Here is a 144,179-nt window from a genome sequence, read left to right as displayed (position 1 = left end):
CCCTAACCTTTAAACGGCCTCGCCCCATCTATCTCTCCTGCGACGCTCGCTCGCTCATCAAAAAAAAAAAAAAAAGGCCATTTCGTCTGCGCTGCCGTTTCCCTTTTTAAGAGCTCATTTGAAGCTGCGTGCTGGCAGAAACAAAAGTATGCCTGTATGCTTTTATGCAGTCATCACAGTCAGCCAAGCCCGTAATCCTCAGAGGTCCGATAATGACATAGCCCCCTGCATTTATTACATGGAGGAGAGGAGAGAGAGAGGGGGGAAAAACGCTGACTTTGAACAAATGAACACTCTGACCTTTATGCAATAAATATGACATGGGCCGCATAAAAAGACAAGATATCTTCCTCCTGAATGGAAGTCAACACGGATTCTGCTCCCTTGCCTCTTGCTCTCTCTCTCTCTCTCTCTCTCTCCATCCTCTCTCTCTCTCCAGCTCCATCCAGCTAACAATTAAACAAATGCTAATATCGTAATATTGTAGAATATCGCGGTACGATCATCCGGCGCTCTGATCGGATGCTGGGATTTAATCATTAGTGTGTTCTCAGCAACGGCGGTAGCGATGGAGACAAAAAGCCAGCGGAAGGACAGTTTTTAAAAGAGAGAGAGAGAGCATCAACCTTTTAACTGTGTCTTTTGTCGTCTCGCTTGTGATCCCAATTGAGCATCGCGACTGTCTTCTTTTGTCACCCCCGGAAGCCGCCTCTCCCGACAGTAAAGGATTTATGGTTATTTCCTCCCGCGCAGCCTGTCCATCTGTGGCTCTATCTTCACGTGGCCTTGAGAATACGATTCAATTTATTAAGGCAAAGCAATGGACTCATTACTTTAAAAAGGTGGCGAGAGAGAGAGAGCGGGAGCGGCGGCGAGAGAGAGAAGTGACACACCGAATTGGTTATTAATGGAAAAGGCACAGCCACGGGGCAGTTGAGATTTAATGATATCCTACGAGGAAATATGAGGGTGTCACTCTCCAAAAAGTCATGCTAAATGTCAACATTTTAAGGTCCCCGGTGCTAATTTTATGCCTGTGCACAGTAATGTTTTGGAGAGCATTTAGGAAACACGGCCCAGTGGCCAGCCTGATTATCCCGCTCACCTTCTCTCCTCTCCCCAAATGGGTTTGTGCAGCAAGCGATTTCATCTCTAAGTGAAGTGAACATTAAGGGAGGGGAGAAGGAGAGAGCGATAGAGGGGGAGAGGGAAGAAGAGGAAGAAAAAAAGACCACGCAGTTTGATTTGCACGCTGTGATAAGAGAGTGGGAGCCAAATGTTACCTGTTAATCTAGCCCGAACCGACCGGGGCTCTTGACTTTGTCCCCCAGCAGGGATGGGGCAAACACTCATTTTCCTCTCTCCGTGATGAAAAGGAAATTAGCTTAAATCTGATGAGGGCACATTACTGTGTGTGCTGTGCATGTGTGTGTAATGAGAGAGAGAGAGTGTGTGTGCATACATCTTTCTTTTTCTTTATTGTGTACACACACACACACATGCACAGCATATGCAAGTGATGGTCATGCTAAAGGAATTTGTCTTGTATGGATTCATCACACAGGTTATTTAAAGGGACAGTACACCTCAAGATCATATATTTACTCTCACGTAGCCGTGCTATTTATCAATCTGGATTATTTTGGTGTGAGTTGCCCGGTGTTGGGGGGCGGCCACCATCTCTCCATGGTGATTGGACGTCCATACTCCGCCACCGAGCTAGCCGAGGGGGCGCCGTTGATGCGCACACCTCCCGCTGTTGTGTTTGCGAGAGTCTCGCCCCTTCAGCCCGGTGATACGGTTGAGGGACGGTGTAAGAAAGTAGTCCCTCCATGAAATTAACTCACTACGATTCCCGTAGATTGTCTTGTGGACTTTGAGTAAGCGGCTCATTGGGAGCGTTGCTGCTGAGCGCCACACAGACCCATTATATCAGAGATCAGTCTTATCTACGACATCTCCAGCGACTCGCACCAAAACTATCTAGATTGATGAATAGCGCTACAGGTGAGGAGAACAAAACTTATTCTTGATTTTTTTACTGTCCCTTTAAGAAATGTGTCCCTGCAAGGCAATCTAGCCTTACAGTAGATTTATTATAAACTGTCCAGTACAAATTCAATTTGATTTCAACTAGAGTCATGAAACAAGAACTACATTTATTAAGATGAGCTGATGACACAGGATGAGAGCTCCGCCTCCTGACCGCCACGCAGCTGAAGCTGAGTGTATTCTGGCAGAAAGACCTCTCAGAGTGCAGACATCACTCGCAAGATAAGCTGGGCTCATGTTTTTTTAAAGTGCTCAAATTGCATGCAACTCCTTTTTCTTTTTTCTTCTTCTTTTTTTTCTCCCATCGCTGCATGTGTTCCAGAAGACCAGATATTTCCCTTGACAAGATGCTTTTTTCCAAATCCAGCGCGTTAAGTGCAGGCGCAGTAATGCTGCGCTAGCCGGGCTAATGGCCGTCCGAGAGGTCATAACTACTCCATTTGAAGGAGGCCGGGCCGTCGGCAGCCCGTGGCAGGTCGAATCAAATGTAATTGTGCAGTGAGAAGCGGCGCCGTGCTTTGTGTTGGGCCGCGCTGACAACCGGCAGGTTTAGCATTCAGTTCCTCCTGCTGGGAGGAACACCGGCTTGCAAGGACAAAGGCTTCACCTGTCAATATATCACACTGACTGGCCGGCCAAGTGTACCTCTGCTCTCCCTCTCTCTCTCGCTCTCTCGCCTATCTCTCTTCCTCTCTGTCAGTCTTTCATTCTCTGCACACCCATTCTATTCCAGCCTGCTCTTCCTCAGCCTCACCTATCCATCCGTCCGTCCGTCTTCCGTCTCCGACCATCTATCTCCTCCTTTTTCCCGGCGTCCCCTCTCTCTTCCCCTCTCTCTCTCTTTGTGTGTCTCTCCGTACCTTCCTCTTCCTCCCGCTGCCTTCCGTGCGAGAACTCAGCTGAATTGTCCTGAGGGACCCAGTTTCAAACACAGGAACCAGAAACATATGGCACATTTTCAACTCCCAAGGTCAATTACAGCTATTTATCCAGAGATTGCAGCTAAATTTCCCAAGGTTTCTTCTAGATTTACCACAGATTGCCGTGTGTGTGTCTGTCACATTTTAAATCAGGCCAGCTTCCCTCTGCTTCTCTCTCTCTTTCCCTCTCTTTCTCTCTCTCTCTCTCTCTCTCTCTCTGCTCCCCGCGACTCTCCCATCAAACATTTCAAAGGCTTTCAAGTGGGTTTTAGACATGTTTTATCTCCGGTTATCATGTGCCACATCTTTTCCTCTTTTCTCTTTTTTTCGCCCCAGCTTTACTAGGTCCAAGTGCCTTGCTTGCAACACAAATCTAATAACATGTAAATTGGAGATAAGCCCAGATCCCTCCAAGTGATATTTTTTACATTCATAGTTTGTCAAGTCAATTCCTGGGCCCCTGTTTTAGCAGCACAACACACGAGGAGTGAGAAAATTAACTGGATAGGTGATTCATCATTGCTAGCACACTGTCAAGGACTCCCTCTGCAGCTATTGAGAGCAGGGTGGAGGAGGACGGAGGGGGAGGGAGGGAGGGCGGGCCGCTGTTTTAAATTATGGCATTTCATTCAGAATGCATTGTATTTACAGCGTCCCATTTTTATTTGTGGCTCCTATTATCCGCCGAAACAGTTGTGCATGAAATGTTATTTGTGACAGGGGTGACCTGCGAGTGTTTTTCCACGCAGTATTTCATAGCGGCTGGGGGTGGGGGTAGCGGTGGTGGTGGTGGGAGGATGGGGGGGGGCCCTTAACTGTACCTTTACCGTGCGGGTGAGCACAAGAGGCTGTCACAGCTGCTGCTGGCAGCCCCGCTAGTGGAGAAATATCACCTGGAAACAGAGCACTCCATTCCGCCCGGCCCCCATCACTCCAGCGCCTGTCGCTGTAATTAAGTTGAAGTCAATGATTCCGGAGCAATGGTGAGAAATAAACATGCAAACACATGCCAGCATTTGCAGCCAAGCACAGAGAAGAAGAAGAAGAAGAAGAAGAAGAAGAAGAAGAAGAAGAAGAAGACGAAGACGAAGAAGAAGAAAAGAAGGAGGGGTGGGGAAGGGGGGGCTCCAGAAACCACAGATCTAGATCGTGTTCCGCTGGAATTTACATCTGAGTTTCATTAAGCCCGTTTTGATTATATTGATTAAATTAGTCACTTATTAGCTTCCCATTCCCTTTTTTCTCTTTTTCTTTTTTCTAAACGCCTGTGTTTATGCATCGCTCCTGGTGGAAATGTTATCTGACAAGGGGGTGCTGTACTGTAGTCGGAGTCTGTCGAACAAAACACGCTGTTTGCTCTTTTTTTTCAGAGCATGACAGGTTGTTTCCCCCGCAACAAAGCCATCAAATATTCCGTGTGATCCGACATTGTGTTGGAGGGGAGGCCTGCTGAGTGGGAAGCCCGAGTTTGTTAAAGCAATGATTTATGATTAATGCCAACACTAAATAAGGGACAAAGTGCCTACAGTACAAATCAATTACAAAGCTACAACAGCAGACCTTTCCCCGAGGTCTACTAACGTCTCTAGTTGTTATGGTGATTTTATTGGAGGTGGGTGATGCATGCATATAATGCGCGCAATACATCTATATCAACCTGAGCCGGAGCCAACTGTAATGCTTTTGATCTTTGATTAGCGGTTTTATTGAGATAAAATGGGACTTTCATGTCGTGCCACGGCGTAAAGGAGAGCGCGCTGCGTTCCCACCCCGGGACGCCCACCTCAAAGCGGAGGCCGGGCGGCGCCGAACAAAAACAAATTAGCACGGGAGTGGCTTCTTAAAAGTGGGCAATTCATTATTTTCATGAAGTCAAATTATAAACAAATTCTAATCCATTAGGCAACCATCCATTCTAATTAATCAACAGGAGTGAACTCCATCTGAAAAAAGAAAAGGAGAAAAGGTTGTTTGCTCTCTCCACGGACCAGCGGTGCATATTCCACCGTCTTCGTTCTTCAAATTACAAACCTAAACTGTGAATCCTAACACTCGACTTTTTGGCGCGGAGATGTTTCCAGGGCATTTGCAGATGCTCGAAATAATCTCCAATGTTTTTGCTCAATCTGCTCTGAGGATGGGTGAAATAAATACTTTAAACTAATTAATGTAAGACCAGCTGTTCCCGGCACTTGGCGAGCGCCGGTGAATATTGATGGGAGGGAGAGGCATGGGGGCTGCTGCGGCTCCACTCCGCTGTTTGTACAAGCCTCCGCCTGCCACACAAACAGATATGAATACTGGATGAGAGCAGAGAGGTTCCACATTACAAATAAAGCTTTTTTATGGAATTAACAATTAAACAGCTGATGGCGCAGACTTCCCGCGGAGACCTTTATTATTTTTGCGACTGGATGTGTTTAATAAACAGCTCTGTGCAAGATGGTAGCACTTGCAAAACTGTTGGCTTGATAAAAGCTCACTGGACAAAAAAACATGTGTCAGACATACTGTTTTAGTTCGACCAGGCTGTATCTGCCGGTCCAACTCCCCGCTCCTCCTCCGCCGAGGCCTGGTGGAGAGAGGCTGGGCGGCAGATGGCAGGGCCCTACCCCTCTCCGCCGGTGATGAATGGAGGATGATGTCATCTTAGGTTTGACAGGCACCCGTGCGTGCGTACACAAAAGGAAGCCCGGAGCCCTGCGGGGTTTGGAAGCGCGGGTCTGCTTCTGATCTCGGAGTCCGCATGACATCTCTTAAATGAGGGGGAGGGCTGGATTTATGTCCCGGTAGATATTGTTTAACCCCACACTTGAGAAGAAGCAATACAAAGGGGTCTCTGAGGGGGCCAGTCAGTCTGGGAGGAAAGGGGGAGATCAATAATCTAGCCAGGCGCCCCCTACTGGTTGGCATCGCTAAAAACGACTCGCATGTTCTCCCGCTAAGTCCGTTTTCAGGTTTCACAAAACGGTACGCTATGAATGATTAATCAAGTTCCAATGTTGTTGTGTTTCTCCGCAGAGGACAACTCGATGTGCACCCCGACAGCGAGAGACAGCTACGAGAGGTTGTCATTGGCCGGCCAGGCCCTGCCCCCTGGCTTCCCCTCACCATTCCTCTTCCCGGACGGCTTGTCGTCAATAGAGACTCTCCTCACCAACATACAGGTACAGTGGAGAGGACAGTGAACACTTTCGGAAAGATCCATCTCATTTGGCGCCTTTTCCCGAAAACCCAGAGTAGCCGGGCCCACGTGCTGTCGGGCTCAAAGGGAGCCTGGAAAACAAGCTGCTGTGTGTATATGTGTGTTTTGGGCATATTTGCTATAGAACAAGCCCACGATGTGTCTGCCTCAGTGTCTTTGTTTCAACTACCACCTGAGGGCGCCAAAAAGTGGAAATATGTTGCCAATTTTGACTTGAGCTCAAAGACCGTCTTTACCGCTTTGGAGTTTTGTTTAAACAGCTTCAGACACGCTTACAGGCGGCAGGAAGCAGCGTGACTTTGTTAACACGCCGTGTGAGCGCGCTGAGGTCGGGATGCTCAGTGCATACAGAGTCTTTGACGCCTCCCGTCTCCTTCAAACAGAGAACATCGCTTTTCTTTAACCGTAATGGCACTTTTACCATTAAACTGTTCCCCACAATCGTTTCCAGACACTACGCATTCATCGCCTTGGATATCTTAACCCAAGGTCTACTAACAAGCTTTTTTTGTTCAACAGCTGTTGTCCTTGATAATTTAGCAAACTCCATCCACTAAAAAATAGAGATTTGTTTCAAAGCTGAGCAAAACAAAGCTGCGAGGCAATCTTGATTGAAGATTTCTTTTCTGTTTTTGTCAAACTTTGGAGTTGCTGCGAGGAACTTGAAACTCGTTATGAAACAGTATCAATCCATTTAAAACGCCTGTGTGACCCACATCAGTAAACCAGACCAGCCAGTAGTTATTCAGACTGGCTCACCAGACACTACTCCGGCTTAGACTCTAGCGGGTCCTCCGGCACCACGGACCGACCCAGATCCGGCGTTGCCCTCCGACCAGGAGCTCCGCCTCTGCCCACCACAGACCCCCGGCTGCTGGAGGCCCAAGAAACCAGAGCCAGGACCGAGCTTAGCGGACTGTCAGACCCCTCGCTGCAGTAAAATGAGAGGCTTTCTAAAACTCGGGCGCTCGGGAACACTACCGCTCTCGTCCACAGGGGCCGCCAAAATCCACACAGAATGAAAGTTCCTCGCAGTAACTTCCACCAAGAAGCAACTTACTCCACCATCACCAGGTGTGTCATTTAGATGTCCACTCACAAACAATCTGTTTTGTCGTCAAGGCTTGAGGACCGAATTGGTAAAAAAAAAAAAATACTCACATTTGTGCCGGAAGCAAAAACCAAGCAGGTGTTTTTAAACATGCCGGTCTAAAAGTCATTGTCGACAGAGACCTTCTATAGGAGCTCGTCTTTGGTCCAAAAGCTGGCCGGCAGTATACTTAACACTCAACTGTATATCTGCATACCTTCACAACACCTGTCTACTCACAGCCAGTCAGAAAGATGAATGCATTTGCCTTCTGTCTGAGTGTAATGATGTGTGCACACCGCTGCCCTTCTCATTGCACTTGCACCGCCGGCATCCTGAGTCCTGCCTCTCCTCTCGTGGCGCCGCGTGGTAATTAGAGCGCCCGGAGAAAAGCCGTCGCCAGCTCCCAACACTCCACCGAGTCATCTTTGATAATGATCCGCGCGCTGAATATTTATGTACAAATCAACAAAATGAAGCCGAGCGGAAAATTAGGATAAAGCAACTTAGAATTAAATTGGGGTCAAAAAGAAATTGACAATTAGTAAGATATAGCCCAGTGCATTTTATATAATTGCGCGTGGATGGGGAGTAATTGTGACGAAGAAATGGCGGCGGCGGCGGCGGCGCACTGTACTGGCTTCCCCTCCCGGACTGTCATGAGTATTATGAACGGCGGTAATGTCGCTGATACATGATGGGATACTTGTCATTCCTGTTATCGCACTGCTGCGTCTGCTACGGAGTCTTCATCCTCCATATCGCTTACAATCCAGCAAGGACTGTGTGAGAGGCACAGAGGAAACACAGAGAGTCTGTGTGCCGAGTAAAGACGCTGACCTCTCGCCTGTAAAGCTCTTACCCTCTACTTAGCGGGCCGGAGCTTCGACCAGGAGGTGAGCTCCATCTCGACCTTCAGTGTGGCGGCGTTTCCCTCTTCCTCCTCCTCCTCCTCCTCTCGAAACCTTCAAAGCTGTGTTCATACCTGCGCTTTGGCGCCGCGATTACGTCATTTCTTGTCTCTCCCGGCGCTCTCGCGTCACACATCGCTCTTTCAGATACGGAGGGTGATTACACGAACTCTGGCACTGGATCCTGTGAGATTTTCAACGGATTAAAAAGGAGCGGCAAAGGTGGCGCCGCTCCTGAAATAGGGAAACCATGCAGCAGCGGCGGCGGCGGCGGGCCGCTTTGGGCCCTTGTGTCCCGCTTCGCCGCCGTTGGCAACTCAAAGAACTGCTGTGACACACTTTCAGTGTGGTTTGCTGTCTCTTCATCCTCTTAAATAGCCTCTTAAATCTCTGTGTGTTCATATATACATGTGTGTGTGTGTGTGTGTGTGTGTGTGTGTGCAGGGCCTGCTCAAAGTGGCTATTGACAACGCGCGCGCTCAGGAGAAGCAGGTGCAGCTGGAGAAGACGGAGCTGAAGATGGAGCTGTTCAGAGAGCGGGAGCTCAGGGAGACCATGGAGAAGCAGCTCGTCATGGAGCAGAAGAACAGAGGTACCGGTGCTGGATCCTCTGTGTGTGTGTGTGTGTGTGTGTGTGGTCGTGTGTGTTATCCTCTCGCAGCGGCCCGGACTGCGCTCGTGTAGACGCGCTAGCTCCTGAATGTACAAACACTAGCGCCGCATGTATGTTTAATGTCTCCTTAACTGCGACGCCGACAGAGGCGGCTGCGTTTCACTGTTTACACACGCACACACACACACACACACACACACACACAGCGATCTGCTTAGCGCCCTCAGTCGGTTGACATAATTGGTAATACACATTAAGTTAGAGAAACTCACTCTCGGTCTCATGTTAAATGCATCGGCCTCGTATGCTAACCGCGTCGTTTATGTTTAATGAGAGAAACTCGTGAAAAATATCCCAATAAATGTTTCAATTTGCTTGAATTCCCTCCAGCGGTTTGTGAAGGCGCAGCCAGTATTGTCTTTCATGAAGGAGGATCTTTATATGTTATGAAATATTTAGCTTTAATTGATTTTATACCAAATTAGCGAATCTTTTCTGGCTCAATAACCCGCTTCTCCCTCCTCTCCGCTCCATCGCAGCGATCGTTCAGAAGCGCCTGAAGAAGGAGAAGAAGGCCAAGAGGAAACTGCAGGAGGCCCTGGAGTACGAGTCCAAGAGGAGGGAGCAGGTGGAGCAGACTCTGAAGCAGCCGTCGCCCTCCGACAGCATGCGGTCTCTCAACGGTCAGACGCTCCACCGTGAGGCACTCCTACTGTACACTTCACTCATCCAGGCATCTGGCGGGGTCACTGCTGGGACGGGGGGGCGGGGGGGCAAATGTGTCCGTTCCAAATGTGCATTTTATTTTTACAGCAATGCTAACAAGATAAGCGCCGCTATCTTATCATTCATGAAAGCGGTCGCTGACGTTTTTGTTCACGTGGATGTAATTTACTGTCTGCTTTCCATCCCCATCCACCCCCCCCCCCCCCCCCCCCCCCCCCCCGTGCACCAGGGCTGCAGCTGTTGGTTATTGCCACCGGATATTCCTCCGTGGATCGGTTTCATTTGTAAAATGTCTAATAGATTATAATAGCGAAGAAAAACAGAAAAAGCTCATTACAGCGCTTCAAAGCCAAGGTCTCCTTTTGTCCAAAACATGGAGACTTTCAGTTTATTTGTTTTGAAAAAGGCTGAAGTCATGGTTGATTATTAAAATAAGGTCCTGGTGAATCATGTCGAGTTAACTAACGCAGCGCTTCAATCGTGTGTAAAGTAGCCGACCACACACACAGTTAAGCCCTTCAGAGGCGAGGAGCTGCATGCAAAGTGAAATGTGATTTACTGTCAGTGTGTCCCAACTTTGACACCTGGAGTCGGCCCACCGCCGGCCGGCAGGACACACAGGACGGGGTTACGAGACCCGCTACCAAACCCAAAATAGGACAATGAATAATTTAATACGGGGACAATTTCACCTTTTGACACTTTTTGGTGTCGATTTTACCACCAACTCTCCCGCTCCAGCAAACGGTTGAACGGCGGGTTGTCCACCTTTAATGGATGCGTAATCCAGCGCGTGAAGCAAGTCGTGATGCTGAGCTCAAACCCGTCCAATAATTACGCAGACGCAGCTCGAGAAAGGAGGGAAAAAAGGGGCCGCCGCTTTTTGAATGAGCGATGCTGTGAAGGTGTGTGTCGGCAGGATGTTTAACGGCGGTGATCCCTCTCTTCTCGCAGACTCTCTGACCCCTGAGATGGAGAGTGACCGCAGCAGTGGAAGAACAGATGCTGAAAGGACAATACAAGGTACAGGGCTCAGATGAGACAATAAATCTCTCTCTCTTTCTCTGGCGCTCGCTCTGACTCTCCTTCTCTCTGCCCCTCTCTCTCTCTCTCACACACACACACACACACGGCTTCGGTTTATGAACATTAGTGTTACTGTGCCTGCTGTTCAGGCATACAGCTCACCATCTGGGCCGCAGCACTAGGTCAAGATCATTGGTCTTTCTGGAGGAATAATATTGCTCTTTTTGCTCGACTTTTAGCGGCCGCGAAAACAGATTCTTCTTCTTCTCTTTTTTCCTTCGTCGGAGCGCGGGGCGGAAGACGAGATCGGGAGAAACCGCTCAGCCCGAAACGTCGCGGAGAACGATGCGAGAGAAGTGTTTTGTTTACAGCTCAGGAAGCATTAATGAGTCATAAAAACGCAGAAAAAAAGAAAAAGAAAGAGAAGAAATCTGCGAAATCCCCCCTTTGATAGCAATAAACGGGGCAAATCAATCCGTTTTATGAATAAGCCTTGTACATTTTTAATGGTTTGTTTGTTTGTTAGCCTTGGGGGTGCAGTATGTGTTTGGGGAAGGGCGCTGCGGCGATAACCTTCCGGAGGCCGCCCGCTATCTGTGTTTACCCAGATACAAGACACCTTGCCGAGGTTGAATGTCCTCATTATCACTCCGACGTCTCCCTTTTTTAAATACGCCTTCGCCAGCGTCCGCTCAGAGCCGCCCTTATCTTACCGCACACCCAATTTATCCGTGTAATTCGCTGTGAAAAGTGGGAAATATTCCTCTCCGCGCTCCAACAAGTTGCGCTCCTTTAACTCTTTAATGTCTGATTAGTCCACTTGAACGGATATTTTGTGAAAGGGCAAAAAGAAAGGCAGTGTGCTAAGTGAAATGGTGACTCCTCCCTAATTAAATGTCATTCAGTCACTGCGGGGATCTGAGGCGGTTTGATGTCCAAAAAAAGGAAATCCATATGTCACCATTTCAATACAAAGATAACGTTAATTTTAGCCCCCTTATTTCATACCAAATTTGTGTGATTTAACTACTGTAATTCCTTTACCCTCATATAAAGAGCCGGCCCTCTTTGTAGTGTAATTGTGTCGAATGAAATGTGTTAAAGCTTCACACTCACTCAGCAGCCATTGTGCTGCCTAAATGCATTAAGACTGCTTTGAAATGAAACACATTCTTTGGGCTCGACTCCCCGTTAGGAGCGCTACGATGCGGCCACGTCCATTTATTATTATTAGTTTTATTTATTTTTTCCCTACCGATCCTCGCCTTGCAGAGTGGGATGAAGAGGGAACCCGGAGAACGGGCCCCGCATTCCCTGTTTTGTTTTTTTGTTCAATTAGAGAAGCACTTGTCTGCCACCCATTTCTCCTCCGCTCCACTCCGCGAGCCTCGCTGTATAATTAACCTCGAATGGCAACACAAAAAATGATGTTGATAAATTACACAAGCAAAGAGGGGGAGAAGGAAGGAAAACACGAGCCTATCACTCGCGTGGAAGCCGAGAGGAACGTGTGTATGTTCTCGACTCCGAACCCGAATGGAGGGAGAATGAACGAGAGAGAGAGAGATGGAGAGCGGCGGAGGGAGGGAGGGGAGAAAAATAATGAGGGCATAATTTTAGAGAACTAATTATTTCTATTTGTCTTTTGTCACACTTCTCTAATTCTGCGATATTAACACAGTCTGTGTTTATTAATTGCTTTTGCAGTGTTTTGAATCGGGTCCAAGAGGGAAACGCGGCTCTTTTCACAGGCAGGCGAGCTACTGGGACCTCGTACCTCGCCAGTACTGCCTGGCAACGCTGCACACTAACCCCCCGCCCCTCCCCCCACCGGTATCTTCTCCGGTTCCCCGCCGCTCCCCACTCGACGTGTTCGGCAAGTTTACACGACCCCTGCGCGCCCAGATAAAGTTCTTTGTTGCAAGATTAAACATCAAAACAGTTAAAGTGAAATTAAAATTAAATGAATGAATGTCACTGAAGCAAAAAAGGCTGTAATTAATGGATCCCTTAATTGTCTTCATAAAATATTTGCATGGGCATAATTTGCATAATTTACATGTATTAATTAATCTTTCAAAGGAATTTTGTGCTGAGAGAAGGCAAAAAAAATCCCTTTGTTTTATTTAGCATCTAATGAAATATTTATTCTCTTTAATGAACTTTTCATCTTGATTTGAATATAGAAATGCTAAAGTTTGAACATATTTTTAGCGAGACGGGCCTTTCGTAAAACACGAGACGTCGAGACGTCGCTGATGAGAGCGGATGCTTCAACGTTTGTCTTGCTTTGAAAAAAATGACTAGATATGAATCAGTGAGATGAGCCTCCTCACTCCACCCACCGTCTCTCGTGACGATGTCCTCCGTAGGAAGAAAGAAACGCCCCCCTCTCCGACGGCGCGGTAAAATGACGTCACGCGTCAGGTGATCGAACCGCCGTCCGTTCCCACCGACGCCCCGACGGAGAGAGCAGGCGGCGCGTGATGCGTCGTCTGCTCTTGTTGAGAGAGGTGTTGCGTGTGTGTGTGTGTGTGTGTGTGTGTGTGTGTGTGTGTGGGCCCACACTCGTAGCGCTGCATTCGTGCTGTAATGGCTTTTACACGGGACTCGCTGGTTGCTGCTTGAATAGAGGCAGCCATAGTGCAATGCCTCCGAGACCCACGGCAGTGCTGGGTAATTAGCCTGTGTGTTTGTGCATCCCCCTCCTCCTCCTCATCCTCTCCAACACACATACTGTACACACACACACACACACACACAACAAGCCTTTGTTGTCTCCTCTCCATGCACGACAACACATAAAACATAAAACACTAACAAGAGCCGGACTAATTGATATGAAATGTATAGATTGTAAATGAAGTGGGGAAATAGGTGGAAGAAAAAGGAATATCTTAAATAATAGAAGATAGCCTTATTAAGCTTTGAGTGATAGCAGAAGTAAACCAGGTGTGTTCTCCGTAGAGTCGTGAGTCGTCTCCGATGTCCAACAACCGCCGCCCCCCGCCGCGTTTCTCTTTTTCTTTTTAGCGTTGAATTATTTAGGCGCGCCGCCACAGAGAGGTGTGCTCCACAAAGGCATTGCCGCCACACACACACACACACACACACACACACGCGCCAGAGAGCAAAATGTGCAGGTAATAAACGTCAGAACGTGCTCCAGAGCTGCGCCTAACAGATGCTTTTATTTTCCCGCCAGCTCGGCGTCGTACAGAGCGGCTCTGCTCGCTCAGGCGGACGCCCGAGACGAGAGACGTTTCTCTGGGAAATGGACAAAGCTCGTTAGGTTGGAGGTGTCTGGAGATAACGCAGCGGCGGGGATGTCTGCCGTCTCCAATAAACACTTATTTCCACACCGGGAAGTGTCACTTAAGAGGGAGCTTTACATCACGAGTGCGGCGCTGTGTTCAAACGAGCGCATCAGTGGAGATGTCTCAAACACGCGCGGCGTACAGTCGGCGACGCCCAGAGAGCGGTGATCATAGCCGGTGAAATATGCATGCAACAGTGCGACTGCGTTCGTACGTCCCGACTGATGCACTTAAGTTACAGAGGCTCTTTTTGGCTGCGTTCCACCCAGGCCCGGCGCTATGGGACTCGGCTGGGCCCGCCCTGGACGGGCTAGTCTGTCAGTCACTGACCACACGTAGTGCTGTGCGGTATAGCGGCTTCAAACTGCCAGGCGGTTTGAATATTTCACATACCGTCATACAGGTGGCGTATTGCCCGACTCACTCTTTGGCAGGCAGTAACATTTAATTTTCACAGCTCCAACTCCAGGCGAAGCGGGCGGAGCTACTTATGTGTCAGGGGTAAGAACTTCAGTCAGGGTTTCACATTTGTAAAATTACACCACCAAACTGCATGCTGGGTCGTCCTGTCGAACTCCGTCGCACAGGAGACTTCATGATTAGTGGGTGAGCTTTACCCAGCATGCAATTCGGCGGTGTAATTTCATAAATATGCAACTGTGGCTGAAGTTCCTACCCTGTCACGTAAGTAGCGCCCGCTGCGCCCTCAGCTGTATTCTGTGAAAATGAAATGTTGCTTTCTCCCGAAAGCGCTTGTTATTACCGCTATGCAGCACGTGTATGACGTGGCTGAAAAAAAGAAACGTGCCCCCCCCCAAAGCAATGTATGGCCCCCTGCAAATCAGTGCCTGGCGCTGGGCCTGGATCCACCAGACACCCGTTATACTTTCACCCGTTTTAAACGCACTTAATCGGGTTGATCTCGCGCCGATCGCGCGGCCGATCGCGCGGTCCACCCCGAGCGCTGCGTTCTGCGTCAGCAGGATGTGTTCTCTGTCGGCTAATCCGTTGCTCCTGTGTGTTCTCTGTTGCAGATGGAAGACTGTTCCTGAAAACCACCGTGATGTACTGATAAGGGCCGCGAGGAGCTGGAGGAAATGGAACATTCGGGAAAACACAAACAAAACACAAAAAAAGAAAAGAAAACCCATGAAGAGAGAGAGCCTTGTTCAGGCTGATTTAGTGGAGGAGAAGTGGAGTTCATTGGAACGCTGCGAGCGGCAGAGCGCTGGCGTCTGAATGTAGAGTAACGGGTCCTTTCCTCTCAGAGTTGGGTAGACGTCGCAGGTTGGCCAACGCCAAGGACGAAACACATTGAGCACAGTAAAAAAAAAAGAAAAAAATGTACCCGTGGTACACTGTCGGTAATAACCCCGTTAATTCACAGCACTGAAGATTTTTATACTGTATCTCAGCCAGCGAGAAAGCTTCGAGAAAGAAATTTGACTGAAGTGTTTTTTTTTTTGTATTTTCAAATTGAATTTTAAGAAGCGGCGCGTGGAGATGAACCTCGAAAAGAGAGAGAGAGAGATAGAGAGAGGAAAAAAAATGTGAATCTATCCACGCGTTCGTCAGAAAGAGAAGACTGAAGTTTGATTTTCATGTTTTCTAAACTAGATGACAATACAATCAAGTTTCCTTTTTACCATCGTTGTACATAAAGATCTGATGATAATGAGAGGAAAACTCCCTCTGTCGAACCCGAGCGGCCCGGCAAGGTGTGTGTATATAACGTTAAGAGGTATTGTGTATGCAGTAGAGCTATTAGGCAAAACAATACCAACATTTATATCTACCGACCGTTTTGTTTCTCTTCTATTTCTGAGCCATCATTCTTTCCTATAGCTGCCATTTTGGTGAGAAAGCATGCAGGCATGTCAATGTTTGTCCTGGAATTATGATATTTAATAAATCCTATATTGTGCTGAGCGAACACTGGGGTCGACTCACTCGAGACCCGGACCGATTTTGAAAACATAATTATCAAACATTTCACTTTCAAAAAGGAAGACTTTTGCTGTGGATAGTACTGTAATCTTTGTAACAGAGGTGATATTTCTTGGAATTTACTGTACTTTTTTTTATTTTTCTTCTACTCCTTTTTTTGTTTTTGTTTGTTTGTCATGAGACACTCGAAATCAGCACCTCTCAAAGCTTTTTAAAACAAAAAAAAGACAAATCAGTCGTGACGCAACTTTTGGAGACGGAATGCCGTTTGATGACATCGTCGAATCGATCGTACCGCAAAGACGCTTTTCCTTCTGTCGTGTTCCGTGACGTCCCGGAGAGAGGGAGCGGGGAAAAAAAGAACATGCTAAGTTATGATATCCCCGTTACTTTCCCCAAAAGACTTTTGGATCCCCGGTGCTGAACCCAGCTGTGTATATTCCCCGAGGCGTCAGCTGATGCCGGCCCTTTAACCGCAGAACAGTTCCACTATGTGTTACAATCAGGAGAGGAGGCGTGTCCATGCTCACTATGTGTTTGTTCCTCTTTCTGTTCTCAATGGAGTGTCTATAGGTCTGTTGTCACTGATAACTTATATATAGCTTCTCGAATCATCTCTTCATTGTACTTCAAATTCAAATAAAGTTAACATGTTGATGATAAACCACGTGAGTTAACCTGTGTGTTGCCCCCGGACCGACGGATTTGAACATTTCCAGATTCAGCTCGATGCTCGAAGACGTGTTGGGGGGGCTCATAAGTCTAATAACTCGTTTCTATGGATTATGTACGGCCTATAAATAAAAAAAACAAAAACACTGCAGGCGTGCTGTAGAAAAATAAATGAGCGTATTGTTATTTGCTTCAAGAAATGTGATGTATTTCCTTCTCACTGAGCGGATGCAAGAGAGTGTGTGTTTGGTACTCGTGTGTGTGTGTGTGTGTGTGTTGGTTCTTTACACGTGCAGGCTATGTAAACTATGCAAATGAGGGTGTGACCACGCTCACTGTAAATTCCATGTGTGCTTTGAAGTGTGTGACACTAATTCACGATACATCAGCACGGCCCTCTCAGCAGGGTCAAGGGTCACGGGAGAAATGATGGAGCTGTCTTCTTCATATATATGTCAAATAACTCTGTTTGTAAATGTGACTTAAAAAAAAGAAGTATAATTGTAATACGAGTCGACCGCTCCTCGAGCGACATCATCTGTTTATTCTTCCTCTCATCTGGAGACCCGGTCGTCCTCCACAGGGTCCCGTCTCAGAAGGAGCGCTAACAGGTGCGGCTCTAAAAAACACACACACATCGGAGAGTACGGAATCGACATTGAGGGACAAATTTCTCCAGTAAGCAATTCTGAGTGAAATGCGTTGACACAGCACGCTGGGCCCACTCCCCATTCTGCATGCTTTTATTTTTTTAAAGCACGGCCGTGCCACGGAGATGAATAATGGACTGATTGCTGCATAATTCAATGCCGCATTGTGGAAATTCAAGGCCTGAAATATTTCAAGCTTTTCTTCTTTCTTGTTGTTGTGTTATTTAAAAAATGAGGTTAAATTTTGTCTCAACCTTGAAAGAACAATATGACACCCAGTGGGCGATCAATCGTGAGGCCGCGCTTCCGGTTGAGTTCAGACTCAACCTGCCGGCTCCTTTAGCCCTGAGCTCGCTCCGGAGAGAGAGGAACTCTTGACATGACGTCCACTTTATCCATTTAATGACTCAATCCTCCGTGAGACGCGGGGCGCTTCAGCTATTACTCAGATATTCTGTTTGTTTCTCCATCTGATGCACTTTTTTTTTCTTCTTCTGAGAGAAGGAGGCCCCGCAGCCACATGTTTCATATCACTGCACATTTTTGTAATAAATTCAATTTGGTACAAAGTATGACCATGAGGCACGGGAGACTTTAAATACCAAATGTGCATTATAGCCGTGTTGTTGCGTTGGAGCGCGGCGCCGAGTGCACATTGTGACTCGGCCTGACGCGCGCTCGCGAAGACATCGCCCAGACGGGATTATTCCGCCACATCCCACGCCGCCGTGTCACATCACAATGGCCGGAAAAACTAAGAAATAAAAAAACATGCGTCCATCTTGACACGTTTTCGACTTGAAAGTTACACGAGAAGAACAAATAAAGTTGTATTTATACTTTTCCGGGGTGTGGACTGGATGTTAACCTCGGGCGAGCTAATCCCTCTGCTCATCATGGCGACCGGGAGATGGCCATTTAGTGAGAGCAGTAATACGGCATGTCTCTTGATAACTGAGTGCTGCCTTGAGTCTGCGGAGAGACATTAGGAAGGTGCAGCCCGATCGTCTGAAAGACAGGACTAATGTCACCTAATCAGATAGACCATTATGTATTAGCGAAACTACAAAACAGTTTTATCTGACAAGGGCCAGGCCACATTACCTAAATTAACATTTTGCAAGCGTGAACATGGAAGACCGCGGAGGCGCAGGGAGGGGGCCGGGACGGCCTTGCGCTTAGACATTCGGCAGTAATTATTAATTTATGATTGTCTCTGGTCTTAATGAAAATGAAAGCCAGGAAAGAGAACAGGGAGGGATAATGTGGCGTGAAATTGAGTTTCATTTGTACAGGGTCCACCTTTTAACTCTGCGCTTCTTAGGCGGAAATGGAGCCGACCCCCCCCCCCCCTTTCCTCTCTCCCTCTGGAGAATGTATTCTTATCATGCTTTCTCTCTCTTTTCACTCAAAGCGTGTTCACATCCTCTCGTCCTTTTGTGATGCGTGGGGGCCAACATTACTCATAAGGCCTGCCGGAGTGACGCCAGGCTCTGTGATGTCTGTGATAACCGTGTCAACAAGTTTCCTTGAATGGAAATGTCTCGGCGCCGCGCTTCTTTAATGTCACAACGAGGCAGCAAGGAAAGGTCGCGGAAGTGCGATCGCACGGAGTACGGTGGCCCGTTGATGTGATGCAGCGCGCCGGCTTGTGACGGGGCAGTTTTAGGCTCCCACTCGGGATACACTGAGGGGTGGTGGTGATACACTGAGGGGTGGTGGTGATCCACTGAGGGGAGGTGGTGATACACTGAGGGGTGGTGGTGATCCACTGAGGGGTGGTGGTGATCCACTGAGGGGAGGTGGTGATCCACTGAGGGGAGGTGGTAATACACTGAGGGGAGGTGGTGATCCACTGATGGGAGGTGGTGATACACTGAGGGGAGGTGGTGATACACTGAGGGGTGGTGGTGGTGGTGGTGATACACTGAGGGGAGGTGGTGATACACTGAGGGGTGGTGGTGATCCACTGAGGGGAGGTGGTGATCCACTGAGGGGAGGTGGTGATACACTGAGGGGTGGTGGTGGTGGTGGTGATACACTGAGGGGTGGTGGTGATACACTGAGGGGAGGTGGTGATACACTGAGGGGTGGTGGTGATACACTGAGGGGAGGTGGTGATACACTGAGGGGTGGTGGTGGTGGTGATACACTGAGGGGTGGTGGTGGTGGTGATACACTGAGGGGAGGTGGTGATACACTGAGGGGTGGTGGTGGTGGTGATACACTGAGGGGTGGTGGTGATACACTTAGGGGAGGTGGTGGTGGTGATACACTGAGGGGAGGTGGTGGTGGTGATACACTGAGGGGTGGTGGTGGTGATACACTGAGGGGTGGTGGTGGTACACTGAGGGGTGGTGGTGGTGGTGGTGGTGGTACACTGAGGGGTGGTGGTGGTGATACACTGAGGGGTGGTGGTGGTGGTGGTGGTGGTACACTGAGGGGTGGTGGTGGTGGTGATACACTGAGGGGAGGTGGTGGTGGTGATACACTGAGGGGTGGTGGTGGTGATACACTGAGGGGTGGTGGTGGTACACTGAGGGGTGGTGGTGGTGATACACTGAGGGGTGGTGGTGGTGATACACTGAGGGGTGGTGGTGGTGGTGGTACACTGAGGGGTGGTGGTGATACACTAAGGGATGGTGGTGATACACTGAGGGGTGGTGGTGGTACACTGAGGGGTGGTGGTGGTGATACACTGAGGGGTGGTGGTGGTGGTGCACTGAGGGGTGGTGGTGGTACACTGAGGGGTGGTGGTGATACACTAAGGGATGGTGGTGATACACTGAGGGGAGGTGGTGGTGGTGATACACTGAGGGGTGGTGGTGGTACACTGAGGGGTGGTGGTGGTACACTGAGGGGTGGTGGTGATACACTGAGGGGTGGTGGTGGTGGTACACTGAGGGGTGGTGGTGGTGGTGATACACTGAGGGGTGGTGGTGGTGGTGGTACACTGAGGGGTGGTGGTGGTACACTGAGGGGTGGTGGTGATACACTAAGGGATGGTGGTGATACACTGAGGGGTGGTGGTGGTACACTGAGGGGTGGTGGTGGTGGTGATACACTGAGGGGTGGTGGTGATACACTGAGGGATGGTGGTGGTACACTGAGGGGTGGTGGTGATACACTGAGGGGTGTTGGTGGTGGTGATACACTGAGGGGTGGTGGTGATACACTAATGGGTGGTGGTGGTGGTGGTACACTGAGGGGTGGTGGTGTATCAGCAGCGATGACGGAGGGGAAGATGGAGAACGCCTGCAGAGATGGTGGGGTGAATGTTTTATTCTGTCACAATGATCCCAGCCTTTGGCTTAACAGGTAGCGACTGTGGCTTGTTTCAGTTTGCGGTTAAATCAATCATTTCAATGACTGCCAGAAACTTTAATTCTCGATATAATAATGATTATGATTATTTTTTTTTTGTTTAGGATGTATTGCTCTGCCATGCTAGATCATTACTACATTACTACAGCTAGCTTTGTGCGTGGATAAATAACTTTTCTGGCCACTTGGGGGCAGTATTTTCTCACTTTTTATATTGATATTGCGAATTTTGTTGAGGGCAGTTGAACACGTCCAACAGACACTGAGAGACATTAACAATCATCTAATGTTTCTGGCCACCCAATGAGCTTCTCTTCCAGCTCCATGGTTGGTCCTCACCACCTCCTGAAGGAGAGAGCTGTCACTCAACGCTGTGTTTAGCAGCTATCTTGCCTTGTCTGTTGGTCGGTGCTTGGTTACGTAGTACAGTGGGTTTTTCTAGCTTCTTGGCTGCCAAAAGTTAGAATTGCCCTGTGGACAATGAAACTCTGAACTTATATTACTAACACCTGTTTCTGCTGTTTCTGTAACGTGTGAATTGTCTTCATCTCCGGACATGAAAGAACAATGAAAACTTGCCCAATAGACACAAATTTCCTGAAGACCTTTCTCCATTTTCCTCTTGTCGAGGTTCTACTTCTTCTTCTTCCAGTTCACTGGTGGACTGCAGACATGCGTAGGCTAGAGCGCCAACGTCCGACCCAACGACACGCTAATTCTCATTTCTTTTTTCACGTTTGCTCAAAACTGGTTTGAGAATTGAACGGAAACACAGTTGCTAATAAGAGTGGCTGGGGAAAGATGCTCCGAATCTCAGGACAACTGGGGAACTGCCCAGTCGGGTGATGGATATCAGATCCATGTTTAACGTAAAAACATTGTTTATTGCCACTTTAAGCACTTCCTACCCTCCACATGGCTCATAATAAGGAGATTTTAAACCATTCAATGTATCAAATTACCATTTGAATGATGTCTTCACAGTAACTATCAATAAAGGGAGTCGATCCACAAAAAGAACACAAAGGGTTCGTACGATATCAATAACGTACACTGATCTCACAATAGTCATTTTTTAAATGAGCTCCAACCACAGAGCCGCTTCATGTCACGATGCATCAATACAACACGAGACTTTGAAGACGCTTCAGATCTGAAGTGGCGTCTGCGAGCTTTCCACAAAATGACTCGCTGCGCAGGAGGATCCAAATCACCAGGGTTGGTTGTATTAACTCAATTACATTTTTACAATTGTGAGCGAGGGATGCTTAATTTAGTTTGACCCGAGTGCCCCCCCCCCTCCGACACTCCCCCAGACGGCAGATGGATGAGACGAGTGACCACAGGCGTGAGGGAGTGTGCGCCTGAGTGTGTGTGAGCCCTCTGGATTAGTCTTCATTTGGTGCCTCTGTCATGAGGGAGGGGAAGACCGAAGACTGTGTGGCAGAGCAAAGAAAACACACCGGGTCAGCCCAACGCACGCCAACCACAAACACGAGCGTGCGCTATTAACCTCCCTCCTCCACCCCCAGCTCATCAACTTTATTTTCGCAATCTTCCCTCAGAACCATTAGAATACCCTGAAGAAATGACTTTCCAATTAAAGGGGATCTAGAAGGAGAGGGAGGGGGTGGAGGTCGGTTTTCTTCTTCTTCTTTTTTCTTTTTTTTGATCTCCGGCTCCTGGAGTTCTTTATTCCAATAATTTAAATTGGAATTGATTTTTCAATTTACCCGCTGACTGCTACGGACACAGAGCGCGGGGGCCGAGCAGAGCTACGCTCACAGAATGTTTGTCGTGACAGAGCTACATGTACATTACATGTCCTCCTGTGAGGACAGTCAGGCCGGACAGCCACTGTAGGCCTCGGGTGATCAGCTTCAGCTGTATTTAACCCTCACTTTGTGTGGAGATTTGTGCAAAAGGTCGCTCTGATTTCCCTCTAACGGGGAACTATTTCATTAACATTGGAGAAAAAAAGAACAGAAACATCACATGGAGAAAGTGTAATCTTCGCAGTTTATAGATTTTGTGTTTATGGGATTTTCCATTGCCGCAGCATTCCCCGCGTACGCGCTCGGGGCCGGAGACGGCGGTCCGTCCCGGGCATCGGGCCTCAGGTCTTTAAGTTTGACAAACTGTGCCTGTGAACCCGGCGAACAACAGCCGCTCCAGCTGCGTTCAAATGAGCATTTATTGTGCCTCCCGCTGCACGGCGAGCGCTTTGCGGAGCCGGCTTTTCAAAGCCGACCAGATTCTGCCCGAGCTGTTTTACAGATGCGCCCAGGAATCCGAGGCCGTTCTTCTGTGGACGAATGGTTCTGTCTTTTGCTCCTGACAGCTGTGCGGGCTTGTTGTTCGCTCTCTCCTGAGTTGTTTTAATAAAGTTGTGCTGCAGGAGTAGTGAGGGAAGATTAATGGACGCGCAGGAAGTGTGGCAGTTGTGAGAGGATGCAGGACAGAGCGGGCCAGCAGCCATCTGTTCCTTCTCCTTTACAGCTCTCTTAATGGAGAAACAAACCAAACAACATGGATCTGAGCCCTGCAGACAGACGCGCACGCACGTGCACACACACACGCACGCACGCCTCAGTCGCACACAGCTAAACACAAAACATCACTTTATGTGACAGAGATGAGAGCCGGGCTTTTGTCATTGTATCCCCCTCCCCTTGTTGGATGTGTGTGCGTCTTTTTTTCCCCCACTACCTTTCAGTGAAATAAAGTTGGGCGTGAGCCACGGCTGTGAGATTCAGATGAAAGACGCAGCCTGGATGGAACGTGATTAAGAGATATGTTCTCCAGGCAAAACAGGACTTGGCATTCGCTGAGACGAAAACCTAATCAAATTAAAGCAAAACAGGGCCATTGTTTGTGGAGTGCGTTTCCTGCGCTTGTGTCACGTTTGAAATGAAACACTGTAAAATAGATACGGGGCTCGTGTCTGCGCCGCTTCGCCGCCGCCGTGGTTTTTTTACTCTGATTTTACACACAGGCACTGACTAATGACGGTTGTGCCCAATGATGCCTAAAGCACTTTATGGAGCTGTCTGGGTTGTAAAGAACGTTTACTATGATGGAGCATGAATGGCTCGCTGAAAGAGTATTATTGTTTACAAGTTATTGTTTTAGATTAATTCACTCAGCAGAATTGTTAAATTCTCCATCCAACAGGCCTGGCTCCTTTACTCCATCAGTGAGCATTGCAGCCCCAACCTTCCTGTGAGTTCCCGCTCTTTACTGGCACTCCGTATTTATTATTGGCCTGTAATGAAATCTATAGTCCGACTGTTGTTTTCCTGTTCTGTTTGTTTGGAACGAGCGCAGGAACATGTCACGTTAAATGGCAACATGCGTCGTCTCCCGGTGAAGACATCTGTATGACATGATGAAGTTTCCTCTCTGAGTATCAATCCTGTAATTGAGCTCAGGGAGAGGAGAACGTGACGTGCACACAGAGGAAGGGAAAGGCCTCTCTCTCTCTCTCTCTCTCTCTCTCTCTCTCTCTCTCTCTTTCCGTCACAAACACACGTGTCCTCCTCCTTTCCCTTTCAGCCCTCTTTAGATGCACACCGGTCGAATGCAGTCCATTAGCATGAGCCGCCGCCGCGGTATCACTCGCAGCGCCACGAAGGCCCCAGGCCTCGGCAGGAGGCGAGTGGAGTCGGTTGGAGTAGCGGCGGCGTCCCGGCTACCTCCAGCGCCTTCGCTCGGGTCTCCGTGTCTGCCTTGTGATGTCGCCTTCTCGCTCCGCTCCTACGATTCGGCGGATCATGCGGGAAACCGAAGTGAGACCGGATTAAATATTAAACACAACCTGACGCGGCCCCCCACCGGAGCTCCCATTCCACTTCACATGGTACAATTAAAAACGTTCCCACATGCATTGAGCGGAGCACTCGTCAGGAACACGCTGCTTTACAGACTTAAAATAAATCTTATACTAATCTATGGAGAACCTGACAAGGAGGAGGCCAAGGTTTTCCGTGCAGGCACTTAGCTGAGTAGAGAGTTGGAAAAAAAAATTAAAAAAACAGAGAGACGAGGGCCTTACATTATTTATACGTGCTAATGGTGGCTGTCTGTGTGTGTGTGTGTGTGTGTGTGTGTGTGTGTGTGTGTGTGTGTGTGTGTGTGTGTGTGTGTGTGTGTGTGTGTGTGTGTGTGTGTGTGTGTGTGTGTGAGAATCAGCAACAGAACAATCTACTAAAATAGACTCACAGCTGTAATCAAGGCCATACATTTCCTCTTCTTCTCCGGTTCTCCGCTGACTGCAGGGTCAATTGGAGTCGGTTTAGTAGCATTTGAAACTCTTGCAGTAGATTATCTCCTTTTAATGGAGACTAAAGACAATGCAAGAGTAGGCTCCCGCTGCCAAAAGGAAAAGATAACCGCGAAGCAAAGCCACCCCGTGTGCAAAAAGGAATACCTCACACGGTTCCTACTGTGCACGTAAGATATCATTTTACAGCGATAAGAACAATAGCTCATGTGCCTAGTTTGGTCCGCGAAAGGAATCCATTAGTCTTATTGTGCAGCCCTTAAGCTCAGCATCACAGGGGGGTGTGTGTTGCAGCGCTACATCCACGCACATGTGCCTCTCATTTCCTATGGAGGTCCAGAAGTATCCTTCAACATCCTATTGTAAAGTTTACCAGGGGAGAGGTTCAGTGTATTAAAGTGCCCTGAGAGAAACGCTAAACGATGTAAATGCAGGCAGCTGCCGGCTGCTAATGCCGTACAGTAGACGGGGAGGCCGAGGCCGGGCTGGATGCGTACAGTATATCTATACAACATTTTGGGCTCTCTTTCATGTCCTCGCGCTCTCTAATGGGAACAATATGAAGGCTAATGGTATAGTAAAAGTGGACGGGACCGCGCTTCAAAGCCAAGCTGCGACATGTTTCTGTTGTTGTTTCAAACGCAACAACACATTTGGGTGGCCCAAAAAACTAAAACTGCTTCGGTTGTGTGTTTTAGCGGTTATAGTATTCACTTATGAGCTAAATTACATCAAAAGATTACGATAGTTTGAGCCACTGTGATATTTAATAGGCGTCCCAAAAATTTTGCCTGAGGTTTGAGGCCACAAGTAAGCATTCATAATTTTGGATGCTTACGTTGTCCACGTAATCTTGAACGAGGAAGTATAAAGTTCGCAAAAGCCCACACGGGGCGTGGTGGATGGATCCATGGGACCCCCATACATGGGTGAAATGAGAAGTCAACGTTAGATTTATTTGTCATGTAACTTTCAAACGTGCATTCTCTCTACTGACCAGCAGGGTGCGACTCCTCCGGTTGCAAAAATAAATCAGATTGTATAGAAGTCTATGAGAAAATGACTCTACTTCTCACTTGATTTATTACCTCAATAAACATTGTAAACATGAGTTTATGGACTCAATCTCTAGTTTCAAGGCTTCTTTAATAAAAGTAATAAATTCCATTTACATTACATCTAAAAGTCCCATTTAGAGTAACATAGATCATAAAGCGGAGTATGCTTTAGGGCGGCTTACTGCCGCTACCACAGCCGTTTTTGGCTTCTCTACGTCACTCCTCCACACTTAATTATGTTAACTACAGTTCAATTGCAAAAAATAACAACATGGCAGTTCACAAACAACAATGACTTCGTTTCACTTCTTATCTAGAGTCTATGACATTTCACGATCTTTTCCTCAACCTAATCGAGTAGTTTTGTTGCATAAACCTTACTGTTGATTCCTGTTAAGACGGAAGTTTATTTAGCAAGCCTGTATGCATGAAACGAGAATATATTGACACTGTCTTTTGCAGGAAAATGCATAATTGTAGATGTTCCAGATATATTATTTCGTTGGTTTTAAACTCAATGGTTATAAAAGGAGCTGCATTTTCACATAGTGATCAGTACTGTAGCAGCAAACAACCGTTAGCTATGTAAAGATCGAGTGGAGTGATGTCTACCTGAGAGTGAAGTCACACTTCCTCTGGCTGTGTTGTCTTCCGCGCTTCAACCTCGCATTGGTGACACAACCGACACCAACGGTTGGGAGGGCGTCGTCGTGGAAGCCCTCAGGTAAACACAGCGCTTCCCCCTCAGGTAAACACAGCTAGCTTGCACTGTTAGCGCCGTTAGCGCCGCGATAGCTGCTGTCTCGCCGGCGCCATGTTGAGAGACCAAATGTTCCCAATCTTGTATCTTGCGCCTAAACCCTATTAATTTATATAAAAGGATTTGGTAACAATAATTTTACTGTCTTTTTATTCAATTTACCTGTAAATGTATCTGGTTTGGTCAAGTTTGCATTTCTAGGATGACAACTTGGAGCGCCAGGAGCTAGGACTTTGGATAATTTATCCACTACTTTTATCCAATTATTTAAAGGATTTATTAATTACTTTTAGCTGTCCGTTTCAGCCACCAAAACCACAGTTTTGACTTTGTCAAAGCTGACTGTGTGTGGATATATATTTGAACTGTAATTAATATTTTGCTCACATAGTGGAGCTACTCCACTATCTTTACACATAGCTCCTGGCACCTGCACAAGCACCCTGGTGCAGGCTGTTCACTGTCCCATATTTCTATTTTTCACATTCAGACGGGTCGTTTGTCCGATATCGGCTTCAACATTGCAAATAGCTTGGAACATAGATGGACATGAAAGACAGAAACTCTCGAGAAACGTTTTTAATCACGATAAAGATGAGTAGTCCAACAAAGCCCTCCAGTATTCAGAAAAACAAATACAGCAGCACTGTCTCTGATCATCATTTGATAGTGTGCTGACACGCAAACTCTATTAAGCTGTCTTCAAATATGCAAAAATTATATGATTTTACAATGATTACATATTCACTTCCCCAGCTGGCTGGCTCCAAGCGTCTCCATTTGTCATCGACTATTGTGTCCAATTATATGATTAGCTTTGAACACTCCAGCACTTCGAGAGCTCTCGTGTGTTCTGCCGCGCCGAGTGATTCACAAACAAAGTCATTACAACATGTATTCACACATATCAAATAACAAAACAGATGGCCACTGCGCTCGCCGCCTGATTTGTTTTCCACACGAGTGGTGAAAAAAAAAAGAAAAGAAGTATTTTGTGCGAGCTGTGTTTAATGCTGACTGTTTTTATTCCCAAAGAAGAGCAGCTGGCTGTCGCGCTGTTAGATCAGCTTCTATGAAAGACAATCTTGTTTTCATTAATTTCTCTACAACAAAGGCACTTGTTGGGAAGATTTAGAATTACAGCGGGTAAAGCTTCCGGATAATTCATCACAGGGACTTGACAGGAAACTTAATTGTTTTAAATGCCAGTTGCTGTGAGCAGCATGTCTGTTTTTTCTTTGATGTCTAACAGGTGGGACAGATAGACGACCCTCTGATGTTTCATTTGACCTTTGACCTCTTGGTAATAAATCCACTTGTAGTCCAACCGGCCGATAAACCTATCATCGTGTGATGAACTGCAGTTCCCAGAATTCCATGTGAGATGAACATCTTGTAGCGTGCCTCCTCTTATTAAACACAGTGTAAATCTAGCCCGGCTGAAGAGAGGCGAAGTCCCGCCCCTTTCCGGTGTCCCCCATAGGACCCTTTATCAGACTGCCACACATATTTTGGAAAGTAATTGCGAGAGACAAATATTTGTGCCGGCGTATAATGTTTGTCGATTTGAATTTAATTTTGCAAGTCAAGAACGTGTCAGTTTGTCGTAGTATTATTTAGTTTGGTGTTAAAGTGTTCAGTGAACTACATCACAATGCACGTTATCAACACGCCGTCAGCTTGGCTTGCTAGCCAGCCAGGTAACTTAGCTAAAGGTCCACGCACAACCGTAACATTATCTTACCTGATGTGTTTTATCCAGCGACCTCTTTTTACCTGCCGGCAAGCCAAAGAAGCAGGTGAGTCCATCCTGGTACGAACATACATGCATCGTAGTTTCACTTACGCGACTTTTAGGTGTCTAGTCTTTCTAATTAATTATTTTTAAAAAAAGTAAAATGATCTTGTACATCATATGTGTAATTTGTGGCGTAATTCAAATGGGATCATTCTGTTATTTGTCATTTGCCCGTTAGCTACTGTACATGCTCTTTTTCTCAGAAATAAGGTCTCTGGACTTCGCCTCGTTAAATCCCAGTCTAACCACTGTACAAACCAACCAAGAACCACATGAACTCCCAGTGCTGTGTATGCTTTTCCCACTATCACACAAACTTATCTCTGTGGGAACTCAACTGTGTTTTCCTCTATAAGATTTTGAGGAAACATGATTACAACCGGAATCTGAAATGCACAATATAACACAATGTATGTACTTCTGTTTGCAGTCGATCGGCCATGAATAACCATTCAGAGAAATGCTAAGGGGCAATGTGGTCGCACCACAGGGCGCCTCGACTGTCTAATTGGGTGAGACACTACATAGTTACTCAGCTACACTGAGTCACTGTCTAATCCAGTCAAGACTGTGTACGTGTGACGGACACGCTAACACGATTATTTTAACAATTGCCAACACCAAATCAAATTCATAGCCCGGGTGACGTTTGTGCTATCAAAACCGTCAGTTTCTGCTCCTTCATTTCAAATGAGTGTCTTCATTGATAGATATAAGCCTGTCACACATTCAGTACCCTTCTATCTCGTCACTCGTCTGCCATTTGGGGAATAACTTGGGGACAAATTGCAGGATGTTACACTCAGCAGCAGAGACGTGACATAAAAAGTCCCTGTGCAGAAGAAAGGTTGTCTCTTTTCAGGTTACGGTTGCTTTAAATCTAGTAAATAGCCTCGCTGACATCTCTTGAGGATGTTACTGTAAATGCACTTCAAGTGGCTGAATCATTTAACGTCTAATCAATATAATTCGCATTGCACCATCAACACACTTTAGTCTGACTCCCGGTTGAGGAAGCCGGTACGACTGTCTTTAACAACTTCTCTGTGTTGAGGTGGGACCAGAATTTCACAGAATCAAGACTGAAATCTTTGCTTTTCATGAAGCCAGTTGCAAACTTAAAAAGAGGCAGAAACAAATACAAAATATATCTATAAAGATCCCAAAATCAGAGAATCGTAAATACTGCAGCATCCACTTTCGAAAAGTAAAGAAAAGACAGTTTTGCTGTCCTCTGGCAGGTAGATAAGGTCTAGCTGTGCCATGCTGCCATCACCTGGCGGATGAGCTAACAGCAACTTCCGGGTCGACTGTGTTGGTGTTTAGGAAGATTGTGACTTCACAAATACGGCGAGGTCACAGCAAGTCAAGCATGCGCGTCACATCAGGCAGCGCTGATGTTTATATTTGAGCCACGGTGCAGCTCTGAGCAGATGTGGTGCAGCGACCAAAATTAGAGCAGCAACCTTCTTCACAAACCCACTTTTGTTTCCTGTTTCCACCATTACCCCCTCCCCCCCCCCCACACCAAAAGGCCCCTTTTCACACCCGTTGACGTGGCTGAGAAGAGTTTTGATCTTTATTTTTTTCGCCTGCATGTGTTACACCTGAGACACTCACGAAGATGCACCAGAAAACACAAGTCTCATGGGTGAGTCAATCAGCTCCGAAACACAGATGTTTTTTCCTTTTTTTTTGCCACAACAGCAGCACTCCCATACTGTGAGTGTGAATCACGCCTCGGAAATTCATTGCGAGTGTTTGATCCCTCTCCGTAAACGAAGCGCGCGCACAGCGAAGCATTCGGCATCGTGCCAAAAACGTGCGCGGTGCACAGCGGGGAGCCCGGCGGCCGCCTCAGATCATCACGCCGGTCAGGTTGCTCATTGACCGGACGCTGCCCGTGTGCGTGTGCCTGCTCTTCCGCCTCACGCTCCTCAGGTAGTTCCTGTACAGGATCACGCTGATCACCCTGTCCTGGAACTGCTTGGAGACGATGTAGAACAGGATGATGTCCAGCACCGTGCTCAGGTTCATCAGGAACGTGGTGAAGACCGCCCACGTGCTGAACCCTCCGTCCGTGCCCGTCCCCACCAGGCGGAGCACCAGGCACACGTGGAAGGGCACGAAGCACACCAGCACCTGGACGATCAGCGTGATGATGATTCGGATGGACTTCTGCTTCACTTTGGGCTTGAGCTTGGAGGTGCGCCCGTGGACCAGGTTGTCCACGATGACGACGTAGCAGCCGATCATGATGCAGATGGGCAACGGGAAGAAGAAGACGAGTCGCACGAAGTTGACGGAGTTGTCGCGGCGCATGTGGATGATGTCCTGCGTCTTGACGCAGGTGGTGAAGTTGGAGGCGCGGTCGGGGTCGTCCTCGGAGAAGAGCAGGGGCACGGTGCTGCCCAGGGTCATGAGCCACACGCCGAGGCTCGCCACCACGGCCTTCGGGACGTTCCTCAGCTCTTTGCCGTGCTTCGGCTGGACGATGGCCATGTAGCGGTCGGCGCTGATCAGAGCAAACAGCCACAGGGCCATGCAGGGGTAGAAGATGGTGAGGGCGGCGCTGATCCGGCAGAACAGGTCCCCAAAGGGCCAGTAATCCTGGTGGTGGTAGACCATTCGGAAGGGCAGCAGCAGGATGAAGGTCAGGTCCACCAGCGCCACGTTGATCATGTAGACGGTGACCGAGTTCTTCTTCTTGGTGGTGAGAGAAAACACCCACAGAGCGGTGATGTTGACCACGACCCCGATGGCGAAGACGAAGGAGTAGAAGACCAGCCCCGCGATGCGGTACTCCACCGACCCCTGCTCCGGTCGCTCAGCGTCGGACATTTCGGAGAACTTTAGATCCAACGTCATTCTGAAACTTACAGAGTACAGCAACATCTTGGTGTTTATTTCACTTGAGCAGTTCCTCTATCATCATTTTTTTGCTCTTTATAGCCAATTTGTTTTCAAGATTGGAGCCAAAGTCCTGTTAATTCACTTATGTTGAAAGGTCATGCGCTACTAGCAAGGTCCTAATGAGGAAAAAGTGGTATTTTGGCTGAATATGTGGTTTCTCTACATCTACAACAAGTATGGAATTGATTAAATATAAGATAGATAGGTCTGTAATTCACTGTAAGCTCCAAAAATACATGATCGGCGACGGCAAGTTTGAGAAATAATCTGTTAGATTTTAAGTTTCAAATGATCGGAGGAGCAAGACAAAGTAAAGCAACTTACTTTTGAGCATTATGTAGAAGTTACTCCTCACGAGTCCACACAGTTTGAAGTCTTTGAAGAAAAAGAACAACCATTAGAAAACATGAGAAAAGTGTGACTTTTTCCGCAAAATATCTGCGTTTGAGAGAAAAAAAAGAAGTGAAACCAGGAGGTGAAAAAGCCAGAGGCCACATAAATATTAGTACGTACATGTCAGTTCTTTTTTTACAGTTTGCGCAACCTGCTGCTTGTTAATTTGAATACCTATTTTTAAATGGCGTGCAGCTGCACTGCGAGAGACAGAGGAAGAGAAACAGACCATGGCTGTCTCGATGTGTCATTAATTAAAAAATCACATAAACAAGCAAGCAAATGGCAAACAATGAAACATTTACGCGTCACGCGGTACAGAATGGAATAATCTGAGAGGTTGAGGGGAACAATGTGGAAGTGAAATTTCTCTCGAAGCCGATGCTGTCTTGATAATAAATCACGTGACTTCTTGTGTCTGACATTTCAGCGTGTTTGCCACAGTGTGGGTTATCATTAAAATATCAGAGAGAAAACTACTCATGTAAAGCTGCAGGATGAAACAATGAAGTTCAGAGACAAACACACACAAACGGACACATGAAGTGACCATAAAACAAGTCTGCTGAAATGCGCCTGTCCGTCTGAAAGGTCGAACAGATCAGGTAGCCTTGCCTGAACAATAAAAGACTGCACTCACCACAGAAATCACACAAACATCTCGACAAGCTCCCGCCAACAGGTTTATGAAGCGGCGCGAGGAGATTTATCGGAGCGCTCAGCCCAAAAAAAACAGGGAAGTTGAATGCTTTTTTTTCTTCTTTTTCTCAAAGGGTAATGTGATGGAAGGCGGTTGAGGCTGAAACAATCGGCGTAAAGCCCCCAGTCACTTCCTGTGCAGTGTAGTTTCTGTACTTGAGATTCCTTTACAGTAGCCACGTAGTCGGAACACAAAGGGCTACAGCTTTTCCACAGTCTGCAATTACAACCCCCTTAAAGAAAATGATGTGCCATTAGAAGTGGGAGTGTGTTTGGCAGCCAGAGAGATGGCAGATTTAGGGCGAGTTATTGATTGGAAAAGTGGGGTCTGTCACAGCACATTAGTTCTCAGGGGAGTAATCCACAGCAGGTTGCTGTGAGAAGCATCTGCTGCTGGAGAGAAGTAATTAAAAACAGGATGTTGAGGCAGTTGCCATATAAACAGGAAATAAGACGGCGGTAATAGACACTTCACGCTGATGCTGTGAGATGGTTTTACACCACGACGACTTCATGGATGCAAAGCGCGTAGCTCAGGTGAAAAAGCTCAAGGTCAGGCCGGACCTGGATTGAATACAGATTAATGTGTGTGTGCGTGTATGTGTGTGTGAGTGTGTGTGTGTGTGTGTGTATGTGTGTTAACTGGTGGCAACTGTGAATCAGGACGTTTGGCTCGCAGAGCATTGCACAATCCAAACTTCTCCTCACTGGTACTTTCCACTCCCATTATAGAGAGTGCGTCCCTGCTTTCCCACGCCGCGTCTGGTTGGCCCCTCCACCAAAAGGTCACCCGTCTGTCACTTTTCTTTTTTGATGATGATGCGTGTTTGGTGCTGAACTTCCTTCCAAGCTTACTACATTATTTATGTTTCTTATTACAGGAAGCTGCTCATTCAGTCTAATTCTTATTCCCAGGAAATAACTCTCTTTCTGCTTGTCCTCTCGATGTGTCTTCAGAAATCTCATGCCAGATGGCGCTTTGTGTTCATTGCAATATGTTGTTATGACAACAGTCTGTGCGATGTTTTCCTCTCTTTGATACTTGTCATGCGGCTGCCTCAGTCCTCCGCTCCATAATAAATCATTGGTCTTTATTATCCGCCTGTATATATATATAAATATATATGTAAATAAATATGTATAAATGTATTTCTTCTGACAGGTATCTATCTTCTGTCTGTTTGCACTTCCCTTAAGTCCTCTCGTGTTACACTCTGCCATTCCCGTTTAGTATCAAGCAAACCAAGATGAATTGGTTCTGGCGTTACACTTGTCAATATTTAGATCCGGTAGAAGCGGCCTGTGGAGAGTCCATTTAACTTCCTGTTCCCGTCACCGCTTTACCCTGTTTCACACTGCCCTCTAGAGGCCGAGGGCAGTCACTGCAGTGGTTACGCACAAGTATTATAGATATTTAATAATAGTGGCAATTATTCAGGAAGTGACATAGCAGACCTTGAAGCTAAAGAACAACATTTTAAGTTATTTCCAAACTGTTATACTTTGACTTTTGTAGTGCAAAATTGCATAACATTGTATCTTATTCATCACGTTCTGTATTGTTCTCTTGGCATGTCTCCTTTTCACCACCTGTCCCCATTTTTTATGTCGTCTGTCTTTTTTTTCTCTCTCTCCCCATCACTGGCTGCTTTATTTTTAAAAGTTAAAGACCCCCTCCAGACATTCTTTGAAAGATTAAAAAAGAAATACTCGTCTTTGATTAATAATGTGTGTGTGTGTGTGTGTGTGTGTGTGTGTGTGTGTGTGTGTGTGTGTGTGTGTGTGTGTGTGTGTGCACGTCTTAAAGGGACAGTGTGTGGCATTCAGGCAGAAATGGAGTAACATATTAAGTATAAAATCACCTGAAAATAAGAAATGTGTGTTGGTTACCATAGCTGTTCATAACTTCATAAGCAACACAGTCTCATGGCCGTTTGAGGAAACAACCAAATTGAATTGATTTGTGTAAGATACTTCTTTCTCCTCCCTTCAGCAGAGGAAAGTGAAAACATTGTTTCAAACTTTGCACAATAACACACCTTTCTGCACAATGAAGGTCAGAGTGAAGTCAAAATATGAGGATTCAAAGTCAAAAGAAATTTGCAGAAAGATTTATTCAAATCCAAACTGCAGCGTTCATCATTTTCACTCATTTCCATGTCTAGATACATTGTGACACTAGATTCTCCGACGCTTCCAGCCCATCCCTTTAAAACTAGCGCTTTCCTTTAATCCCCAAAAGAAATCAGGCGGCAGAAGAAAAGGGGAGAGATGAAGCAGATGGCAATTATGTGTGTGAAATACAGTGTTCATTGCAATGTCAGTGGCCAGGCTATCAGCAAGGGACACCGTTCAGTAAAATGGAATTAACAAATGTATAAAGTAAAGCATATGAAGAGGTCTATTAGCAAATAAACATATGACACTACCCTGCAGAAAATAGTGAAAATTCATCACAAATTCTTCATACGAAGGGGAAATTTAGTTTTGGTCCAAACCACAGTAAAAACCCAAAGATGTTTAATTTATTATCCATTAAGAAAATGAAAATCAGCAGATGCTCAATATTGGAATGTTGCCTATTCTTTTTCAGACGTTATCTATTTATCTCTTGATTTAGCCATCAAGTTACTTACTTTATTTAGAATTTGCTGTATATGTTTACAACACAGTTCCTGTCACATTTCAGCTCCAGTTCCCTATACTGGTATTATGGTGTTTCCACAACAAACTGTACTGTACTCAGCGTAAACACCCGTGTTGCTCTGTGGTTTCGGTGGAGGCTTTGCTGGTCTTTGAGCTTCACCACCAGCGTGAAGGAATGACCTCTGCTGAACTCTGGCTTGGCCTGGGCCTTGTTTCCGTTGATGTACGAGCGTGATCGCACACGGAGAACGGCGGAGGTAAATATCTCGTCTGTTTTCCCTGCCGTTCTTTCCCTGATGCTTCATAAAGTATTCGTAGCGTAGACGTCACAATGTGATCTTTTCTGAAAGGGGATTTGTAATTAAAAAAGTAAATAAATGACGGTCAAGTGTCAATTCCTGTCTCAGACCAACCAGCCTCATCATAACATTGTACTGAGCACCTGCAACGAAACCAAGAGCAAAATGAGTGGGATGTGTTGTGTCTACAAATGACTTCCTCAAAACCCAGAACCTGTTCCAAAGTACAAATTACACATCAAAAAGAACACTGACAAGTGATGATATGGATCAGCAACATCATGTAAAACTACGTCATCTGTTTAAGGAAGAATCACCAGGGAATCAGCATATGCACCACCCACATGTGATGCACCGCATAGATATACAGTGTGTGTGTGTGTGTGTGTTAACTGATTTGACTGTACATCACACTTATTGAGCTTCCTTTTTTTAACTGCGGAGGCCTGCTTATGGTGGGGTGTTAAACCAGCCGAGATGTTCCCTGTGAGTTATCGTCACATTCACGGTTCTGCAGCGCATCGTTCGCATCTGCTGTCAACGTGCGGAGCAGGAAGCGGCGTGGCCTTTCAGAACCGAAGTGTAAAAGTAATGTGAAGGTGTTGAGAAGACGTTTCACACGTCAGGCCTCTCGTGCTGGAGGTCGTTTAGCATTCTGCTGCAGACCAACAAGTTGTCTTCTTCAGACCGTCGCCACGTGTTGCCGCTTTCCCCCAAACCAGCTGCTGTTAGTTGCCTAACCTTAGGTGTGATCCATACCCTGAAACTGAAGCACACCGTAACCATACTGGAGTCACACGTTGTATTGTAGAGAGAAATAAGCAGTTCATTTTAGAAAATGTTGGCAGAAACATCCATTATCAAGGTGTTGTCTCTTCTGCACCAAAATAGCTTTTTTGTATATTATTTATTACATTAGGACCAACAGTGTGTACTCATTATTTTAAATGTAAGTTATACCATACTACATTATTTTTTATGAGAGCACCTCGGACAGTTCGATCACTATTTGTGAACATGAGCTGCTCTTTGTCAGCGCCAGGAACCAGAGAGGAAGTCTCAAAACGTGTGATGTCATCAGGTATAACGTGTGGAGCTCCATAGACAATGAATGGGAGACTCATTTTGTGTTGTTTGCTTTTTTTCTGTTGCAGTTGTGAAAGAGAAAATGCACCAAATGCTCAGGACATTTTCTGTGTCATCTTACACAAGTCTTTGTCTCTGGAGCAGCTCGACACTTTGTACTCAATTACTTCCTGCAGTCGAGTTTTAACCCTTTAGTTTCGGGATTTGGTAGGGAAACTGTTCATATTTACTAATATTTTTGCACTGGGATTTTGAAAATGTAACTACACCTGCCATGTTTTAAAAATGTAATTGTGGCGTCAGTAGAATTTAAATGAAAATGAGCACAGGCCCCAAAATGGATCCTTGAGGAACTCCCTCGGTCGATCACCTCTCAGCCAACTATGGGAGTTGTAGAGATGGTTGAGACAGCACCTGGTTCACTGCTATCAGGTTCATTTGGTTTTCTTGAGCACAACTGGTGCACACACAGTACTACTGATGGTGTCACATTATTCCACTGGTCCACAGGTAGCGGTAACGTACCAGGACATGCAGCGATGCACCTGCAAAAAAAAGACTGCAAGCTCTGGTAAACATGGATGTAAAGCAGCAAATGTTTAATGAGGAATGAAATGCACCCTAAATGAATACACAAATTGCATAATGGTGAACAGCACTGCATGTAAACTTCTGCATGTTGACAAGAAAAATCCGCCGGGCCCCTTTAAATTAAATGACATCATAGACCGCACCCACTTTTAACAACGAGGAAATTAATCCTAAAACAGACAATAATGTGGCGCCACTCTAACCACCAATTAAGGTTAATTCAGTCTGCAGGCGGTTGAAATAAGGAGTGTACACTTTCCTGAGGTGTGACAAAGTACTGAACTGAAACGTGAAATCTGATTCTGTTCATGTTTGCTTCTACCTTAACACCTCGGCCCATAAAAGTAACGCCGCGAGGATGGAGATCAGATGCAAAGTCATTGTCCGGTTGTGAATATTACACTGTTGCCTTCTTTATTCAAGGACACTGCTTCACTCTTCACATACTGTACATGAGCTAAGCTTTCACTACTTTCCCAGTCCACAGGAATTTGAATGTACGACTTGATGCCGACTGGACTGTCGTCCTCCGACTCGCTCTTACTCGCTAGCGCTCAAGTCTTTTCGGGCAGGAGGCTTTCCTGCTTTCTTTCCAACCGCTGCAGTAATCTCTGCTCTCCTGAGAAATTCACCTATGCTAATAAAAAAAATATGGGCTGGATTTCCATTCTGTCGTCTCTGTCGATGTGATCCTTTGGATCCAGATGCTTGGAGTCCCTGATGGCATAACGAGTCCACTTCCATTTGTTCGAGACACTGTTTGACTGGTCTTGATTAAAGTAGGCCTCCAGCGAAAAAGGCCCTCTCCCTTCTCGTGTCTCTCATTTCTTTCGTTCACTGCTGAAACCTGCCGTCTGTGAGTCTCTCTGTGACCGAGCCGGCGGTACAGCTGTTGAGTTGGATCTTGTTGCCGTCTATGACATCCCTGGAGGAGCCTTCGGGTGACGTCCTCACGGCACTGGAGAAGGACATGCTGACCTGCCGCTTCAGCAGCTTCAGGAGTTTCCTCTTGTAGCCCTTGCAGGCGAAGAAGTAGATGAAGGGATCCAGACTGGAGTTGAGGTTCATCAGGGACACGGTGATGTGCAGCGACACCTGGAAGGCCGTGAGATCGGCGCAGTCGGGGCTCGACACCAGCTTGCGGATCATGTACTGCAGGAGGTTGATGTGATAGGGGCTGAAGCAGACGATGAACACCAGGGACACGCAGCAGATCACGCCGATGGCCTTGCGGCTCCGGCCGGACTTCTCCGTCAGGTGGTTGCTCTTGGCCGAGGAGTGGAGTTTGAAACACAGGACGGAGTAGCACACGAGGATGGTCAACACGGGCACGATGTAACCCAGGAAGACGGCGCCGATCAGTATGGTGGCGACGTTGTCGACCTTCTCAAAGTTGGGGTACTCCATGCAGGTGACGAAGCCGTCGCGTTCCTTGTTGGTCATCGGCATGCCCACGAGGGGGAGGGTCTGCGCCAGCACCAGCAGCCACACGCCGACGCAGATGTAGCGCACGTTGCTGACTTTCCTCAGTCGCGAGAACCTCAAAGGCAGGACCACGGCGATGAAGCGGTCCACGCTGAGGCAGGTCATGAAGTTGACCCCGGCGTAGGTGTTGATGTAGAAGATGAGTCCCGAGATCTTGCACACCGCCTCGCCCAGAGGCCAGTGGAAGCCCAGGGCGTAGTAGAGGATCCTCACGGGCAGCGACAGGGTGAAGAGGATGTCGGAGACGACCAGGTTGAGGGAGTACAAGGTGGTGGAGTTCATCTTCTTCACATTGGGACGGATGACGTGGAGGGCGAGGCTGTTCCCGAGCAGCCCCACCAGGAACACCACGCAGTAGAAAAGAGGCATGAGCACCCTGGCGTAGTCCCGGTGGGCGTACAGGGTGTCGCAGGTGGGCTCGTTCGAGTCGTTGTTGCGGGATAGGACGGCGACGGTCACAGGCGCGGCAGTGGAACCCATCTTGATATGTTCAGAACCAGTTACTGCAAATAAAAGGAGAATAACACGTGAGAATTTCATTTCATTGTGCCTTTTTTCTTTCTCTTACGCCAAAATATGTGTATTAGAAGGAAACAAAAACTGACGTGTCCATTTTCAGAAAGGAAAGCAATGAAACACTGAGTCTGTGCCGATGTTGGAATGAAACGCTTTCGAGATCTTGCTTTCAAAAAGGAAGTCAGAGAAGTTATATTATTTGTTTCAGTAAAGAATATAACCTGAAAATAGTAATAGAAGTGGAATGAATTGTAAAATGAAAAACCTTCTTTTGATGATTTTACTCCACCGAAGGGTCTCATGAAGAATTAATCAATGCACAAAGGTGATGTGACTATAATTTAGGTTCTTTCCTTAAATGTTTTGGGGGGTTTTAAGCAGTTTCGGTGAACTCTGAGCTGATTTATTGGCAAAAACTCCTACTTCCCCCTTCATTTTTGTCCCCAGAGGACAGCTGGGTATAAGACACAAAACAAAACATGAGAGAACGTAGAATAAAGGGAAGGAGAAGTGGGCTACAAGTCCAATCATAGAAGTCCCCCGACTCACATGTCCACAGTGAGCATCACAAAGTGTCCTGTGAAATAGAAATGTTCGTTTTTTCTGTGGTGTGTGGCGCCACCTTGTGGTTTTTTTTTTAACAAAGCCCAAAGCAGACACCAAACTTCTCTATTTCCCCAGTCACTGTCGCTCACCAAGACTTTGCACGATCAAGTCACATTTCTTAAAACAAAAGGTGAAAGTTCAAATTCAGCAAAACAACAACAAAAACAGGGTAGGAGTCAGATGATTCTCTCTGGTGTCTGAATGAAGATGTGTGAAGATGCCACTTATCATTTGAAGGTCAAAAGCATAATTGAGATCCTTGTAAGAACATGCGTGACCTTTTTATGAGAATAAATAATGGATTTATTTGTACAGTAACCGTTGTCTGACTCACAGGACATAACTGTTGTTTTCATGCCGTCTGCGGCTAAAAGTGACATGAAGGAAGTCTGTGAACAATAAAACAACATAACTGGGATTCTGACTGCAGCTGCAGCGCTCTCACACTTACTCTGCATTTAAAAAAAATACATATATATATGTGTGTGTTGAGAGACGACCTTGTCTATGAGGAAGTCAGCTTCCCCAGGGCGCTCTGCTTTAGAATGGCAGGCCGTTGGAAAGTCACATTGCTGGAGCCAAAATTACACCCCGCTCTGCTGGAGCACATGATGCAGCGCAGAGGCCCGCTTCCTGGCTCGCTGGCATGGGTGTGGACAAAAAGTTCACTATTTCTAAAAAAGACAATTTTTTTTTGCAAAATGAAGTTACACACATACATTTAGCAAGAATATATTTACGTCAAGAATATGATCTGTGCATTTCCAATAACACTGGGGCTGTTGTGAAAGCGGTTCGCCTCTTAACCGTGGGTGTTGTAACCGACTGATTGCTTTCGCTGGTGTAAATGCGTATTTTCAGCACTAAATTGATCTCAGAGAAGAGCACGCTTTTCTTTTTTTTGTCACAAGACAAGGATATTGTTTGTAAAGGTGTGATGATTTTCCCATTAGGTTTCATGTATCTGACACTGGAATGCAATACAACATCTCTCACTACAAACTCACACAGCTTTGTGTATTGCACCTTTACTTCACACGCGGTGAACGACCGCACAAAAACACACACAACAGAGTTTGTGAAAGTGAGCCTACCTTCACAGATGGAGTATCTCTTCCCTTCGCTTTAAATCACATGGATCCAGAAGACGTGACACGTGCAGAGCTGATCTCAACGATGAGGGCTGTCCTGACAACACGACACCCGCTTTGTCCTGAATGAGAGCGGCATGACAGACAGAAATCAAGATCTGCTGCCAGTAACCATAGTGACAAAATATCCTGTTGTAGCTCTCTCGCTCTTCTCTCTCTCTCTCTCTCTCTCTCTCTCTCTCTCTCTCTCTGCCAACGTGTGTGCGTAACTTTCTCACTTTTTAACTCCCATTGCAACTAAAACATCATCATGCAACACGACACTGACGTGTGTAATATGTCATTTGGGCTTTTTGTTGATCGATAAAGCTGATGGGGTGGAAGGAAAATATAGGTTTCATACAGCGTGCCATGTGTGTGTGTGTGTGTGTGTGTGCGTGTGTGTGCTCTTTGGAGGATGTGGCTTCAGCTGCACAGATGAGATCGTCCAGAGTTTCTGTTATTGGACACCCAACTCGTCGTTATCTTATGAAGATATTCGTCGTGACACACAAACACGTCACGATTCAGGGTCAGAGATAATTTCTCATTTTGTTCCAGTTTCTGATCAATTTGCATTTTGGTTCTAAACAAATGAGGAACTTCCCCTTTTCCCCAGAAGCACCTTGATTCTGATGTTTTTGTTTTAGAAAAGAAGATCGACTCCTCGTGACTCATTTCGCTCCAGACCACGATTTCTTTTGAAAGATCTTGAAATGATTTGCTTTCAGGTGTGGGCAGTACTGATTGCAGGCAGGTGCGATGAGATTGTTCTGCCCCCAAAATCACCGGTGACTTCCTGTGGTTAAAGCTGAAAGGCGATGGATCAAGATGTCGGTGCTCAGCAGCATGCTGTCGCTTTGGAGTGTGAGATCAGAGCCCATTTTACATGCAAGATGTGGTCGGGCCTCCAGATATTGCACGGAAGAAAATGAGCAGAGAAAAATGTGTTATTAGATGAAAATCTTGCTCTCAATATCTGGCTCACAGGTTGTTGATCATATACTTCAGCTGTGTGTACCAACTGGTGTCCTGTGGTTTTCACACCTTTGAATCTCTCACGGCCTAATGAGTAAGTGGACCGCTAGGTAGACGGGTTTCTTTACACCTGCAACCAAGAGGAATACAAAATAAGTTATGAATTAAGTTATTAAGAATATAAAAAATTGTGCCAATATTAAAATGCTGTTTTTGTGTGTGTGTGTGTGTGTGAATTGAACCGCAACCTTCCTTTGTTCAAAACAAGTCCGGCGGCGAGGCAGAGGAAGCAGCCCGACTTCCTCATGGCCTCGCCTTGTGGGTCTGACTCACTGGGCATCAGATGCAGACGGGGTGCTCTGCCACGGCTATTCATAGAAGACAATGGGGCTGAACAGCCAAGGAAAGGCACTTACGCCGTCTTTACACTCTCTCCCTGTTGAAACAATGATGGTGATGATGATGATACAAAAGCAACACACACAAAAAATATTAAAATGTGCAGACTTGTCAGAGCATCTGATAGGAATTGGTTGTCTGCACATCCTGTGCATAATAAAGGAAGTTATGAGACAAAAAAATCTGCAAAGGAAATCCTCTTGAGCCGTATCTGTTGAAATATACAGTTATCTGCATTATGCTGTAATGTATGTTTCTTTGAGGATGATGAACCTAACAATGACCAAGGGCTGAAATATAGTGCTTTAATAAACCATATCGTACGCTACTTAACTCAGTAAGAGGACAATATGCAGCTTTTGATGTTCAGCTAATCATTTCAATTGCTCACTCCTCTCCCAAAAATATAACCAAATTATGATTATACACGGTGCCCTTTTAAAGTATGAAAGCAGCACTAGCTTGTACATGTTTACCATATTTCATGAATGCAGTTCATGCGCTCACAGACACGGTACAAAGTTGCACTCTCTATGCGGTGATGAGTAAAGTGTCTGCGCTGTGATAGCGGGCCTCTCTCCTGTTGTTAGACACGTGGTCATGATAAGATTGCAACAGTTTCCAGGAAACTTCTGTGGTTGTTCAGAAAGAAAAAAAAACATTGGTTGGGCAACAAGATTTATCAAAAGGCCAACTGTTGAAATACAGCACTCGGTTTTATTTGACATTTGATGATTGCAAAGGTACAATGGTCCATTATCTATTGAAACAAGACGCCTACATGTTACGACTTAATGGTAAACACGTCAACACATCTTTAAGACGTTTAAAGAAGTGCTCCTGCAGTTTTATAACCAATCAAATTAGAGAAAATTACTTTTTCGAAATAATACTTTTTTTTCATTTTCACGTTCAGTCTGGTCGGCAGCAGAATTTAGATGGGGACCAAAATTCTGACCAAATGATGCATAATTTGTGTTGCAAGGTCAGAACGTGACATTTGTTTTGTGTTATAGAATATTCATGGTTGACTCAATGACAGACATTGGTGGTCTTGATTGATGAGGGAGTTCCCCCAAAACAGATGTTCGAAAAATAGTCAACATGTTAACCTTACAGTTTCACTTAACATCCAATGTGTTGGAGGACAGACCCAAAGCAAATAGAAAACCCGGCTTGTCCTAAAACCCGCCAACTGCATTGAAGACATCATGTGACCGCCGTGATGTTTTTAGGATCAGTTGGAACTAGCTCCGGTTACAGCAGAGGGCGTGTTGTAATGATTACGTGTTGTAATGATAACGTGTTGTAATGACTATTGATTCTTGTTGTTCTGAGTTTGTACTCATGGTGGAATTGCACTTATTGTAAGTCACTTTGGATAAAAGCGCCAGCTAAATGAAATGTAATGTAATTACGTTGTCGGCTCATATAAGACCCGCTCTAAAGGCCACCACTGCTGCTCCAACCACCTGTCGTCTGTGTCATCTCATGTCACTTTGTTATAATGAGCCCGACAAGACATTTGGATGGTAGAAAGTGGAGTACATCTAAAGTGCCACATGATCCGTAAATGTCCTGTTCTCCTCTTTGCACAATACATATCATAACACCAGGCAGCTCTTCTCAGATGGACAGCGCTCTCTTCTGGCGTGAAACGAGTACTACAGCTGTGGAGGTTCAGCTCATTTACAGTTCAACAGGAACAGAACAGGTCAAAGATGTGCACACCAAGACTTGTGCTGCACCTTCGTCACCGGATGGCAGCAATGTGTTTATTCTGGCAGATTCCCCTTCAAATAAATTAAACAGTTAACTACATGGAATTTAAGCAGATCGCCCATGGTTGTCGTCTGAAAGGTAATACATATTGATTGGAAACCATGCTGAATATGCACAAGGCTCTATCAAAGAAATAATCCACTCCTTGTATGAAATTAAAATGATAGAAACAAAAGAACAGATCATTGCATTGTCTGTCTATGTAAGGTTATGGCACTGTGGTGATCTGAGAACACGGGCCCTATTGGTTAGCTTGGCTCAGCAAAAGTAACAGCCCCAAACCCCCAAAAAACACACACACCAAAATAATCACTCTTCATGTCCTTTTCAAATATATACAAATTAATTATTTTCTTCATTTTATTGGGATATAAATGTCAATATCTCTTTTTTCATGAACTTGTCTAAAATCCAATTTGCGTAGCGATTTACTCGCACACATATGAACCTGGACCTCCTCTTAGGTTTCTTCTTTGAACCATTGGGTCTGCCACATTGTATTAAAGTAGTACATTATTTGCAGTAAATGTGCTGATACATATTAAACATCATATGGTCCTTTTTTGGGACAACTGTCATTTAAAAATGTAACCTTAAAAATACCATAATCAACTCCCACACACCACTTGAAACAAACATGCTGTCCTTAAAATGACATGCTTCTTACAAATACAGGATGTCTCTGTCAAAACCTCTCAAATGGAAATGAGGGGCAGACAACATTAAAGGCTGGTCTTCAGGTTACCCCATAAGTTTTGCTTCGCTCTTGAAAGTTCCTCACTTATTTCTCTTTAATCTTCATATGAAAGACTGTTAATGCCTTAATGAAAACCAACCAAACACAGAACTAAAACCAGAATGCATATTGCTCCATGGCAGCCATGACGGACGGTCTTTCACGTCAAAACAGTTTGGCTGGATCGACACTATTTACTGCACATTTAGTTCCATTTGTGACATTCTGCATCTATAAGGACAGCAATGGACCGCTGTAGGCTGTAAAAACTGAATGCTTTGGATGGATCTTCCCGGATCTGAATTCTCGGTAAGTGTAGACAGCTAATTGGTTTCAGCCAGCTTGCGTTAGCTTGAAGTAAATAGCTAGCTGGGTTCATGGAGAAATGCCTTCAGGGTGAATGAGAGACTACAGGATGTATACATGCCGTTACCACGGATGAAAACAATCATTCTAGAAGGCTAATTTCTTAGCCTTTCTTATTTAATTAAATAATTTTTGGGAACAAAAGTTATTCCAGTTATACCAGAGCCGTACATACGGCGTCTCTCTGCTGTCCAAATATGGTCACTTTCAATCACTGGTTGTGGGGGGAAAAAGATCCAAGATGGCAGCTTTTGTAGCTTGTGATGAAGTACAAGAAGTGACGCCGTCTCCTTTGTCTGTGCAGTAAATGTTTGAGAAGTGTCAGAGGCAGACTTATGACACAGTGCAGAAAGGTTCAGAGGCTAATGCACGATTATAGGTTCTAATTTAAAAACAAACGGACCGAAATACCTTCTGTGTGTTTTCTCTTCGTTGTGTGATGGAACGATGTGGACGGCCTCTGATCAAGCTAACGCCCAGTATTTCTGTCCAATTAATGTTGTTTTTTACCTTTTACTTACTTTCGTACTAATCAGCAGGAGACAGCGGATTTAGCTAACGTTAGTTAGCTGAAACGAGGTTTGAGAGACAGTGGAGCAACAGACCGTTTCATTGCTCGAAAGAACTAAAAACTAAAAACGAGCCGTGGTAAGGGGCGAGAAGAAAGTCAGATCGTGCGCTCAAATTCAGCCAGCACAAACCCCAGCACCAGGGTGTCACTGGTGCGCTGGGTCTTACCTGTGCAACCGCAGCAACAGAAAATCGGTGGACCGGCGGAGAGTCTGGGTTGTCACCCGGGATCAGACCCCTGATGCCGGGGTTTGCACTGGCACCACAACTGACTTTATTATCTAAAGAATAATGTATATCATTTGTCATGATACTAGTTTGTATGCTGACCAATAGATCTTGTACAATAACATTGAAACACATCAGTAATCCAATACAACCTCTTCACGACACAATGTGTGCACATTACTGTCTATGCAAAATCACTGGGCACCATTTCCAAAAACGCAGGAAATGTGAAAGGTTAAATTTAAATATGGCACTCCACCATAAAAACAGAGAACGTGCACCTGCTTAAAATGTGTAAGAGACACACACACACCACAAGCTGCGGAACCCTGCTGGAATGAGGCCCATGAGGGGAGCAGGAAAGGTGGGTGAGGAAGCGGTGACAGTCCTTGTGTACGCACTCCCACTCAGAACTCAGATGTGAGCATGAAAGAGAGATGTGACATTTCTCATTTTGGCGAACCCAAATTTCGTGCACAATATGTAACTATGGGGTCCATATGAAGCAGCTTCAGTGTCTAATAAAATACTAATTACCCGCTTACACACTTTAGTAGTATTTATTTTTGTCCGCATGTGTTTCTCTCCAAAAAGGAAGTGAAAGTTGCCATGGTACTGCATTAATAACTACAACGTTTTTTTACAGAATGAAAAGCTTATTTAGGTCAGGACATTTCCTCCCCCTTACACTGATTCAAGCCAAATACATTTGTACATTACGGATGCAGGTCATCTCTTGTTAAAATGTGTGTGTCACACATCTTAACAAGAAAAGCAATAAAATATCGTGTAAAAAGGGAAATATTATAGATATGGGAGAATACATTGTACAGTGTTCTCAAACAAACATTGTGATTAACACTTTAAAGTAACACGGTTTTCTTTTTTTTTGTGCAAAATTGATGTCGCATTTTAATGCATATCCGCTGCATATGAGCATCCCACAATATACTGCTTGTCATTTGCACAGAAAGGGACTAAAATAGACCTTAAACTAGGTCTCCTCTGTGGCACGGGTCGTGTGCCTCCTGTAAAGCTGAGCTGTGGTTTCTCTCAGGTGTTGCTGCTGCTGTTCTCAGCTGTCATTTTGGAGGAGGCAGCGGAAGTATACAGATAGTCCTTGAACAGGCTCAGCACCCGCTTCTTGTAGGTCTTAATGGCAAAGAAGTAGATGACTGGGTCCAAGCAGCAGTTGAAGTTCATGAGCGAAACTGTGATCTGCGGGGAGAAGGACGGGTTATGAGGCGGGAAATTGGCGGGGGATCGCAATCAAACCAACGAGCACAGGTCCTACCTGCAGAGACACCTTGAAGGCCTTCAGTTCCTCGCAAGTTGCCTGGTGGTGGATCTTTCTGGACATGAACTGCATTACGTTGACGTGGTATGGGCTGAAGCACGCGATAAAAGTGAGGAGGATGAGGAGGATGATGGTGTTGACCCTGTGGTTCCTCCTTGATCGACCGGTCACGGAGTTCTGCCCCGCTGCGGCCCGTAGCTTCCGGTTGATCTCGGCGTAGCAGCCGGCGATGACGGCGAGCGGACAGCAGAAGGAGACGGCGCAGGCCAGGAGCAGGACATAAGGCGTGAAGCGGGAGCCTTCGAAGCTGAAGTACTCCATGCAGGTCCGCCTCCCCTGGTGCTCGCGCAGCATGCTGCGGAACAGCAAGGGGGCCACCTGCAGGGAGACCAGGGCCCAGACCACGCCGGAGACCCTGCGAACCACCTTCACGGTCCGAAAGCACTGCATCCGGTGTGGATGCACCATGGCCAGGTAGCGGTCCAGACTGATGCAGGTCATGAAGCCAATACCTGGTGGAAGAACGACGGATACTGATGAGAGATACTAACGAGAGAAGTTGTCGAACTGAATTCTTCCAGAGGCTGTACCAGGCATCCAATTACATTACATTGCTAACAATACGCAATGCAGTTCCTGCTCAACGCATGCAAAACAAATACATAACTCCACAGATAATAACCAAAGGGATAGATCATGAGTGTTGACCAAATGGGCAGCGCTTCCTTGACTTTGTAGAAGATGTTCTGGTCCTGTTCTAACAATTGAAATAGCCAACACACCTTTTACACTTCATATACTTGGGAGTGTATGAAGGTTGGAGGCAAATTCTGAATGAACTCTTATAAGTGCATTCTGGGTTTTTTCTCTCCCACATAAAGTTCAGCGAGAAACAAATAAAGAGATTGCGTGTAAAAACACACTCAAAGGTGCCATACTGGCAAACAGAAGCAACCAATTACCTGCATATGTATTTGCAAAGAAGAGGAGCGTTGTCAGCCTGCAGAGAAGGTCACCAAAGGGCCAGTCAAAGTGGCGGACGTAGTAGATAATTCGTCCGGGCAGCGCCAGTGTGAACAGGGCGTCGGACAGCGCGAGGTTGACCAGGTAGACGGAGGTGGAGTTGAACTTCTGCTTCCTCTGGCAGATCACGTAGAGGACCAAGCTGTTGCCGCAGGCGCTGATAATGAAAACCACAGAGTAGAAAATTGGGAAGAGCACCGCGGCAGACCTCTGGTAGACAAACACGTCGCAGCTGCTCTGGTTCGGAGGGTTTTCGGCGGAGTTCGGGGTGATGTTTTCAAACGCCATCGCACCTGTCATTTGAAGAAAAGTGTGAAACATCATAAATCCAAAGGCAGAAAACTAGAGTGCAAAGGAGCAAGAACACAAAGGGAAACTGAGCTCCACAGTAGACAGAGATAATATATGTGCGGAACTTACAACAAGAGACACGGCTCCCCAGCTGATTGACTGTTTACACTCCTGAGTCTGGTGGTTGTGGTGGTAAATTGAGCTGTGTTGACTTGAAAAGCCTCTGAAAAGGATGGATGCAGGGTTCAAATCCCACCTCTCCTTTTTGACACCATGTGTCTGTCAAACTCGGTGATGCTCAAACCCCGGTAGTTTGTAGAGTTCTAAGCACTGTGCATAGCAAACCGTTTTATAGACTTTCATTGACAACTTTGAAACAAATGTGATACGTAGTTCCCTCAATTTCAATAGCATGATCACTAAGGAAGATAGAAAGTGTTATGAACCAGTAGCATGTATTGTTGTCATGTCTTTGTGCTATTTCATTGTTGTTATTATTTCACTTTCATAATTATAATTGAAATGTAAATTTGAGCCCTCTCTCTCTCTCTCTCTCTCTCTCTCTCTCTCTCTCTCTCTCTCTCTCTGTATCAATTCAATGTGTCTTTATTGACATGAAAGTTTCATAAATGTTGCCAAAGCTTCAATATTCAAAAGCACACAATAATATGAAAAGGAAAGAAATCCACAAGATGGAAAGAATGACCTTCCTTCTGAGACTGAGAAGGGACATATACATGGCCAGATGGACAAAATGGACCAAATATATGTCAAAAGAAGGAAATGGGCAGATTACTCGCCCTCCCTAACCTCACGGGTTTCTGGATTTTGTTGGCTCGAGAAGCTCAGTATCTTAAAAAGACAAGAACTATGTTTCATCAAGATGCAACCCATATATATAAGTTTAAAACTAAGTTAATGAAACCCTGTGAATATAACTCTTTGAATATAAATTTGTGTAATATATCTGTATGTTGGATTGAATTTATGGTTGACACGATTAACTGACGATGCTTTTGAAGTGTTGCATGGCTGTTTGATTGCTTTGTTTTTTATTTTTACTTATTTACCTGATTACATTTTTTAAATTGTTTTCTTCCTTATGGCCCACTTGGCCAGATGCATGGTTAATTCCTTATATTCCTTCTTACTTTTGAAGGTTGTTTGTTTGTTAAAGTGTAAAAATGCCTAAATAAAATATCAAGTATAAAAAAATATATATATAAATAGGAATATTATAAATATAATTTGGAGAGCTTTATAGATTTTACAGTGAAAACTCGCAACAGTAAGAGATCGTTAATTCAAAATAGGTTATATTCCGTTTCTATTACAGCGAAACACCATAAATATATATATCAGCACAAATCGTAATTTATGCATGTATTTCTTGTACGAAATAATAATTTGGTCACTGGCTCGCTCACGGCCGCCGCTCTGCACTGCGCTCATACGGCGGTTCGACAGGGTCGAGTCAAACGCGTAGCGCCCCCTTCAGGTACACACCGTTAGCTCGGTCTGCTGTGGGTTGTGCTGTTGGCGCTGTTATGCTGCGTTCACACCAAATGCGACACAATTTTTCTCCGTAAAACGGAGACCGCCTCCACCATCCACCATGGAAATAACCACTAGTTCTGCTTTATACTTGTTGTGTAAATTCCACATACGTCGGAACATCAAACTCCATCGTCTGGGTTCATAATATTATCGAAATATGAGCGAATTCGTGCCGCGTCCTTCACTCTGTTCGCGCCGCCTCAAACGCGTCAGTCGCGCCCGCCGGAAAAAACTCGCCGTCCGCCGGAAATTTCGCGCCTTCGCAACCTGCCATGTATGCATTGACTGGTCGCGCGAATAATTCGTGTCGCGTTTGGTGTAAACACAGCATTAGCACCGTTGGCTAAGTTGAGAGCCATTGAGAAGCTTTTGAAACGCTCCCAATCTTGCACCACTAGGTAGGCCTGTGTATGCTGCGTTTCTGTGACTAAGATGTAGACTACCATTCAAAAGTTTGGGGTCACCCAGACACATTTTCAGTTTCTTCGCAATTTCTCGCATGGAATTCATTTCTAAGAACAAGAATAGACTGGCGAGTTTCACAGTAACGTTCTCTTTTTCTGGCCATTTTGAGAGTATAATCGAACTCACAAATGTGATGCTCCAGATACTCAACTAACTCAAAGGAAGGCCAGTTTTATAGCTCCTCTCACCAGCATAACTGTTTTCAGCAGTGCTAACATAATTGCACAAGGGTTTTCTAATCATCCATTAGTCTTCTATGCGATGAGCAAACACAATGTACCATTAGAACACTGAGTGATAGTTGCTATGAAATGGGCCTCTATACACCTATGTAGATATTCCATTGAAAACCAGACATTTCCACCTAGAATAGTCATTTACCACATTAACAATGTATAGTGTATTTCTGATTAATTTAATGTTATCTTCATTGAAAAAAACAGTGCTTTTTTTTTGAAAAATAAGGACATTTCTAAGTGATCCCGAACTTTTGAACGGTAGTGTACAACATTAACCATAAGTCTAAAGGAAACCGAGTATCGCCCATAAATATTGATGGTTAACCTTTGGGAACCCACTTTTTGTCCTGAATAGAAGGTGAGTCCCCACTATGGGACTTAGAGCACAGACCTCACAGACCCACAATGTGGTTAGTACTAGAGTGCTACAGAGTGCGTTAGAGAGACAGATAAGCTAAGCAAGTAGTGGTTGCGTTAATGTCGCTTCTCTGCATGCATGAAGCATCCATTTCAGTTTGGTGGCTTCGCGCTCGCCGGAGTTCGATGAAAGAGTGTTTGCAGTTGCTGTAGCGTGCGTTTGAGAAAAGGTTAGATGAAATGATTAAGTGTGAAGTTTTATAATACCTTCCTGCCTCTGAGGCTTCTCAAGTTTAAACTTTACGTAGGTGAGGCATGCAGGCCTGAGGTGGAGCTGATGAGGTGGGAGATGGGGAAGGAAGCGGAAGTGTTGCTGGTGCTTGTGAGAGAAACACATCGTCTGAAAAAGATTGTCTGATCTGTGAATAAATCACCGACAGTTTGAAGAATTTCACTTCCACACACTGTACCTCTCAACCACCAACCCGCCCTTTTTTTATTTTATTTTTAAACGTGAACAATCCCAACTGAAAAAATTAATTCTGAGAATAGTTATGGTGGTTATACAAAGAAAGCTGCAGCAGCAGCAAACACAACTCAGTCTCAGTTTGCACATTCTCCTTTCTCATCTCAGTGATAGCCAATAACGGACACAGAAAGCTGGCATTTCATAAAAAGATCCTTTGTGGAGCACCTTGGTTATAGGTTAGGTTACAGTGCATGCCGTATTAACGCAGCGTCCGGGGGTTTCGATTCTGCCCTCCGGACGTCTGCTGCATGTCATACCTCTATGCCGTTATCTGTCTAATGAAGGTGAACAAAGCAAAATGATAATGTTCTTGAAAGAGTTCACATTGCTACGACCTTTCAAAGAACATAAGAGCCAAAAATAATAATCATTACTATCACTTAAAGCTTCAATCAAAACACAAATGTGATACAACACGCGCTCTAACGGCGTGCCAAATGGCATTAGAGCATTGTAAGACTAATGGAGCAGAACGGTGGCCGAGCTAACAATAGCAGGACAGTAGTAGTAGTAGTAGTACACCAACTACAGTATCTCATGTCGCTCGCCCACCAGAGCTCTCCAGGTTGGTGTAATTGAAATGGATGGCTGCTGGAAAGCCAAAAGGTCACTAATTGTCACCAGTCAAATGCGGTTATAATACTTAGCTCACTGAGGTCACAATAAGAGCTTCGTGTCACCTGCAGGTTAGGAGCCTGCTGCACTTCAGGCCTGCATTTCACGCTCCATTAATTCTGTGCGCAGAGTTAAACATCTCGGGCGCTGGAGAAAAAAGAGATGTGAAAAGACACGTCGTTTGTAGAGAGCTCGCTAGGTGTCCTGGTGGGGGTGGGGGTCTCAGTGTTAAATACAGCGGGGGGCGGGACATGGAAAGAAGGAGATGATCACGTCTGCTCATGCATGCCCTTTGAGTTTTCACTACCCAAAATAAGCAACGCAAACCCATCCAGAGATTTTATGTTGGGAGCCGCATCGATGACTTTTACCCCCAATGTCATCTCAAACTGAATCCTGTGCAAACCCCTGCTCCTGTTCAATTTAATTTATTTTGTATAGCTCAAAATCATGTGCCTCAGAGGGCTTTACAATCTGTACACATACGACATCCTCTGTCCCGCGACCTCACATCGATTCAGGAAAAACCAAAGAAGAAACCTTCGGGAGAGCAACAGAGGAGGATCCTCTATCAGGATGGACAGAAGCAATAGATGTCATGTGTACAGAATGAACAACGTAACAGCGTAACAACACATTCAATGCATATAATATTAATGATTCATATAATGAGAGTAGGAGGCATTACTGTTAATGGTTTTAAAGTGAACCTGAAAGCATGACATCGTAATAAAGCCTCTCTTTTTGAGAGCAGCTCTATACTCTAAATACCTCAACATAATCTACTCCAAAGGACCGCTTATAATACGTGGCATATTCTATTTCATACATCACACCGGCTCTGGGCGCACGCGGTGTGCTGCAGTTCTCCTGGTTGATGGGTGTGTGACGTGAAAGGTCTTAGGAAATTGAAAGTGACGACCCAGCATGGAACATGCATGGAAGTCACTTCTCAGAAATGTGACCTTTTTCTGGTTGTTAAGTCAGGGGTGGGCAAAAAAAAAGAAGGGGGCCGGGGGGGCGGACAAACTGATTTGAAGAGAATGATACAATAGTCAATGGTTGAAACTGCAGCCCCATAAAAGAACACCCCAGAAGGCATATCGTTTTAAAGGCGCCCCTCGTGGTGGTGGGTGGGGGGGAGACCAGCGGTGGGTTGGTGAGGCAAACTGGGAATGACTTCTGGTGTCCTCCACGCGTGCGGAACAGCCAGCGTGGTTCCACAAACGATGCCTAACCAAATTTGGGGATGTGTTTTTTCGCTGCCAAAATGAATCGTGTGTGAAAACTTTCAACCCCCGCACGGTCGGAGTTGAAGTCGGCTTTACCGCCCCAACTCCACCGGGCGGCAGTCGAGCAAACGCGACGTAGTGGTGGGGACAACCATTGATTTATTTATAATATTTATAATATAATATTCATTTTACACACAGACATGCAGTATATTTGTGTGTTCAGTTGCAATGCAGGCTGCAAAAAAAAAGAAAAGTGAACTGCTGTTAACACATGAAGCCACTAGAGGGGGTGCCATCACTACGAATGAGAAACATCAAACCATCCAGCGGCGTTCTTCATCTAAGAACAGAATTCATTCCAGCAAAAAATGTTTCAGCTTCTCAACATTTATTTAGTTTCACTATTTCATATTTCCATCTTACAAAGTCAGGATCGTGGTGTTAGAGTTGCGTGCTTGTGTGCGTTTATGCGTCTGTGTGTGTGTGTGTGTGTGTGTGTGTGTGCATAAGTAGTCTGCTGGACATACCGCAGGGGGACTCCTGCGCTGTCAGTGGGCCTCATGTGGCTCGTGTCTGTTCTCATCATCACCACCACCCCCTCCCCTCTGCACCAGCCGCCGCCTGCCCGGCTCGGGCCCTTGTCCCTCTGCTCCACAACGCCTCGCGTGAAGACTCTCGCCGTTCACACTTTGCTTCACGCTTGTCACCTTTCGCCACTGATGAGCTCTTGTGTGGTTTTCGCCTTCCCTTCACAGAGACATATATATATATATATATATATATATATATATATATATATATATACGACGCTTCGCTCGGCATGCCTTGCCTTAAAAACAAACAAAAAACCTGTACGGCGAAGCGAAGATACAAGCGCTTTCGTGCCGACCGGGGATGTGTGCGTGTGGAGGACCGGTCGTTTCATGCTGTCGCAGGTGTGCACGGACAGCGTTTATAAAAAAGCCACAGTCCCTTTCATTCATGGCGAGCCTCTCTTAATCTGACGTGTCACGGTGTTGACACCAGTGTGGCTGGTTGCGCTAAAAACACACGCCGGCTCACCGGGCCTGGTGTCCGTTTGAACCGCCCGTGACTTCACACTCGCAAACAGGCCGCCATCTCCACCGTCCTCCCGCGTTTAGGGAGAAGCCTCACGCTACGTAAACCCGCCGCACCGACACACTCGAGTCACGGGAGCAACCCGCAGACGGCGAGCTCTGATTGGCCGCCACATGGCGAGGGGTTCTTGATTGTTATGACCCGAAAAGGGATCAACTTCAAACTTTTAGCGGTCCGATCGTCGGTGCCAGAGACATTGTTTTTTACTAGCTGAGAAGTTGCTCCCGGGTTTTAGACTTATAATAAAAAAGATGTAAGCGCTCGACAGAAAAAAGCTTTTCAGACAAAAAAAAACAGACGTGGCACGGCGAAACACACATCGAGATTTTAAGGCCCAAACCAAAACATGGTATTGTAATTTTGTTATATTCTACAGCAGAAGCTTTAAAGTGCATAAAAAGCATAAAGAGTACACAAAAAACTCAAAACCTTATCCCTTAAAGCCCTAAATGTTATTTTCACTTATCACGTCCCTTAATGTGTGAGTGCAGTGGCCATACAAATCCCTTTGCTCTGGCTTCCAAAGGAATTACCAGTAATTTACTCGTAATTCCCTTTTGATTACCTTATTAACTTCTGGAGAGCTGCAGTGGCTGGGAATATCGAGTGTGAAACATAAATGTGGGTATTGCGAAACAAAATAATTAGAATCCCACACGCACAGCTGATTTACAAGACTAACACATGCAAATGCGACGATGTATTTTGAGCTGATGAACACTGAATACTGAACACAAACCAGTCCCTGCGGTTGTAATTATACTGGCAACAACAACACATATAGCCGACACAGTCACATGACTTTTTGTAGTTTGATTGACTTCTTCTTGAACGGGTTGAGTCAATCAAGCAAATAAAAAGTGATACGTCAATGATCATCAGGACAATTAGCCCACTCCCCTGCAGAGGTGAATCCCAGGTCAGAGGTCAGCTACAGTGCAGCATCCCTGGGGCTGCTAGGGATTTAGTGGCTTGGTCAGCAGCACGGATACTCTTGCCGATACAGGATCTGAAACCAGCCGAGAGGAAGTCTCACATAACTGTCTTTCGATGCAATGTGGTTTTATACTTCTGCTAAAATGATTTGAGAAATGCAGCTGAGCAGCACCATCTTCAGGTTCTGCAGCAAAACGGTCCGTCCTGCTCTGAGCTCTGACCTTTGCCCTCTGATATTCCCTTCTCTGCTGGTGTTTTTTTATCTTCTTATTTTTTTCTATTCTCCTAAATTTCTCTTTTGTTGTTGTTTAATATGACCTGGGGGTTTTCAGTTGTGCTTTTCGGCGGCCTCTGATATTATTTGGTGTTCAAAAAAAAAAATGTGAATCTCTCAAAAATGACACGATTTTCAAATGGAATGAAGCCTGAAATACACTAAATGTGTGCGCGCATCAAAAGCTTGTGTGTGTGAGGTCGAACCAACGCCATCCCAGCGACTTCTGCGTCTCCCCGTCGCTGTTCCTCCTCACTGACGTCGCCCCGACATGGACATTAAAACAAAGCCCCCGTTCGTCTGCGGCCACCGGCCCCAAGACGAAGGCCTTGTTCGGCGGCCCGTGCCGCGGCAGGTTTTTCAGGTCATCCGAGGCGGTGTGCATATTTTGAATGTCATCTCGGCCGTTGTATTATGGTTTTATTCACAGGGCATGGACTAATTATTTCAACAGCTCTCCTCATTCGGGTGCAGACTGACAGTTGCCGTCATTGGAGTGATCAGTCCGCCCCTCGGACTCGGGCCGAGGCTATTTGATGTATATTAACAATAATTGGTGCCACCGCCACAATGATGTTTGGTAAACCTTTGTGCTATTTTCCAGGAGGATGCCCATGAGGAATTTCTGAGTGGCTGCTCCGTCTACGCAGACGCCTCCCGAGTCAGGACAGATGGGGAGGACTGCTGTCCTCGGCAGATCAGAGACACCACGACCTAATCATCGTCACATGCGGGACATACGCTCGTCCTCGTTGTCTTGTTGTCTCTTCCGATCAACAGTATCCCCCGCGTGCGCTCCACTTCCATTACTGTAACAGCTTCATCTGCTGGATCATATTGAGCGAGTCGAAGACAATGGGGCGTTTGTTATCATAAACAACTGCATGGAGATACCTATGGGGTGTCGTTTGAGACATAATCTACCCGTCATGGGAGAAAGTCATACTCATTAACACATTAGGTTTACGTGGGTCATAAAGAAGATAATACATTCGGGGGGAAAAAGTTTTTCCCACAATAAATAGCATGATTTGTGAGCACTTCTTGAATACATTAGTGACAGCAGAGAAGGAGTTGTTATTTGTTGCAATTTTATATCTCCATAAAAATCGCCGTTCTTTCGTCAATCAACGTTTTTTTTTTTTTTACTGCTCGTCAACTCAATAATTCTTGTCATGCCGTGTCATCTTTTAGTGGACGGACTCAAACTGTGCGCGCTTGTTTTTACGTTTGATTCCGTGGTACAAGTACAACGTATTCACGCTCTCCTTGTAAATCCTGGCAGCCGGGGCCGATTGCAGTGAGGCGGCGGAGTCTCCGGTTCCTGCATCTAGCGGTAACTCCAGCAGGTCTTGAGTGTGCCAGATCCTACAAGTGAATGAGAGGCAGATGTGTGGTGACAGCGCTACGCTCATTAGGCCGAATCAGTGTCACACTGTGACAACTGGCCAACTTGAGGCTTCTCTCGTCACTCAGGGCCTCAACCACGTTCAGCCGAGACCGGCTCGGACTCTCCCAAGACCTCATTTGGAAACCATCAACCGCTCTGGCTTCTCTTTTTTTTTTTTTACCCGAAAACAGCAGCTTTTAGGGCGCATCACTTTCTGAAATCCTTTGAATACACCATCGCCAACCAGCCACACTGTTCCTCTCCACCTCGGACCGACTTCCTCTCCCGACCCCATCTGTGGTCCCGGTGGTGTCCCCCTGCCTCTGACCACCGGTCTACCCCTGCTCCACTGGTCTACCCCTGCTCCGCTACCCCAGCTGCGTGGTCAGCTCCGGGCCCCTCAGGGGCCTCCTCCGTCCCTGGGCCGAAGTTGTGATATCTATTTCAGTCCGCTAGAGACCGAGACGGCCGCCGCCGTGGCTCCAGAGAATTCCCCGTCCGGCGATTACTGATGGTTTGCGCTCCGCTCATATGCTTCAGCATCTCCTGTGTCCAAACTGCTCAGCATCTGACGGGTCGCTCTGAGCCATTAAGGCCAGTTCGCAATTATAGATGTGTGGCTGCTGGACACAGAAACAGATGTGCTTTGATCTATTTACGGTAGGGTGGATTCAGGGGGGCGTGTGGTGTGGGGGGGTTCATCACAGCTTACTAGCATGCGTGGGTCAGCTCACCCACCTCTGACATCCCTTGTCTTTCAGTTCACTTGACATGCACTTGTTTTTTTCAATCAGCAAAAAGTTAAGTGATGAATGGGCATTGAGAGAGAACGGCGAGAGCAGCTGCTGTGTGTGTGTGTGTGTGTGTGTGTGTGTGTGTGTGTGTGTGTGTCAGAACACATAATCAAGCACGTGTGAATGTACTGCGTGCGCGTTTATGCCTTCAATCTGCATGTGCCAACCGCAACCGAGCATGTGTGGAGGTGAGAGCTTACTGAATGGAAATTTCGGACGACCCTGTTGCACTGAATAAAAAAGCGAACCAATTGGAGCCCCATCTGTTCGAGCGCCCACATCCACCAAGGGGCAAAATAGTTAGTGTTGCGGTACATTTTTAACACCTTGTCTCCTTCCCTCCCCCCTTTTCTTCTTTTCCTCCCCCCTCAGCTTGAAGTGCTTTAGGTGGTGAAAAATGGAAAACAAATGTTCTGTTGACAGCTTTCTTATGCCCTGGGTGTGTGCGTATTTATATCATAAAGGTGCCAACACACCCTGCTTTTACAGGCTGACCATCGCTTCGGGGAGAAGGGAGGGTGGACGGAGGGGGGTTATCCTGTAGCTCATTCTGGTAATTACTAGATCAGCGATGAATAGGCCTCGATAAGCCTGTGACAAATTAGCTTACAACTAAGTCTGCTGCGGTGTGAAATTTGTATTCATGTTAAAAAGAATGAGTGGGACGTCTACAAGTGGAACCTGCTGATGTGCATGTCGGGCCCTGGTGTAAATACAGTACACTCCTGGACCTGGACTGCGTTACGACCGGGGCTGGAGGGTCTCCCGTGCCGCCCGGGGCGCGGTAATAACTCGGCCTCGGTGATATTCAGTCACTCTTCCTCCTCGTCACTTGTCTTATTGTCGCCACTTTGCCTGTATTAAAAATTCACGGGTCACTTGTATGGCATTTAGTGCTTGTCTCCAGCGCCTGTGCTAACTAGTCAATTGTGACCACTTTTCACAGCGGCGGGCAAACGCCTTGGGCGAACTGTGATTTCATAAATGTTTATGGTGTCACTGATGGGCGGGAAATGGTAATAACTCCACTCTCCCAAATATGAATAATGAATGAATTCATATCATTTCATAAATCCGATGGGATGTGCAACATATGGAAATAAGCAGGCACCTCCTTGCCACTGGGTTCCTGCTGTCACATGGAGAGCGCGGAGATTGATGCGCCGCTTTCCCCGCCACGACGCCGCGTCCTGTATGTTGCAACACCGCCCCGCTGTAGCATCACAGAGGTGTAGCGTTCAGCGGAGAGCACAGGGGGAGTCCGGCGTTGACACTGTGCTGTGAGCGGGCCCTGTCCTGAGGTGAACCGTGTGCACACAGCTTTAGGTCCTCTCTGATGTAGGTGTTTCTCAGTCCGCCGGTGTCGTGTTGCGAGGCCACCGGCCCACGTGTGCCTGTTTGCTTGGAGAAGCAACCGGCCATTCATAAAGCTCGCATCCGGCGAGCCGCTGCCCACGCTACGAGGCACGGCTCTTGAGAGCAGTGGCGTTGTTGCACCCCAGGCTTTCTCACAGCTCATATTTTAGCCCTTGAAGTCTTTTGAGACTTTGAGTAAACATGCTTATCGATTGCGGAATCATCCCCGGAACCGCTGAAGTGTGAAAAAGCTCATTCCCTCAACAAAATGACGGGCGCCCCAAGAAGTTAATATTCCGAGCTCCGGCTGGACCTGCTCATTAATTCAGTTAAATGAAGTGAGAGAGGGGGGAATCAGGGTGAACCGAACGGGAAAAGAAAGCCCTTAAAACCATTTCCTGCCGTTTGGGTCACGTGCAGAGAAGTTAAGAGTCTCTTGTGTTTGCCTTTTTTTTTATCTCAACGTGGATGTGCATTGGTCTTATTTTCCTCACTTTGGTCTAATATCTTTTCCTGCCTTTTGCAACATTGCTCTCCTTCCCTCTCCCTCTGTCTCTGTTTTTCTCATAATTGCTGGGTCAGTAACTTGGCGATGGATTGGGTCAGGGGGCGCAGTCTGGTTTTGTCCACCAGTTTTGGGTTGTGAAGGCTAATGCCTCCTGACACTCTCAGCTCCATCAGTCCTGGGCCGCATCATTCCAGTAATGCAGAAGTCATCGGGGCCTGGGATTGCGTGAGGGCTCTCATCTGGAAACCCAAACAACCTTAACCTCATTGAATTCCTGTTGAAGAATGCAAAAATTAATGAATGGATTAAGTTGCTGCTTTGTCTCTTTGGATTACGAGATATTGTTTGGGATTGATGCGCTTTTGGAGAAACATCTCCATCCGAGTGTTCCCATGTGGCGCTGGCGGAGGAACAGTACAACAGATTTGCTCACGTTAAAAATCCATAAACATACACTATTGAGTGCGCGCAGGCCGTGTTGTAATGTATGTTCAAAGGCCAAAGTTTAATCTGGATAGTGTGGCCTCTTTAGCTGGTGCGCCGGCCTTTTCCAACCCAAACTCCACTTCCTTTACAGGCACTCAACTGAATTGTTGCTTAACCTGCGCAGTGACCCTGCCACTTGCTATCTGCGTCCCTCCATCCCAGATCCACCGCTACACTATTCCCCTTGCGGGCAAGCTTTTCTTATATGCGGCAACCGGAGCTGCAGACTCGTGGAGGGAAATCCATAAACCGTATGTGTGTAGGGCAGAGAGAGAGAGAGGAGAAAAAAATCTGCACCAGTGCCTACTCATCTGTTAAAAACGGAGTGATCTGCAAAGTTTGTATGAGAGGGTTTTTGACGGTGCCCTGCTGCTTTGTCAGTGCAGCACATGCTGCAGGCACTGGCATCCCCTATTGCCTTCCAGGTCATTGGCCAGGCTCAGCGGGAGGCGGGCTTCTAGCCCCATGACACGTCCCTGATTCACAGCTGGATCCGTAACAAGGTATCATAGCAAATGAGTCGGTAAAACATCACTGGTTTGAAGAGCGTGAAAAATTGTCATGATATCATTTGTAATTCCCAATCTGGACTGCCGTTGGTAAGGAGATGGAGAGCGATGGAGAGATGTGGTAATGAAGAGGTTTTATTCCTCTACGCCATCTCCACCAGTCTCGCCCCCCCCATTAGGCCGTCATCCCCGCCACCCCACAGCCTGACCCCCAAAACCGATGCCTGAGGGGGCGTGGGGGATCCAAGCTAATGTAAGGAGGCAATAATTAAACATCTCGTGATTCTCAGCCAAGTGGGTTATAAGTGTTGGACTCGTAACATGAGAGCTTCGTGACACACTGTCCACTTCTTGAATGTGGACTTTGCTCCTCATTGCACATGACGTGGCGGGCGGCGCGGTGTGTCCGGTTGGTTCCTTTCCCCCCGGTGTGTGGCGCCCATGGTGGCGATGTTTGGGGAGATTGGACAGGAGGAGTCGGGGAAATGGTTTGAGAAACATTACAGCTGCTGAGCCGGATGCAGAAAGGAGTGCTAAAATATAAACATACAGTAGTGCTAATGTCATTTTTTTTAAATGTTAAAATGGAAGAAAAAAAATTGGACGGAAAATATGTTCTGTATAAAAATTGGTGACAGTTTTTTTTTTTTTTTTAATAAAATACTTCTTTTAATCTTTTATAACATATCATGTAACTGTCAGTCAATAAAAACATTTCAGGATCTCAATTGTTTTTCTTAAATTATAAAATATTGTCATTAACCAAAACCATTGTTTGTGTTATTGGTCATACTTGAAAATCTCGCATTTTGTTTAATAATATTCACGAAGGAAAACTATCATTAATAAAAAAACTACATAAACCACATTCTGTGTTATGCAATAAAATTTGACCCATAAACCCTTGTGATCTCTAACCTTTCTGTGTTGAGGGTACAGTTGGCTGTGAGGCTGTGTACAGGTTTGATGGATGCAAAGAATGGACAAACATCAGCTCCCTCTAAAACCACAATGGAGACCTTGGATCTAAATGTCATGGTTTCATAACGGATACACTGACATTTGTGTGATGGGATTTAGCCATGGGTTAATGTAGCTATTGCTGGCACACCGCATTGATGTCCATCTCACTCGGGCTGTGAAGTCTATCTTACCATTTTTTTTGGTGCCCTCACAGAAGTTTCATTCAAAGGGAATTGGATTGGATTCTATGCTGGTTAAAGCCAATTATTTTATCAGAAAACTAACCTTTTTGATATGTAGGTTTGTTTTATATGACGATAATGTGCCTCAGGAGCAGTTCAGATCATTCTTTTTTTGTTGAGTGTTGGTGCCGGGGAGTGGGGGGCTTTGGTTGGGGGGGCTGTCGGGCGATCAGCATTAAAATCAGAACCATGTAAATCTAATCAATTATACAGTTTTTCAGATAAAATGTTGGTAAATCAAAACACATTTTCCAAAAGTCACAGTATAATGAGAAATTTAAATTGGAAACAGAAACCATTTGTTTATTATAAATGCCAGGGTGAGGTGGTGACTTGCCATCCATAAATTTCGTTATCCTTTCATATTCCTTTTATCTATGACTACAGCTTTGGCACTCATTCAAGATTTTAATGAACCCGGACTTCTGAGGCATCAAGGCCTAGTGATGCATTGTCCATTTGGATCAGGGCGTACAGAGGGGGGACAACGACGAGAGGCTTTTGCCTTTGACATAATATTTTATATTCTATTGCCTTACAGGGGGGTCATTAGGTGATTGCAACATTTAACAACATAACAGATTGACAAGAATAAACACATATTCGGCATATATCTGGAATTAACAACCAGACTAGTGATGATCTGGTGTGTGTGTGTGTGTGGCATAGGGGTGACATGAATCAAAAAAACAATTTTCTGTGCTTTACAGGGATACAGAGAACCCCCCTGCTCTGGCGCGACCTGGTGTCGGCTGCTTTCTTGGGCTCAGAGGTTCCTAGGGGAGACCAGAATGGAAGTTGAGCATCTCGCTGTGATCCAAAGAAAGTGTGCCAAATGCTATCAAAACTGGATTAGCAGACAACAATTGTGTTCGATGCACGGAAGGGGGGAGGGAAAGCCGTAGTTTCCAAGTAACCCGCGGATGGAATTTTCCAACTCCGTCGCTGGAAAGGTTGCACACACAAGCCATCTTGGCTGAGGGATACAATCTGTGTGAAACAAGCCACGTTTCATACCTGATCGTGGATGTATACGGAGATATATTCCTGATTGACTGTGTAAAAAACAACAGGCTATTTAAGTAATGTCATGTTCTTTTAGGATCACTCGTCATTCTGCCATTTGTGTTGAAAAATGATTTCCACATGTTGGAAGAGAGGATCATCTATTAAGAACAGGCCTATCCGTCATTTGTATTAGAGAGTAACTAATGGCAAATAGTCACATCATAAGCAGTGTCTACATGCAACCCCTTGTTACAGGTATGCCTATGAGTTTAACCACAGACCAATGTTTACCTCTCAAATCGCTTAATTTAAATAATTTATTGAGGCCACTTAACTAGTAATAATAATAAAGAAAGATACATGTCCAAAATAAGATATCAATGACACCCCATTTTGTTGAAAATTAGACTCATTGAATGAACCATTGAACCAACCTGACCCCCAGGCTGGGATCCAACGCTTTGCATAAATTGAGCCACCGGTCAGAACACTACAGTTGCATTTAATTACAAAAAGAACAATCTTTTGCGATGTCAAGGCAGTATACCTCCAACTGAAGCACGACCAAGAGGCGGTCACCCTGACTGAGGGTCTACCGCCGAACCCCCTCGGCTCTCCACCCACGACGAGGTAAAGTAAGTTCAGAGGCCCGCTCGCATCATTCGAACGCACCCACGGCACAATGGCTGACATTTGGAGCAAATCCCCTGCTGACTTAATCATGGCGAATATTGCGTGTCATTTGTGCGGCACACTTGGACCTGGCTGATGTTATTGCTGGTAATTCACCACTGCTGCGAAAGAGAACTCCCGGAGTGGCGCTACGTCTTCTCTCTTCCCCTTTATCCCCCTCTTTTCTCTCCATTGCAGCCTGTCCCCCCAGAGCATGAGGACTGTTTACCCATTGGCACTTTACATTTAAAAGTATATTACTTATATTGAATTATCTTGTGGAATAAATTACATTTCATCATAACTCACATTTTGGCTAATTCCTCTCCTCTCAAAGGCACCACCCAAACTACTACTACTACTACTACTACTACTACTACTACTACTCCTACTACGACGCTGTTTACCGTCCCATGTGCTCGGAGTCCTCCACGCCCCGCCCCCTCTCCGCGCTCTCGGCCAATCACATAGCTCGGGCAGCGCGAAGGGAACTCGTTCTGCAGCCAATCGCTTGCCTCCTCTGTCACCGCGTCATCGAAGGAAAAACATGGCGGCGCACATCACCAGAGCCGTGAGGCGACTTGTCCCTCAGTAAGTCACTTCGTGTTTTCTTTTCCTATCTCCCTTCCTCCCGAATGTCTCGTAGAGAAACACACCCGGCGAGATGTAACGGTGCTCGGTTTCCCGCCATGTCACGCGCTCCAGCTGTTGGTCCAACGTCACTTGTTTGTTATGGCTGGAGGGAGAAGCAGGCTAACTTATACTTAGCTGCTCGGTGACAGTGTTTGCTAACGGTATGTGCTCGTTTGTACTCGCCGTTATGGTGGCTTCAAGGACTTAGAATAAAGTGGGTGACACGGCACCTGTCTCGCTGACCTCTGCAGGTTGGGAGACACACTGCCTGTCCTCTGCGAAGGTGACATCAGAACCCCCCCTGGTTCATTGGGAGGAATGTCACCTCAGTACACATTATAGACAGACACAAAAGTGATATCATAAGCATAACAAAAAAAGGAAGATGAAGATGCATACTCTAAAAGCAAAGATAAAGTAAGCATCTTAAATCAAGCAGAACACTTGTGGTCAGTCCTTACGAAATGGAAGTGCCAAATGTGTTAGTTAATTAAATAACATTATTATATTCTATTGTTTTAATATATTGTGCATTTTTATATTTAATATTGCTTTAATTGTATGCATGCTGCTGTAACGAAACACTTTCCCCTTGCGGGATTAATAAAGTATCTATCTACCCATCTATCTATCTACATTTAAAAAACATTCTTACATGAGGTAGGTTTAAATATATAACTGGTCAATAACTAAGTCTCTATGTCAAATGGGAGAATGGAAGCCCAGTACGAAACCTTGGGAGGTGTAATTTGGCATTTCTCCTTTTTATAGTTTTGGATCTCACTGACGAGACACAGGAGTCAGAGCAATTCTGCAAAACCTTTTTAGTAGAATATAAAGCTTGCAAAAATGGGTTAAGAAGTTTCCTAAATGATATTGCATTATAGGAGGTAAGGATACATGAAGCTATAATAAAGAGTGCTAAACTCTCCCGATGAGCCAAACTATGCATTTTGCCAACAATAGCTTAAGATATTTTATTGCAAATAAACCGAATATGAGTCTTCCAGCTTAGAGATTCATCATTTTGGACTCCAATGGAAGTGTTCCAGGTGCCGTTGAGCTGTGTTTCTTTACTGTAAGCCGGGTTTCTGATTTACACTCGCTGAAAAGTTCCTGTTCTGAAGAATTGTCCTTCTTTTGGTACATAACAAAAACTTTATCGGCAGGATCCTCAGACTTAATGTAATTATGGTAAAGAAAGTTATTGGTATCACTTACATGTGAGACTATGCCGAAAAGCCCAGATTAAACCATTTTGACAATTGAGCCAAACATAGGCCAGTAACACGGGTTGAATCCATAACCTGCAGCAAAGGTCAGACCATGTGGCTCCACATTATGAATGATACAATCTGCATGGTTTATTTTTTTTCGTAATCGAGTAATTGTTTCAGTAATCTTTGTCTTTCAATCTCAGTCATCTCCAAGTATTTCATCACATTGATGCAAAAAAGTCTAAAGCCACGCTAAGCACGGCGAGGATGTACGGAGGCACAGCAGCGTCCAAAGCCAACTTTATCCTTCTGATTTGCTCACAATGACAACGCTATCTGTGTAACAGGGTTCTTCACCCTCTTTGTTTAGTATGTTAGCATGCAAACGTAGCACTAAACACAAAGTACAGCTTGGCCTTATGGAAATGTCATTTATTCTTGTAAAGGATGTTTATTCTTAAAAGCACAGAGAACACATTCATACAATGTACGTTTCCATTTTCTCCTGCTCCATCTTTGTCCACTCAAGATCCTACCCCCAAATTCCCCCAACACAGAACAAATCACACTGCCTCAATTGTCAAAAAAGCACGTTACAAGAATAATAACTCAAGTATACATGCAATATATAAATAGTATGAATAAATAGTAATATGTTTTAGATATTTCGAAATTATTGCTATTATTTATTCCCTTTCTCTCCGAAATTTAAGGAAGAGAGAAAAAACAACGCCAAAATAAATAAATAAAACCGTCCAAGATTACAAAAGAGTTATGAATCTAATGAGGCTTCAATTTATCTAAGTATTGTATGATCGAACCCCAGGTAGTTTGGAAGCTCTCATGATATCTCTGCAGCGAGAACTTGATTTTCTCCACTTTTACAAAGAACACCAGGTCCCTCAACCACATAGAAGAATTAGGAGGATGATGTGACTTCCAATCCATTAGTTCGCCAAGAGGGTTGAGAAAGCAATTATGTTTTGGGGTTTATTCATTAAAGTCTGATCTTCGTTCCTTGAATACAAAGATGCACATCGATTCCAGTTTGTTGCTCCTAGTGGCTGGAACTAGTTGTTAAAACACAACACCTTCATTCCTGCACCCTAATGTAATAATACATTTCTGATCACTGATCATATGCTTTTGAATCTGCTTGCTCTCTGGAACAGGTCACATACATCCTTACTGTAAATCCTGTAATGTTTTAATTTCCCTCTCAAGTTGTGTTATTGCACTAGTTGTATCTATGTAAAGTCTTGTATGGACTTGCCTCCTGTCGCTGCCTCTTGGCTCAATGGAGAATTAGTTATCAATTGAGCTGTAGGGTCAAATAATGGTAAAATAAAAATGGATCGGAAGGGATCACCGTGGTTGTCTCAGTTCGTCCATGCAGACTGTGGTTATATTGCCAATATTGCTGTAAAACATGGCACACGGAGGTCTTATGCACGTCTGAGATGTTAAGGGATAGTTGCTATAAGTTACGGGATTGCCCACCCCCATAGGGAACTGAATTACAGTGATGATTTACATGGATTACATAATATCCCCAAATGTAAGATCCAGTGTTTTTGGAAACTTGACTCATAATTCAAGGTGAAAGTCAGCCTCCGTTGCTTTGATTTTTACCACTCTTTTTAAAATATCTTAAAAGTCCCCCAACCTTATGGAAATGCAAAACCAAATCGCTGGAGTACTTCTTTTAAAAACTCAAGCAAACGTTGGTTTTGTTTGACATGAGACTTGGTGACAGATGGTCGGCAGTCAAAGTGGCCTCCAGTGCTCGTCCACCTTTTTTTGGTAAATTGTCACACAGGCATCATAACTGGCACGATGAGAAACTTCCGACAGCTTGAGTGTTACAAAGAACGTAAGTGAGTTTAATATTCCAGTGACGTGTCCGTACTGGTCAACTGCATCGTGACATGTGGCTCTAATTCAAGGCGCATGAATTTCCAGAGGCACAAAGCTGATGATCCTGCCAAATTAGAGTGTGAAGTGATTGTCACGCCAGTCTGGTGTGTGTGTGTGTCTCTCTGTGTGTGTGTGTGTGTGTGTGTGTGTGTGTGTGTGTGTGATAGTCTTTGTCTGTTTGTGCTTGTGGTGATAGCCAGAACAGATAAGAAACAAAATATGTTCTCATTTTAGTAATCCATCTTTTAACTTAGCATCTCACATTTTTTCTTGTAGCATTTTAATATTTACTAATTAACTTGTAGTAAATATGAAATATCTTTACGGGTATTTTGGAAAGAATCTTTTTAATTATTAAAAAAAAATAAAATAATGTTTTGTCTCGCCTACAGCACATGCATATTAATTCCCCCCCTCCCTCACGGGACTCTCCTTGAGTTTCTGGCCTACATGGTTAAATGCGGCTCTCTCAGAGGGCTGGGACTAGGAGAGGAATGTGTGTGCTTGTTTTATGGACAGCCTAGAGCCCTCGCCCTGGCATTGGCGGCAGACTGCTCTTTGTCACAAACACCCCCGTGTCAAAGATGCAACAGCATCCTGGAGGAAGCATTGACTGCCGCTATGAAGTCGACAAGTGATGAAAGTAGCCTAGAGGTTGTCAATTAAGCGAGCCAAGGCCTGGACCTTATAAGTTAATGGGCAGTTTCCCCTCTCCGGGCCTGCTAGGGCTTTATAGCACAGCTTATAAAAAAAAAAAAAAAAAGTAAACCCAAGTGTAATGCACCCCTATAACGTTTTCAATTAAGAGAAAGGGCATAAAGCAGTGCAGGCACTTGGCAGTCATGCTAGAATGTTTATAAAGTGGCATTTGGCATAAATTGGGAGGAGAATTTTTCAATTGCCCCAGTTGTTTTAAAGCAGCAGCTACTGTGCAGAATTTTATTTTGATGGCGCTTCATGCTGACTGGAAGCATTACAGACTTCCTGGTGTCTTCCCATTACCGGCTCGTTCAGCTCGGTCATATGGACGCGCAGCCTGGAGTTCAAAAAGCTCCGTCTTCCCAGTTGTAAAAGAGATTAGGAACGAGACAGAAATTTGAATTATATACTATAATGTTACACACTTTTTTTCATTTTTTATTTTTAGTACAACGTGTCGTTATAAATGCCAATGTAATTTCACAGCACATTTGGAAATTACCATATAAACTGTCCTTCATGAAGAGGAATTTACATGTAATGCAATTAGAGACAATTAGATAAAACGGAGCAGATTATTGTTTGTTAACATAATTGCCACTTGGACACCACAAAGCCCTTTTGTTTGTAATGCAAATAGAAATAGGCAATGATTTAAAATGCTTACAGAACACCCCCCCTCTTCCCCCCCTTCCCCACCCTCCCTCCGATCATCTGGTGTCCTCTGTGGCGGAGCTTGCTTGGGCAGCTTCCGGTAGATAAATAAATGAGTGTTGAATAAACACCCGCGTGTTGACACCTCATTTCCTCATTGATTGGTGGTGGAAGCCAAGCTTGAGGTGTGTGGCCATAATCCAATCAAGCAGGAAAACAACCACGGGGACTGTGTAACCAAATTCTTCAGCAAAGGGAGGGTCGAGAACGTCGGCCAAGAAACCTCAAACCTCACCCTCTATTCCTTTTCTTTAACTTTGTCTTTCTTTGTGGGGGATCTCATCCGTTAACTGGACACATTCTTGGCCATTGCCTCACGGTAGCGAAGAACATCTTTTAAAAGCCCATCTTCCTATTTCCCCCTTTTATATATTATGTAGCATGTTTGTTTTGTCAAGCTGAATTAAACAGCACTAGCCAGACCCACGACATCGCCGCCCGTGGATGTATTCACCAGTGTCTACAGTGGCTTTTTTTAGTTTTAGATTCTTTTGTTTTTTTTTACACTTTGCCTCTTTTAAGCCAATGAATCAGTAAATCTCCCTATTACCAGTTGTTGACCCGGCTGCCGTCCTGCCTTTGAAATTTGTTACAGAGCATTAAGCTAACACATGTTGCTGTGTGTAAACAAAGCTGGCGTGGCAAAGCCAGCTGAGTAAACGCGCTTGTGGGATGGCAGCGCAGAGAGAGGCCCGCACTTGTCCTCAGCCCCGGCCGAGGCTGGGTCCATGCGGCCAACAGATGGAGAGGTTACCCCGCATCCCCAAACCAAAACAAGTGTCTCTGCTCCGGCACCGAGAGCCTTTGATCCGCAGCACATCTCTCCAGCTTCAGAGCAGGGCTCCTTTCGGGACCCCAGAGCGCACATGGAACCGCATCTGTATAAACACGGCCGCGCGGGGAGGAATGTGCGAACAATGCAGCGAGAGAATCTGGTTCTCGAAAAAGAAGAAGAAAAAAACGCGGGGTGTGCTTGGCTAACGGGTGGTTTCTGTGGTTTTGGAGTTTGAGCGCGGTGGTCGGATTGAATGAGAAGCTGGGGAAATACGTTTGTTTTTAATGATAACACGATTGGGGGATCTTGTGCTTTTGCTCTTTTTTTTATTCTTTTGTACAGATGTGAGCCAAGTGCTGCAGTGAAATCATCCTTTCTTTTATTTATTTTTCAGTGTAGTGCGGGTATTGCTGCGTCGATGATTTTGACACAGGAATGTATAGGAAACTATTTATTTTGTTGCACTCTTTGGCGTTATTTCATTACTTTTTTTTTTTTTTTTACACAAGCTGCTATAAAAATCATTCTTGTTGTTTGTGGTCCAAACCACCTTTCCTTAATAATCTATTACACATTATGATCATTATCTATTTGGATATAATCATTTTAGATATGCAGACCTCCCGAGAGAGACCACCCAAATTCCTCCTGACTGTCATGACAAGTAGTAGCCCGTGTTGATATATTTATTGAACTGTATATTAAAGCGTTCACTGTAGGCATGACTAACAATTTCACATAAAGAGTGTGCTGGGGGTGCTGGTACAGTTTAGCCCATGCAGCATTAATTGGGTATCCGTCAGAGTTGTGTGTGTGTGTGTGGGCAGGATATTGCTTCCAGATTTTAAGTCGGCGTCACCGTCAAAAGGCCAAAGGGGCTCTTTCGGCTATTAAATAGATACAGATTCGGGTTCGGTTTACACCTCGGGGACCTGTTGGAGGACATCCACATCACTGACATCAGATCAGTGTCATCAGTCATCGGGCGAAGCCGCGTCTCGTTCCTTTCCCACTTTCCCCCTCTGCCACAGTGGCGCTTCGGTCTTCTCACGGCACCGAGGTTGGCCCATCGCCATGGTGATGGTCGGCTAGTTGCAGGGCGATGAGGTGTAATTTACCCAGCATTTCCTGTCTGATACACAGCACCCTAATGAGTAAGAGGCCTGCTTTTACAGCAGCATGTTTGTTAACCAGGCACAGCAGGGTGTGTGTGTGTGTGTGTGTGTGTGTGTGTGTGTGTGTGTGTGTGTGTGTTTGGTTCTCGCTGCCTTCTGCCTTGTTTGTTTAAGCGCATGCACACCTATAGGCGTGACTGTCTGCAGTCCACGCCGTGGCCTCACGGCTGCAGTTCCCGGGTTGACCCCCAGGTGTCAGTGTTGACAGCGTGCTCCGTAACGGGACCTTGAGAGCAGCTTGTGGTGTTTTTTCTAGCGTCTCTTGAACGTCCCTCATTAAATAGTCCCACACTGTCGCTAAGTGACAATCCAGGAAACTTCATTTGGAATATCAGCAACTGTGTGTGTGCATAATGTGGTTGTGCTGGCCTTACTTTCTCTTGTGAGAGACTTCTTGAGACGAGTATTGTTGCAGTAAACAAACAAAAAAGGTTTAAAAAAAAATCTGCTTTTGCATTACTTTGAATGATTAGTCAAATAATTGATAGGTCATTTGACAGGAAATCAAGCGCTTCGGATGTAGCCCAGTTTTCTCCGCTTCACATCATTGAAGCGTCTGAGAGTATTTGTTTATCAGCACAATTGCAAGACATTACATGGGCAGCTGTGACGGACATCTGTCCATTTTGACATTTTTACAGACGTGATGATCAATGGTTGGTTTTCATCAGCTGCAGCTCCTATTGACTTAACTCAATATAGATGCATAGCATTCAGCGGCATCTGTTATTATTAGGATGTGTAATTACTGCTGTTTGATGTGCATTGTGTGGGTTCTTGTAGCACAAAAGGCTAGAATTCCCATGGTGAGGGGGGGGGGGGTTATATTTACTACAAAGTGTGTTATACTTGTACTGTTATGTCATTTGGTCCATCAGCCCAGAGGTGAAAACGCTCCTATAGTTTTACGGTGTAACGGATGCTGGTCTTGGCGTTCTCCACTGACGCCGCAGTTTTTGCCGTTTCTGTACGGTCAATCATTACGACATGAAACGGGACAACTGTGATGCGACGGCCTCCCCGAATTCATAGTCAAATCCAATTTCTGTTGCATCTGTGCAGAGGAGGGTTGGCTTGATTCTCTTGTTATTTTTGCCGCGCTATGGAACTGGCTTGCAACTTCCCTGTTCACAAACCCCATGGCACAAGCTGCAGACAGGCGGCCTCCTGTTAGCGCTGCACTTCATTAGAACCAGGTTTCAGTGGTACCACACACGTTCAAGCAGCAGGGCCATCTCCCCGCGCATCAAAGGAGACTTTTTTGTACTTTTATACAAAGGCTCGTCTCTGTGTCTGTCTCCCCATCAGCGTCTGCTAATGATGCATGCCGCACACGTTTTAAACATCGACACCCTCCTATCCCCATCACTCATCCGCACACTCGATCTCTGCTTCCATCATTCTCTCTCTCTCTCCCTCTCTCTTTCTCTCTCTCTCTCTCTCTCTCTCTCTCTCTCTCTCTCTCTCGGCCATTCATGGTGTTTGTTTGGCTGCTGGGTTTTGTTTGTTTATTGTTTCCAGATGGCAGACGCAGACTTCATTTGTGTGGCTTTCAAGTTTCCAGAGAGCTTTTTACTGCCTTGGCTCAAGCGCTTATCCTGTTTCCTCTAGCCGGGCTTTATGATGGGCCCTTTTTTTTTATACGTAGCAACTGGAAACAACTGTCACTGTCTAAGAGCAGGAGAAAGCCCAGAAAAAACACAACAACTCTCCAGCTGAACATCTTCATTAGTGACAGAGCAGTTGATCCACAGATGAGGAAGGTTTTTCTCCCCCGCCCCCCCCACCCCCACGAGGGTATACTTTACTGGCTTCATAGAATGAAGGAGGGAATACCCTCGACTATGTTCGCTGCTCCGAACTTCAACTGCATCATCAGCGGTCACACAGAGGAAAACAAGTGATTTTTGTCAACATGCCGGTTAGGCGGCGCGCTAACAGCAGTGATGAAGCTGGTAGTTTGTGTGTGTGTGTGTTTTCAGGACTTTGCTGAGTCTAGCCTGGGCATCATTAAGCGCTGTGACATCACCTATTTACAGGAACACAGGAGGTCGACCGGCCCAGTAAATGTGGGGGAGGATGGGAGGGGAGGAGGAGGAACCACCGTGCGTCTTTACTCATCGGATGCGGTTTTTAAGACGGAGCAGTAATCAAAGCTCCTGGCTATATAAAACCCCCCATCCCTTCTCCTCAAGGAAGCCTTTTCTCCTGGCTGCTGCTGAATGAGTGATTACCCTGGCATTCCAACCTGCCTAATCCCATTTCGAGCAGTGATTTAACCCAGAGTAGCAGTGGCCAAGGTGCTGCGTTCACTGAACTGCCCCTCCCTCCCTCCCAAAAAAAGAAACCAAAACTAGTTGCACCAACCTGTTTGTTTTCATATTCCTGGAACAAATAAGTTGGAGATTCAGACTTATTTATTTTTTCAAATCAAAATGCACCATTCAGAGGATTCCAGGGTCGCTGATCCTCATGCATTCAGTCATCCAGTAGCGTGTGTCTCAGATGACGTCAGCTCTCATCACTTTGTCATTTACGTGCTTGTCTTGGTCCGTCTGGGTCCACGGCGTTAAAACAGAGGTAGCGGTTCCATATACGCTGGGAATGACCGTGGCGGCGGCGTCCTCCCGCTAACCCGCTTTTGACCCCTGCACAAGGGGATCCGAGCTGAAGTGTGACGGGATCCGACTTTAATGTCCACGTAATCAGTGGTGTTTGTGCTTTACCACCACTGAGCGCCTGGCCGGCCGGCTAATCTCATCAGGGTTTGGGCTCTGTTGCCGGGGTGAGGGAGAGGACAGCCTAGCATGACCCACATCTCCGTGCCAGGACGGCTAACAACACTCCGGCTCCAGCGCGCAGCTCCGTCAGAGTTTACTACGAGGCCCTTTGCCAGGGTGTTTACTATTGGACTGTCTGGCACAACAAGATAATGCCGGTGCTAATGCCCTCTAAAGACACAGCCACTCTCACTAAGGAGGGTCGGCTCTTTTGCATCATCTCTTTGCAGCTACATCAGAACGTCCTGGAGCAATAACGGGGTATATTCTGGGTTTGCATTGGAGCCGTTGTGGAAGTGATATTCTGTCTGTACGTTAGGGTCAGAAGAAGATAGAAAGAGTGCGATAGAATGATTTATTTTTGGTTATGGACAAACTTGATAAAAAATATTTCGAATTTCTCATGTATCATTCAGAAACTAGGTCGCTCAGTTACTTAACGTCACACAGCCTTTTAGCTGTTGCCTTGCAGAAGCCGAAGCCGAGCCAGAGCAGGGACCAATCGGCATCCAGTGAGGAGCTACTGGCAGCTATGGGCGGGGCTTAGGTAGGTGTGTGTGCGTGAGTGAGAGAGCGAGACGGCTTGGAGAGGCGACTAAATAACAATGGCGGCTTCTAAAATGCAACAGCATCAGCTAAATCAGAACTAAAGGGTGTTTTATTCATGAAAACACAAACAAAGAACAACGCTGTGCTTTCGCTCTTCTCCTGACCGGCTTGTGTCAGAGTTTACATTGACAGATCTCCCATGTGAATGCATTACGGAGTCTGTTGATTTATGATTGTTATAAAAAGGTGCGTCGAAGTCATGATTTACATACCCTATGAATATTCCAGTCTAGTGCAAAAATAACGGCAAACATTAGAGAGCTGGATCAGTATCTGACAGTGTGGACCGAGACTTGAACCTTCCATGTTTTTCACACGAGTAGATTGCATGCAAAGTCAATGCACAGACGCGAATGGTTGCGAAGAACCCAAAATTCCACCGGGAATAACTCAGCGGTGAGTCGCAAAAGCCAATCAGCGCTGAGAAGCTCCGCCCTTCATCACCGCCGTCCTGCCGTCGCTGAATCAAACTGCTGCTGGTCCTCCGAAGTAGCGCTGGAAGTGGCGGTCATTCAGACGCTGTTGTGGGACTACGGATAATATTACGAACCCAAACACCATGGAGTTTGATGTTCCGACGTTTGAGGAATTTCCACAACAAGTATAAAGCAGAACTAGTGGTTATTTCAATAGTGGATGGCGGAAATGGTAACTGTTTTTACGGAGGTAAGCCACGGAGATAAGCCACACCCACTTTCCGGCGCAAATGAAGCGAATGACGCAAATTAACCACATATAGTCGAGCGAGTAAACTCACGCGAGTAAAGCGTTGCGAATATTGCATTAGATTAAACAAGTGTACCCAAAAAACTGGTAACTCGATCGCGATCACTCAGGAATCTCAACCAAGTAGCCACTGATCTAGTGGTTTAGACAGCAGAGTCACTTAGTTAGGTTTAGGAAAAGAGCGTCGTTGACGTTAACAACTTTTGTCACTATCGAGTGACTCAAGGACTCACCTGACTAGCGCTGCGATGACCAGGCGGCAACCTCCGGTTCTGAGGAGTGAAGCCAATAAGGAGAAGTCTTCAACTCGTTTTCTTTCTAATGACCAGCAGGGGGCGGCGACTCTGGTTGCAAATAATAAGTCTGGTTGTATAGAAGTATGAGAAAATAACGATCTATTCCAGTAAACATTGTAAACATGAGATTATGGTCTCAATCTCTAGTTTCAAGTCTTCAATACAACATGGTGATCATTTAGTAAATGATGCTCCATTTAGAGTCGTATATGAAAGCATAAAGCAGGGTATGATTTAGGGCGGGGCTACCTTGTGATTGACAGGTCGCTACCAGAGTCGTATACGGCCACTTCTACTTTATATACGGTCTATGTTCATGACAGAACGTCAACATTTACATTCATGTTTCGCACAGGACACGAACAGCGGTCTCCTGGAGGAAAGTCCTGCGTTTTGCTTTTAGACACACGCGAGTACCGCAGCCCCATTTCTCTGTTTTCTCTGGTCATGTAACACCAATTTAAAAAAAATTGTCGACTGCGTAGACAACCCAGTTTCATGAAAAGACCATCTTTGCAGGTCTTTAACCAATATGCAGTGTTTTGGTATGCGATAAGATGCCAAACTGGACTTCCTTGAACATATTTTATTATATTAAGTACACACACCTCACTGAGAAGTAACGCAAGCCTGTTTACGTTTTTAGTTTTTTTCACAATGGTGAATAAAGCTGTTTGCTGACTTTGGAAAATGCGAATGCATTGCACCATTACATCAAATCTGAGAAGTCACCTGTTACCTCGTGACGATGGTGAGGCAACAGAGGCACCACGAATTAACCGAGTCGAAATGAATTGAAAAAAGGTTTTATTCCATTCATTTGATTGGCTTCAGTTATTTATTATGCCTTTTTTTCTTTCTAGGAATTTAAATTGTACGCCCAAATCATTGAGAATGAACACAAACAATACTGTTGGCCGGTTGTATAAAAGTCTTGTTTGTGGTTCTCCCATCCTGAAATACCTTCTGTTCCACACTGTGTTGTTTTAGTGAACTAACACTATTGCACTCACTCTGCTGCGCCCATGGGAGGTCAGAAACCTGCTCAGTCCAGTCCCTGAACTCACCATCTTTGTACACACACACACACACACACACACACACACACACACACACACACACACACACACACACACACACAGGAAACAAATGAGCAGCTGGCTGTTTGATGGTCTAATTTAAACCAGTGGATATTTTTGAGCCGTTTCAATCCCCTGATGTGTGTGTGTGTGGACACAGGGGCATAATAAAGGAAGTTCCTTTTATGCGAGGGATGGATAGTTTTTCCTATTTTGCTGTTAAGATGTATTCTAAATATTTAGTTTTCCATTTTATAACAAGGCTAGTCATTGATATGGATGCCAGGAACGGCTGCACCACCCTTTCTGCGAGTGCCTCATGAGGCACAGTTCACATTTTACTGCTGTTTCATCTGCCTCGCTTGGGCCTCCAAGAAAAGCACACAGTCAGTATCTATTCACGGCACACACAAAAAACCCTCCCTCAGATCCACCAGTCAGGAAAACGTAAAGGAAAATCTGGCCCCCAGTCTTTGACTTATTGTAGTTCAATCCACCTTGATTGTGCGGCGTGCAGCCGGTGGTGAGGAGAAGCGCTTATTCAACCGTCTGATCCACTTTTGCAGAGGCTTGATTGGTCTTTAATTTGCAATAGTAATTAATCCATCTGGGAACACGCGTTCAGATCAAACAAAGCATTTAAAAGAGTTAAAATCATCGCCGGGGCCTAATTATCACCTAATAGCTGATGTGGCAACAAACAAATAATTACTATCTCCTTTTTGTTTCCATTAGCCCAACCAATGACTGCAGACACCTGCGGGTATGGTAATATTGGGATTGGTGTTCATGAAAATTGACCCTGGGCGCTAAACGTAAAAAGGATTTAATCAGGATTTTAACGGGAACTTCTGAATTTAGGTCCGGCATTCGCTGCTGCTATATTTAATCTCCCATATGTGTGTGTGTGTGTGGAGAACATTGGGAGAAAACGCTTTTAACTGGCGTTTGTTCAAAATGCATTGTCTTCCCAGGCAAGGTAGGTCGTCGTCTGCTGTAAATTCCATTAGTTTTTCATCAAACATGCACCAGGTTGTGAGAGCGGAGGCTCGTTTGTTTAGCCAACAGCCCGCCACCTAAGCTTATTAAATCAATAGATTATAAAGATGCCTAGCTGCGACGTTGAAGACTGAAACGCAGACATGCGCGCGGACACACAAGCACGAGCAGCATGCAAAGTTGTCTTATCTTTGATGTGTCCCGGTCGACAAAGAGACTCCCTCCCGACAAAGGTTTGCAAATAGACTGATGCACAAAAGGTGGCCCGTGTTCTCTCTGTTTGTTAGTCTGCTATGAATTAGTTTGTGTTTCTGCTTTTGATCTAAATGTACCACCTGATGGCTAGTCCTCTTTTCTTTTTTTTTAAAGGTATTCTTTTAAAGACGTCCTCCCAGTTTAAGAGTATTTGCTATCTTGGATGCAATCCGGCATTTAAAAAGTGATCTGAATCAGACGGTGGCACACAGGCCCGGACTGCGAGCAAATCGCCGTGCCTTTTTCTTTCTTTTTTTTTAAGTCCCATCTTCGATGATGCGGCACTTCCTCTGGCTTTTGTCTCCGGTTTTGAGGGGCGCAGCTGTCGGGGGGGGGGGGCTAGGTGCTGTCCACACTTCCCCTCCCCGAGAAAAAAAAAATCCTCAGGCCACGCGCCGCTGCACCCCAAACACTAAATAGGAGCATTAGACACACCGTGTTAGTGGCTGCTGGTGTTTTGAGCTGTGGCTGTGGGTGCGTGTCTTGCCCAATGGGCCAGAGACGCGCGCATTACCACAAACACCCACTCCCAGCTGCACACCACACTGCAGAAGTTCTCCTCTGCTCCACACACCCCCTATAAAGACAATGGATTTATTCTTTTGTGTCACACGTCCCGTTTGTCCCATCGCCAACTTCTGTTTCGTCTGTTGCCCGTTGACCCCTCTCTCTGCTCTGAGTCCTCTCTCTCTCTCTCTCTCTCTCTCTCTCTCTCTCTCTCTCCCTCCCCATTCCCGCCCGGCTACAGATCTGAACTGTGAAAATACCCACAAGGCCTTTTTTTCTGTGTTTTTTTTTTACCCATATGCAGTGTTGCGCTCTTTGATTATGCGGCCACCGGCATCACACCTCAGCAGGGTGTATCCAAACATGAAAATTAATTCACAGCTAAATGCTGCTATATGTAGTCTTGAGAGGCAGAGGAGGAATCAAACACAGGTTTACACTAGTGAACAGCCTAAAAAGAGCCTGAAGGCAGCGTTCATTAATGTGCAAAGCAAATGGAACAGTTACTCTCCTCCCAAAACAACACACACACACACACACACACACACACACAATGTGAATGCAATGGTCATTTCAATAAAGGGAAGAGCCCGTTTGATTGCAGGGAATTTCAATTTGCATAAAAGAAATTGACCCAAATGAAATAGATGTAAAATATTCCCGGTGCTGCTTAAAAAAAAAAAAAAAAATCAAGTTATTGAGAAAGAGCGAATAAAATCAGCATAATGAGCTGTAATTGTAAACAGAGGCGAACACTCACAGGAGAGGCGCATTGATCAGTCTGGAATGAGAAAGTTTGGGTTGCGTTGCTCGCCGTGTTTACTATGCAAACTGACAGCTTGGGGATGGATGTTCACCAACTTAAGTTTGGAGTATTTTTAAAGTACTCTTGCATCTTGAATTTTTCAAAATAGTTTTTTTCTGTAACTGGCTAAAGGTATTGTTGACTTTTTTTAATCTGAGCTACAGCCATTGGCGTCCTTTTAGTCTGTCTGTTATGAACTTTAGCAGGAAAGTACTTGGGCATGACTTTGTCTCGGAGCAATGCAAATGGAATTGCCCCCCGATGGTTTGGAATGCGCCCAGCTGGCCTTTAAAAGGTGATAATTGGAAAATACAGGATGAAGCCACAGTCAAAGTGGGGACCTTGTGTTAGACCGAGTGAGCCGGAGAAGGATGGAGCAGAGAAAACATGCAGGGGAAAAGCACAACGTGTTAGTGCTTTCTATTTGTGTCCATTGTGTGCAAAATGCAAACGATGAACTTCTGACAAACGTGCGTCTTCAGAAGTCATCGTTGGAGAGGGTGGGCAATATTCATATGCTGATGGGTGTTGCCATTGCCACCGTTTTGAGAAATTGACAACCGATTCTTGGTCCTTTGGTTGCCATCAGTAGAACCACTTTTTAACGTACAATAAAACCACAAAGAATATTGCTATGAATACTGTCGTTGGCTGAATTGTTCTTGCACATCCAACATGTGTGTGTGTCTGTCTCTCTCTCTCTCCCCCCCTTCCAGTCTGCCACTTAAAAAAAGCCTCACAAAAATAAACTTTAAGAAACTATAGATACAGCAAAACGTGCACCCCCAAATATATATTTTGAAATGATTTTTAAGTGAATATTGCTGCTCCAGTCAGAACCAGAACCAAACACCGCTGCAGTGCTTTGGTGCCTTTACTTGCATCGGTTTTTAGAGACGTCGGCGATGCGCTTCAGTTGTTTGACTGTGGGGGGTTTTGCTTGGTTACTGTGATAAAGATTCAGATCACATTTCCATGATCAAAAGTATAACTGCAGAGTATCTCCATGACTCAAAATAAATATGGTGACTGAAAAAGTTTTGGCGAAGAAAAGCTGAGGCCACTTTGAGAAAGATGTGTCATTTTGATATTCGTCTACAACAGAGGTGCCAGTGGGATGAGGCAAAGTTTGCATTCTGGACAAATATATGGACAAAGTAATCGTACACATTCCTGCTTCACGTTGCCTTATTTCAAGCTCATTCCAGGTGTATTCATGCGCATCACAGGTGTCAAAACGCCACATTAATGGACCACTGTGGGCAGCAAACACGTTTGTACATCAAATTGTTTTGAAAAAAAAAAACTCTTTTAGAATTCCCCGAGGGAGCGCTGCAATGCACGTCCCGACTGATTTCTGAAAAGCTGACGCAGCATTCCTTCGCTCCTCGGGAAGGAAGTGTAGCTGGAAGGTCAGGAGGCCGATACAGGAGCCCTTCCTTTTTTCACAAGGCAACATTCAAAGCGGTTTCTTCACTGTGTTCGCCTAACTCTAGTGTAAGCCTGCGCATCCGGTCTCCATTACTGTGTTCTCTTCTGAGAGAATGTGACGGCGATAAGGCTCTTTTGAAGTCGGGCTTTACTACAGGACCCCGAGAGAGGAACCAAGCCAGCTGCTACACCGGAGAGAGAACAGATACCTTTCCTTTTCTGAGCTCCCAGTTTGAATTTTAGTCATTATTTCTAGTCATGATTGCACCGGATGTCTTTTGCCATATGATACAGTGTCTCCCTGTATTTGCAGCTGAATTCTAATTCTTATTTATGAAATATTTACTTGTACAGTAAAAACAATACATGATAACATTTCAAAAACACTTTGTCCATTCGGCTCCACTCCAGTGAAAACAGTCTGCTGGTCAACCGTCATGCCCCGTGTCAATCAGCAGACATTTCCAGCAACAATGTGCCAACACCCGTTCTGCACCCTGTTCAGGAAACCTTTCACTAACGCCGAATGGAATCTTCTTAATGACTTCCCGTACCTGATGCCCACACTGTCGCGCTCTGGATTCCAGCAACCAAACCAGTCTGACCCCACTTTGATTATTGCATTTCTGCTGCGTTCAGGAACCGCCATTGAGAAAAGTCAGTGGCAGAGCTCTGGGTCACCTCAGTGCTGTACGGGGAGACACACACACATTTGGTTCTTCACACACACACACACGTCAATAATCACCATTCACAGAAGCATTGGGTTCTCAGCTGTGCTTCCTTAGGACATATAGTATCACTGTTAGACCATACAATTACAGTGAGAGACTGCTTTTTGATGTTGCACATTAAAGGTAATGTACAAAAAACATTGTTAAATATCTCATTCCATCTTACCGGCAATAAATGAATCAAATGTTCTGACCAAAGAAAAAAAGAATCCAGTGGCCGTTGCAGGACTATAATAAGCCTGTCCAATCATTTCCTTCGGCCTGAATATAACTGCAGGACGGGCCACCTACCTGATCGCACCAGAGTCTTCCACAAGCTGCTAACTTGACAGCTGTGAGCGCTAACAACAGCCATGTTCGTTGTTTACGCTCATAATGATAATGTTTAGGGGGAGTGGCCTTGGAGGGAGGTCAGAAGTGACGGATGGCGAGTGATGCAGACTTGGCGATTCTCTCGCTCGATTGAGAAGCTTTTTGAAGTGCATGTTGGTATCTACTTTAATTGGAAAAGAGTTTGGCAATACTGGACTGGGTTTTTTTGGGCCGGATAATAAAAGAAAATCGAGCATGCTCTTGCTAATTTCTCAAAATGATCAACCCTATTTTTAAAGGAAAGAGGAAGAAAACATCTAACCGTCTGTTTGCCATAAGTAGATCCCTATGCAGTTCCCTACAGAAGCTTGGCCAGGGCTCTAATGCATGCGTTTACTTTCATTTCAGACTCGGAGACAAGCATCTGACTGATGAAGATTTATGTGGAATTTAAGTTTACGTGGAGAGCTTTATGTGGAGAGCTTTATGGCCTCGCACTGCTAACTTCTTACATGTTGCTTTGCAAATGATGTGATGGACAATCTGGTACAACTTTGGAGATGTTTTTCTTTTTTCTTTTCCCAGGCACCTTATGAGACGTGATTTAGATCAAGTTCATGTTTTTGTTTTGATAGAGAAGAGCAGAATGGATGGCTGAGGGGGGGGGATGGGCGTTTCTTTAGCAACATGGAGTTTATGGTTCATTGTAGATAAATAAATCCCAGTCATGTGTGGTGGTGCACCACATTCAGGTTTACCACATCTCTTCATACGCATGGATACAGTGTAAGTCATCTTTTTCAGGATGGTAAGATCCAGTACTTACATAGTCGTTACTGTAACACAGTCAGATTTAGCCCTTTTAGCAGGGCTGAGCGATATGACCAAAATCTCCCGATATAGGTCATTTCAAATCGCAATAACGTTTATATGACAATATAGTGTGTTTTCTGTTGATTCAATCAATAGTCTGTATAAAATAACCACATAGTAAAGTATATTTCTTTATATACTCCTATGTGAATTTAAAAGTATTCTTTCATTTATTTAAGAACTTTTGTGGAAAATAACAAAACAGTTTAAGTGAAAGAAAATTTTATATATATATATGTGTGTATGTATGTATGTATATATATATATATATATATATATATATATATATATATATATATATATATATATATATATATATATATATATATGCATATATATATGCATATATATATATATATATATGCATATATATATATATATATATATATATATATATATATATATATATATGCATATATATATATATATATATATGCATATATATATATATATATATATATATATATGCATATATATATATATGCATATATATATATGCATATATATATATATATGCATATATATATATGCATATATATATATATATGCATATATATATATGCATATATATATATATATGCATATATATATATATATGCATATATATATATATATATATATGCATATATATATATATATATATATATGCATATATATATATATATATATATATATATATGCATATATATATATGCATATATATATATATATGCATATATATATATGCATATATATATATATATGCATATATATATATATATATATATATATATATATATATATGCATATATATATATATATATATATATGCATATATATATATATATATATATATATATATATATATATATATATATATATATATATATATATATATATATATGCATATATATATATATATATATATATATATATATATGCATATATATATATATATATATATATATATATATGCATATATATATATATATATATGCATATATATATATATATATGCATATATATATATATATATATATATATATGCATATATATATATATATATATATATATATATATATATATATATATATATATATATATATGCATATATATATATATATATATATATATATATGCATATATATATATATATATATGCATTTCCAGCAATGCACTGACTATGTTTACATGCAAGCAAACTAATTCAGAGTAATCAGATTAAGACAATAGTTTGTTGATATCACTGAGTTTTCTGGCATTTTCTCAGAATGTACTCGTTATCATTTTACACATTGTCATTGTGTATCTCGATATATGATTTTACCATGATGCCATTCCATTTTCAATTATCACGCAGCCTCATTCAAACCTCTTGATTGCAAAGGTCGTCACAACGCATTGGGTGCTTCAATACGTGATTACAGTCTGGTCCTGGATCCCGTCGGTGCCAGACAAGTTTCCATGATCCTCCCAGTGAGGGAAGGAAGGGGCACTGGTTATTGCCCAGTTGCCCACCCTCGCCTACACCACACCCTCAACGGAGAAATAGGCCAAGCCAGGTCCTGCTCTTTCCCTGTCGCTTTCCACACTGCGGTCAGGCCTGTGTTTATGTTTCTGAATGTTTCATCTACGTGCGCACAGGAATATTACACAGGAATGTCACAGGAAGTTTGTCAGGTATAACACCCTCTGTTCATCATTAGACCAACATTCATCAACCTTTGTAGAACGATCTCACTGCATGGAACGGACTCTAGTTGTCTGTGTGGAAAACTAAAACATGTTTTATGCAACTGTATGCTTAGAAGAAAGAAAGAAAGTATCCTTTATTAATCCCCTTGAGGAAATTGGTCTCATAGAATCTCTGATGTTTATGTCAAAATTGCATGAGAAGAGCACAAATAATTACCACTGGGTACGTCGATACATTTCATAAGAATAAATAATACCCAAACATAGTTTGCTTGCCTGTAAATGGCCTGTTGATGAAACACGATAGGATAGGATAGAATATATATATATACTTTATTCATCCCCAAGGGGAAATTTGCTTGTGGCAGCAGCAAACAAAGTTACATAAGACATTTAAGAAAATTAAATAATAAAAGTGCAAAGTACATGAATAAATAACACATGAAGTGTGTGCATATATATATATATATATATATATATATATATATATATAGTATGTACAGTGAAAGCGGTGCTAGGGATGTTGATGATTCAATTTACGATGTTAGTCAGTTTGAGTCATTTTTATAAAAACAGGAGCACCTGTGCAACATTACTAATACAACCTAATAGTCCTGGATTAAATACTGTCCTTTCATAGCCAGTAAATAAATACCAGGTGCCATCCTCAAAGTTAAAACTTGAACCCTTTCACAGTGTTTTCAAATCATAAACATTAATTGTAACATTTTGGTAACTTAAACATGTCTTATATAGTTTTTGTTTGTACTTAGCTCCACCCTTTACGGGTCATATAATTTCTGGTTGCCAAAAAAAAACAAGATGGCTACGGCCCAAAACCAAGATGGTGATGGCAAAAATGCCTAATTTGAGGCTTCAAAACAGCAGTCCACAAACAAATGGGTGACGCCACAGTGACGACATCCACGTTTTATATACAGTCTATGATAATAACGCATTTTGATGATAACTTGGCGCTAATAGTAATGTTGTTGCTGTAGCTTGTGGAATCGTTATAAGTGCATTATCTTGCAACATGACTCTAATGTTTTGTGGACAATGGCAATGAATTCTTCAATGAGAAGTGTCTGTACTGGCTGGGAGGTCTAGAGGACACTACAAACACCGAGTGTTGTAACAGTAACGATTGATACCCTCGTGAGACTCGGGTTGAAGAAGGGTCATGAATCCATTCCATCGGTGGAAAACTGTTGTAGTTTTTTTCCCAGTAAAAAGAAGAAGAAAAAAACATGTTGATCCAAATTGGTTGCCACACTTTATATGACCCAGGTCTGTACCATAATCCGGGATGGTTTTGGTCTTGTCACAGGTTGATTGTTATTTCACACTTAATCTCCTGTATTTGCAGCATGCATCACCGCCATCATCAAACCATTCCGGCTCTTTTGGATTACTGGAACACCATAAAACCGGAGCGAGTGTTTGTGCGGCTCTCGCTCTTTCATGGGGCTCACTGACTCACCGCGTCATCAGTGGCCGTGTTTTGCGGTGAAAGCCGCTACAAGAATTCTCTCCATGTGGTGCGCGACACCCGCAGCACACCGAGCTCCGGCAGTCTGACAGACCCAGCCTCCTACTCGCATCGCAGCTTTTGCTACAGGAAATGTGTTGTTGATTTAATGATGTGTGTGTGTGTGTGTGTGTGTGTGTGTGTGTGTGTGTGTGTGTGTGTGTGTAGGCCTTTTTGTTGTGGAGACAGTTTTTGCAGTATTCCCCCCCCCCCCCACGATGTGTAGAGCCATTACAAAGTGGATTAAACTCGGATACAACTAACTCTACATGAGTGAATTAACATGAATGTAATTACTGTTGTCGAGCCGTTTTGTAAGCTAAGTGCTAACAGGCATTGTATGTGTGTTAAAGACACACAAAAAGGGGAATAGAAGTGCTTTTTTAAATTGTTTTGCCCCGACCAGCTTACTTCTTATAATGCGTAATAATTCCTGTAGATGAGAGAGCAGTAGCTAAGGGTTAATGTGGAATGCGTTTAGGCATACCTCAATCCTGTAAGGCCTCATGGACGCTCTAGAAGGGGCTTTCAGCTTCCAACCCTTTTTTATGTGGGGTGTGGGGAGGGGCTCTGGGCTCTGCTATGGGGGGTTGTGGCCTATATAATACTTCCATGGTTTTGGCAGTCAGATTTTCGAGAAACTTCCTGGTGTGTCAGGATCAATCGGGCCTAAGCCAGTCTTAATTAAAGGCTTGGGGCTGGGCAGAAGTCGAGGGCAAAAAGGCATCCCTGTTGGTTAGAAGAATGAAGCGTCTGTCATTACGACACTATAGGGAGCATCAGCTTTATTACTTAAAATTCCTCTTTCAGCTCTGTGACGACACGCAAATGATGGTTTGATTATTGTTATGTTTTGCCCAATTGAAATTACATGGAAACGGCAGCTATGATACTCAAAAATATAGTAAAAAGTTAACATATATTTAGATGTTTCGTGGTATTAATCTCAAGAAAGGGACAAAACTGACCTGCAAAGACAAGAAAAGGACAATTTCAGGATCAACAAATTGATCAGTAGTTTGTTGTAACGTTATCAGCCCACTTGGATATCATTTTGCCAAAATTGACAGCTGACTGAACCGTTTTTCCGTCATTCACTTCTATTCATAAACATACCGCGAAGAGGCAAATATCCATTCATCTCTGCTCGCACTATTATTTATGTTTACTTGAGTTATGGAAATGTGTTTTGAGGTACAAAGATAGGGCTTTACACCATCTTGGAGGCCTTCCTTATTTATAGTCACTTACTCTATTTGAAAAGCAAATTTGACATGAAATGAGTGAGTTTCCAAGCATCTCTGCTACTGAAGCAGTCACAAGTTTTAAACAGATGCAGTTATCGTTTTCAACCACTTGGGGGCACAGGCAACTTACAGGGAAGAGATGAGGAGCCTTGGGGCTGTGAATGGCGTGTGTGAGTGTGTGTGTGCGCGTGTGTGTGTGTGTGTGTGTGTGTTTCATTAATTAAATGGAATTTGATCCAAAAGGACCGAGCTCACTCATGACACATCATGTACCACAAGAGAGGAAATAAGACCAATGCCACAGATGTCCCTTTTTCTCCGTCCTATGTTTCCCTCCAAATCCGAACGTCAGACAGACAGCGCCTTAGTATGTTTTAGTCTCCCGAGTGGATCTTTTCACCCATCTGTCGGACGTTTTTTGCGGAGGTCCGAGGAGGGGTACGGGGGGCGGGCGGTGTTTGTGTCTGGGCCCGGCTGGGCGGAGGGGTGGGGGCAAGAGATCAGACGCGGCACATATCACATCGCGGGCCAAATGTCCTAATAGTCTGATGTAGCATCTGATCTGCTGTTCCAGTCATATCCATATCCAGGGCTCGTCAGCCCAGAATGCCCCATGTAGTGCGAGTTAAAAAGACCATTTTATTTTAGCTCGCCCATGCCCACTCCACACTTTCCTCTCTCTCTACGTACTCCCGACCTAATCGGTGCATCTGCTTTGACCTGCATCACCCTTTCATCCTTCATTCACAACCACCTTCTCTTCCCAAATGTGTTTCTCCCCCACCAGAAGACCCGTGACACCTGTAGAGTCAACCAGGTATTGACTCATGTGCTTCGAGTTGAGTTGATATATATTTTTACGCACTTAAGAGCAAAACACTTTGTACTGCCTCCTGTTTTTAGATGCTCCACCAGGACAAGTCAGCTTCAAGTGTATGTCAGCATTGGTTTTTACCTCGGATAGTTTCCCCGGTGAAGGTTCGGCTCGCCGCCCAGCGTCCGCCATGTTCTGCTGTGTAAAGTGTTCTCACCTGTAAGGACGAATGCATTCATCTCATGGTGGGTTATGTAACGGTGCTCAGATGGAAAGAGCAGCCACCACGGTGTCAGATGGGCCTCCAGTGATCCAGAAGGCTCAAGATGGCAATGCGGGTTTTAACAGTCCGCATGTGTGTGTGTGTTTGTGTTTGTGTGCAGGCCAGAATGTGTGTGTGTGTGTTTGTTAGATAGAGGCACGGATGTGTGTATCCATATGGTTCCATGGCGACATATTTGAAACGGTTTGGCCTCGTGCCAAATGTGTGTGTGTGTGTGTGTGTGTGTGTGTGTGTGTGTGTGTGTGTGTGTGTGTGTCATTCTTTACATTAAACCCTGCCAAGTTGTTTGTGTGTTTTTATTTTTGACGTGGAGGTCACATGGTCAGTACATTGTCGCGTGACGTTATGGTCAGAGTCTGCATTGAGCAGCCATGATGATGGCGGGAGGGCGGATTATTTGGTGTGGAGGGAAGAGCGGGTCCCAGTGCAGACGGGACTCTTTGCTTTGCCATTGGCTGGGAGGCTGCTTAAAAGTAAACACTGATCAATCCTCTCTCTCTCTTCTCCCCCCCCTCCCTCCCTCCCTCTGCTGCCACTATGCAGACAGACCCAGCGACGTGAGTTGTGGCGAAAGCTCCCCGCCTCTCCTCCGCCTCGTTTCCTCCTGTAATCCCGACACCGAAAGAAACCGCCCCTCAGAGAAGGAGCCTCAGCCTCAGAATAGAGCGCTGGTGAATAGTGCGTCAGCACCACCGCCCCCCACCTTTCTTTTCTCCTCTTCTTTTTTCTCTTACCCGTCTGGTTTGCACGTTCGAGATGCTAATGTTGATGGAGGTGACAATTAACTACACAATGATCACAGGCACGGCGCTTGTGCCGCCGCCTCGCAGCCTTCGCTAAAGAGATAAGCGACTGATCTCGACTGGGCAGATGATGGATAAGTACATAAAGGGACAGTTACTTTTGGTGTAACGCGGTGTTGACTTGTCCACCAGATGTTCTGCCAGCTTTATGCTTCATATTTGACTTGCTAATATCACCCGGCCTATTTAAAGCTCCCGGTGAAGCTTCGACACCCGAGCAGAGGCCTCATCCTCGTGTATCGCGTGTGCACGTAAGATGAGTCTCTGCGTCAAACGCCGTTTTCTTTGAACATCTCAACCGTTAACCGGGGAGACAGGGGCTGAATTTCAATTGGCAGCATGTCGGTGCGGAAACACCATGACTTGTGTGTTTGTGCTGCTGCCTCCTTTGCCAGGCACCCGCATGCCGACTCTGGAAAAGCAGAGCGGGCGGGGGGATGTTTTGGAGACGACCACCTGAGATATCGAGCGCCTCTCGGCCCCCGCCTTCTGGTCGCGAAGCGGCCCCAAAATATATATTTGCATGACATAAATGAGAATCTCTCTCGCGTCCGGCCCCGCCGCGGCCAAAGGTTTTTTCCGTCGCAGATGCGCGCTCCATCTGGCCCCGCTCTCCTCGTCGCCGCTCTTCAGCTCATAACACGCCACCGGGCCTCCAGCAGCTCCATCGTGGACGACATTCAAATTGTTCTCTTTTTAAGTGTAGGATGGCATTCATTTGTGTGGATGAAAGCACGCCTTAGCTGTCATGGCATCCCGAAAGTGAGTCTTTGTTTGTCCTGCTTTTGATTTCGGGGCGATGCCGGGTTGAAGGGGGTCAAGTGGTCCCTCTACCCTGAGCAAACACGAACATGGTGACAGCCGTTGGGACAACAAACCTCCGCGAGAACCGGCTGCCCTGCCAGCATTCTCCCCGCCTCTCCGCTACCAGCACAAGCCCCCCTCCCCCGCCTCACCCCTCAGCCCAGGACTGTGATCCTGCATAGCCGGCATAATGAAGCCATATAAGCCTGTTATTTGCCGCTTTACGGCTTGTTTTATGAAGGTGAGCCGACAAGCAGCTCCCAGAATGGTTCCTGTCGCTTTAACAGACTGCATTACCAAGAGAAAAGGAGCGTTTGGGGATGGGGGGGGGGCAGGGCCGGCCAGAGAATGGGACCGGGGCCTTTATGTCAGCCCGACCAGGGCTTTGATGGGCCGAGGTCTGGCTGCAGGCTATCACTGGTACATTTTACGTCTTCCACCTTTTGTGTGTGTGTGTGGGGGGGACATTATTGACGTTTGACCTATGTTCTCATTGCCGCCTCCTCCTCACTAATCAATTACCACATCGATCCATTAATCAGACAGGGTGATGGCCAGTGAAAGGGGCCCGTGGGTGTGTGTGAAGAATTGCGGGATCGGCCTCGGGCTATCGTGGAGGAGGGCCTTCACCTGTGGAGCGCACCGCTCCGTGTTTGGCTCACAACAAGTAGGGCCGAGGCCTCTGTAGCTTCTTTTTACTCACGAGACAACATGTGTTGTTCTGCGTGTGCAATGCGCGAAACTCGTACTAGTACAAGTACTAAAAGCGATTCATCAACGCAAGCAAACGTGAAGCCGATTTACTACACTGCTGTGTGTATTGACATGTGTTTTCTACAATTGGGAACAATAATAAAAAACAAACAAACGCACAGTCGTCCCGTAGCCCAGAAAGCCAACGGGGTGAAAGTCGGCAGGAAGCTTTATTCGGCATGACTTGTGAGACCTTGGCACAAATCCCCGCGGCCATTACGCTGTGTCAGTAAAGGCAAAGGAGGCCTTTTTGAATGAGAGCAAACATGTTTTTGTCCGCCGGATTGTTTCCATGGAGGTTGGGCGGTAGCATGACTGTGTTTAGAGCACAAACAGAAACGGATCAGACACACAGACAGCCAGCAGATCAAAACGGGAGCTGCGGGAGCGGAACCCACCACGCTTTGATTAGGTTTGGTTTGGTCTTTTTTTTCGGTTTGGTGTGTGCAGACTAAAGCCGCCACCCCAGCCCGCCTCACGCCCTTGCCAAGTCGCTATGCCAAAACAGAGAGAGAGAGAGAGAGAGAGAGAGAGAGCTGTTCTCTCCCCCCTCAGACTGACCAGGGTCCAGCCGACAGTCACCCAGCTCTTGTGGGTTTAGTGAATTGAGAAGACACTTCTTGTGTGGATTTTTCAATTCTTCAACGTGTCATTTGGGCCTGGGAGTGCCATTGTCCCCGGACCCTTTTCTCCCGGCTCCTTCTGCCGAGACGAGTCGTGTCATCCCCTCGTGATCAGCACTTTTGTTGCCTTTGTTTTTGGCCCTACCTCAGAAGTCCATCTTGTCTTTTATGTCCCTGCCTTTCATGCATAAGGGAACAGTTGTGGCCTGTTGTGGGGCTGTTCCACTGCATTTCCACCAGTGGGGTTTCCTTTCATTCTCTTCAAAGTGCTACAATGGGGCTCTGAGGGCCTGAATGGCCGATGCAGAGCGCACAATCCTACAGAGCCCGCTCATTTTGTTTTGCCAGAGTCAATAAAAATGCTAAGTTAAAAGCTAACCCCCTTGTGCCCTCCTCGAATGGAGCGACTTGTTTGACCTCCCCTCTCAATTAACTTTTAATGATAAATTCATTGATTTAAAAAAAAAAAAAAAGTACTCATCTAAAGCATATTATTCTGCACACATTTAATGCTGCATTAATGTTTATTTCAAACAAATTCAACCCATACTGTGTGTATTTTATTTATATATATATATATATATATATATATATATATATATATATATATATATATATATATATATATATATAGCATGAGCTAATAAATGCTGACATGGATTTATGGAATTGTCTACACTCAGTGAGAGAGATAGCTGGACATTCGTCTTTCATCACAACCAGCTCTCACGAACGATGGCTCCTCTATCTTTTACATTCTGCCCCCCTCCCCTCCAGTCCTGAGACCTTGATGAAGACATCTCCATCCTTCTGCAGGAGCGGGATTAAACTAGTTTTATGTCGAGGGATGGGAAAAGAAAAGAGGAAAAAGTCTGCAGTTGTCTCCGGGCGTTACGGCGGAGGCCTTGCATAAAAGCATTGTGTGCCGATTTGTGAGCCGAGAGAAAGCCGGGGACTTTGGGAAGGATTACAGGTAGGCAGACATTGGCTGCTGAAGATAACCGGCATGACTTCATCCTCATTGTGTAGATTAAGGCATAAAACCCAAACTAATGAGACAGGGAAAAAGGGGGAGGGAGAAGACATGGACGGGAGGAGGAGTAAGGGGTATTGTTGATGGCGAGGGACGTCATTGTCGCCGGAATAAGCTTCTTCTTCTTTCTTTTTTTCAAAGCGAGAAGAGCAAGATGTGGGCCCAGAGGTGATTATAATCTGGGGTAGTGATATTAAAAGGAAAGGACGCTCCAAAAGGAAACGCTACATTGACTTAAATGGCTGTAATGATCTCATAGGATGCATTCTTATGCTGGCAGGAGAAGAAATAAGTGTTGCTGTCTCAACTGCTCAGAGCAAATTGAATGTCCGGTGTTTTTAAATCAACCGCTCCGTTTGGTAGCAGAATACTTCAGTCGGACTCGGTATTAATGTCAGCGGGTCCAGTGGACCCCCATCTCATCTAATCTGAGGGTTTGGGGACGGATTGCTCATCCCGACTCCCAATTTGCTGGAGGGCAAGCAAAAGAAGCAGGGGGCCGAGAAGAGGGAAGAAGTAGAACACAAGTGTTTGATTCTCTCCCTCCCCGGTCTTCAGGGTGTCTCTGGTTAATTTTTCAGCATTTCTCTGCCATCCAATTGTGTCCTCAGACCTGAGGCAGTGTGAACCCCCCCACTACACACACACCAAACTACAGCATCATGCTAAGTGGAGGGGAATGTTTTTCACTCCAAAAAGCAAACCAAAAAAGCATCAGACAGGCAGGTGGACACAAAGCTAGGTAAATATTGATGACTTTTTTGACCATTTTATTTCCCACCCGCGGACGGACACGCCTCAGGAAACATCGATTTCCCACCTACTCTTTATTCATTCTTTCACCACATTTAATCTGGACTCTTATGCAAACCACACTTTGTGGTGCGCGGCGCTTATTAAGAAGTGTGCTGGTTATTGTGGGGTCGAAACTCAGATCTTTAATTTTGTGTATTTTCGACACAGCTTCCGACTTGCATCGCCGCGCTGGAGATAATTGTGGAAATCTACATATTGAGAGGGAGGCTGTCGTCGGGGTCTGTTCTGGAGTGGGGCCTCTTGTTATCTGCTGTAATTCATGTGGTACGATGAATATTACCACTTGAATTAGGCCATTATGCTGCCAGGTGGAGGCCAGCGGAGTTACAGGAAATGGTGATCATCATGTCATGATAATGAAGCAATTACTACAGGCGATTCACAGCACAATATTGACCACCAGGCCGCAATCATAGAACATGGCTGTTATGTCGAGTGGAATATTTATTAAGATCTAATACACCCGTCCTCCCCGTTTCTACTGTGTGTGGTTCGCTGCAGCGGAAGAGGCCTGTATAAATACATTCATCAGTCACATTGCAAATATTAATTTAGTCAAAATCAGTTTGTGGGAAAACTCTGGCCCTTAAATCATCATGTAATGTCAATCATTCTTCCGGACGATCAATAAACTTGCCTTTTTCTCGCACTAATGGTACCAGTTACATTAATGTAACTGTACACACACACACACACACACACACACACACACACACACACACACACACACATATTTTGATGTTTGTGAAATTCTGATTTAGGTAAGGCTGGACTGAGACCGTAGCTTTTTCTTGGGAGGACGGTCTCAAAACGTGCCACTTAAAAACCGTGCTTGTGAGTTTGCTGTTCAGGAACATTCACAAGGTTTTAATTTGTATTTTTGTGACAAAATCCAGATCTCACTTGCATTTGGAGTTTCCCCATATCACCACCGATAGCCAGAAAGAACTGTGAGAAATACCTAAATAGCTCTGTGATGAACCGATGAACTCTGATACATTTCACATGTTCATGGAGGAAGTGAGATAAAAAATAAAAAATGAAAACTGTCAGCAAGCCTGTGTAACATAGGTGTGAAGTCCCCGATCCGTATATGGTCTGTCGCTCCTTCGTGACATTACTCGTTTCCTTGAGAGAAATCGGCGCACCCGTCTGGATTACATGACTTCAGAGATAAAACTTGGGGCTGAATATTGCGACGGTGTACATCAGTAGATGTGTGGGAGCGGCGGAGATAAGACGTGTAGTTGAAGGATATGTGGCTCAAGGTGGATTTATTGTAGTTGCACACTACAGAGAGCGTTGCAGCGAGCGTCAGATCATCAGAGGCCATTCTGTGGGACTGAAGATCAGTAGATAGCTCAGCGTCTTTGTCCAGGATACACAAGGCAGACACTAATCTGCATGTAAAAGGCTGGAGAAGTGCCGTATACTGTGTCGGGGTTTAAGAAAATTCTGTCACAGTTTTATTTATTTTTTTAAAAGCTCTAGATTTTTTTTAAATAACCAGTTTGCAAGCAAAGATAATCTCCGTCAATACTTCATTCCATTTGTAAAGAGATGTGCTGTGACGTTGGATCTTTCAGGGATAATAAATGCAAGTGCAGATTACGCAGCAAAGTAAATGTTTTACATTTTTTACTCGCTTTTTTTACACACTAGATGTCATGCATTATGTTGCCGTGTTCTTCATACAATGATTTAAAGCAGATTTAAAATATTGCCATGAATTGCCTCGCTTACAACAATATATCATAGTACAACAGTTCGTGTCTAATGTGAAGACACTCATTTTTCCTTCGTTTTCCCACAAAAGATATTACGGCAATTTCCGCTGGTCGCATGGAAAATGAACGTCAGTCTTTGCTTAATTTAATATCTATTACACTGTTGTTGTCATTGAGTGTTGATTGTCTCATCTAATGTCTAATGTTATGCACCTTCCGCCAAGAAAAAATCCTTGTTTGTGGAAACATTCCTGGTAAATAAACAGTTTCTGATTCTGATAGGAAAAAAAAAATCTTAATTTGGGTTAAAATAACTACGTGGGTAACATACTAAAGGATCACGTGGGACGTCTAGGAATGCTGGATGAGCCCAGCCTGCTTCCAGGAGCACAATATTTCATAATATATTGACTGGTCGCCCACAAGTCATGACAAGTATCGTGTCACCAGAAGAAGAAAAAAGCCTGAAAGTGTATGAGAACAATGCATTTTTCTGGCTGTTGACAGGAAAAGTCCAAATTTGACCTCCTGTTCGGCGTTCGCGCCTCAGGAAGGCCCGTGTCTAGTCTAACACAAAGCCTACCACCCTCTTACCGCTTCTACCCCCACCCCAAACCCACCCCTCATCCTCCCCCTTTAATGCCATTGGGCCCGGGTCTGCTGCTAATGAGAACCAGTCCCATCCAGCACCACATAAACCCACTAACACACACTTACCTCTGATCTCAGACCAGTAAACGTAGTCACTGCGGCCGGGTCCCACCACTTTACAGCTGCTAATTTAGCCACACAGCCCTGTGTTATCATAACCTTTCATGTAAAAAAAGAAAGCAAAAGAAGTTGGTACCGTAGGTGCATATGGCACTTTGGGGACTGTTAAATATATAGAACACACATATATAGTGATCTAATCAGGGGAAATGCCCACCAGATGTGCCGTGGTGTAAATAGAAATATCCGGGTTGTGTTTATTGTGTGTGTGTGTGTGTGTGTGTGTGTGTGTGTGTTAGGTGACTGTGCCGAGAGACTCCAATCGATGTATCTGTGATGTTGGTTAATGGTTAATATTTGCCAGCACTTTTGCCATTTAATCCATCGTTGGTCAAACCCTAACGCCAAAACAACACGAGAGTAAACAAGTTAAAAGTCAAGCTAATAAACTGCTCTGTGGTCACATTTGTTATGTATCGACCCGACGAGACCAGGGTTTTAACTGTATGATCTTTTCACAGTATTATAACTATCCCAAAAATATCATGGAATACAGCATTACATTATAATTTGTTGTAGTATTTATTTATTTATATATATATATTTAAAGTGTTATATTAAATCAGTTACAATGATCCTTAAACGAATGAGAACAGAACCATAATAATAAACAGAATTCAAAAGTTGATTTATAGAATCGCACGTATCTATACTATGTTATTTAACTGAAGCGCTTCAGTTTCCATGTTAGCGGCACTTCCGCATGTTTAGTTTACTACCGAATGATAACATGTACTGTGTTATTTAAACGTGCGCGGTGTGATGACCGCACTCTTCATCCCTCCACCTCTGTTCTGTTCAGCCTTGGATATTGTCCCAGTACATTGTGAGGGGAAATAAGGTGTAGAGGTGATGAACATCTTTCTCAAGGTGTGCACGTTTGATTTAGGTGTAGATTACTCCCCATATTGTTGAGAGTACGCCTGTCCTTTGCTTTCTGTCCACGTATTATTATTATATAGAAAGATGTAAAGTTTTCCAAGTTTCCTTCAGTGGAACTCGGCTACATTACCTTTCTGGCCTCCAATGAAGTAATTTTTCTGGGTCAAAACGGAAAACAGAAACGCCCCCTATGCATCGTTCTATCATGTGTATGCAGGGCTGAAACAACATGTTGATTACTTGATCCACAACTATTTGGGTGATAATCCTTTTGTATTTAATTTTCCATCAAAGATTCTCTGTTTGCATCTCATCTTTGTCACGCGTGTGAGTCCACCACCCGAACATATTTCACATATTGAACATATTAAAGACTTGTTGGATACGTCACATTGGGCTCTGGGGAATTGCACACATTTGTTTTTATTTATTTTTACAGCCTGTTTTTAATGTACAGGACGCAGTGCGTCTCATCCTGTTGGCCTGTTATCTTTTCAGATGTGGTTTTATGCTTGTTTTTTATGTTTTATTTTTTAATGAGAACAGAAGAAGGTTTTTGTGAAGACGTTTGCCTCCTGTAGTTTCCATGCCAGGATGAAAAAAAGATGCACCTTTTTTTTTTTAACCCCTTATTGCCAGTTTATTGTAAGACAGAAAGTAGCTCTGTGGACTTAAGGGAGGAAAGGCAGAGTTTTGGTCTCTCTCTCTTCTCGTGTCTTGTCTCCAGCCAACATCAAGGCGCCTCTCCCGGTTTTCTGCCCTCATAATGAAACGCCCTTCCTCTTTTTTTTTTTTTTTTACTTCAATACATTATAATATATTTGCCTTTTTAAGTGGGCACTTAGTAAGTTTCCCCCTGAGCGGAGTACGCACAGAACAGACAGCCGTCTCTCTCTCTCTTTTTCTTCCTCTCTCTTGTAGCTTTTTGTCCTTGAAATAACTGTGAGCTCTTCCATTTGTCTGGCGTCAACCTTTTGCCATATTTCACCCCTTAAGCCTTTTGTGAGCACTCTTCCCGGTCTCTCTATACCTGGAGGCAGTGAACTGCTGGGAGCAAGCTGAATTGGCTTTTAACGGCCCGCTACAAGCGCGACATCTCAGGGCAGATTAGGCCTGATTGGGACTGGAGGGCGTGTGGGAGCGTAGTTGACGGGATTAGGTGGCTATTGAAGTGACTTTCTGCTCCTTTTCTAAGAGAACGAAAGACAAGAAAAGAGACTCATTCATCCAACCCCCTCCTCCCCTTCCTCTCTTTCTTCTGTCTTCTTTAAGAGGACACTAATTACAAATATGATCCCTCGAAGGGCTTCTGATACCCGGCGAGGTTGGATGGATGGCGGGAGAAGCTGTTCCTCGACGCTTCTGATCCTCAACATTTAGCCTCTCATGAAGGCCGGGTGTTTTCGGAGGCCAGATTATTGCCAATAATTAGGACGTGTGCGCACTGATTGTGATTATCGGTGTGCGGATGAGAGGGAGGCCCACGGGCCAAAGCCACTGCTCAACTTTGTGTGAACTTTATTGACCCGTGTGCATGTAGATGCATGTAGGAGCATGGCAACAACCGGTCGACCTCTTATTTCATTGCGTGGCAATCCGAGTAAATCACTTTTACACACAAATAAATATCTTGATGCTCGTTTTGTTTGCCTAAATCGCTCAGTTTCGGTCGTTCGCTTAAATATACATAAAGTAGGTATCCATTATATAATACCATATGTTACCATTTTATATATATATATATATAGGTAGCCACCAAAAATAGTTTGTTGCATGGTTTTCTAAACTTGTAGGAAGCGTCCACTGGAGAGCAAAGAGCATTTGAACGAAGCACCCAAAATGAAGAGGGAATAGAGGTAACTGATACTGTGACGCTTTACTCGGAGCGGTTGTTTCCGACGCACTTAGTTGAGTAATGTAATTGCTAAACGACTTGCCTTCTGTACTGCAACCCGAACATTTCATTGATTGTAGGTGAAAGTCGTCGGGCCGGCCCAGCGTTCGTAGCTATGTTCATAGATGTCCCACGAAATGCTGCCGCATGGTGTCTACGTAATCGTGGACAAGGAAGTATAAAGACCGCCAAAGCCCACGCAGGGCGGCAGGGAAGTGGAGGTGGATGGATCCAACGTACAGAGACCTGTCAATCACAGTAGACCCGCCCTAAGGCATACTCTGCTTCATGGTCGATTTGACTCTAAATAGACCATCATTTACATGTGAAACAAGAAGTCAACAGGGATTATTTGTCAAGTAACTTCCTGTACTTATGTAACAGAACTTCTGTAGGCATTCAAACCCAAACAAGGATCTTTTCCTAAACCTAAGCCTATACCTAACTTAAGTGTTTCACGATCTATTCCATCGAGTAGTTCCCTGTGAAGACGGAGGTTTATTTAGAAAAGACTGTGACGAGTGCCTTATACGTCTTGAATCATCCATTACTGTGATACTCAGACTCAATACATTTTGAAGTGCAGCACATTGTGATTGACACATTTTGCTCTAATTCATTTATTTTATTTGACTTATGTTCGTCATTGTGTGACTAACAGAGCAGCAGCTTCATCTATGAAGTGGATACCTATGGATGGAATGAAGGTACAGCATTTTGGCCAAAACCTGCACCACAATACCACGACAGCACTCCTGTCTGTATTCCCCAAACGAGACTGTTCCCATGACTCAGCTGCAGCCACTGTGCTGACACCCTTACTCACTCACTTCCTGCCCGGCCTCGATATTCAGCAGTGTGGCGGCATTAGCATATGAGTGGCTCAGTGTTTGGGTGAGTTTGTCCTCAACAAAGGCCGCCAGAGCACAGGTCAGCGTCTCTCATCCACTTCAATGGACAGCTGAAGGGCAAACAGAGCTCCGCAAATGAAACGTTTCCAGACTTTCGCTCCAGTCTGGAGGAAGAGGCCTCCTTTCTGGCTCCTCGCCCTTTTAATGATAAAATAAAACACTGCCGAATATTATGAAGATGAATGCAGCAACAACCTTTGATTATTCCTCGCCCTTAGCCCTGTATGGATGCAGTGTGTTCTCATGAGTAATGTATGCACCAAAGACGTGTGTTCCTGCGACTCGATTGTGAAATGCACACATTGTGTCCGTGTGCTCAGGCGTGTTCATGTTTGTGTCGACAGGGAGGGCGGTCGGCTCCTGCCCGCGGCTTGGTGGGCGCACGGCGAAACTCGGCGGCGTTCTCTCCGTCACTCGGCGGGCCCCTCGCCGCGCTACACCCCCCGCAGGGCGGTGCTCTACTGCCCCGGCAACGACGAGCGAAAGCTGAGGAAGCTGGCGTCGCTGGACGTCGACTGCGCCGTCCTGGACTGCGAGGACGGCGTGGCCCTCGGCAAAAAGGTACTTTAAATACACGCAGACGCACGGTGGTGAACGCAGAATCTGCACGAGGCACAGCTGTGCGATCCTGACTGAAGGAAAGGGGAGTGGATCGTAATCGAAATCGGGGACAGGTGCTCGGTCTTAATCATGGACAGGAAAAGTAAATGTTCAGAACGAGCATGTTATTATGATGTGCATAAAGGCAGTGCCCCCCCCGTCCCTCTTATCAGACTCCTTTTTAAACAAGGTGACCACGTCCCGCTGGGCGAGCAGCGGGAAAGCACCAGATGCAGCAGGTTAAAAGCATTCTTCCCCCGCCCACGCGGCCGCCCCATTGGCTCGGCCGAGCTGCCCATGAAATCGTGATTGGAGAGTGGGATAAAGAAGGGGGTCCCGGGTAAAAAGAAGTTAACCAACAAAGGTTTTTAAGTCATGATAATAAAGATGATTGACATGGCTGCAGGCTGTTCCTGTAGGAGACAAAGGCAATAAGACGATGGCCCTGTGTGACTGACCGGCTAAAGCTGTGACCCCGCGATGGAGCTGGCGGATGTCAGAGCTTCTGTCTTTATTACGTGTGAGGGGGAGGGGCAGTGAGGAGAGGAATGCAGCGCTGAAGCAGCCATTCAGGCTTGAGGAGAACCCAGACGGTGGATGTCGGCCTGTCAGCATGTGACAGGTCCACCGCGTCTCTATCCTGTTTCGGCGAATAGCTTTTGATTTTGATTTTCTCCCACCAACCCGCTCATTTCACTGAAAACACAAGACATTATTTGCAGCTTTAACGTCTTGAATTCTAGGAAACTTGTGCATTTTGAATATGATGGGATTCATCTTCTATGTTAGCTTGTGGCTTGTACCTGTGGAGGATGCCATTTAGGCCCAAATAAAGGCGGAAATTATATTAGCATATTCTTGAAAAAGAAGTAGTATTGCTCCTCAATCACCGTCCCTAATATCCACGCTGCGTTCTCCTCCTCAGCAACACGCAGCGCAACGCACGGCATCCCATTTCAGCCGGGTTTCCTTTTTGACACCATATGTCCACGTTTAGCTTTTAAAGACCCCGACACTGTGTGCAAAAATCCTGCAACCTATTATGTGGTCGTCAGGTCATGCTGCGTAATATAGAAATGAGTTATTAACTCAATAACATAATGCACCTTTCCTACTGGCACCCTTTCTTCACTTCCCACACTCGCAGCTTCTTCCTCCACTGCGGCAATTGGAAATCCATGGGGGTTGTTGTGTAGTTATAGCTTCCCTTAAGATGATGTTTTTGGTCCCTGTTGGATGGTGTGTGTGTGTGCGTGTGCAGGAATACCAGAGATTTGTTTTGGATATTAATTTCCATGTTTTGAAATCAATATTGTATAATTTGTTTCACTTCTAGCAAGGTGTTCAAAAATATTATATAAAAAAATGAAATGATTGTCTTGATTTGTCTTCTTTATTTGATATATTGGAGGATATTTTCTCATTAGATGCATTTGTCCATATTTACTAAAAGTTCAACAATATATGTAATATATGTTTCATGTTGTTTGCTGTTAAGAGATTCAAAATAAGAAGTGAGGAAATCAAAATGTACACGAATGTTCGCTCGTCCTGATTGAAACGTAGTCGAGTGAAAGGGATCCGTCTCACAGAACAGATTCTGTTCTGATTCTATTCTACGTTTCACATCATGTGTTTAACCGTGAAGTTTATTTTCTTAAACGTGACTGCGACGTATTTTTATTACAATGTCGGCGCCCTACACAGCCGCACTGTTCCTGAACGCCGATGCTATATTGAAGCTGTTGCGGCTAACGCGCGGCTAACGCACGGCTAACGCACGGCTAACGCACGGCTAACGCGTAGACGATGTCAAATCTGTTTTATTGGACATGCAGAGAGATTATTGCCCGGTGAAAATGTTGTCTTGTTTTGGTCATATAATAAATAATAAAAAACACTTAAGTGAAACCAGTAGAATATGGCACCAAATGAAGAAGTCACTTCTAAGGAGCTAAGCCGCTAACAAACCTCCGCTAGTCTGCTGAAGAGGACATTTACCTCTAGACACCATGTCATTTTGGTCTTTAAAGGTCTTTATTTTATAGGCAAAATTCAGGAAATGTTGTGTTTTCATCGGCAGTATCTTAGACTCAGAAGAAGATGACGTAGGCCGACGTTTGATAGATTGTGCCCACATGCTGTCCACACCTCACTGAGCTCCAAAGTCAACGCCAGCCCGGCCACCTCGGCATGTGGTCTTGCCGAGATGATTGGATCCCATTTTGAGCGAGATCAGATCTCGGAGCCTTACAGACTTGACCTTTCATGCGTCCGAGCATGATCGGTTAACAACAATTCTTAACCACAACCAGCACTTCCACGCCATGTCATTCTTTAAAAAAATTAAAAGGCGAAGGTCTATGAAAACACAAGAGCGTATCGATAATTATTCCTTCCCCCTCAGCTGTTCACCTATTGACCTCTAACCGCTGATCCAGACTTGAGGTCAGTTGTTGGTCAATAGATACAGTAGCTGCTACACTCCTGGCATCTTTCTTAGTTTCTACATCAGTGCCTGAGAGCTCATAACATGACACATTCCCAAGCTGGTGAAAGTGACAACACTCCTCTCAGTAGATGGAGTGCAGCCGAGAGCCCCGGACATCCCCAGAGGCTTCTGACTTACTGACTGACTGAGCAGGTCTTGACCTCTGATTAGGTTTGCTTGTGTACGCATTTAGGGCTTTGCGACAACTTAAACACGTGACGCTGAGTGGAGTGGTTGACCTCATTAAGGCATCTATTTCTAGATCATTTCATTCCAAAAAAAAAAAAGCGGTGCCCTTCAGAATTGAGGGTGTAATAGTTGGGATATCAGTTGTATTGCTGTTACTCACCTCTCCTTGAATTCAAGCTTCAATAAACCTTCAGCATTGAGGTTATATGCTCCCAATATGTCCACCACAGCTCGCATTTCCTAGTTTTTCCTCGTGAACCGGTAAACACATTTAATGTGAAAGATCCCACATGAACTGCTGGCTTCATGTAAATCTGACCCACGTGTTGCAGGACACTTTAACATCTGCCCGTGTGCGTAAGCACTCGGCTGAATTGAAAGATTGTCCCTTACGGTAGACTTTCTCATCATCCTCCATGATGTCTAGTCAAAAATATTTCCCTTCCCCTCCTAGTATGTAAGATTAAGATCTGTTCTGGGACCAGCGGCATTGTAAATACACAAGATTTAGCTTTTACATTGTGAGGCGGTCTTTGGACTGGCAATTTTTGACAGCGTATACCGTAGCTGCGATTTATATTCGCCATGGCGACCTCGCAGTCAGCACTGTGTGTTCGCCAAGAGATGCCAGGCCTCAACAGTGGTCTCATAATGCAAGTCCTTTTTTCTCTTTTCCCCTTCTTTCTTCTAGGGAGCGAGAATAAAAGCAAAGCGGAGCCTGAGCTCGCTAAATGCCACGCGGAACCGCTGTTTTGGTAAAAAGGCAGCAAAGGGTTATGGGTACGCGTGGATAGGCCTTAAATGGGGCTGCTGCCCACAACCACCCTCCTATTATGTGTTCACTAATGTATTCTTTTCATTATCTGTCACCTTCACCTTAAAACAGGGAAGGATATTCATGACAAAAAAAAGGTACGCCATGAAGGTCAGTCCACCCCCTCCCCTTGGAAAGAGAAACCCGGCGGTGCCCGCTTTAATTGCCTGCCGCCTTGACTCCAAAAAAAAAAATGTCCGCGCTCCAGCTCGGCTGCTTACGAGGCAGGGAGATGAGATAAAGGAGTAAAGGGTAGGAGCCACCTAGAGCTTGCTAACTGTCACCACAGACCCGGAGGAGGAGGAGGAGGAGGAGGAGGAGGAAGGAAGACGAGGCTCACTGCTCTAACACTCTTACACATATCATCATATCTGTATGATCAGTGGGGTGGAGGAAGAGGGAGGGCAGGTTGAAACCCCGGAGCGGAACTGACGGCTACACCTGTCCTCTCTCCTCCTCTCTCCCTCGCTGTCTTGTTCTCTCTCATTGTCCCCCCTCCCTCGCCCGGGGTCAAGATTGCTTAGCTCTCTCTCTCTCATGTTATCTCACTGTCTTCTCCGTGCCCTATGGTCCAGTATTCCTCCCGGTGTTTTCTCTTTCCCTCTTTCTCTCTCTCTCTCCATCTCTTTTCCCCACATGGGTCCCTCCATCCTCCCTGACCCGTCACCCACCCTCCCTTGCCTCCCTGCCGTAGAGATTCCCTCCTAATCCCTGGAAGTTTGGAACTAATGAACTAACTGCTGAGCCGCTGCCACGGAGCTTGGTCCCAAACTATACTGTACTTCACACTCGATTTCCTCTCCAGATGGCATGGTGGCGCGGCCGAAGCGACGGGGAGCAGCGCTCACACACCAGCACGCGCCCGCAAATGCACACGGGTACACAAGACATGCAGAACGAACACACACACACACACACATAGACACATGCGGACAGACATTTACGCACAAATGCACATGCATGCAAGCGCATACTCGTATTGTTACAGTCTGCAGCTCACTGTGCGTCAGTCGAGTGTGACGGAGGGCCAGTGTCCTGTTCCACCATCAGTGCATTAGAGAAGCAGGAACACTTGTTAGTGCTTAAAGCGAGTTACTTCAATATTTGTCCCTCCTGAAGGTGTTTAATCCATACAAAAGTAAGAACTGAGTAGCAGTAGCTTTTATTGGGCCCATGTGGAAGCCAGAGACCGTTCACTCCTGGATTTCACAGTTTTATGAGTACGCGGATGTGATTACAACCACCAGACATACACGATTCGCCATGTTTAATTGATGCAATTTGTGGAAAATCGTCAGGCTTCAAGCTGGCGGCAACCTCCGTGTCTGAAATGTGGAGCCAATGTGGAAGTGTTTTAAACCTACATTATTTCTAATGGCCATCAGCATTCTTTGTAAAAAAAAGATTGTATAGAAGATAGGTTGAGGAAAAGAGCGTCTACTTGACTACCGAGTGACTCGACCTGACCTCACCTGACTAGCGCTGCCATGACCAGGCAGCAACCTCCAGTTCTGAAGAGTGAAGCCAATAAGGACGGGTCTTCAACTCGTATTCTTTCTAATTGCCAGCAGGGGGCGACTCCTCTGGTTGTATAGAAGTCTATATAAATGACTCTACTTCTCTCGATTTATTCCATCAGTAAACATTGTAAACATGAGTGTATGTCTCAATCTCTAGTTTCAAGTCTTCTTCAATACTCCTGGCAGCTACGAACGTGTCTCATGTGTGTGCGGTTTGCTCAAAACAACAATGGCGGCTGCAATAGCATCAGTTGGACAAGTAAAGAACCTCACCGAAGGCTTCTCTTTATAGAAAAATAAGTTTCCTCTCTTCTCCAAGTCGGCAGCGACAAGAGTTTGATTGGCAGATGGTTCATCCAATCACCTGCCAAGTATCTTTTGAAAGTGGCTGCCCTTTTTCTTTCCAAACAGTTTCCAACGACTGTTTCTCAGTGGGTTGTGTCACAAACTTACCGGCGCGTCAGGTTAACTTTGATGGTTCTTGTCAGCAAAATTACAGCAACTGGAGCTTAGAAGAAGAATTTGTTTGATTGCAGAGATTGCGGATGTCTTTTTGAGCAGTCTTTTCATCAATAAACAGTTGTGGAACTGCTGCCTGTAACAGTATGCGCTGTGTACTGCACGGCATAGAAGCTCCTGAAAGTCATTTTTAGCTCCCAATAATCTCCCGTGTGGTTCCCATAAAGCGGCACCATGAGACCACAGAACACAATTGGTTGAGAGTTAAATCCACACCTCCCGCCCACAACCTCAACAAAGAATAACAATTATAAACGTCACAAAGGCAGCATTTACTTTAGGTTTAATTGTATTCTACGGTACAGGTGTCACGTATCCCCTGTAGTTTAACATTAACTCTCACTTCTTATGCAAGAAGAGGGCGATCATGGGCCAACAACACTGGTCTATTGAGTTCAGAGCAAAGTGGAAGTTACATTTCTTTCATCCTTTTCTATTCTTTTTATGAAAAGGCGTTTCTGTTCCTGGCTTTACTTTGAGTTTCATCACAAGAGAAGCTGTTTAATTCATGAAGTTGTTAACCCCGAGTCTTTAACCCGATGTCAGGTTGCACACACACGATAAGACCCTCTCCCTCGGAGAGGATGACATTATTACGCTCTCTTAACTCTCGCTGGTTGTAGCACGGTGGACGTGTGAGCCATGGTCTATGCATGAACCGCGTCTGACACCAGAGATGTTTCAACTTTACATAAATTATGCAGCCAACTGTCTAAACTGATACGTGACCTCAGTTCAATGCTCGCCGTGTTATTCCAGAGGACACTGAAAGATCCGCTCTCCGTTTAAGTGGATTCAAATGACTAAACTCTTGACAGAAAGAGCTCTTGGGAAATAATGTTAGCCAGTTGAATTATGAATACTGAACATTTGTGTTTAGTGTGTGTCCGTGTGTGTGTGTGCGCGTGCATTTACGTCCGTAGGCATGTTCTTATGTGTGTGTGCGAGCGAGCGTTTGTGTACTAGTGCGCTCAACACCTCGGAGGACCCTGGAGACCGGAGAGAAACTGCCAGTCAGGCGGCCAAGACTCACAAACGGGATGTGAGCCGGCTCAGCCAGAAAATGGACCCCGACCCAGCCAGATCAGAAAAGACCCGCGGATCCAAACCCGTACGGTCGGCCACGGCGTGTGTGTTAAAGAGTCGCGTGTCGGGTATCGAACGAGGGGTCAGGGTGCAGAGGAGGGCGATGACAGCGCTGTGGTTAGCGTTCGGCGTGGAGAGGGCTGTGGCTTGTTGTTGGAAGACACAAAGAAAGTGATTTACAGGGGTGGAAAGTGGAAACTTTCAGATAACAAAATAAGTCGCAGATTAAATTTGAGCTTCCTCTTTTGGAACCCGCACTCGTGCAGCCGATCCAGATACCAGATAGGGTTTAGGGCCGGGGGCGTGGGGGGGTCGGAAAACGCTGAGGCGGCGGAGAACAGAGAGGCCCTCTCTCCCTCTCTCGTTATCCTGTTACACTCCGGTGTTTTCACTGGCAGCGCCGCGGCCCGCGCCGCTCGGTGCTGCGTGGGCCGCGCAACGCAACACTCGGAGAGTAAACCCCCAGTAGGAGGGGTGATGATGGAGAAGGCGATGAGGAGAGGAACACATGAAAGGATGGGGAGGAGGTGGAGGACAGGAATGGAGCAGATGTTGGCGCAAAAAGGGAGGGGAAAGAAAATAAGCAATGCTAATCACCTAGATTTATATTGTTCCGGCTTATGGCACGTTTAAATGACGGAACCCCAGCTAGCTGTTTCATCTTCCGACACTAATAATACAATATAAATGAAAGAAGGAAAATAATGTTGTACATGAAAAATACAAATTATGTTGAGCAAGACCCATGAGTGTATCTTGCTCAACATCTTGCTCATCCCTAACCCTTTCCATTTCTTACTTTATTGGTCCAAGTAAGAAATGAAAACATAAAAAAATATAAAAATGGGATTAATTCAAGTATAATACATATCGTCTAGGATTTACTTTATTAGCAAAAAGAAGCGCCGCATTCAGCTTTGACCAGAAACGGTGTCGTTGGCCATTTGTCGACATCGCACCACGTTTCCACGCCTTCCTCACCTCATTAGCATCGTGGTCACGTTAACGGACATCATGACACCAAGTCCGTCCTTACAAGGACTTCTTTTCCCTCAAATTAAAGCATCTTCGCTTTAATTTGCCCTCCAAGCACATGTAGCAGATTCCTGGGTTACAAAGACTGCGATCCTGAAGTCATGAACAACGGCTTTGCATCAGATTAACTAATAAAAATGTGCAGAAATACGTTAATGACGCCTTTTTTAAATGGCGTCATTAACGTATTTCTGCATATTTTAATTAGTTAATCTGGGCAATTTAGTAAAATGCTTCTGAGTCTCCATGAAGATGGTTTTGTTCCTTTGTGATGTCGTCTGGGAAGGTTAGGAAATACCGGGATGTGTCATCCTGTCACTGTTTCACTAAGTTTTGGAGTCCAAATATATGATTTAAATTTAAAATATTAATTGTAATGTATTGAAGCGTTAGTTTGAGCCTGCACATGTAGAGTTTAGCAGATGATGAGTCTTTATTCCTTCGTAATCTTTGACTGCCTTATTTACTTCACTCCAGCCGGAGGTTGTATGTTGTAAGCCAAATGTAAGTCGCTTAGAGACCTCAAAGAGTAATTACATACTTAAAATCAATAATTGTTTAAAGATAAAGCGACTAGAGATGTCAAGCGAGGCGTAATTACTCCTCTGTTAGTTCGGGGGAGTCGTCGACGGCTGTACTGGGAGTTGCAAATGAGACCTAAATCGCTGGGAAACAAACTGATGCATAATCACCGACGAACAAAAGCTCTAAATCATTTTACTTATGCAGAGAATATACTAAAGATACCGACTGACGAGCCTCGGGAATTCATTTCCCCCAAAACATTGCGGTGCAGCTCGTGAGGAACTGTAACCAAAGAGCCGTAATGAGCTCCTTTCATGGCTAATTAAAGTGAATAAACATTGCGTAATAACTCGCTGTTCCTCCACCTCAGGCTGTCAGGAGAGCCTGCTTGTCATTGCGGGTCAAAACTGATTTCCTCCTCCTCCTCCCTGCTAGTTACGTCTTGTTGTCAGTCCTGACAGGGTAACGGATAACGCGACTGACGGCAGTGAAGGCCCCAAATCTCCTTTCTCAGTTTCTCGACGTAGCCCTGAGTTAGTCAGTCATCTCACTCCGGCTTTCTGGAGTGCAGCGTGCCACTTGTCAAAACCCATCGTGGATGACTTGAAGCCTGCTAACACACACACACACACACACACACTCTCACACACTGACAGAGACGGCGAACAAATGTGTACACAGTCACACTTCAGGCAGGCAGCGCTTCACCCGCCGTAGTCTACAGCTCATTTTAAATGGCGTCGCGAGTCGCACAGCGGGACGCAAAACGCCGGGAGAAAATAGAAAAAAAAGTGGGAAACCGAGTGCGCTCACTGTGACTCGTGAGTTTCTCCTCTCCTTTTCACACGAAACTACACAGGCTCCCAGAATAAAAGACACATCACTCTGCTGTCTGAAGGCAGTATGCCAGCGATAAAAGGTGCGATCTTCATGCGGCACGCGCTGGTTTTTGAGTGCGACGCTGACTCGTTAAATTCCTCTCATTAGTCTGTTTCTCAGTCTGTTGATGCCCAGAAAGTCTTTTTTTCTACAAGCATAGGTTCCACCCCTTTTCTGGTGTCCGTTCTAAAACACATTTCCTGCCTTGTTATCTTTCCTCGCCTTCTATCCAGCACAGACGGTCACACCCGCCGCCCCGTGATGTAATTGAAATTGAGAGTGTGAGTCTGCGCCCGGTGAGTCTGTCCAGAGGCAGCGCTTTGACGTCGCTGTCGCTTCGAGCTGCGCGGCGGCAGGGCCGGACATCCGCCATCCATCGCTGGAGAAGGAAGGCCGCCCCTCCCCATCCGCCAGCGGGCCGCACGCGCATCCAATTGGACGCCGCCATGTGGCGTCTGCAGGGCCCTCGCCCGGGCCCTGAGCTGACCTCGCTCTTCGGAAAGGTCGGCCTTTTACCGCACTTGAGGAAAAGCCTCTCGTCCGATTCTCGCCCTTATTACGGCCCCTGCCTGCCCCGGGCCGACTGCCCGCCCGCCCGCATGCGTGTCAGCTTCTAATGATGAGGATGATGATGGGGAGGCGGGGGAAATCAAAGAGGAGATGGAGCTGACGCCGGGGCGAGCGCTCCATGGGACACCAGGTGATTGGGGAGGGAGCTTTGAAGCAACTTGTTGGATGGCTGTCCATTAATGTAAAATATCTGCTTTTCAAAGGGCTTTTATTCAAGCTCCGAGTAGCGGAGCCCATAGGGGTCAAGGTGTCTGTCGGAATAATATCTCACCTTTCCACAGAAAACGAGATAAAAGAGAGGACACCGCGCAGGCGACCCGGCCTGCTCCTCTTTTTTTTAGCCATTCCCCGGCGTCGCGGTTTCAGAAATGCCGTCGAGAAAGAAGAAAAGCGCACGAGACGATTCTTGCAAAAGAGCAGCGTCCGGTTACATTAGAATCATTTGAATGCACACAGAGGCTGCGGCCCTCCGCAGTCTATTTGATCCTGCGAATATAAACCATGCTTTTTGATTCTTTCCGGATCGCTGTTTACTTAAGTTCGGTCGGGAATCAATGTGACTTACAATGTGGCGTTACGAGGCAGCAGATCAATTTTCTCCAGTCCACCGTGAACCGGGAGGGGACAGACAGAATGTAATCCTCCAAGTAGCAGGTTTATGAACGAGTGAATTACGGCTGCGTAAAGCGCCCCCCCATCCGTTTTAAGTTACCGCGCTGCAGTTTTACGGGTCCGTCTCGGCGAGAAGCGGCGGCGCGGCAAACGAAAAAAAACCGTCATCAAAGAGCACAGCGCTCTCATCGGGCGGCGGGACAGTCCCTCTTGTCTCGTCCAATGAAGGCAGACGGCGGGGGACGCTGACGACGCAGCCCGCTCGTGACCCCCCATTAAATCCGTGCAAATCTTTGATATGTACTTTGATACCGTATTTTTATTGATACTGGAGGGGCGTTGGTGATATCAAGTACAGTTCTGCATTCCAGGAGATCAGAGCGAGGGCTGTTTTGTCTCAGAAGCTCGTCCCGTGACCCCGAGGGCGCCCCATAAGCTCTCGTACAACCGATCCTAGGTTGACTGTAGTATTTTATATATTGTTTTACTAGAGACTGTGATGTATGGGCTCTCCACATTATATCTGTCTGCGGTCTGGCTTTCATGGACACCCACGTGACTTTGCTCGTCCAATGATCAGCCTGTTTCGATATTTTCCCTTTTGCAGTAAATCCAACGCGTCTGCATCACGCGGCAGGATGACACATGTTGACGCCATCCATGGCATTTTTATTTATCAACACGATTTCACATCACGAATATGCGTCTCCAACACATTTCTTGCCCACCCAGTAATCAGTAGCAGTTTCAGAGTGTTCTTTATTATTTCTTTTGAGTGAATTTTCTTCGTAAGTATAAATGGAAATGGAGGGGAGGAAGGAAAAACAACTCAATCTGAGCATCTCCACAACACACACACACACACACACACACACACACACACAAGCACTCAAAGGCTCGAGCCTCTGATCCAACCTGACATCTCCTAAGCTACCGTTTCCTCGTTGCTGCTTAACTCGGACCACATTTCTCCCAGAGAGCCTCTCTCCTCTCGCCGGCCCGGACCTCTCTCCCCATTCCCCTTTTCTCTCTCTCTCTCCCTCGCTCTCTCTCTCCGTTCCCGTGGCCCAGCATCTGGTTCGAATATAGCGGCGTGTGCTACTGCGTTGGCGATAGAAGTCAGGACTGTAGGCTTCCCTTTTGATTTTTTTCTCCCCATCCTCCTCGTCCCTCTTCCTGCTCGGCTCACACAATGCCCCGCATTGAGAGAGCGAGGCTGAGTCTTGTTGATGTGTGGCATGCTGTATCCAGATACACTGACGTGAGGGTTGGAGTGCTGGTGGGCTTTGTTATTTTGTGTCTTTTATATAATGTTAAAGTTCCACCCTGGTGTTGTTTATTTGCATGATCATGCTTAATGGTCAATATCATTTATGTAGCCACATTTCCTTCTGAGGAAATTGGACTTCTATTTTCATCCTTCAGCAATTTATCTAGTATTTATTTAGTTCTTTTTAGTGAACGGAACTGATTTGCAACTGCATCACCAGTTTTTCTCTTTGTTGATCCGTTTTGCATTGTGCTCGTCTATTCTTCGGTCGTCATCTTCCACAGCTGGCGTTTTAAAATGTTCCGTTTTGAATCCTACAATGAATTTGAAACCCCCAAAAAGTATCGCATGAACCAATCTGTGTTTCTCTCCGTGTTTGTCGTGGTGTTTTGCTCCCGTGCTGCAGACTGAGGCCAGGGAGACGATTCCCAGGATGCTGGCGGAGCTGGACCTGGGCCGCACGGAGAAGTGCGTGAGGGTGAACTCGGTGTCCAGCGGCTTCGCCGAGGCTGACCTGCAGGTCATCCTGCAGGCCGAGGTTCTGCCTCCTGCCATCATGCTGCCCAAAGTGGAGGACACGCAGGAGGTGCAGTGGGTAAGTTCCACATATTGGCCACACGTTAGAAGTCAAAAAGGCTGAATGTAATAACCTGAAAAGAGTTTTTTTTTTGGGGGGAACCATGTGTAACAACTTTGTTGCAATACATACAAAAAAAACTGAAATACGGCTACATATACCCGTGAGTTTTCTCCCTTTCACCTCTGGGTGTCTTTAAAAAAAAAAGAAAAACACACAGTGTGCTCTTACACAAACTCAGAGAGTAAGAGGAAACCACAGGAATCTTCAAAGCAATCATAACAAACTTTTCCATTTCCCAGTAAGAGTGGGAATCGATCCCTGTGGCTGGACTCAGGGACAGACGGGGTGTTTTCCTTGGCCGCCGCTCAAGAAACGCATGACATTTCTTTGGGATTAGCTTCAGAAGCCCGATAGCTTTCTGTAACAACACAACGGTGCCTTCTGCCACTGCTGAACTTACTGGAAAGCCGCCTCGACCAGCGCCGGGCCGTGGCTGCGAATGAATTCCAGCGAACTTAAAGCCAGACGGAATCGAATGAAAAGAAATCTCAAACGTGCGCTCCATCCCGCCGTTCGTGCGCGCCTTTTGAATATTCTTCCAATATGAAATCAAAAGGCCGTCCTGTCAGTGTGAGGAAGATCACAAGCTAATATATTGACGCACAAAGTCAAGAGCAAGCGAAGACCGCACAGTTCCCTTCGACTTGGTGCTTAAAAAGATCTCCCGTCACGCCCCCCAACCTGATCTGACGTCAGATATCCTCAGCTTTTGCACTTTTTTTTGGTTCCCTTTTGAAATGCTCGCGGATGTTGACTTTACGGAGTACAATTTGTCCTCGCTAACTGGGCCTGCGTGCGCCCCAGTTAAGAGGCGGTTTGTCTGGGCCCGGCCATCCCTCTGGCTTCCTATAAAGGGGCGCTGCCCGGATGTCAGGGCCCGAAAGGTCAGGAGACGGTGGCATCATTAATGCAGCTGTGATCAGATCCATATGGTTCGCTCACTGTCCGCCGCGTCTGAAGACAGTTCAAAGGTTCTGAACCAAAGTGCTTTCTGCTAATTCACTTTTGTTTGTTTGTTGTTTGTTTGTTCTTTTTGCAAACACTATGAACCAACAGCATACTGAAGCACTATTTATACATAAAGCTTTTATTACCGCGTCAAGCTGCAAATTCCAATCTGTGCTCGGTGATTTCAGAAGAGGAGGAATGAAGATTTGTTTAGAGGAGGGAGAGAAGTGAAAGGAGGGTGTCTCGTCTGGCTTTTCCCAGTGTTACGACACACACACACACACACACACACACAGTCTTGGGGCAGGAAGTTTTTAACTAGTGCTTTTAATTAGAACACATCTATTTCCTGCTGCCCTTTCTTTCTTCCAAGTCTAATTGCTGACAGGTGTTCACCAGTTCTCTCCCTGAGCTCAGCCGTCCCTCCCAGTGCTGCTTTCCTTCACTTTGGTCGATTTTTATTCTGCATGCATTTCCTTTTAAATAATAATAATTGTAAAAATAATTGCCTCGCTTATGCATGCTTCTTTTTCATTTTACAGCTTTCGAGTGCACTGTAAATATGTCTGCACGTCGTATTTACTGTGTGTGTGTGTGTGTGTGTGTGTTTTGTCAGGGTGGGTTTCTGCATCAGCAGGTGCATGTGTGCTTGAGTGTGTGGCTCTTGGTGGGACCTGGCTTTCGTGTGTGTGTGTGTGTGTGTGTGTGTGTGTGTGTGTGTGTGTGTGCACTCTCTCTAATCTCATCCTCAAACTTTCTCCGTGTCGTCCTGTGTTGTGTCCTCTGCTTTGTGTTGCGTGCGTCCCATTCTCTCCGCTCTTGTAAATCCCTCACTTGTTTATTTGTCTCCCTCCTTTTAATTTTTTTTATTGATATTAGCACAGGAACCTCCAGGACTGATTTGTCGCTAAAAGATGGACTTGCTTGTTTCCCTTTGTGTGGAAAACCTTTAGCTCTGCCTTCCTCCTCTCCCCTCGGCCCTTGTGTGACTGACAGGCCTTATTGGGCTTTAACAGGCGTAACTCCCTCCTTTTGTCCGCGGGACAATTCTCACACGGACTCGGAGCCGTGCGCATTCTTTGCCCACCGCACTATTTGGTGTGCACTGGGACCGAAAGAATCGCGCCCCCCGCCCCTGTTCCGCTCCTCCTCCTCCTCCTCCTCCCATCCCCTCCCTCTCATCCCTCTCTCCCTCTCTCTCTCTCTCTCTCCGCTTCCCCTCTGTGAAATGAACACTTCAGCAGGCCGGAAACATTTAATCTGGCCCCCTTTTGAAGAAAATTAATTGAAACTTGTCCCACTATAGCCTCCTTTTCTCTATAGCTCCGTCTCTCCCTCCTTCTCTTTTCAGGATTGGGTGGCGAAAATTGTCAGAGGGTCTTGTTTTGTAGCGTGGCTCTGAATGGCAATAAGAGGTGTTATTCCTTGTCTTTTTTCCTTCCCTTTTACGTTGTGAATAACATCTTAAAGGGCCGGTGTTTCTGAGAGACCATTGACTGCTAATAGTGGCTGTGTGCGCCCGCAGGAACAATGCTGGAGCGCCGTACCGCTCGCACGCCGTAGATCAGGCACTTCAACGCGTACAAAAGCCGGAGAGGAGAATCCAGCCGGCGGACAGAAACATGTAATCAGAGCGGCGGCGTGGCTCTTTAGCCGCATTGAGCTGTCATTTGCTTCCCGAGCGGCGAATCCGAGCGGCGCGGCTCGGCGCGGCCTTCGTCGAGGGCTTTGCGTAGGCGCGCCGTCGCCGTGGTAATCTGTCTGTGTGTAGTGTCGGGGCCACGGCTATCTGGTCTCCTCTGTCACAGAAATAGGTTTATCTACACCCTCTTTTGCACACCCTCTCTCGGACACCACCCTCACACACACACACACACACACACACACACCCCTTCCCCTTCCTGTGTTGGCGAAGGAGGGGGGGATATTATGCTAAGCCCCCAGCGTTAGTTTTTATGTTGCCATAGCAGCCCTGCTCCCACAGGGTTGTGACCTCAGATGATTACAGTACAAAGCCTATTGGGTCTTGAAAACCTCTTTGAAGATGAAAAGTCTTTGATGGTTTGTATTTATGCAAATCTCTCAGATATGATTTATCCAACTGAGATTGAATGGAGAGATGATTAAAATTGGCCCTATTTATTTTTTTTGAAATCCTTCAATGGAGGCCCCGCTCTTTTGGGTTTTCAAGAGAACAAGAGTGGTGAGTGCCGGGCGCCGGGTTGTTTTGCTCTTCATTTAGAGAAATGGCAGCGCTGCACCTGAGGTTATTTATATCTCTCTCTCTCTCTCTCTCTCTCTCTCTCTCTCTCTCTCTCTCTCTTCCCCCCCGGTGTGTCAAAGAGGGAGCTGAGGAAAAGGAGAGGAAGGGTGGGGCGACATGGAGTTAGACATTTCTACTCTGAGCTTTTGCGCCCTCTCCCACTTTTTTTTTTTTTTTTGACTGGCTTTGAAAGGAAATATCTGACGGAAGGGGGCTTTTGTGTGTTTCCAGATGATAGATTTTGGAATTTGGGCTACCCCACTGGCAGTCCAGGGCTCGCTGTGAACTGGTCTGTTGGAAAAAATTGAATTGCTTTGGTCTTCAAAGAATGAAACCCGGGTTTTAAAGCCCTACTTAGGTGAGCTTGCATATTAGCAGGAGTCGCGCGGAATAGAGGCCTCGGCAAAGTGTCACATCACACTCTGATTGTTGCTCCAGCCTCGCTGTTCCCCCGCCATGGAGGGGGGGGGGACAGAATAATGTCGGGAGTAAAACACACTCAAAGACATCCCAAATCTTGTTTCTTCTCCACTTTTTTTTTTTTATTCATTCTCCCCCTGCTATTTAGTTTCTTCTTCTTCAGTTTGCCGTGTGTGTGCGTGTGCATCACTTCCATGTGTGTGCACTCTCTCTCGGGGGAGCACACGCTGTAGTTGTGCGGCAGCCTCGGTGAAAGAAGGTAGAGCAGGAGACTTCAGACGAAAGGGGGAACCCCGGTGATAATGTAAAATATTTCATTTCACCCGCTTTTGTCGCCGCTCTCTCTCTCTCTCTCTCTCTCTCTCTCTCTCTCTCTCTCTCTCTCTGCACTATTTGAACCCTGGCAGACGTGTTTCTCAGTAAGGACCAAAATGGGAACGGTGCAGGTAATAAAGGTGTCAAGATTCAAATCATAAGTGAGCTTTTGCACGTTAACATTTTTTTCCTCCCCTCCTCCTCCTCTTCCTCCTTCCTCTCCGTCTCTTACCCCCGCAGTGTATTTTGAAAGATGTCATATCATTTATGTATTTTTTATTTTTTTCATGAATGCTGAACATTTTCTTTCCCTCCAGTTTTAAATTCGCTCTGACTCGATAGCTCAGCATCTCAGTAGGAGCTCCCTGTTTTTTCCTCTTTCGTATAACTAATAATGCATTGACAAGTGTTCCTTTGAGGGAGGCAGCTGCACTTCAGCACACACTCTACATTGGAGCAGGAAATATATATATATATATATATATATATACACAAAATAGCACTAATGTTTTAAAGCTCATGTGTGAAAAGCCTTTTTCCTTTTTATCCCAAAAGCTGCAGAGAATACATGTCCTCCACCAAAGCACAGGCATCTAATGAAAGTGGACTGTAGGAGTAGTGAGAACACACACATGCATTGTGACTGCTCCGAGCTTCATTGTTTGCTATTTGCAGGAGCAGTGGGTGTTGTTAATGAGTCGGCCTGACATCGTCCCCGTGTGCTTAGTTTGTTGGCAGGTTTCAGCACCACTTGAAAGGACGGCCGCTGACGGAGCCCATCCGCCTGGTCACCTTTGTGGAAACCGCTGTGGGCCTGCTCAATTTTCAGGTAAATCGCGAACAAACAAACAAACGGCCCCCCCAAAAAAAACTGCCTGCGTAAGACATTACTTGTGCAGTTTGCCCATTGTTCAGTGCAGATTAAAGACTGGCGTCAGCGAGCGGAAGCGCCCCACGCGTCCAAAATGAAAGGGAATCAAAAGCTCTCAAAATGAGCTTTGTTTCTTTTCTCTTTCTGTCCGTGTGAGTCTCCCTCCATCCATCGCTGGCATTTTTTAATTACTAACTGCTCTAATATCTTCGTAGTGGAAGAGTTCTTAATGATATTTTGGCAAGCGTCAAAGCGGCTCCTGTCCTGTACAGCGTCGACCTTCAGCTACGCGGGGAAAAGGGCACGCTTTTTTGCGGCATTCTGGGGAGATACATGCTGTCCCTCCTCCTCTTTTTTGATTTGTCTTTTAGCGCCCCACTCCAGCTCTGTGGCTGTCTGTTGTGTCTGTCGGTGTGTGTACTTGTGTGTGTGTTTTGATGGCGGGGGGTGCCTCTGCGTGCTTTCTTAAGAACACCCTGTATCTTTGCCCAGACTGAACCCCAGGTTACAAGCAGGGAAAAGAAGAAGAGGAAGAAAAGAAAAAAGAAAAAAGCTTTGGCACAGCTAGTGGTGAAATTAATTTGGAGGCCAACAAAAGCCAGGAGACGCATTCCTATTGTTTCTCTTTCTCCAACCCAGACTGTCACTTTGTAGACATTTTGTTTTTCTTTCTTTTTTCTTTATATTGTATTTTATAATAAATGTGGTCAGAAGCCTTTATTGTTTTACAATTCAGTACAGCTACCAATATGATACCTGACGTCTATTTTAATGCCATCTCAAAAATAAATAAAGAATTCAAAAACATCATTTTCTTTTTTTTTCTTAATTTGACAAATTAAATCAACTTCCCCATGCGTCATAGGGCTCTCAATACAAAGTGGCCGTACAAAAACGTTCTTACAGGAAATACGCGGTTGTAGAAAAAGTAAACAAGGCTAAATATGGCAACACATTCAATACGTGTGTTGGTTAGCATATTTGTTAAGAGAGATTGTGTCGTGCTGATGGCTGTTTTTGGAAACTCCGAAATCCACATTATCTGATCTGCTGTTTGAATATTGGATTAAGATTAACTCGCAGCATTGGTGCCAATAGGGCCGACGTTTCTCTCCCTTTTTACACCTGTGTCCCTTCAGACCGCCTGTGTTATACTAATATATATTCTGTGCAGGCGGTGTGTGAGGAAATCCGTCGACTCGCTCCGGAGGCCGGTCTCCACCATGACGGCGTGGTGTTCGGCTCCGATGACTTCTGCGCCAGCATCGGTAGCCATTATACCGTCTGCTTAACCACCGCACTCTTTCTTGGCCACACATGTGCTCCTCTCTCTCTCTTTCTCTCTCTCTCTCTCTCTCTTTTCTGGATTTGCGGCAGAGAACGTTAGGCTGTGTTGCATTGTAAAATCTGTCTGTCTGCAAAAGCATGTCTCGCATTCCCCTTCCTCCTGTTTTGGATGATTAAAGTACTTCAGGAAAAGTGGTTACAAATCCAGTATTTTACCTTAAATAAACGGATGATTTGTAGATGTGGGTTGTGTGAGCGAAGAGTGATATGGAGGTTAAGACTCATTTCCTTTATTTTCTATATCAAGATATCTCAAGAGTGTGTTATTTTAATCTTTCCACAAGTAAAAGGGGGCTGCATTTAACTCATAATCTACTTTTAGAGTCCCGTTTGTAGCCAGTTTAACCCCTGGTTGGCTTGTTTTAACGGAGAAATTTAGTAGGTACAATATGCAAACAGTGGTTGAACTGCTGGTCCACTCCCTTTTTGATAATTCCTGGCATATATTAGATCATACAGATGTTGACAAACTGCATAATTTGCAGTTGGACATGGTAATATATCGCAATGTTTGATATGGCAAAATGTTTAGAATTGCGACTAAAATATCATGATATCATATTGTGACTTAAGTATCATGATAATAACACATCGGGACTAAAGTATTATGATAATATTGTATTGTGACTTAAGTATCAGGATAATAACACATCGGGACTAAAGTATTATGATAATATTGTATTGTGACTTAAGTATCAGGATAATAACACATCGGGACTAAAGTATTATGATAATATTGTATTGTGATTTAAGTATCAGGATTATATTGTAATAGTGATTTAAGTGTCATGATAATATTGAGATTTACAGAGTACGATAATATCGTATTGTAACCCAAGTATCATGATAATATTGTATTGTGACTAAAGTATCATGATAATGTCATATTGTGACTAAAGTATCATGATAATATCGTATCGTGGCTAAAGTATCATGATAATGTCATATTGTGACTAAAGTATCATGATAATATCGTATCGTGGCTAAAGTATCATGATAATATCGTATCGTGGCTAAAGTATCATGATAATGTCATATTGTGACTAAAGTATCATGATAATATCGTATCGTGATAATATCGTATATTGTGACTAAAGTATCATGATAATATCGTATCGTGACTAAAGTATCATGATAATATCGTATCGTGACTAAAGTATCGTGATAATATCGTATCGTGGCTAAAGTATCATGATAATATCGTATCGTGACTAAAGTATCATGATAATATCATATCGTGATAATATCGTATCGTGACTAAAGTATCGTGATAATATCGTATCGTGACTAAAGTATCGTGATAATATCGTATCGTGGGGCCTCTGATGAGTCCCACCCCTAATATGGATTTAATGGATACCGAGAAACAAGTATTTCAGCTAAATGTCATATAGTAAACTAGATCTAATGACAAAATCTATAGATTTTAACTGATCAAGGTGTTTCTCTGCGCCTTTAATTTCCCAGCTTGTGCTCCTGCCTCTCTCTGAGATCTTATGTGAGCGTATCCCCGTATTTTGTACTCCAGGTGCCACGCGGACTGAAGATGCCAGGGAGCTCCTCTACGCGAGGCAGAAGGTGGTGGTCACCACCAAAGCGTTCGGCCTGCAGGCCATCGACATGGTCCACATCGACTACAAAGACGTGGAGGGCCTGAGGCGCCAGGCCAGAGAGGGGGCTCTCATGGGCTTTACAGGTAGACTTCCACCCTCAGAGTCTGCCCCTGTCCATTAACTACAGTCACTTTTGAGTCACCTCAACGCGTCGGTCTGATTTCTGCAGTTGCGTCACGTGGTTCTCGGTGGTTGCTCTTCAATTGTATCCCATATGTTGTTCACTCCGCCCTGTGGCACCATAACAGACTCCCCTCTACTTCCTGTTGCATTCAGGCAATCACACGTGTCGGTTTTCACTCCTTCCTGTTACTCCGTCTTGCTCTTCCTGAGTGAGGGTAGGATGCACGAGTTAGTTGATTTTAAATCACAGTGGAAGGATGCGGAACATCTGGCTTTTCATTTGACTTTAATACACGTGTATTGTTCAGTGTAGGGGAGGTCTGAATGGCCTCAAAATGGCCATTGTGTCTGACTTTACAACCGACTGCTTTGTCTGTCTGTCTTTTCTTCAAGCACCTCAGGTGCTGCTGAAGTGAATTGTGAACACGCTGCTGTTCTTAAATGCTTTTCTGACATTTCTGTTGTGCCCACCATGAATGGTGTGTGTGTGTGTGTGTGTGTGTGTGTGTGTGTGTGTGTGTGTGTGTGTGTGTGTGTGTGTGTGTGTGTGTGTGTGTGCGCACTCAGGTGGCGTACCTGCTTGTGTCCAAATGTGCATGCGAGTATGATTAAAGGGAGTTTAAGTAGTGGTAGCATCTACTTTAATGGTGCTCTGTGTGTGTCTGTAGCCAGGCAACGCTTTCAGAATGTGTGTGTGTGTGTGTGTGTGTGTGTGTGTGTGTGTGTGTGTGTGTGTGTGTGCCCCGCAGACTGCATGTAACAGACCACAGAAGGCAGGACAGCCTGTTCCAAAATGGATATTCCATCCATTCTTGCTTCTCTGCAGCAAATGTATTTATTTTGGTATTTAAATCATTTTAATGTTTTATTTAGCTTGTTGTTATGTCGAGCTTGTTTTTTCTTTGAATGTGAGATCTAGGAATAAGGCCGAACAGCGTCAGCAATAAGTCAGCTTTTACACTGCAAAGAAATGGAGATTAAAAAGAAGAAGAAAAAGCACATGACATTTGTATTTTTTTGCCACTGCAAAACTGTGACTCCTCCATGTTGCACTGGCCGAGACGCGAGCCACTGCACTCCACATCATCACATCTGTCTCAAACAGCAACTAATGTCCAGATGACCTCGTGTGCCACCTCCTACTCTCTGGTGTGTGCATGTGCATTTCTGTGTCTGTATATCCAAATTATTGTAGCTATAGTGAACAGTGTTCCAATGTGATCGATTGCACAAAGGGTGCACATATTAGATATACTATATATATATATATATATATATATATATATATATATATATACTTGGTTGTAATTGTTTTGCGTTTGTGTGAATCAGAACGACTTATCCTTTTGCAGCAAACACTCATTCATGAAACAAGGCTGCAGGTTTTGCTCGTATGACGGTGAAAAAATACATAAAAGCTAATGATGGAATAAATGGTGAGATTTGATATGGAACCGAACCATTCAGAGCACTGGATTAGTGGCTTACCAGCCGTGGGCACTCTGTATAATCTTAGTTAGTAGCTATTACTGGCCCCAGTGTGCTTAAGCAATAATACGGGGCAGCCAAAAGCCTCTACCTGTGCAGTAATTGACCTTGGCAGCATCTAAGCCGCGTACGATGCCATTAGCACCGAGCACAGAACGCGCCGGTGGAGCACAAACCCCCGGTGCTGCTTACGGGTCGACGGGACGGGCAGCCCAAAGCTCTGCAAAACCTCCACAAATGCCAAATCTACTGGGAGGGAGGCTCATTCATTTTGTGGATTTGATTCTAAAGCATTTTGACTTCATGAGTGCCTTGTTTCATGTGCCGTGAACTAGGCGTCGCTGCTAAGACTCGGTGATCCTTCCCAAAGTGTTCGCCTCCCAGAAATAATAATTCTTTAAAAAAAATCGGCTCCACAAAATGCCGTGCTCTCGGGGACCCCGCATTTCACTTCCATCCCGGGGACCCTGCCCATCATTCGCCTGAGAGCACTTTGCTAAATAGCAATCCTCCAATGAGACGCCAGCACCACATGGCAGCCCGGGATTGGCTGGAGGGCGTGAATGATGCCTTTTTAGGAGAGCCAATGGGGTTGCAACTGAGGGCACCTGAGTCACCCTGTCTTGTTCCATCGCTCCGTCATTCTCCTGTTGTCCTACACACACACACACACACACACAGAGACACCCTCTTTGAGTGTATCGAAGCCTGCCAAGTTCAGTGTGGAAACAGGCTTCTGTGTCCAGCCCAGAGGTAAAACAGGTGGCGGAGGAGGGAACACGTACTCCTCTCGCCTCAATCCTCGTAGGATGCAACACACACACACATGCACACGCGTGGAAAACGGATTCCCATTATTGCTGCGAGTTCTAAAATACCACTTGATAGTAAAGCACTGCAGACGAGGTGGTGCAGGAATAAATAAACACACACGCACACACTCCAGCGTAGCCCTGGGGAGTCCTCAGGCTGTTAGTCCACCAGAAAATGTGCAGTTGACGGTCTCTCTGCTGCACACAAACAAACAAACACGGAGGCGTTCACGAATCCTCAATGACACACTAACAAGTGTCCTCTGAACGGTTTCTATTAATCACAAGCTGCAAGTCGATGTTCTGTCATTAGTAATTGTCCAAAGCCTTTAACAGTGTGTTGATTGTGTGAAGGGCCGTGTGTGTTTTTCCGAGGTTAACTGGGGTGAGCGGAGCCGGGTTCTCTCCTCTCCTCCTCTCCTCTCCTCTCTCCTAGGCTCAAATTCTTTTTTTTTTTTCTTCTTCGCTCGGCCACCTTGAGGGATTTGTCGCCGGCGACGCAACTAAAGCCCGTTTCTCACCAGACGTTTTCATAACCTAAACTTATCGGTACAAGTTTGAGCTGCAAACGTACACGGGATTATGTCTGCGGCGTTGGCCCACATTTTGAACTAAGAGGGAGTGGGAGTGTGTGTGTGTGTGTGTGTGTGTGTGTGTGTGTGTGTGTGTGTGTGTGTGTGTGTGTGTGTGTGTGTGGGGGGCGGGGGGCGGTGATGTCAGACAGAGCCGGAGCTCCATTTTAAGATTGTGTTTCACTTCTGGAAGGAATGTGACCACCGATAACCAGCAGAGATAGAGAAAGTACGGAGGCGCTGTCAAACGTACGAAGCATTTTCTTTATATCGCATAATATTTGTCGTGAGGATGCATGGAGCAGTTTTAACGCGCGCATGAAGGCCATCCTCGCTCTACAGGTGCGCCGCCTCACCCTGATACGCCGTCGTCACCGGCAGACGACTTGCGTCACACAGTATGGCCTAACTGAGCGCAATGTACAACTATTGGTTGTTTCTTTTGTTTCTTTACTTGATTTCATTTGAATCCACTGCTAGCCCGCTGTTAGAATTACCATATTCCGTGTGTGTGTGTGTGTGCAGGTAAGCAGGTCATCCACCCAGGGCAGATCCAGGCTGTGCAGGAGGAGTTCTCCCCGAGTCAAGAGAGGGTCCAGTGGGCCACAGAGCTCATCGCTGCTTTTGACCAGCACCAAAAGGAGGGAAAGGTAAACGCTAACGTCCTCGGCCCAAAAAAGTCAAATCCCATTCTTCTTTCAAATGTATTGTTTTGGTGAAAGATTGCTGCCCATAAGTGCTCATTGCTGTGGCCAGGATGTTTAGCCCTTCGTTAGCATTTGTCCTGGTTGTTCGCTGAATACTTCCAGTACTCCTGAAACAGAGCTATACATATTTTTCAAAAGTCTGTTAAAATATACGCTGACTTCACAAAGCATCCACACATGTTTAGGGAAGGGACCTCGGATAAACCAGGGGATCACATACATATATTTATATCACACACATATATATATATGTATGTGATATACTTGAAATGTGACTTGTGTTGAGAGGAGCGGAGTCTCCTGCTCTACGGGGCCCGATCCTTTTGTGTCCCCTCTCACACCTCTGTAGTTCCAGATAATGCACACTGTACACCCCTGGGTGACTCTTTGAAGACGACATAGGGGACGGGGGGCGCGGGGGGGTGGAGTTGGGCCAATTAAGTGTACAATATTATTGTTCCTAATTTAGTGCATGGTTGGATCCTGTGTGCCGAGCTCTGTGGGCTATCTGCTGAGGTAATACACAATCTGCCCACACCGCTCTGCCTGCCAGGGCGGCTCACTAAGCATCGCCCGAGGGATTCATATCCTATACCCATCCCTCTGCTGTGTGTGTGTGTGTGTGTGTGTGTGTGTGTGTGTGTGTGTGTGTGTGTGTGTGTGTGTGTGTGTGTGTGTGTGTGTGTGTGTGTGTGTGTGTGTGTGTGTGTGTGTGTGTGTGTGTGTGTGTGTGTGTGAGTGAAACAGCGAGCAGGGTCAGTCCCTTTGTCTCGCAACACGACAGGTGCTTGTTTTTCATAATTCTCACTTTGGTCCATTTGCTACTGCAACTTTATATTTGTTGTAACTAAAGAGTTTTAGTGTTAATTACCATGGGAAAAAAACATATTATTTCATGCTACATCCCCACACACACAACATATGTATTATAAAGTGGCTTTGTTGTGTTGTTTTTAGCACAGTGATCTACTTTCTCCCCCTTGAGATGTAACCTTTAAAGTCCTGACGTTCCTCCTTGGCCCCTCCCTCCTGTGACCCTGTCCAGGGCGCGTTCACCTTCCGCGGCAGCATGATCGACATGCCCTCGGTGAAGCAGGCGCGGAACGTCCTCGTGCTGTCCGCCGCCGTGCCGGAGAAACGACGCGGCTGACCGGCGGGAGGACGCTGCTTCTCACCCGGACCGGGCGAGAGAGGCCGAGAGGAAGCGGGAGCAAAAAGCAAACGCTCATGAACTCTGCGGGCGCTGGTTTTAATTTACGTCGTAGTGTTTGGACTGTGATGGCAGTCGCCGTGAAGTTTTGGCTTTTTTTCTTTATTTTTTTCTCTCTGCTGTTTGTGTTTCAAACACACTTTCAGATGTTTCTCATAAAATCTGCACGTGCAGTCAGAGCAGCCTCTCAGATGTCGGCTTTGGCACACACTGCTGCTGTGCCATCATGTCATCCTCCTGTGTGTGTGTGTGTGTGTGTGTGTGTGTGTGTACCATCATGTCATCCTCCAGTGTGTGTGTGTGTGTGTGTGTGTGTGTGTGTACCATCATGTCATCCTCCAGTGTGTGTGTGTGTGTACCATCATGTCATCCTCCAGTGTGTGTGTGTGTGTACCATCATGTCATCCTCCAGTGTGTGTGTGTGTGTACCATCATGTCATCCTCCAGTGTGTGTGTGTGTGTACCATCATGTCATCCTCCAGTGTGTGTGTGTGTGTGTACCATCATGTCATCCTCCAGTGTGTGTGTGTGTGTACCATCATGTCATCCTCCAGTGTGTGTGTGTGTGTGTGTGTGTGCCTCCCATCTCTCGGTCCTGATGAAGCTCTACCATCTCCAGGGTCTCGGCAGCTGGGCAAAAGGGTAAACAAACACAACAAGCCACTGTTGTGGATCTATTCATGAGGCCCCCAGCCTTCCAGTCAGGCCTCACCCCCACACACACACACACACACACACACACACACACACACACACACACACACACACACACACTCACTCACTCTCCCGGGCCTGACTCACAGACATCAAAGTCTTATAAAAAAATAAAAAATAAATAAACAGATGGAAGTGCGTAAACTCACGATTTAGCTTTTTTTCTTCTTTGTGTGTGTGTGTGTGTGTGTGTGTGTCAGGCTCCTTAGTAAAGACATGCGGCTCGCCCTGTGGCAGCTGTGAGCCTGCGGTCTCGATGGAGAAGGCGTGTGGCGTCGGACACGCCACGACCTGCGTGGAAAGTAAACACTGCAAACACGCTGCCGGTGCTCCTTACCTGATCTCTCATTCAGCGCACAAGAGTTCATCTTATTATCATGTATCATCTTCTCCACCATCAGCATCTTCCTCTTCCACAGTTTCAAACTGCCACTTAGTTTTATATATATATATATATATATATATATATATATATATATATATATATATATATATATATATATAAAAAACATAAAAGAAAAATAGAAAAGAAAGAAAAGAAAAGGTACCACGGGTGCTTGTGCATGTTGTGACTTCCGGAGACATTGAAGTGGGTGTGATGTTGGAGTGAGACAGTGAAGTGGGTGTGATGTTGGAGTGAGACAGTGAAGTGGGTGTGATGTTGGAGTGAGACAGTGAAGTGGGTGTGATGTTGGAGTGAGACAGTGAAGTGGGTGTGATGTTGGAGTGAGACAGTGAAGTGGGTGTGATGTTGGAGTGAGACAGATTAGTGGCCATGTTGCTCCAGCAGACCGGGCCACGGCTTTGTCTCTCCGACTGTGGATGGGAGGATAATTGGGGGGGTGTTGAATGGTTAATAGTGCCGTTGGTGACCATGGTAATGAAAAGGCACCAGGCCTCCCCTACCCCACTCATCTCTACCCCTCTCTCTCTCTCCCCCCCCCCCCCCCCCCCCGCCCTCTCTCTCTAGTACTGTATGATCTATTGTGTCTGGGGCAGGGCTGTGGTCTGTGCCAGGCCAGACAAAAAAAAAGATGGAAGCCACTCCTCGCCAAAGAGCCCAACACTAAGCTGTCTCTTTGGCATTTGGCCACATATTTCTCTCACCCTTGTTATTTTCTCTCTCTTTTTTCCTTTTTCTTCTTCTTCTTCTTTTCTGTCAGGAATCCACATCCAGCTGGTCTCGTTTGTTTATTTAGTTTCCGCCCGCTCTACCATCGGTGGACAAAATGAACTGCCATTATGAGACTTTAATGTCGTGAACCCACAGACACATGACACCAACTTCTGAGATGGATGCTGGACGAGCTGCGTCTCAAACGCAGGTCGGCTTAATGGTGTCATGTTTAGAGGCGTTTCCTCTACTTGTACATGACATCATGTGTAGATTAGGAGTGGCCTGCACTGATGCATGAATCATGATGTGTCTGGTTTTAGGGTTTCTGAAAGCACTTCACCTCGACATGTTTTAAACTTTCATTCATCCATCGTGTGTCTCACAGGACGGGAGACTGTCTCTGGGTTTGAACGAGGGGTGAAGTGCGGCCCAAACGGTTTGAGCCATAACGTACCAATGAAAAGCCGCCTGGCCGCTCTCCCCTCGTCCCATTAATGTTCCTACACCAAGCATTGCCTCCATCACTGTAAAGGATTAAAAGACAGTTTACTCACATCGACGAGTCGGATCAATCGATGCCTTAAGATGTCATTCCTGCAGAAAGACACACACACACACACACACACACGCACACACACACACAGAGAGACGTGCTGCACTCTTTGAGAGCCTCACCAGGTGAACTTGAGTGGTGTCGGAGGAGGTGGAGGCCAGTCTGAAAGAGACAACTTGGCTTCTATTTCCCACCAAGCCGCTCTGCACCAACAGGTAGGTGTGTGTGTGTGTGTGTGTGTGTGTGTGTGTGTGTGTGTGTGTGTGTGTGTGTGTGTGTGTGTGTGTGTGTGTGTGTGTGTGTGTGTGTGTGTGTGTGAAGTGATCAGACCAGTTTATTCTCATCAAGACACAACATCCCTTCTGGTTCCTTTGACACAGAGTCTGTTATCATTCTTTGCGTTCCATCCCATAATCATGCTCTTGTGCATATCTCCCCCCTTCTGGTTTAAAGGTAAAACAAGCGTCCTTTGGTCTCTCTGCACCGCCACGACTTCCCCTTTCAATCAACTCGCCCGCGGATGAATAAAAACATAAAAAGTCCCCGCGAGAGACTTCCGGTGTCGCGTCTGGAGGAGAGGAGCGCGTGCTGTCCGCCTCCCTGTGTAATGCTACATGACGTTTCTATTATGCTGCTGCAACACCATATAATCTCCAGTCCAGTTTTTTTTGGGGGGGGGAGGTATTTAAACACATCTCTCCGGTACTCACGAGAGAGTAAATTACAATTAACAGGATTATAACCTCACAGGAAGTTGTGACGGGAATCAATTAGGCTGCGAGCCGCGTCTCCGAGGCCGTAATGTGCTGCTCGAGATTGCTTTCATAAATTACGGGGAGGGGGGGAGGGGGGGAAATGCATGTATGCAAAACACTGTCAGAGGAAAATTAAAACGAAATGTTTTACATATTTTTCCATTAATCTAAATGGGACCCGTGTGGCAGAGATGGTTTTATTCTAATTCCTCGCCCGGGGACGCCCGGAATAATGACTTGATGTTTTAATAGACTTCTAATGACAATATATGACAAAGTAATTGCAGCGGAAGATTATTCTAAAGCAATAAAAATAGCTCGTTATTGCAGCTGCAGCACAGTTTGAGAAGTGTAAACCTATTAGCCCAAAGAAACGGCTTGAAATGGCAGCGCGCGCGGAGCAGAGCGACATTGAAACATTTAGTTGAGGCTAATTACCTCCGTTTGAATATTCGGGAGCATTGTTGGAATGTTGACTCCAGTAGGCCGTCTCTTCTCTACTGTCACAACTTCATTTACAGGAGATCCCCGAGGCAAGACATGTTTTTTTTAATTTTGTATTATCTTTTTTTTATTATTATCAATTATTGCTTTCCGAAATAATAATTAAAAGGCTTTAAATAAAAAAAGAAAATTCGAAAAGAAATTCGTTTTCGTACTTTCTTTTGAAGATAAGCATTTTGGGGTTGTGGGATTATAATTTTTTTTTAAAGGAAATAATGCAGCTGCTAGAAATCTAAATGCATCTTTTTTCCGGAAAAGTAATGTCACAATATAAATTATAGAGCTAATATAAAAGGCGGATTAATTGGACTGCTTATAAAATGTCCAACCTTTACTTTTATTCATCTCATTTGGGTCATTTTCTGTCCCATCCACCTCCTAACACACGCTGTTTTCATTCAGTATTATCCGACACTTTATTATGAACGTTTCTTTGATATTTTCCTCAGAAACTACAAAAAAAAGTGTTTACAAAAATAAAAAACAAACAAATAAAATACACCCGCAGAACCTTTTATTCCCTCTGATGACGCGCAGTCTCCTCCTCCTCTCCTCCAGTGCGTGTGCGTGTGCGTGATATTAATTCACCTCCGCGGCCTGTGTGTGCGGGATCGGACATGTGGAGCATCACGAACTTCATCTGAGGAACCTTCTGTGCGACGGGACGGGGACCCGAGAGGTTCAATACAGACTTCTTATGCATGTTCATCTTCATATTGAGACATGCAGCTTTTTTTTCTTTTTGATGACGTGCTGTAAATACACCTCCTACAGGCCTCATGTAAGGCTAATAATGTTCTCAATAAAATATATTTTTCCTCTAATTGATAGTTTTTTTGTTTTTCCCACCGGTCAAATTTAATCAACACCAGACAGGTGTAATAATACCTGCACTAAACCTGCAACATGAATATCATGAAGGCATATAGTGAGCTTAACCCGCCACGCGGCCTCTGAAGGCCTAGTGCTTCTTGCAGAGTTCAGTTCTGGGAAGGTGCGTTTCTTTTAAAGTCCGGGCAGCCCGGTCTGTGTTCACCTGGCGGGTTAATATCATCTGCAGTTCGTAAATATTATTTAAACAAAGAAGAATAAAACAGACTTCAGGCTGGTTTTTATACCCAGAGGTGTTGATCTGGATTCATCTGCACCATTTAATAAAATACATAAATAAAAAGTAGTAGTCGGATGATTTTTCATTAATTTCTAGGTTAATTTCTGGGTGCACGTTACCTTCCTCCTTGGCCCGACTGCCCCCGAGACTCCCTTCTCCTTAACGGGCTCACATCAAAGGCTTGACCGGCCCCTAAAACCCGCCCGCTTTGTCTGCTGTTGCCAGGAGTGAGGAGGAGAAGAAGGAGGAGGAGGAGGAGGAGGAGGAGGAGGAGGAGGAGGAGGAGGGCATGGTAATGAGACTCAGAGTCTCTGCAACTTTTTTTTTTTAAAACCTTTTTAAAGTTTAAAGTGTCCATCTGTCGTCGCGTGTCTCAGGTCTTAAACTTCCATTTTATTATGTATTAATTAATATTGAATCCTACTTTATTCAGCGGACTTATGTGCACGTTAGCGTTAGAGGGACAAACCACCGCCCGTCATGTATGTCCGCGTGCATTTGTGTTTTATTGACGGGTGTACGCGCGCGTTTGACGCGCACATTCCTGTCCCAAATAAACGCGCTTTGGCCGCACCTACCCAGACGTGCACGTGAGTCTTGTTTGTTTGTTTTTCTTGTCCTTTATTGTCCCTGAACGCACCAGACAAGGCAGACTAATAGAAAGTTTACGCGACCCGCGCAGACAGCTTTAAGGGAGAGAAGAAGAGAAAAAGAAAAGTACCAGCAGCTCATAAAGTGTCTGCAGGTCTGTGGTCACGTGACCCCGCCTCGAGCTGATCAGTAGAACGTTAAGCCGGCGACAAATATGATGTGGGTTCCATATGTTGAAAATGTGATGAAACATACGGAAACGCATTGTCATATAGAAAGAAACATTGATCGTAACTTTTCTGGCTCATGTCCGCTGTGGGGTTCGAACCTCTCTTTGTTCTGCCGTGTTTACCTGCGCGCCATCAATGGACCCTCCAGAAACTTCTCAGTGGCTTCTTCATCAAACCTCGATTTTTTTTTTCTTTCTTTCATTCTCTTTTTGTAATTCTCAGTTTCAGCGCAAATTGGTGATGTTTGTTTGGGACTTCTCACGCGGCGCTGTGAGAACAGGGCGTGTCCGCGTCAGGGTTCAGAGTTTCCATTTTTTTAGAACCTAACATCAAACGGACCGTTCCTCCTGAACCTTTCACCTGTGCTGTGCTTGTAATACATAGGACCAACTCCTATTACAAGTTGATAAAGCACGACGTGGATGTGGGCGATAAACCCATCGGAAACCAAAGATTTTGAGCTGCTCTCTCTCTATTTTTTCTCTATTTTCTCTCTCTCTCTCCCCCCCCCCTGCGCCGTTGAGCAGGTGGAGGCCGCGCACCTGCACGCACAGCTGCGCGCACCTTGTTATTGCCGCCGCTGCGTGACGCGCAGATGAGCGCAGCGCACAGCAACACAACCCCGACAATATAAACCCCTCAGCCTCAGCGTGCTCCACTTCTCTCTTTCTTAATGCAGGGACACCGAAACATGCACTATTTATATGGGGAATATTCATCATTCATATCTAAATAAAGAAAAAAGCGAACGCATCATCTTTAACATTTGGTTTTATTAATTATTTCCCAACAATGATGCAGCCTATATGTACATATACATATGTGTGTGTGTGTGTGTGTGTGTGTGTGTGTGTGTGTGTGTGTGTGTGTGTGTGTGTGTGTGTGTGTGTGTGTGTGTGTGTGTGTGTGTGTGTGCATATCTGTGTCCCCGCCGTCTCGCCGTCCATCTCCTGTTTGTCATGCTCCGGACTCCATCATGACACCATCTAATCCAATTAAACACGATAACCCCGGACTCCCGTATTATTCTCTTCCTTTTCCTCCCTCGAGTTGCTGACAAGCACTCTGGGTTGCGCGTGAAAGAGGGAGTCAAGAGCCCTTTCTTAATCCCGGGCGAGACCGGGAGTGATTGAAAAGTGAAAGAAAGCCCTCATTGGTCCTCGAGCCCGGCCGCTGTTCTCTTTGTCCGCGCTCCTCTGGCTTTTTGTTTAGTGCGGCCATCATGCGTAGCGGCCATTCTCTTAGGCCTCTAAAGGAGGGAGGGGGTCACGTCCGCTGACAGTTATTAGTCTGCATATCGGGGAGAAGTAATCACGACTAGTCTGCGCTTTAATAGTTAAGATCGTTGTAATCCACACAACCTGCTAATTGGGCTTTATATGAAACAATTATACTCATTTTTGGTCGTTTAAAGTGGGCCTAATTAGTCGTTTGTTTAAAGGGCTTTAAGCAGATTAGGGCCTGCGCCTGTTTAGAAAAAGAAATACATAAAACAATATAAGATTCAAACCTCAGTTTTAATCAACGCCCCAACTCCCTTCCCGGGTGTCCACTGACACTTCTGGCAGTTTTACTATATACTATATCTATAACTCCTGTATTAGCATTTTAATGAGAACAGAACCAAACTTTCCATGCCAGTTGCCATTTTTTATTTTTTTTTATTATAAGGATGTGTGATTATTCGGTTTTGTTTACTATACCAGTTAAAGTACACAAAACCGAATAATCACACATCCTTTTAATACAAAAAATAAAATGACAAGTGCCATGGAAAGTTTTGTCCTGTTCTCATTAAAATGCTAATTCTAATAAAAAATGCGAAAGTGCTTGTGGGTAATCCCAAAACAAGGCGACGTGGTTCCAGAGTGCCGGTGCGGCAGAATGACAGGTAAGTGACATTAATCCGCTCTCTCTGAGACCCGGGGGGATCTAAAGGGAGCGGGATCCGGTTAATGAAGCGCCACTTGCCCTTTGAGGCTCGCGCACAGTGTGCGGCGGGGAAGTTTGCTGCGACTTCATTCGTTTAGCATCATCGCATCCCGGCAGGCCTCGTGGAAGAAGACGCGGACATCTACAGCCAGGCAACCAGGACATGTTCCAATATTGCAGCAGACACAGTCATAACTTTAATTAAAAATCATTTAAATGATGAGTTTATTGCTCTCCGACATCTCCATCTCTTCGTGAAGTTGCTGCTCTAATAACGCGCCAATGCCATCAGCCCTTTCGGCTTCGCTGCAACCACGAGGCTGTTATTATTATGCTTATTATAATTCATATCGCGAGCCCTCCCTATAGGAGCCATGACAGTCAGACAGCGGCCAGGTGGGAGAGGAAGACTTTGAGCGCGAGGAGTCGCGCCTCTCCTCTCCATGTGCAGGCCGCTCGGTGCTACGGGGGCCCGGCGTAATGAGGGCACCTACGGGGCCCCTCCCAGACGGAGAGGTGGTCGAACCCTCGCCGTGGCCGGTCTCAACTGAAGCACCGACACCTGCGCGTCACAGCCCCCCCCCCCCCTTCTCGAGCAGCGCCCATCACCGAGAGTTCGTATACTTCCGCGCGCAACTTTTGACAACGATAATGATGTGCATGGTGATGCTGGAGCTCTGAAGAGGGGAATGAGCCTGTGCAGGAGGGGGAGGGGCTGCTGCAGGCCTCCTCAGGACCAGCTCACCTCTGCAGCCTCTGAATGCATGAAGACAGCTGCAGCAAACATATATCTAAATATCTGCTTTGAAAGCTTTAAAAAACAGTCTGAAACAACATGGGTAGCGTTATTAAAAAGCATGCAGATAAGTTGACACTGGACATTAATAATTAGGCTACTCGAAAACATTACATCTTATTAGATTTCGGCACAACTATCAGTCATGTTGGTTCAATACGGCCATCTCTCAGGCGCAGTGTCACTAAGATGGATAAGCGTTGATGGTCTGTGAGATATACTGTCATTTACCATGCAAGTGTCTGGGAAGGGCCAAAAGGTGCCCGTCCCCGACGGAGCTGGCCTAATTATACAATTAGTCTTGTGATTGGGACAGTCCAGAGCTAAGTGTCCTGTGGGACAAGCAGACCCATTATGGCTGTCATCAGTGTCTTCACAGCGAGGGAAAGAGCTCCGCCTAATAAGTGTCCTTAGATGAGGTGGAGGCCTGCGGTTTCTCTGATTCAACATGTTCCTAATCCTGTTTCTTAACACAGGATGTCTCGAGGGCCGAGCATCTCTGGAGGCCAGGGATGGCAAAGTGGATGGAGAGCCGTTTCCTGGACGCCAATGATACCTATAGGTCATCTCGCTATTCAATCGCCTATACGCCTTAAGCCTCATCTGGGGCCTCGGCGGACCAGCGCCACGGCTCTTTGAAGCCGCCGGTCAGATGGAGACCCTCATATCTCGATCTCATTGCCTATCCAGCCATATATCCTTTCTGTCTTATCCCTTGTCCAGTTGGGAACATCAAGACGCCACATTTCCTTTCGCCCATCCAGAGCCATATCTGTCATTTCCCAAACCCCGAGTCGGTTGAGGAGAACGGGCGTGAGGCCTGTGATGTTCGGCATCGACGCGGACGCCTCCACGCCGAGTTGGAGGGAGGTCTGGACGCCGCATGGTGGAGGAGACCCCCACGCTGGATACTTTCCTGCCTGGACTATGGCTTATCACGTTGGATTAGAGCTGCTACGGTGAGACTGAAAGCCGAGGACGATCGGTGACCGGCTCCACCAGTTTTCCCACGATGAGCACAACTATAACTATAACACATCATGTGTTGGCAGAGCAGGAGTCAAACCCTTATCTGTTGTTGGCACAGATGGTCTGCTCGTGTTCCCTCTCCACCTGGACACCGACCTTCTTCCCTTTCTCCTCTCTCCTTCCTCCCCCAATCTGTGATTTACCCCCCACTCTAAATGCTGACCTTTGCTGCAATGAAGCTGGATGCACTCGGGGCCTGCCATCTGAGGTTCTGCACAAACACTGATACCAATCTCGGCCCACACAATGGACCAAGCGATGGTAAGAGAGAGGAAGCAAAGAAATGGGGGTGGATTAAAGCGGCGGACTGGCACTATGCTTTTGAAATCGTTTTTGCATCAATCATAGATAGGTTTTCCAGATATGTTAGGTTTGGACTTGAAGGGAGGTGCATGGATTTGAATTTGATTAGAGGGGTGAAAGTAATCCCTGAGGCCGCAGTCTGGTATTTTAGTCCCCAGGTCGGCGTGTCTTCAAAAACATCCATGTGGTTCTTCTGGTCCTCATCATACCGGTTTTCATATATAAACAGATGCTTATTTTAAACCAGAGCTGGAGTCACACAGGATGCCCTTCGTGTGCCAGAGATGAAGCGGTTTCTTTTAGTTCAGTCTAAAGTACCTTGTAAGCAGAATCATCCCTGGGCAGAAATCAAAAATATCCTACACTTAGAAAGTCCATCTGCTTCTCTTTGATGGAGGATATGGTTCCCCGTTCCCCTCCGCCCGCTCAGGCCCAGTTTCCAGGTACGCTGAAGCCTACTTCCTGCATTTAGAGGCTTTTAGGAAAGCCCTGTCATTCAGTCAGAGACTACCGGGGCAGCATGCTCGCGCTTATCTGCACTTTAGTTTCTATTTTCCGGCCGGTGGGCTGTATAGGGGCCAGGTAGCGGGGCCCGGCTCATGCCGCTTGTCCGTGGACGACCTTGCTCTCCTCACCTACTGCCTTGGAGCGGCTCCCAGTCCTGGGATGGGGCTTTGGACCGGAACCAAGTCTCTACCCCCACAGATGTTACAGCCACCAGATATTATGTCAGTCTGAGTGATGCATCGTGCTCTGAAGAGCAGCGCAGGACTTTAGAGGAGCCGGATGCTCGGGACCACACGGTTATACATAGTTATAGGTTATTAATATGACTGCGTGGTGGTACTCTGATCAGGTAGTCAACGCTTCATATTTAGATGTTTGAGCAGGAAGTGTTTTTATACTTAAACAATTGTACAATAAATATTTACTTGAATGCTAGAAATATACTTATTATGATTTATTTAACAAAAAATATCAGTTTTCAAATATAATTGTGTTACACATCTAGATGCCAGCCTTATGGACCAAGTTTAAGAGAATTACTGATTTGTCTTTTTTTAAAACAGCAAGTTCTGTTCTTTTGTATTTAAATCCGTTTTTTCACTTTTTTTTATTTAAACATTTAAAATACAAATAAATTCCAGTATGATTAATGAGTGCAACGTCTTTTTTGGGAGAAACATATTCCAGTTATGCATTGATTTATACAAAACCCTCGAATTTGTTTGTAATAAAACGCTTTAAAACAAATGAAAAGACAACTGATGTGAAAGTCTCACCAACAGGAGCAGCGACCAGCTGGTGTTCTCTAATGTGTGCCTCTCATCGTGAGATAAACGGTGATAACCGACAGTCTGAATGTCAGAGCCAGAATAAACCTTCTTTCTCCACAGTGCAGTTTATGATTACTTGTAATTGTAGACGCGAGGAGAGAAAAACAACCAAAGTTCTGTCGCTCAAAAAAAAAAAAAAAAAAAAAGAATCGTGACGTGCTCACTGGGTAATTGCTTTAATGAAGTTGCTATGAAAAGTAGAACCAAGTGCAGGTCAGTGGTAGCCCCGCCCCCCCGGAGCGCCCGCTGTCAGAAGTTTAACTCGCGCGCTCCTTCGGGGCTAAAAGGTGAAGCAGCGCCGGAGAGCAGCGACATGTTCTCCCCTCGGACGCCCGACAGTCCGAGGGGAGAACCGGGCAAGGGATATAGAGTCTCCCCCTTCTTCCTAAAAAAGACTAAAGTGTTGAGTCGCTGCTCCAGCTAGTCGAGGTGTCCCTCCGGCGCGTGAGCTGAAAGAACTTCCAGAGTAAAAGCTGAAGTGTGCGCGTGTTTCCCACCGGAAGAATCCTCGAGGGAACCGGGGAGAACTGCAGCAGCGACCGGATGCGTGTTCTCTGACTCCGTCACTAAACACGGAGAGGCAGTTTAGGCAGGGCTGGATGCCCGGTAAAGCAACTATGTGGCCGTTAAAATGAGTTTATAAGAAAGAGAACGGGAACGACACACACACACACACACACACACACACACGGAGAGGGAGGCAAACAGGTGTGTGGCCTAAACTTCTGGCACATGCGCACTCTCACGTTATCTGACATTAATTTATCGCGTGGGTAATAATTTCTTGTTCTGATCCTAATCGGCTGCCGTAGCTTCACAGTAAAGTTGAACAGTGCACAGAGGATCCATTAAAACCTTTTGGGTGTGAAAAGCAGCAATACAATCTGTATTTGTACCTCTCTGAAACATCATGGCCTGTCAGGCTCTAACTTCACCAAATATGGCAAATCTACATGATCTTACTGTGTCTTCTTTATTTCCAGGGGTCCTCGCCCACTTCTTATTAGTCACTTGTCATATTTAGGACGGAGAGAAGTGCTAAATAATCCAGCCGGAGCTGTACGAGGTGCTGCTGGTCTGCTGGGTTTGATTTGGGATGATGGGAATGATGGGATGAGGTGGTGGCTTCTTCACACCTGCTTCCATGTTCACAGAAAAAAAAAAGCGTTAGAAAAAAAAATCTTTAAAGGCTTTAAAAGGCTTTAGTCGCCTTCGAGGTGAGCCGAGCGCACTGACCGCGCAGGCGCAGGTGCTCGGATCAAATTACCCTAAATATATGTGTCCGTTTTTTTCTCTGTGTGTTTTTTTTAAATAGCCACAGCCTCTTAACTTTTGTGTCCAAAAAACCCCCCAAAAAAGATCACTTCACAAGCGCATTGTGCCGCCAGCATTCAGGAGGTGATAATGCTTGTAAAGTCTGACAAGGCGGCGTTTGTTTTGCCTCCACGCTCCTCTGAGGAATTATCTTTCACCCCGCCCCCCCTCCTGCACCCCCCATCCCCATCAGAAGTGGCGTCTGCATGTCTGACTCCGCCGGTTACTGATTTGCAGGCAGTATGTTAAGGTGGCCCATGTAAGTGATTTCCACGGGCGTCCCACTAAAGGAGAACAAATCGCTGACAAAGGGAGCGCCTTTCCCCTTTCAGCCGCGTCGTTGGGACAACCAAAAAGTATTCCTCAGATAATAAGTTCTACTTCAAAGCGTTTCTCACTGAAGGGTGACCGCTTCACTCCTTCTTCCTCTTTTATTAAGTCTCCCTCTTCTTCTTCTTTTCTTTTTCTTTTTTAAATGCCGTAAGAACTGTCTCTGCTTATTATTTTCTTCACCGTGTTTATTTTGCCACATTCATGGAGCCCTTGTTTCCAAACAGGAGCTACAAGAGCGGGCTTTTTTTGGGGAGGGGGTCCTGAGCCTGAGCTCTATAAAACCGTCCGCGCACAAAGCGAGAGGAGGCCCTCGAGTGCTCCTGCGCTGAATGAAGCAGCAGATGAAGTGTTCTTCATAGAAATGCTCATACAGGGCGGCTATAAAACTGATAAAGCCCCATGAATACAGCTAAACAAACCTACAGTTGTCGCCTTTGACATAAAGAAGCCTCGTAATGCCGCTGAAGTGCGGGTTTCTCCCGCAGAACGCGCGTCAAATGTGAGATTATTCGCCCTCCAGTGCGGATTGAGGGTTTGCGTTCTATGGCCGCAGCCTGCAGGTTGACCCGAGTCAAGTGTCTTAATTGATGCTCAGAATACTTTCCAGTGTGTGTGTGTTTGTGTGTGTGTGTGTGTGTGTGTGTGTGTGTGTGTGTGTGTGTGTGTGTGTGTGTGTGTGTGTGTGTGTGTGTGTGTGTTTACAATGTGTCACTCACTCTCTTCCCTCCTTCGTTTTGGATGTCAAATTCGAAGCAGGCAAGTGTGCAGCAGCTCGTGCGTCACCTATACCTGCCCACGCTGGAGAGAAGGTGCACCTGAGTGAGGTGAGAGGGTGCATCCTGTGAGAAGTGAGAGGGTGCACCCTCTCACTTCTCACCCTGAGCTATTTGCTCACGGTTCATTTACAGGCAGTTAGTGTGTGTGTGTTTAGTTTAGTTTTTTTTGTTGTTGCACCCAACGTGAGCGTCTCAGCACCTGACCGCCAGAGAAGACCTAACGGGCCGTGAAGACCCGTCCACGCGGGCTGGACCCTTCCTCTTCCTCTTCCCCTTCCTCCTCCTCTCAGGAGCCGCAGCCTTTGAAGTGGCCTCGCGCCGGTCACATCTTTTTATTAATTCTATGGAACTGGACGAGCAGCTCTTTGAAAGTGATTATGTGCTTTAACGGAGGAAATAAGAAAGAGGGGAGCGCTTGTTTTATACACGACTATACAAGATAGCTTTTTATTTTAAATCATTTTTATTTTTCTCCGTGGATGCTTCATGCCTCGGCCTCGCTGTGTGCCGCGCAGCCTTCCAGAGGGGCGTCATCGGGCTATAAGTTCTGCATTAGCTCCGTGATAGTTTCTGTCTCCTCGGGCCTTTTCCCTCTGAATATGTCATAATGTGTGATAGGAGGTGAACACTTCTGCTTGTTTATGTCCTTTGAGAGTGGCATTAATGTTGTGTTGAATCTTATTTATATTTCACAATCAAAAATGTCATTATTTTATCCCCCAAAAATTGCAACTAAAAGAAATATTAATTTGACAAACTGGATTTTTCAGTCCATTTAAACTCTTTGATTCTATAATCTCCCAAAACTCGTATTAATCACCCATTAACCGTAATAATTGTACACGTGTTAATCATTGACTGTATATTTCCTGTTGGGTTTTTTTATTAATTTTTTTAAGCATGAAATTTATATTGCAAATAAAAAAATGTGAACATCAAGGGTCTGCACAATCATAGCTGGTTCATCTCTTTTTTTCTTTTTCTTTTTGTTCATATCCATCATGTCCAACGTGCACCTCAAAGAGAAAGACAGGTCACTACAAAAGGCATGCGAGAAAGGGACTTTTCACATTACACAGCCTATTCAAGTAAATGTTTCTTCTTTACAGAACACAATTAAAAAAAACATTTTTTTTAAACCCCAGAAAATTAAGATGAATTAAAAAAAAAAAAAAACATCAGCAGGGTAGGCCACTATGCATCACCAAAACTGATATTATTATTCTTTGGTGTTCCTGTAGTTCCAGTACAACATTGATACCAGCAAATAAATTATAATGTACAAAACAACATTATTATTTTTTTCTTCTTGTAATTAAAAACTACACAACATTCACAAGCATCAGTACAATTACATATATACAAATCCTACAGGGCCAAAGCCTGTCAGTGTAGACATTTAGGGTCTCAAGGGACTTACTCGTACTCTTTAACGAGCATAACACTTGTGTAATTTTGCATAAAATATAGTCTTAAATAGTTCTTAAATATTACAAAATTCCATCCAAACACATGTATTGTATAAATCTGAAAAGGTAAATGAGAACCCCATAAGACACTCAGATGTTTGCCTCCTTATTTTTTTGTCGTCCTTATTGGTTTATCAAAGTTTGTACCACATCTTACAGAAATCACATCGAATAAAAATAAAAAATACTCATATTCTAAATTGTGTCCATCAACATTTGCTATGTTGCCGTTCTCCGGGCGATGAGCAGTACCATGTGTGTTGCTTACATGTCTGGAATATGACAGTGATTGATGGCAGGCCAGTTATTAAACGGCTCAGGGGGGTGATGGGAGGTCACGTGAAAAACATGTCATTCCAGCACACCGGTTGAGTCTGAAGTCACGCAGAAGATGACACCCTGCATATTGCTCTCGGAAAAACAACAACAACAATTCTTTTAAAGTTCTGTTCAGAAACTGGCTCCCTTTGAAGTGGTTGGTCCTTTCAAAATAAGACTTTAAATGCCAGTTCTAATGTCAGATGTTTTATTTTGACAGCTTTGAGTATACATTTCAGGAAAGGTCAGGAGGTCACCTTGGGAGAAACTCTCACTTCCCAGTGGTCGAATCACGTGATCAATATCCCAACACACTTTAATCCCCTAGATGACGAGCCTGACAGTCACGTGGTCCAAAAAAAAAAAAAAACGCAGCCGCATCAGAGCATCGTCCTCGGGTCCGAATTTCTGAAAGAGTCCTCTTCCGAGTCCGACGTGGGCACGTCGCTGGACGGGGTGTGCAGGTGGTGCGGGCCGCCGCTGCCCTGGCACACGTACCACTCATTGAGGTTGGTGACCTGCGGGGAGAGGGTCGCGGAGCTCCGGTTCCGGTGCGGCTCCGAGTGCGGGGACAGCGGGTCCCCGAGCGGGTTCGAGGAGGATATGTAGGAGATGGTGTTGTTGTTGTTGTTGTTGTTGGTGGTGGTGTTGGTGTTGGGGGGCGGCGGGGACTTGCAGTGCACCTTCATGTGCTTCCGCAGGGAGCTGGGGTGCGTGTAGGACTTGTCGCAGCCGCGCACCTTGCAGTAGTACGGCTTGTCGCTGGTGTGCACGTGGGAGTGCTTCTTCCGGTCGCTGCTGTTGGCGAACTTTCTGTCGCAGCCCTCGAACTCGCACTTGAAGGGTTTCTCTCCTGGATAAAAGAGAGAGAGAGAGAAAGCAGCTGCAGTCACGTGCAAAAGAACGCCGTGGACGAGTCTCCACGTGGGGGGGTATTTTTATTTTGTCATACGTTTTCTCATGCATCTAAAGCTGCAGATGCATTTCCTCATATATACCACCTTAAATAAATACAAGCATGCAGGGGGACTTTCACTAGCTGCCCTGCGCTCCTTCGCTGGGGAGGGGAGTCTTCCTCCTCTTCCTCCTCACTAGAGCTCATCACTTGTTCAAAAGCATTTTCTAGTGTGAACACGTGTAACATGCCTCTAGGCCTTCTGGTTACATGCATGTGTGTGTGAGTGTGTTTGACACTCAAGAGACCACCAGGAGCCGTGTGTGTGTGTGTGTGTATACGTGGTGGACTCTGGTCATAACTACACTCACACACACACACTGTCACTCCTAAATGGAAACATGCATCTCTCTTCTTCTTGTATGAAGTCACATCCTGTGCCCTTCATGTCATGGTGTGCCTTCTCAAAATGACAAGCAGGAGCTGTGGCTTCCTCATGACTTGTATCTCTTTGGGTGCATGGCTCATGTATTTCCCTGGGGATTTTGCGTCATTCTGAGAGGCCCATCGGTGCTGGTGGTGCGAGGCCGAAAGAAAATAGAGCCACGTTTACCCAAAACACGAGCACTGTGTCATAACGACCACAGCAGCTCGCAACAAGAGAACTCGCGAGATTTGAATGTTGTGGAAAACAAGAACTCTGTTTCTCACAGTCTTGAACTTTTAAGCTCTGTCCGACATTCATTGCTTATGGATGATTTTGGGCCGATTTTTGTGTGGATGGCGCTACAGCCTCCAGCTCAGACCATGTTGGCGAACAACGCGATGCTTATACAACTAATAAATGTCTCTCTCTCGCGCGCACACACACACACACACACACACACACACACACACACACACACACACACACACACACACACACACACGCGCGCGCCCTTGTCGCCACATAAAAGTGTCGTAGACGTCCCACGCCTGAGGATAATCACGTGTACGCGTGTTCCAGCGCGTACACGTGAGCACTTTTTACACATCATATGCCCGTAATCCGCCTCCCGCTCCCCGCTTCGGCGAGAGGTGCAAAAGTTTATATTTAAAGAAAGGAAATGAAACACTCACGGCGCGAAGGCGTCACCGAACACAACTTTTTCTTTTACATTTTTTTTGTACGTGTGCGCATTTACGCACGCGCCCTCTCTCCACCCGTGTACACACAAACACCACCACAGATCGAAGGCACAAACCCCCCTCCCCCAGAAGGCACCAGCAGCAGTACTGACCTGTGTGCGTCCTCTTGTGAATCTTTAAATTCTCCGACCTCGCGAACACCTTCCCGCAGCCCGGGAACGGGCACGGGAAGGGCTTCTCCCCGGTGTGCACGCGGATGTGGTTGATGAGTTTGTACTTCGCCTTGAAAGCCTTCCCCTCGCGCGGACATTCCTCCCAGAAGCAGACGTGGGAGCTCTGCTCCGGTCCCCCGACGTGCTCCACCGTGACGTGGTTGACCAGCTCGTGCATGGTGCTGTAGGTCTTGGAGCAGGGCTTCTTCTGACTCTGGTCCTGGTCGATCCACTTGCAGATCAGCTCCTGCTTGATGGGCTGCCGCATGTACCTCAAAAACGCCCCCGCCGCTCCGTGAGGAGCAGACGCGATGTTCACGTTGAGGTTCATGGAGTTGTAGCTGTGGAGAGAGGACGGTCCGTAGTGCTCCGGCCGGTGCCCGAAGTGCTCCGGCCGGCCGTAGATGTCCCCCGGGATCCCCAGGCGCATCTGCCCGTTGAGGGCATGGTGGTGGTGGTGGGCTCCCGGGGACGCCTGCTCGTGGAGTCCAGTGAAAAGCGAATGGGCCCCGCTCTCCGCGTGCCCGTACGCACCTGTTGGGGAGATGAACATGCCATGATGATGAGGGGAGGAGGCGGAACTATGCTGGTCGCCAAGTGCATGCATCGCAGAGGCTGAGAGTTCTCTCCTGAGGATGAAGTCCCTGCTGCTCGAGTAGCCCGAGTGGGGGTGAGCCACGGGGAAACCGACCGCGGTCTGCGCGGACGCGAAGGACGCCGCGGTCTGGGCTTCGTGGTGGTGGCTCTGGATGTGCTGAGACGGGCTAAGCTTGAGAGCGTTGGTCTGTGCCATGTGCTCGGGTCCGAATGGAGTGAGTGCCACTCCGGGGTCGTTGCCCAGCTCCCCCGGGTGGAGGTGGGCATGGTGGGAGAGAGGGTGATGCCCCCCGAGCCCCGGGAAGCCTGTCATGTTCTGATGAGGAAGGGCTTGAGTCGCTGCCAAATCCGCTAATCTCAACGCCGGGTTCCTCTTGCTTAAAGGGGGCTCCATGACTACACTGCCGGGTCCATCCGCGGTGGGTTCTCAGCCCGCCACGCGCTCTAAAACATTAGGAAAATATGTATATAAGGGGCTCTATAAGTTCTTTTGTCCGGCTTCTAACTCGGCTTGCTCCCCTTTCCCACTCTGTCCTCAAGCGATTGGCAGAACATACAACAGTTGGAGGACACAGTGGGGAATAGAGTTTAGAAATGGCACCGCGGGTATTGGACGGATTTTGGTGACTGGCAGTTAGGAGAACGAAGCGATTGGCTGTCGTTCAGCGCAGGCTCAGCAGGGATCCGCCCCCTCACTCTCTTTATCGCTGTTGACTCCGAAAAGTTGTACTCACAAAGTTACCGGCAGATCTGTGTTGTTGTTGTTGTTGTTGTTTTCAGTTTGTGTGTGTGTGTGTGTGTTTTGTTGTTTTTTGCGCGCATGTGGATGACCGACATGTTCGTTTTTATGTGACAGATGCAGCCCAGTTTATGTCTGGAAAAGTGCCTTTACTATTGATTTGATGTCGCGGGTGAGAGAAAGAAAGAGAGAAAGAGAGAGAAAGGGAGAGAAAGAGAGAGACAGAGTAAAAGAGAGAGAAAGGGAGAGAGAGAGTAAAAGAGAGAGAAAGGGAGAGAGAGGGAGAGAGAGTAAAAGAAGCCCGCTGCTGGTGGAGAGATGTATGTGACGCTGTGCGTAAAGAGGACATCGGTGAGGGCGCATTTATTAAGCGCGTGCATATTATGGATGTATCTTCTTTTTTCTTTTCTTTTCTTTTTTAGTTTTTGAGAAGGATATTTGAAGCAAAAAAAAAAAGCTCCCAAGACTTCACATGATTTGTCAGGAAAATATAAAATACATAAAGCGAACCTGTGGAAAGTTATTGCATGTCTAAATTATACAAACTATTTCACTGAAAAAAAGAGAAGGTAAATTGGTGATTATTTATACATACAATAAATTAAATTAAATCACCAGAGACATATTTGATAGGTGTTTGCTATTTATTTTATGTTTAAGTTCATTGCAGTTATTATATAAATACCACTCCCTTCTCATGTAAATAATATGAATGTTGCACTTGAATTACAGAAGCTTTAAATTGAATTATGGGTAGTGTAGGCTGTCAACACGATCATACTAAAATGCTGAAGTTAGGAAAAACAATAAACATGTCATAAATTCTTATTAGTGCAGGCACTTTTTCATAATGCCCCAATAAAAGAAATCCCATTAAATTAATTTCTCTTGGCTTAAATATATTACAAGTGAAGGCCGACCTTAAGCGTGAGTTATAAACATCATACCAGGAAGAGGATCACAGCGGGACCTTTATTATAGTCTCCATCAAGGTCTCGGACATGGAGGTGCATGTATTTTATTTATGTTTTATTCTCAGCATTATTTAGCAACCATGTGTCATGTTGCTCATGAGGTTGGCAAAGTAAAAACTTATTATTTTAGTATTTAAGTTGCCCACCAGGACGTGTGTCGGTCATCGATGCGTCTTCATCCGGACACCTTTTCTATCGATCTGCCTCCAAACTACTAAATCACTACGTCATCAGAGTTTCTGCAACTCGAACGGGAGCTGGCCTTAGACCCC

At 45.6% G+C, this 144,179-nt stretch overlaps 6 protein-coding genes across 6 annotated transcripts in view; 2 read left to right on the top strand and 4 right to left on the bottom strand.

Annotated features, from left to right (window-relative positions):
* Nucleotides 1–15,274, top strand: part of dachd (dachshund d) — a gene marked incomplete at its 5' end in the record, with an annotated part of 94,330 nt that extends 79,056 nt beyond the window's left edge. The window contains 5 exons of the mRNA XM_079230888.1: nucleotides 5,994–6,139; nucleotides 8,623–8,770; nucleotides 9,331–9,474; nucleotides 10,472–10,540; nucleotides 14,895–15,274. Of these exons, the coding sequence (XP_079087014.1) occupies nucleotides 5,994–6,139; nucleotides 8,623–8,770; nucleotides 9,331–9,474; nucleotides 10,472–10,540; nucleotides 14,895–14,932 (545 nt within the window). The 3' untranslated portion in view covers nucleotides 14,933–15,274. The remainder of the gene's footprint in view (nucleotides 1–5,993; nucleotides 6,140–8,622; nucleotides 8,771–9,330; nucleotides 9,475–10,471; nucleotides 10,541–14,894) is intronic.
* A 14,934-nt stretch (nucleotides 15,275–30,208) lies between these two features.
* On the bottom strand, nucleotides 30,209–31,219 carry gpr18 (G protein-coupled receptor 18; the record flags this gene model as incomplete). Its single annotated transcript, XM_079230971.1, has 1 exon — nucleotides 30,209–31,219. The coding sequence occupies one exon, from the start codon at nucleotides 31,217–31,219 to the stop codon at nucleotides 30,209–30,211; it is 1,011 nt and encodes a 336-aa protein (XP_079087097.1).
* A 6,575-nt stretch (nucleotides 31,220–37,794) lies between these two features.
* gpr183a (G protein-coupled receptor 183a) lies at nucleotides 37,795–38,943 on the bottom strand (the record flags this gene model as incomplete). Its single annotated transcript, XM_079231227.1, has 1 exon — nucleotides 37,795–38,943. The coding sequence occupies one exon, from the start codon at nucleotides 38,941–38,943 to the stop codon at nucleotides 37,813–37,815; it is 1,131 nt and encodes a 376-aa protein (XP_079087353.1). The 3' UTR covers nucleotides 37,795–37,812.
* Nucleotides 38,944–46,827: 7,884 nt separating this feature from the next.
* Nucleotides 46,828–53,965, bottom strand: LOC306748305 (G-protein coupled receptor 183; the record flags this gene model as incomplete). The annotated part of the gene is made up of 4 exons (XM_079231460.1): nucleotides 46,828–46,992; nucleotides 47,069–47,583; nucleotides 48,034–48,392; nucleotides 53,910–53,965. 4 exons carry the CDS (start codon nucleotides 53,963–53,965, stop codon nucleotides 46,828–46,830), a joined length of 1,095 nt encoding a protein of 364 aa, XP_079087586.1.
* A 10,221-nt stretch (nucleotides 53,966–64,186) lies between these two features.
* On the top strand, nucleotides 64,187–124,149 carry clybl (citrate lyase beta like; the record flags this gene model as incomplete). The annotated part of the gene is made up of 8 exons (XM_079231400.1): nucleotides 64,187–64,230; nucleotides 99,086–99,302; nucleotides 111,258–111,446; nucleotides 116,165–116,266; nucleotides 117,483–117,576; nucleotides 119,184–119,351; nucleotides 122,789–122,913; nucleotides 124,016–124,149. 8 exons carry the CDS (start codon nucleotides 64,187–64,189, stop codon nucleotides 124,118–124,120), a joined length of 1,044 nt encoding a protein of 347 aa, XP_079087526.1. The 3' UTR covers nucleotides 124,121–124,149.
* Nucleotides 124,150–139,742: 15,593 nt separating this feature from the next.
* On the bottom strand, nucleotides 139,743–142,594 carry zic5 (zic family member 5 (odd-paired homolog, Drosophila); the record flags this gene model as incomplete). The annotated part of the gene is made up of 2 exons (XM_079230669.1): nucleotides 141,538–142,594; nucleotides 139,743–140,215 (listed from the first exon to the last, which is right to left on the bottom strand). The coding sequence occupies exons 1-2, from the start codon at nucleotides 142,586–142,588 to the stop codon at nucleotides 139,743–139,745; spliced, it is 1,524 nt and encodes a 507-aa protein (XP_079086795.1). The 5' UTR covers nucleotides 142,589–142,594.
* Between the last annotated feature and the right edge of the window lie 1,585 nt (nucleotides 142,595–144,179).

Source organism: Taurulus bubalis, assembly GCF_910589615.1.
Source record: "Taurulus bubalis genome assembly, chromosome: 15".
Lineage (NCBI taxonomy): Eukaryota > Metazoa > Chordata > Actinopteri > Perciformes > Cottidae > Taurulus > Taurulus bubalis.
This window is presented reverse-complemented; position numbering and strand designations above follow the sequence as displayed.